At 41.7% G+C, this 144,179-nt stretch overlaps 2 protein-coding genes and 3 pseudogenes across 2 annotated transcripts; 1 reads left to right on the top strand and 4 right to left on the bottom strand.

Annotated features, from left to right (window-relative positions):
* Positions 1–10,307: 10,307 nt before the first annotated feature.
* LOC147004665 (melanoma-associated antigen B4-like) lies at positions 10,308–15,568 on the bottom strand. The gene is made up of 3 exons (XM_085838133.1): positions 15,512–15,568; positions 14,734–14,815; positions 10,308–11,753 (listed from the first exon to the last, which is right to left on the bottom strand). The coding sequence occupies exon 3, from the start codon at positions 11,690–11,692 to the stop codon at positions 10,418–10,420; it is 1,275 nt and encodes a 424-aa protein (XP_085694259.1). The 5' UTR covers positions 11,693–11,753; positions 14,734–14,815; positions 15,512–15,568; the 3' UTR covers positions 10,308–10,417.
* A 47,506-nt stretch (positions 15,569–63,074) lies between these two features.
* On the bottom strand, positions 63,075–68,354 carry LOC110286264 (melanoma-associated antigen B4 pseudogene; annotated as a pseudogene).
* Positions 68,355–82,556: 14,202 nt separating this feature from the next.
* LOC110287312 (ATP-binding cassette sub-family F member 1-like) lies at positions 82,557–85,779 on the top strand (annotated as a pseudogene).
* Positions 85,780–98,806: 13,027 nt separating this feature from the next.
* Positions 98,807–101,215, bottom strand: Mageb3 (MAGE family member B3). Its single transcript, XM_085837665.1, has 2 exons — positions 101,179–101,215; positions 98,807–100,209 (listed from the first exon to the last, which is right to left on the bottom strand). Exon 2 carries the CDS (start codon positions 100,162–100,164, stop codon positions 98,890–98,892), a length of 1,275 nt encoding a protein of 424 aa, XP_085693791.1. The 5' UTR covers positions 100,165–100,209; positions 101,179–101,215; the 3' UTR covers positions 98,807–98,889.
* Positions 101,216–115,797: 14,582 nt separating this feature from the next.
* LOC110286267 (melanoma-associated antigen B4 pseudogene) lies at positions 115,798–116,820 on the bottom strand (annotated as a pseudogene).
* Positions 116,821–144,179: the final 27,359 nt, after the last annotated feature.

The following is a 144,179-nucleotide window of genomic DNA, read 5'->3' as shown; positions in this document are numbered from 1 at the left end:
ATCATTGAGGTGACATCTTCTGGGAAGTGTTTTCTGAAACCACAAAGAGGCTGTGTTCCAGACATAGCCAAGGTTGTACTCCTGCTGCAGCAGGACTTGGTAATATGTAAGGGTCACCTAGGTGGTACTGGTTTTGAAGGCATGAAGGGGTCATGAAGAACAGCTGAGGCTTGACACTGTGAGAAGCCATGGAAGACCATTGGTGAAGGTGCAGCCTCAGTTGCAATTGAAGGCCCAGGACTGAAGGGGTCATGCAGTGTTTTGAAGATGCCAGTACCATGAGATGACCACCAAGAGCAGCAGCAGCAGTGGAGTACAGGCATCTGGAGCCTAGTGGACAATGCGTGTGCTACAAAGTTCATGGCTGGAGAAGTGACACAAGTGAAGATCGTGAGTTGGATCCCAGACATTGGAAGGTTGGAGATTGATTTTTGCTTTTGATTGTGACTGTGCCCTGATATTTTCCCTCTTGAAGGAAGAAACTATTTTAGCAGAGCCTGCAGTTAAGAGACTTTTAATTGTAAAAAGACTTTGGATTTTAAAAGAGACGGATATTTTAAAGAGATGTAATTTTAAGAATATGTAAAGACTGTGGGGTGTTTAAAGTTATTTAGATCTTGGGGATGAATAAGAATGTAAGGGTTGAGGCTTACTAGTGATGTGTTTGTGTCAAGTTGACAAGGGGTCAATTGTACTGGCTAGTTTTGTGTCAACTTGACACAGCTGGAGTTACCACAGAGAAAGGAGCTTCAGTTGAGGAAATGCCTCCATGAGATCCAGCTGAAAGGCAATTTCTCAATTAGTTTTCAAGGGGTCCCACCTTGTGGGTGGGACCATCTCTGGGCTGGTAGTCTTGGTTTGATAAGAGAGCAGGCTGAGCAAGCCAGGAGAGGTAAGCTAGTAAAGAACTTCCCTCCATGGCCTCTGCATTAGCTCCTGCTCCCTGACCTGTTTGAGTTCCAGTCCTGACTTCCTTTGGTGATGAACAGCAGCATGGAAGTGTAAGCCAAATAAACCCTTTCCTCTCCAAATTGCTTTTTGGTCATGATGTTTGTGCAGGAAAGAAACCCTGACTAAGACAGATAGTTATTAGTATATACTAACATTTATTTATTTATTTATTTCTTCATTATTTACTTCTCTTTAAGAGTTTCTTTTTTCTTAAAAGTCCAAAGTTCAAGGTCTCTTCTGAGATTAATTCAACTTAATTAACTGTAATCCCTAAAGCAAGGCAGGAAACCAGCTGGGCAAACTCCAAACTCTGCATCTCTATGGCTGATGCCAAAGCGGTCTTCAGCTCTCCACTCCTTTTTCATCTTTGTTGACTGCAACAAACTGCTTTCTCCTGGGCTGGTTCCACTCCCTGTTAGCAGCTTTCCTCAGCATATATCCCATGGCTCTGGCATCTTTAACATCTTTGAGTCTCCAAGGCAATTTCAATGTTACAGCTTCTTGTTTCAGTGTCTGGGATTCCACTTCATCTTTTAGACTCCTCCTAAGGGCCGGCATCTCTTCTCCAGCTCTGTCCTCTGTAGCACTCTAAGCTCAGGTTGATCCACTCCACTATGTCTGCAGATCTTGGTGATCACTCCATGGTACTTACATCTCCAATACACTAGGATATTCTACTCCAACTATGATTCACCAATAGCCTCCTTTGCATGACCCCTTCAATCCTGGGCCATCAACTACAGCTAAGGCTACACCTTCTCCAGTGGCCTCCCCTGGCCTCAAACAGTGCTAAGCCTCAGCTTCTCTCCATGACACCTTCATGCTTTCAAAACCAGTACCACCTGGGTGATTCTTATACATTACCAAGTCCAGCTGCAGCACGAGTTACAACCTTGGCTATCTCTGGAACACAGCTTCTTTGTGCTCCCAGAAAACAGTTCCCATAAGATTTTACCTCAGTGATGCTGGTCTCTTCTTAATCACTGCTAATTCCTTAGCTCCAGCCAAACAGCATCAATTTTCCCAGTAGTTCCTTCTGCTCTTAACTCTAGAGCCAGAGGCACATGGCTGAAGCTGCTGAGTTCTGCTGCTTACAGGAACTAGAACATGATCCCCTTGTACTATTACATTATCACTAGCTTTATGTTATCTAAATCCTTCATTGCCTAAGCTTGGCTATCCTGGTTCTTGCTCTGTAGATTGACCTTGAAAGCAGAGATCAGCATGCCTGTCTCATGGGATTAAAGGTGTGTAACACCATGCAAGGATCTAATTAAGATGGGTAGAATCTTGCCCCAGGGTCCCACTCCCTTAATCTGTTATCTCCTAGAACACAAGATTTTGCTCCATTTCACTCCCTTGTACTCCTTTAATACTCAAACCATATATTTTATATGTTTCCTTTCTAAGCTTGCTATGCTTGTTCAAACTTCTCTTCATAAGACTTAACCAGAGAACAGAGTCTCTGCTGGGCTTTTTTGAAACTTCCTTTGACAATGCAATTAATCTGAGTCTCTTCACCTTAGCCTCAGGCAGACTTTTCAGGCAGGGCAAAAAGTAGCCACATATTTCACCAAACACCACAAAAACATTCTTTATGCCACATACTAAAATTCTTCTCCTTTGAAATCTCTTGGGCCAGGTCAACACATTTCAAATTACTCCCAGCAACAAAGTCTTCCATATTTCTACTAGGATGACCCATTAAGCCCCATTTAAAGCATTCCACTGAGTTCCAAATCCAAAGTCCAAAAATCCACATTCTTTCAAATAAGAGCATGGTCATGCCTATCACAGCAATACCCCACTCCCGGTACCAACTTCTGTCTTAGTTAGGGTTTTATTGCTGTGAACAGACAACATGACAAAGGCAAGTCTTATAAAAAGCAACGTTTAATTGGGGCTGGCTTACAGGTTCAGAGGTTCAGTCCATTATCATCAAGGTGGGAGCATGGCAGTATCCAGGCAGGCATGGTGCAGGAAGAGCTGAGAGTTCTATGTCTTCATCCAAAGGCTGCTAGTGGAAGACTGACTTCCAGGCAACTAGGGTGAGGATCTTATACCCACACCCACAATGACACACCCATTCCAACCACATCACAACTATTCCAAAAAGGCCACACCTTCAAATGGTGCCACTCCCTGGTCCAAGGATATACATACCATCACAGGGAGGGAAAAAGGGGGCAGGATTAGGTATGGGGGGATACAGGACAGAAGCATAGAGGGCCAGGAGAATGAAGATATATGTATCTGCTGGGAGTGGAGGGCTGGGGAACTTTTAAGAAATCCCAGAGACCTGGGATGGGAGAGGCTCCCAGGACACAATGTAAAGAACAGAATGTTTCTATTGGGGAAGTTATATGGAAGAGTACATGGAAGCATGGTAAATGATAAGATGAGAAGGAAGAGGGGGAGGAATAGAGGAGGAAGAGGAGGAGGAAGAGGATCTTTTATTTAATGCTACACTTTCTGTCAAGGAAACACTTCTTACCTCTAAGAATCCCAAGGATTCTTCTGGATTAACTCTGAAAAGATCTCCTGAGTGAGGTAATCCAGATCCAAAAGGGCATGCATGGTACTTAGTCATTTTTATGTGCATATTAGCCAAAAGTACAGAAAAATCATGGTAGAATCCACAGACCATATGAAGCTTAACAAGAAGGAAGGCCCAAAGGGGATGCTTAGTTCCAACTTAGAAAGTGGAAATAAGTAATTGTGGCAGACAACGGAGGAAGACTTGGGTAGGAGAGAGAAAGGGGAGGGAAAACGGGGGCAGGATCAGGTATCGGGGGATACAGGACAGAAGCATAGAGGGCCAGGAGAATGAAGATATATGTATCTGCTGGAAGTGGAGGGCTGGGAAACTTTTAAGAAATCCCAGAGACCTGGGATGAGAGAGGCTCCTAAGACACAATGTGGATGACTTAGCAGAAATGCCCAGCAGTGTGAAAATGGAACCTGAAAAGACCACTCCCAGTAGTTAGACAGGGCATTCAGGGGAAGGATTGGGTTACCAACCCACGTTAAAAATTTTTGACCCAGAATTGGTCCTGTCTAAAAGAAATTTAGGGACAAAAATAGAGCAAAGACTGAATGAAGGGCCACCCAATGACCTGCCCAACTGGGGATCCATCTCAAGGGCAGGCAACCAAACCCTGACACTATTACTGATGCTATGCTATGCTTGCAGACAGGAGCCTAGAATGGCTGCTTCTTTGAGCTGACTAAGACAGATGCAGATACTCACAACCAATCACTAGACTGAGGTCAGGGATCACTATGGAAGAGTTAGAGGAAGGACTTTGGAGCTGAAGGGTAACCCCATAGGAAGACTAACAATGTCAACTAACCTGGATCCCTGGGAGCTCCCAGAGACTAACCAACTAAAGAGCATACACAGCCTGGTACTTGGCCCCTGGCACATACCTAGCAGAGGACTGCATTGTCTGGCCTCAATGCCAGAAGATCGGCCTAATTCTGTAGAGAGACTTGATGCCCCAGAGAAGGGGAATGCCCAGGAAGGGGATGTGATGAAGAACTTTTGGGGGGGTGGGGTGGGCAGAACCAGGAGGGGGCAATATTTGGCATGTCAATAAATAAAATAATTTTTAAAAAGAGTCTTGCTTACACGTTTGATTTTACTGCTTTTGTCAATTAGAAGGGAGATTTTGGTCACAAGTAACTTAGGTCCACTGGCACATATGTTCAGTGGCCACTCCCAATTTTTTGCAAAGATTCAACTGGTTAAAAAAAACAAGAACTCCTCTCTGCTCAAAAACCAGTATATCCTGATCCATTATGAGCTCTACCTCACCAATGGATCCAAATTCACTTTGAGAGTGAGGTGGAGGCAATCAGATAGACAGAGAGAACTACAAATTGCGAGTGTCTGAACTGAAGACTTGCATGAAAGGACCTCTTTTCATCACAGGAAATCCATAGGAAGGACTTGGATCGACTTGGAGGCTTCTATATAAAAGAGAAGGCAGGGGAATCAGGTCTGCTGCTCTTCTGGCAAGAGTGGAACTGGTACAGGAGCTGAAGGAGTTGAGGAAGAGCTGGCTTGGAGGGCAATTTCAGTGTGACTAAGGGGGCACACAAGAGAAGAATAAGGGGGAAAGGTGTTATAAGGTGTGAAAGGGCAAGGATTGGCAATAGATGTGGTGTCCAAGGTAAAATCATGTCTCAAGAGTCCCTGGTTTTGGGGTGAGAAGACAAATGAACCTCAGTTTCATTTTCATGGTCACCTGCTTTGCTGAGGAATATTATTCCTATTTTGACCACAGGATTTTTTTGTACACTTTCATTAATGCTTTGTGAACTTCATACAAGGTATGTTTTGATAATGTCTTCCCCCTATCTGCTTCCAAATCCACCCATGGTTCCTTACCCTCCCTAAATTCGTGTCCTCTTTTTAAAAGTAACCCAACAAGTCCAGTCTGTTTAGGAGTGAGGCCATCCACTGGAACATTGTTCATCCACCAGGGGCCACACCCTCAAAAAAGTGACTGACTCTCCCTCCTCTAAAATCCATCAACTTTTCATAGTACCTCAGAAAGGGGTAGAGGCTGGTGAACCTATCCACTTCCATGATAGAACTTTGATTGATTGGCTTGGTTTCAAGCTGGCCAAGGTTTCTTTTGAAAATGTGTATTTAGGATAGGAGAAATGATTAAGCCAATAAATATGCTTACTGCAAAAGCTTGGTGACTTGAGTGTAATCCTCTGAACCCTTGTAAACCTGAAAAGAGAAGGAAGGCAGTGGTGTCACATGCCTTTAATCCCAGTACTTGGGAGGCAGAGGCAGACAGATTTCAGAGTTCGAGGTCAGGCATAATGAGTTCCAGGACAGCCAGGCCTATACAGATAAATCCTGTCTCGAAAAATCAAAAAAAAAAGGGGGGGAGAGAAAAATGACACCACCACAAAGCTGGTTTGTGACTTACACATGAACACACATCACAGCATGTCTGCCACCTTAAATTTTTTTTAAATACTGACTTTTACTGTCTAATAGACATTGTGTTCTGAAAATGAGTTAATACACAGGAGCTGTATGAGGGTGGGAAAAATGAAGCAGTATGACTCTTCAGAATCATGAACACAAGTTTGGTCTTAGCCCTCTCACTGACTGGCCACAAAATACTAAAGACTCTGGTAAACTGCAACTTTTAGGATTGTTGGTTCCTGTGTGTGTGTGTACACAAACATATAATATACATGTATTTGTGTGTGGGTATGTGTGTATATACATGGCACCTGGAAAAATGAGTTACAAACATTTGGCCTTTGGTAAAACAGCTCTTGTTAGATTGTTACATTTCTATGTTAGAACAGGTTACTCTTATCTCTACAAAGGTTTTTATTTCATAGAGAAGTCAGACCAAAAACAAAAACAAGCAAAAACTTTAAATCAACTGAAATGCTGATAAACAAATAATACTACAACTTTCTCAGTAAAACTACATTATTCAACATGAAGTCAGGAATTTTACCAGAATTTATCTCAAAATCTGGGTCCCTGCTTCAGAGAGCAGTATACCTATCTATCTCTAACTAACCTTTCCATACCTAAAAAATAAAAATAAAAAATTGTGTATTCACCACTAGAAAATTTAGACAACTGTAGATATGTGCTTAATTAATGCAATAGGGTATGGGTGGCTCTGCCAACGCAGGTCAAGGACTGACAGCCCAGTAGCCACCCAGTATTTCTCCTCAAGAGTTTATCTCCAGTTGCTATTTCTCCAAACTCTGTAAGTATGCATAAAGTACTAACTTCTACATTATATCAAACTATGCTAACACAGGAAAGCAGAGCTTTTATTCCTTCTCCATTCAGAGAATCTCTCTGCTTTATCATTTTACCAATCAGGGACACCTTGCAATCTCAGGTTTAGTGTTTCAACTGTGAGGCTCACCTCATGAGAATCTGGCATCTGATCAGGATTATGCTAGCATTATGTAAACTAGAGTTTATTTAACATAAACTTTGTAAGTACCACACCTCAATTGGTTAGCATAGTCGGGCTGGCTATGATGGTGGGGGTGTGGGTGAGCTGGCCCTTGGATTCAGAAGAGCTAGCCCTGCCCCTGGCCAGCTGCAGTATTGAGTGAGCAAGCCTGAGTAGTGTTAGGTGCACAGGCAGGAACAGGTGAAGGAGAGCTGACCAACTCAGTTGCCACCCAGGCCCAGATCCAGGACTTTGACTTGTCCTACCCCAATGACTACCTCATCTGGAATTGCTGGAGCTGTGTGAAAGGCCCAATCCTGCAGTTCCAAAGATCATCCAATGCAAGGGGCAAGGTCAGCTCTCCTGCCCTCATGCCCTTGGGGCCAGCTCACATTCACCCACACCACCAGATCCAAAGTGTGTGAAGAGCCCCTTTCTGCAGGATATCCATGGGATAACTGAGAAGAGTCCTGATGAATATCCAGTACTGTTGGTGTAGCAGAAGCCAGAGGTCTCAAACCAGACCAATGACACATTGCAATGAATATTTGCAAGTAAGTATGTGTAGACAAAAGGGTATACTATGGGACACACTGTGACACACTACAGTTTCCACAATGAGAAGTTTTCTATGTTTGCTTTGGTTTATTTCTTTTATTTTCCTGCAAGGGCAGAAGGCAGATACAAAGGAACATTGTGGGATTTGGATGGATGACATGAAACTCACAAAGAATCAATAATTTTTTTAAAAAAAATTATAAAATAAAATGAGTTCTAGTGGGGGATACAGGGATCTCCCCAGGAAGCAGGTACAAAATCAATATTTGGACATGGAGCTGATGGGAATAAAATCAGGAGGGACCCATAACTGGAGTGAGGACGGACAAAGAGATAGTAAAGGGAGAGACTACTCGAATAGTTGGAAATTTAGGGGGTGATGTGGTAACCATTTTCATTGCAAGTGGAAAATTACTGAAATGGGAACTAGTAATGGATGATATGGACCCTGAACTGGCCATCTTCTGTAACCAAGTTAGGCTCCCAGTGGTGGGACTGGGACAGCAACTCAGCCACAAAACCTAGGACCCACAACCTGTCCTGCTTGTGAGATGTGGTGGGAAAATGGCTCTGGCTCAGAGCTTGTGGGAGTAGCTAATCAATGATTAGTCTAACTTGAAACCTAAGTGGAGAGGGAGCACAGGCATGGCACTGTCTGAATAACCAGGAACCAGAAACAAAGAGACCTAGGGTAGAAACAAATACAACTGAAAAAAAAAAGTCAATGAAATGTCTTCTAATGATATTCTGCTATACCCAGCCTGGAGCCTAGCATAATCATCAGAGATGCTTCCTCTGGCAGAGGATAGGAACAGATGGGAAGATGCACAGGCAAACATTAGGTGGAGCCCGGGGAACCCAGAGGAAGAAGGAGGATTATAGGAGCTAGGGGTCAAGGACGCCAGGAAAAAATGGTCCACAGAATCAACTAAGCAGGGCTCACAGGGGCTGAGACTAAGGGGGCAACCCTGGGGCCTGTATGAGTCTGTGATAGGTCCTATGAATACACACAAGTTCAAATCCCCATGTTTAGCTTAGAGATTTTGTAGGATCCCTAAAGTGGGTATGTCGGTATCTCTGACTCTTTTGCTTGCTTGTAAGAATTTTTATTTCTTACTGATTTTGCCTTGTCAAGCTTTGGTAAAAGGATTTGTGCCTAGTCTTTGACATCTAGGTTGTTACATGTCTCATTGGGTTGATATCTCTGGGATGCCTGCTCTTTTCTCAAGGGAATGAAGGAGCAGTGGATGTGAGGCAGAGGGAAGGTGAGAGGGTTTGGGAGGAAGGGATGGAGCAGAGTCTGCAGTCAGGATGTAGTATATGAGAATAAAGAAAAATCAGAATAAATAAAATGACCTCCAAACAAATAACTTATAATGTCCCAAACCTCATAGTACCTTACTTGGGAAATTATATTTGACCTACTCTCATCTAGACCTTCCTTGCCACTGTCCTGACTTTGTTCTATGTGAGTGTACCACAACCTTTTATATAATAATTCATCTTAGACTCTACAACCTATGGATAGGAGAAAGTGACTCTTAAAATTGTCACTACTAGCAGAGTCTTCCAAGAGCAGATAAGCAGTTAATGAGAACTGTGGGGCAATGGGCTAGGCACAGTGAGTCTGGTCTCCAGTTGCACTGAGGTCTTAAACCCCCGATGGGTGGTAATTACCACCTACATAGGACAGTAGGCTTTCCATCATGTCTCCTCGACCCCTGGCTCCTTTCAAAGTTACCACCCCTTCAGCCCCCACAAGTCATGCATGTGGCAAGCAGGCAAGTAGACATTGTCCCAAGACCTGGCTTTCTGGCTAGACTCCTCCTCATAGTTAACTAACAACAGCAAGATAGCAGCCCACCATAAGAGTGTCTGCTTGGCCCACCTTGCTCTCTAGGTTCTCTAAGCTTTCACCTCTCCGTAAGCCTTTAACTTTCTTCTCTCTCTACCTTCCCCCTTCTCTCCTCTTGGCCATGGCCAGTCTGTCTCTTTTCATCTTTTCTCGTCCTACCTTCCTACAATAAAGCTCTAAAATCATAGACTGTCTTTGTTCATCAAGGACCAGACTAAAGACACCCACCTGTGGGGGAACCACCCAGCACCCCTTCTCCCTCTGCCCTCTCTTCCTTTACCCTCAGAGCCTAGTGTCACCCCAGGAGCCCCTATTCTGTTTTCAGCTCCTCTTCTATATCCAGCTTGGGATGTCAGAGACTGAGAACCTGGTACTGGGAGCTGCCCCTTGTCCACCCCTCGACGTGTGGGTTCAGTGGCTTCACACAGCCAGATGCCTACCCAGGACTGCGTGGAAAGGATCTGGTGGTCCTACCACGACTACCCAACCAGAGCACCGGAAATCTAGCCCGATGTGGGCTCTCTCCTACCCCTTCCCCTACCATCATGGACCGGCAGAGAACCAATGATCGATTGAGCAAAGAATAAAATCTCTTTTTCTGTTTGCAATTTTATTCAGCTAACAACAACTGAGTACATTTCTTCACACTTTACCAAAAATTGAAATAAAAACAAAAGTGGATAAGGGAAAATGGCAGTTTACACAATTTGCTTTGTTTTCGTCTATTTTAAGAAACAAATTACTCTCTCACATGTTTCAAAGAAAAGCTCCGTTCGTTACAAAGTAATGGTTGCTTCCTCATCAACTTAAAGATTCAAGGGTTTTTACAGTGTAATACAGAATACCAAAATTTTTATACTTAAAATCTTACAGCAATAACTGATATAGGTAATTTATACCTTTGAGTCCTGAACCTATGTAAGGATTCTAAGAAAAGAGAAACACTTAAAAAAGACTAAGGTATAAACTAAAGCACACTAGGAAGTGTATTATGAACTATCAGCTTCTCACTATTTTAAGGTGAAAACCCCTGTTCTAAACCTAAAGACATATTTGCTTCTCATCTCTCCAGGAGCAAGAGGAGTCAGGTATGACTTTAGACTGCCTTATCTTTTCGAGAGGAGTCAACAAGTGTGACTTTAGCCTTGGCCTTGTATTTGCGAGAGGAGCCAAGTGTGCCTTTAGACTTGGCTTTATCTTTGCAATCGGGGTCAACAAGTGTGACTTTAGACTCAGCCTGATCTTTGCAATCGGGGTCAACAAGTGTGACTTTAGACTCAGCCTGATCTTTGCAATCGGGGTCAACAAGTGTGACTTTAGACTCAACCTGATCTGTGCAAGAGGGGTCACCCAGTGTGACTTTAGCCTCTGCCTCATCTTTGGCACCAGGGCCAGGACTGCCTAGAGCTTCAGCTTGGGCTCTCTCTTCCTGATCTCTCAAAGCCTCCTCATAATGAGTTGGGAAGGCCTGAGGAACGGTCTCATTGACCTTGGCTAAAAACTCCAGGATTTTCATCTTGGTAGTTTCAGCATAGGCTCGGGGACCCCAAAGGAACTCAAAGGATGGGGGATCACTGTTGGCCTCCTTTTGGTATACCAGGTACTTTTCCTTAACCAGATCTCTGGTGATGAGCTTCCGGGGCTCCCCAAAGATTATGTGCACCTTCCCATCATAAATTCCCAAAACATTAAGGAATTCCCAGATCTTTGCCTCAGAGGCACGGTTGCCATTTAAGAAGATCACACCCAGAAGAGGCATCAAAAGCCCGTTCTGGGGAAATGGCAGGCTAGTGGTCAGAGAATTACCGACACTGGGATCTAACTTGCTAACAAGGGTGTAGTAGCCACCACTGGGCTTAATTTCTTTCACCTCAAGACCAAAAACTAGCTGAATGCGCTCAGAGGCTTTCTTGAGGATCTCAGGCAACTGCTCCTTGAACCTTCTGTTGATAACTTTGAGCATTTCTCCCTTATATGCTGGCTTTTTCATTTTGTACTTGCAGAGCAGGTACTGCATCAGGATTCCTGTCTTCCTTGTTAGAAGATCATTCTGTGGATTCTCACTGAAGCGTGGGACCCTAGAGCAACTGGCACTTTCCTCCCTTGGACCTCTGGTACTTTTCCGAGATCTTCTGCAGGCACCACCTTTCCTAGCCTTGGTGGTGGGTGCCTCACCCTGAGATTTAGACTTTTCAGGGAAGCCAGCAGTAGAGGTGCTTGCAACAGCATCTCCAGAATCATGATTAGAGCAGGAGGGGGACTCTCCTTTCTCTCCTGCCTTGGCTTGAGCATCCTTGAGCTCCTGGGCCTCATCCTGGACCAGGCGACGCTTTTCACGAGCACGGGCCTTACTCTTATGTCCCCTGGGCATGACGGCTGTGGCAAGAGACAGAAGATGGGAGTGTGGTCTGGAAATCAAGTACTTTTGGGACCTGGAGGAAGAATGATGAGATCCTGTAAGTACTTTTCAGGAGGATCATGGCACTGTGCCTTTTAACAACCTGCCTATATTCTATAGGTTCCTGTACAAACATATTATCACTATCCTAGGAATCCACGTGGCCTGTCTTAGCCTAAGAAAACTGTGAAGGAAGTTATAATGTGTCCAGGATGCAGCCAGTCAGGCTCCCCTAGAGCTGGCTTGGTAATAGCAATGGCTGGTAGGGTCCTCTTAGTGCCCAATGGTACTTTTGGCAGGTTCTAGAACCTCTTTCCTATGCTGCTCAGCAGCTAAATGTCAACTCCAAGCCCTCGTAGCCATGAAAAGAAAATGCAGGAGGCTTTCTCTCCCACTGCTCCTATAAGGAGATATTGCTAACAGTTGCATGGGGACCTCTTATTCTTATTTCCAGGCCCCTTACTTCTCACTTAAGAATTCTACTTTTGTCTCCACCTACGGAAGAAAAAAAACCCCTCCTTCCTCTCGTACCTTTACACACAGTATCTCATTTCACTTAAACAGGATACAAAGAAAGAGAGACATCTAAGTTGACCAACTGTGCTCTGAGGCTCCAAGGGTCCAGTGCCAAAAAGACAGCCCCAAACTACTGTTTCCTCATACTGGGGTTGAGGAATAAAGACCTTCAGTCCTCACCTACTGTTTATACATTGAATCCTGAAGTGCCTAGGGCTGGCTATCCTCTCTCGATTTAAACCTCACTGACACCTAACAGAAGGTGTGAGGGTGCCTCTTGGTAGCGATATTTTCACCCTATTTTCCACAGGACCAAACCTGTAGTAGGTAGGTTAACGCCTCATCTCGGGTGGTTTCACTCACAATCTTCTCTCCAGGTCTTCAATTTGAGTCTTAAGAATACCTAAATTCTTACCCTTGCTGATTCCTCAGACCAAGCCCACCCACCCCCACCCCCGCATTTTTCTTTTCTGTTAGTCTTGGGGGAAAACAGATGGGAACTGCTATGTCTGAAGAATTGTGGAGATGAAATAAGGAGGGACTCAGGGAGCTCTTGCAATGTGGGGTGTGAGTACCCTGAATTCGTTATTAGTACCTGGAAATCTCCCCTACTGACCTGATGCCTTTCAAATCAGATTAGTATTTTTACCTCCCTCAGAACCCTGTGACAAAAGATACCATGAACTTCATACAGCCACCTGTACCCTCTATGGGACCCTACTGTTAGGAGGTCATGAGTCTCTGTAGCTCTCATTCAGGCAAGGTATAAGCTCACTCCTCAGCCCATCTGATTCCTCCAGCCTTATTGCAAAGCCTTCCTTTTTCTGACTCCCCAGGGATAGATGTAAGAGGGCAATATATCTCGTGAGTTCTACTTGGTGTTTCCTAATATAGAGAGGAAAAGGACTGTGGATTTTACTTTCTTATTAGATTGATACTTCTCGAAGTCCTCCCCTAATCTCTTCCTTGTCTTTACTTACTGCTTATCTGTTCAAACTAAAGGTGCTCACGTTTCTGAGACACTCTAAAATATTTCTTAGCAGGCCTGTAGTCTCATCACCTTGCTGTAGTCTCCCAAGGCTGAGTGATTAACCAGGAAAACGAATGTGTGCTATTTTATTATGTGGTAAAAGTGGATGCTACAGTTGTCAGACTCGTTCCTTGGCTCCTGAAACTAAATGGGGATTTTCTACCTGTTAAACTGAGATTGCCCAATCACTGTCTTTACATGCTTTAGACAAGATAATGAGACCTATGTTACCATATCCACACCTTGAATGACTCACAGGTAGGCATAAGGACTTATGTGGCAGAAAGACTTCTTCACACCTCTACCAAATTAATTTTGTTAGCAACCAGTTCTCCTAATAATGCTGAATGGGAGCTCTCCAATTAAACCAAGTATTAATGTCTCTGAGCCCCTCCCTCTATAAAATTAGGTGGTATCTAAACCTGATCATGCTAACCCTGGATTCTCAAGGCTGATGCTACAAAATGTGACCCTAAGACTCTAGCTGGCAGCTGAGTCCCTGCAACTCTTTCTGTTCTATATTGAGAAGAGGCAGGCCTGTGAGATGGCTCACTGGGTAAGCCTAATAACCCAAATTTGATCCTTAGAAAAAGAAGACTGACTCCTGAAAGTTGTCCTGTCATCTGCACACTCACATACCAACACATAAGCATAAACACACACACACAAATGTAAAATAAATAGATTATTTTGATTGATGTAGTGAGATGGCTCGGCCTGATAACCTAAGAAGTTTTGTTCCTGAAACCCGTCTGTGCACTGTGCAATAGGTGTGTACACACGTATACACACACACACACACACACACATGCACACACATAAATGCAAAAATATTTTGAAACTAAATATTGAACAGACTCCCATTTCTACACTCAGGCACTTTCACCTTTTGGGAATTCTGCTCTGCTGTCCAACATGTGGTGGGAGCAGGGATGGGACTCGTAGGTCTAACTCATGGAATCCAGCTCTCAAGCTCTACACAGAACTAGTAAGATTGAGAACTCCCCTCCCCCCCACCTCTACTGACCTGAGTCTCCAATTTTAAAACCCAAGCCATCATCTTGCTGAGTCATTAGAAGGGAAGTATGCACCATGTCTGACTGCCTTGCTGAAGGTTCCCAAAGGTAACCTCAGGGGCCTTTGCTTCCTCCCCTATTTTGACTACTGATTGCTTCTGCCTGGCCCTGGCAGCTCATGCCTTTAATCTCAGCCCTCTGGAGGCAGAGGTAGGAAGATCTCTATGGGCTCAAACTCATCCTGGTACACACAGTTGAGTTCCAGGCCAACCAGAGCTACAAACTGAACTAAAAGTAAACAAAACCAAAAAGCAAACATTTCAAACCCCAAACAAACAAAAACATTCAAGAAACACAACAAAGACCTCCCTCGCCTATTCAGGCGAGCCTCCCGCTCTGGTATCGGGGCTTTTCTTAAAAATAAATAAATAAATACATAAATAAATATTTACCTTGGGGGACTCAAGCCGAGTGGGCGTAAGTCGGCGACCAGAGTTGGCTTTCTCCTTCCACCAGGGAGATGGGTCCTCGAGCCTACACAGAAAAAGCCCGAAAAGCCTCTGAGCTGTTTGGCCTTTCTGATCTTTCCTGGGCGTGCATGGGCAAGGGTGGGAACGAAGGTGGGTGTGGGGAGTGAAATGCGGGGGTGTGGAGGGGCATAGGGGATTCACAGGGGAGGAATAGGAGAGGGATGCGGGTGTGAGGTGGCAGGGGGGCCATGGGGTGGGCGAATTGAGAGCCTTTGGGAAATATGACGCTGTGGGGATTTGTGAAGGACAGAACGCAGGGGTGTGGAGGGGCGTGAGGGCTGAGGAAAAGGGTGTTGTGTGGTGGCATGGGGGCAGAGGGACATGGGGGTGTGGGGGGCTGGGGGCGTGGGGGTATGGGGGTCCTGCGGGGCTGGAACACAAGTGTGTGTACGGGCATGGGGGCTGTGGACGCGGGTGGTGTGTGCTGGCATGGGGGCTCGGGGGCAGGGGGACCGTGGGGGAACGCGGAGGTGTGGGGTGCTGGGAACCTCTCCACTCTCTGAGACCTTCCAACTGGAAATAATGCTCCAGTCCAGTTCAGCTCTGGCCCAGGCCATCTCCGGGGCCTGCTGTGATGAGGGCTATGGAGTAGGCTTTCGAGATGAAGGTTGAGGACTAGGGATTAACGAGAGTCGGGAAAGACCATTTTCTGGGGTCTCCTCTCTCGTGGGTGATGGGTCAGTCGCTTCGGGGACCTTACCTTGATTGCTGAGCGAAATTCCTCCGCAGCAGAGCAGGCAGACACAGCAGCAGTGGCAGCAGCAACCGCCAGTAGCAGCTTCTCCTCCTCCACCTCCACCTCCTCCTTCTTCCTGTGGAGTCAGCACGAGATCCTCGCCCTTGCCTCCCCCAACGGAAATGAGGAAGAACTATATCCGGTGCTGTTGGCCCAGGGTCTCCTGAGCTAAGGGCAGGGGTGCGTTGCCTAGGGACCATACTGCTTCAGAATCAGAGTCCCTCGGCATCCATTGATAGATGGAAGAGCCGGAAAAGCCTTACTGTATTCACCCAAGTCTCTCAAGTCTCTTCACCAAGCCCAAATAAACCTTCCGCAGCCACCGCATAGGCAACCCTCAGAGAATGCCTTCTGCAGGAACCCTGGAGAAAGACTCTGAACTCCCTTTGTGGAGCAAACCCTGAGAATAGCCTATACGGATCTTCTCTCATATTCAGATTTTCTCCAAAATGCTTCCTTGGTTGAACTAGGGCTCTACCAACTAGAAATCACAACTTTTCTTTTGGAGATATTTCAGGCCACACATAGGATTACCTGAGTAATTTTGTATGGAAAATAGAAAATCAAGTGGGAAATTGTTACGTGACCCGCCTTCCCGCCCACACACAATTCTTTTTAGCACAACCTTATAACATTAAAAGTCTTTACATTTTTATTAGGCACTAGAACTCCTCTTCTAGCAAAATTTAAGGCTGCTCCCATTCCACTGTGACCTCACTTCCCTGAAATTTTCCAGGAAGAAATCAAGCTTAACATACTTAACATAAACGGGACTTGCTAGGGAATACAGAGCTGAACATTTTGTAGTAGCTACACGAGGGAGCCTTTCTAGGATGCACGCCACATGGAGTTCACAGTCAGATGCTGACCCGGACAAATGGCCAGTTTGGGGGCTTCTCTGGCTTTCCTATTAAACGTTGTTTCTCCCTACAAGTTCTAAGTTAAAAGTGGGAAAGTCCTTTTGTTCACGTCAAGAATGGATAACAAGGATCACTTGTGTCCCATGTATCTTTCCACTAGTCCTGATTTATGCTCATTACATTTCAAAATATTTATTTACAGGACAGTTTCCTTTTAAATTCTTTTATTTATTTACATCCCAAATGTTGCTCCCCATCCCAGAGTTCTTAACCCTATCGCCCCTCCTTCACCTCTGAGAGGGTGCTCCTCCCACTTCAGACATCCCCCTTCCCTGGGCCATCAACGCTTTACAGCATTGGGTGCATCCTCTCCCTCTGAGGCCAAACAAGGCAGGCCTCTGCTACATATGTGCCAGAGGCCTCAGACCAGACCATATATGCCCATTGGTTGGTGACTAAGTCTCTGAGAGCTCACAGGGGTCCAGGTTCGTAAACATTCTTGGTTTTCCTATGTTAGCTCTTTCTATCCTTCCCCTATCTCTTCCATAGGGGTCCCAGATCTCAGTCCAGTGGTTGGCTGTGGGTATCTGCATGTTTCAGTCAGCTCTTGGTAGAGCCACTCGAAAAACAGCTATGCTTAGGCTCCTATCTTCAAGCAGAGCATAGCATCACTAATAGTGTAGGGGTTTGATGCTCAACCATCAGATGCCTATCAAGTTGGTGGTCAGTCCTTCCTTTAGAATCTGCTCCATTTTGTTGTCCCTGCATTTCTTTTAGAAGGGAACAATTCTGGGTCAAAATATTTGAAAGTGGGTTGTTGTTCCCATCCCTCCACTAGGGCCAAAACCATACAGTAGAAAAAAAAGAAAGCATCTTCAATTAATGGTGCTGGTCTAACTGGCATGCTGCAGGTTGAAGCATGCAAATTGATCCATATTTATCACCCTATACAAAACTCAAGCCCAAGTGGATCAAGAACCTCAATTTAAAATCAGACACACTGAATATAATTGGCACAGGGGAATATTTCCTGAACAGACCAACTATGGCTCAGGTGCTAAGATCAATAATTAATAGATGGGTCCTCTTGAAACCGAAAAGCTTCTGTGAGGCAAAGGACAGTGTCAATAGGACAAAATTATGAGCCACACATAGGGAAAAGGTCTTCACTTACTCTATATCCCAATAGAGGACTAATATCCAAAATATATAAGGAACTCAAGACAACAGACTTCAAAAAAAATCAAATAATCCATTTAAAAATTGGGGTACAGAGCTAAACAGGGAATTCTCAACAGAGGAATCTCAAATGTCCAAGAAGCACTTTAAGGGTCATCACCCTTAGTCATCAGGGAAATGCAAATCAAAACAACCCTGAGATTCCATCTTACACCAATGAGAATGGCTAAGATAAAAACAAAACAAAACAAAACAAAAACAAAACAAAACAAAAACCCCTCAGGTTGACTGAGGTAACTCTTTCAAAAAACCAAACACACATGGAATGTAGTCACTGAGAAGTGGATACTAGTCCAAATTTTCTGAATACCCAGGATTCAATTCACACACCGTATGAAGCCTAAGAAGAAGGAAGAGCAAAGTGTGGATACTTCAGTTCTTCGAGAAGGGTGAACAAAATACTCACAGGAGGAAATATGGAGACAAAGTATGGAGCAGAGACTGAAGGAAAGGCCATCCAGAGACTGCTCCACCTTTGAATCCAACCCATATACAGTCACCAAACCCAGAAACTATTGAAGATGCCAAGAAGTGCTTGCTGATGGAAGTCTGATATTACTGTCTCCTGAGAGGCTCTGCCAGAGCCTGACAAATACAGAGGCAGATGCTCACAGCCATCCATTATACTGAGCGTGGAGTCCTTGATGGAGGAGTTGAAGAAGGGACTGAAGGAGCTGAGGTGGTTTGCAGTCCCATGGGGGGAACAACAGTGTCAACAGGCCAGAAACGGGAGCTCCTGGGGACTGGACCACCAATCAAAGGATACACATAGAGGGACCCATGGCTCTGGTCATATATGTGGCAGAGGTTGGCCTTGTCAGCCATCAATGGGAGGAGAGGCCCTTGTTCCTGAGTGTGTTTAATGCCCAAGTGTAGGAGAGTACCAAGGATGGATAGAGGCAGGGGAAGGGGAATGGGATATGAGGTTTCTGAAGGGGAGACCTGAAAAGGAGAAAATATTTGAAATGTAAATAAAGAAAATATCAAAAAAAATGAACAAAAAAGAGGAGAGAATGAAAAAGAAGAGGAAATTCTTGAAGAGTATGCTGTATGTTTCCCCTGAATCTATAGTATAATTAATGTACTGGGGTTATATCAAATTTAAATACTAAATTTATCATTTTCTTCCACTTAAAATTTTATATCTAGCTGAATATTTATGCAAGTTTGAAAGCGGGAGTATATGAGTTTTAAGAAAATAATGGGTAAATGTGATATTCTATTCTATCTCATGACATATTATTGCTATTTCATATTAAAATTTTTCTTTTGTAACAATTCTTTAAAAAAATTTAAAAAAAAAAACCCTCAGGTGACAGCACATGCTGGTAAGGATATGGAGAAAGTGTAACATTCATCCATTGCTGGTGGAATTGCATATTGGTACAACCACTCTGGAAATCAATGTGGTGGTTCCTCAGAAATTTGGAAATTATTCTACCTGAAGACCCAGTAAGTCTGGTAAATCCTGGACCTATACCCAAAAGGTGCTCCATCATATCACAGGGTACATGTTCCTCTATGTTCATAGTAGGCTTATTCTTAATAGGAAACAACCCAGCCAGCCAGTGGTGGTGCATGCCTTTAATCCCAGCACTTGGGTAGAAGAGGCAGCAGATCTGAGTTCGAGGTCACCCAGGTCTACAGAATGAGTTCCAGGACAGCCAGGGCTACACAGAGAAACCCTGTCTCAAAAAGAAAGAAAGAAAGAAAGAAAGAAAGAAAGAAAGAAAGAAAGAAAGAAAGAAAGAAAGAAAGAAAGAAAGAAAGAAAGAAAGAAAGAAAGGGAAAGGAAGAAAGAAAGAAAGAAAGAAAGAAAGAAAGAAAGAAAGAAAGAAAGAAAGAAAGAAAGAAAGAAAGAAAGAAACTTAGATGTCCTTCAACTGAAGAATGGATACAGAAAATGTGTTTCATTTACACAATGAAATACTAGCTATTAAAAACAATGACAGCATGAAATTTGCAGGCAAATGGATGGGACAAGAAAATATCCTCCTGAATGAGACAATCCAGATCCAAGAGGACATGCATGGTGTGTACTCACTGATAAGTAGATATTAGCCATGATATATACTGCAGACCCTAAGAAGTTAAACAGGAAGGAAGGTCCAATTGAGGATGCTTCAGTCCCACATAGAAGATGGAAGAAAATAATCATGGGAGGCAGAGGGAGGGAGAGACCTGGACAGGAGAGGTGTTGGGAGAAGAAAAGGAGCAGGATCAGATATGGGGAGGGGGTGGGAAATAGGGAGAATCCCAGAGGATCAGGAGAATGACTAGAAATGTGCAGTTACTGGGGAGGGCAAACCTCTAGAAAGTCCCAAAGACCTGGGTTATGAGAGGCTCCCAGTACTCAATGGGAGAGACCTTAGCCAAAATGCCCAACAGTGGAGAGATGGAATTTAAAGAGACCTCCAGTAGTTATCACATTTTATACACTGTCATCTTTCTTAAGTTTCCAAATGATTTTAGAATGACTGTCTCCTCAATCCTTGTTAATCTTGACCATTTTCAATTGTCTTTGAGGGAAATTACATATCTCTGAAGAAACATGACCAGTTTGCTGATTGCAAACCTTGAGGAGAAGTCCCTTTCCCAGGAATGTGAAGCTGAGAAATTTCAATGACAGACAGCACACACAGTAACTTAATTGATAAATTCACACTTTTCTTCCCAAGTAACTTCTAAGTGATAGCACCAAATGACATTAAAAACACCTTTAGGTTCTAGAGAGATGGTTCAATGGTTAAGACCACTTGTTCTTCCATCAGAAGTGAGTTGTTTTCTTTTTTTCCAGCACTTACAGAGTGGCTCAGACAACCTGAAACTCCATTTCAAGGGAGTCTAATGCACCCTTCTAGTCCCCAGAGTCACAAGGCATACACAAAGTGCACAAATATACATGCAGACAAAACACCCATGCACATAAAATAAGACTAAGTAAAAAATCACTGAAAATTAATAAACAGAGTCTTAAAGCTTATGTGATAACAATCTGATAACTGATAAAAACTGAATTGAAATGGAAGGAAAATAGTGTTAAAATATATTAACCTAATAATCTTGGCCAGCTACCAATTAATTTTTTTACCAATATGATGAACTGTTTTTTCTTAACAGTATATTTTATTGGTTTTATTTTTATTTTGGCATTAGCTAATATTTTTCAATATACTAAGATGTCTTCACCTTTGCCTGTGTTCTTGGGCTCTAAATAAAACAATTTTTATGACAAGAATCTCAAGATAAATATTATCATATCAGAGATCACACTGATAATTTTGATATTTTTATGCCTTCTAAGACACTTGCTTTCCTCACAGAAGACTATACCAAGATGATTTTCTGAGCCTTGGATCTTTAGAGTCCATATTATGTCCTTTTTTCTTTTATTCACTTTTCTTAGTTTCTTTTACATTTTTATTGATTAGATTTTGTGTTCTAATTCAGGATTTTTGTTAAAGTCCATCTTTTCAGTCATCTGAAGTCTATTTTGGAATAGTAGAGGATAGCAAATTCTGGTTAAGTTCATGGTCAGCATCAATTTGGGGAAAGTTGGATAAAGGGGCTCTTAGAGTACTTGAGACTCAGAAATTAGGCACAAGTTATTCATTTAACAGATGGGTGAGTTTGGGTACATTACCACACTCTATGAGCCTCAGGCAATGCATATGCAAGATTAAGTCATAGGATCTATCTTATAATGTTAGTAGTGTGCAGTTAGTATATGCGAAACACCTGGCACCATGCCTGCAGTGCATTGAGACTTTAAGAGATGTCTACCATTACTACCATTATTACAATTGTTTCAGCCACAGAGGATACCATTCCACACGGATGATTTTTTTAAACCAAAACATTAAAAAAAAAAGTTTCAACACTGTAGGACATGAAGCAACAAATCAGTTCAAAATGCTACTTATAAAGAAAATGTAAGAGCCAGTTCCGCCATTAAATCATATTTTCAGTAGAGGTGTCTTTCCAAGATACATCTTCTAGGATTCTATTTAAAGACTGAATCTGACTTTCTGCCCCAGTGGACCAACCTTTTGATATTGCAATATGGTGTTGTAATCTGTAAGTGTTCTGGGCCACATTCAGAGTTATTCTGGGGTCCATGCAACCCTCTCGCTACAGTTTGAGTATACCTAAAGTGTTCCTATGTTCATTTATTTAACCATTAATCAAAAAGTCCATATCTGACTTGCTTGTACACACACACCCACACACACACATACACACACACTCATGCACACACATGCATGCGTGAAAACTAAAATTTAAATATCCTTTTAGTTGATATAACAAAAAGTGCTGTTTTCTGAATTTCTAACCTCAAAGAGCACAGGACACTCTCTCTGTGTACCCCAGAAGGAGATTCTCTTTGATCTACATGAAGAATCTCAGCTCTGAACATCTATCTACATTCTCAACTAGCTGCTATGCAGTCAACTTAAACGTACCTGCCACTGAGGGATATGCAATGTCCAATGTTAATATTAACTTATAGAGGAAAGATTGTACTAGGCGTCCTCATTTGGAACCCCTCATATTTTCTCCTCTTCTTTAGCTTCTCTTAGAAAGTATCTGATCACCTTCCTTCTATTATAGATTCTGTGTGTGTCTCTCTGTGTGTCTCTGTTTCTGTGTATCTCTGTCTGTCTCTGTGTGTGTCTGTCTCTGTGTATCTCTGTCTGTCTGTCTATCTGTCTGTCTGTCTCTCTCTCTCTGTGTCTGTCTCTGTGTAACTCTGTCTGTATATCTGTCTGTCTGTCTGTCTGTCTGTCTCTCTCTCTCTCTGTGTGTGTGTGTGTGTGTGTTCAGATGTGAGTCTGTATGAAGGCCATTGCACATATATAGATGCCAGTGGTCAGCCTCAAGTATCAATCCTTATGCACTGTCAAACATTTTTTTTTTGAGACAGGGTGTTTTACTTTCAATTACCATAGATGGAGTAAACAAAGTATTCCACCACAAAATCAAGTTTGTTCTTTATCTTTCCACCAATCCAGCGCTTCAAAGGATAATAACAGAAAAAATAAAAACAATATAAGGACGGAAACAACACCCTAGAAAAAGCAAGAAAATAATCCTTCAACACACCTAAAAGAGTACAGCCAAAAGAACAGAATACCAACTCTAACAACAAAAATAATAGGAAGCAACAATTATTTCTCCTTAATAACTCTCAATATCAATGGACTAAGTTCCCCAATAAAAAGACATAGATTTAGTTTCATAGAAAAAAGACGAAACATAATAAAACAAAAAGCTGCGATTAGTACCATTTTTATATATTTTTCTACTTCCTCCTGTTATCCCTAACTTTATTGAAAACCAGATTTTCTTTCTCTCTTTCTTTCTTTCTTTCTTTCTTTCTTTCTTTCTTTCTTTCTTTCTTTCTTCCTTCCTTCCTTCCTTCCTTCCTTCCTTCTTTCTTTTATTTTTGTTTCACAAAATCATTATTCAGATGCTACATTCTATTTTTTAGATCACATATATGTAAATATGTTTGAATTGTTTTATACAATATCAAATTTCTTACTCTTCAACCGGATAGATTCCAATAAATGTGTTATCAGTGCATCCATAAACTTAAATTGTAAAAATAAACTTTCAACTAAAATATAGAGCTCTTAATACTATTAAAATACCCTAAATATCCAATTCACTTATATTTTACACAAACACAAACCCTTTATATCATTTGTTTTCAACAGCTTCACTTGGACCGTCCACTAGCTATTAGCTTACCTGCTTTCATTATCAAAAACAGAATACCTGGCTTCATACTTCCCTGGGATTGGAAGGATCCCACAGCCATTATAGCGGCTTAAACTCTGGTTCTGGTTTCTCTACATCATCATGTGAAGTCTCCTCATGATGAGATGGATAGACTAACATGTTGCCAGACTAAAAGGAATCTTGGCCCTTTTGATAACTTAGTTCTATCTATTCTTCTACCCTAGATTGACTATTGTGTAATGTAGGGATGGTCTCTTTGATATACATAAAGTATTCATTTAAAAGGGGGGGGGAGAAAGTTTTGCCTTAGGGAACAGCCCTTTTATCTCTGCATTCTCAGTACTGACATTACAAGTACCTGTCACTATACCTGTTTTGTTAAAAAAAAACCAGAAAAACAAACAAACAAACAAAACATGGGAGGTGGGAAACAAACACAGATCACCATGCTTGTTTAACAAGTACTTTAATGACTTTGCTACCTGCCTTACCCAAAACACACACACACACACACACACACACACACACACACACACACACACACACTCACACCTCCCTGAGAAATCCCAAGCCACTGATAAGTCTCTCATAACTGATAAAGTCTAGCTTAGCAACAAGTATGCAAGAAGGAGCTGACTTCCTTAAATTCAAGACCAAATACTAGTCCTAAGTTTTCAAATGCTCTACTATGAATCTCAAAGTCATGTTTACTATGGCTTGTATATGATTGAATAATATTCACCAAAGGTCCACATAATGAACGTTTTTCCCCAGTATGGAATCATTAATATGGTGGAAGCTTTAAGAAATTAGATCTAGCACCAAATAATTCAGTCATTAGTGAATTACCTTTACAAGGGACAAATGGTGCTCAAGGTTTGAATTAGCTTTTGTGTAAGTAGACTATAAAATGAGGTAATCCTCTCACCCACATTCTTGGCTTATTTTTTTTTTTACTTTGATAATTCCGTTTCTATTTCTTCTATTGTAATTTAGCCATGGTACTCTTCCAAGGTGCTGGCGAAAATGCTATATTTACCACCTATCTTTTATTTATAACATACATAGGGTCAGGTACTTTACTATAACAGAAAAAAGACTAATATGATGCTGCTTGCAATTTTTTTGTTGTTGAATATCTCAATCATTGATGTTATAATCAGCAATTTTATTTTATATTTTTATGGCAGACACTTCATAAATATTTTTGCTTTCCTACCTAGAAAGTCCTTTGTGTGAGCGCTCAGTGAAAGTCGGGGCCTTGAAGGAACTCACACTTTCACCACATTGGCTCTTAACACTTTCATCAAATCATGGACATGATCTGCATCTGCAGCAATCCTGATAGCAAGTGGAGCTTTAAGAGGACCCTTGAAATGCAATCACTAGATATACTCTGGAAACATCACCTGAAATAGGAGAGGGAAAAGAAGTGTAATGTGGCAGCTGTGTTCCCCAGTGCCTGTGTCAGGAACAATCAGGCTATGGTGCAGCCTGCCTCACCAAGCAGGAAAGTTGAATATTTGGGAGATGACAGCACCTAGATGCAGTTTGACAGTGAAGCTTAACTCTGGACCAGCAATCCCAATGCTGTGGCCATAATCCAGAGTAACTCTTATTTTTCTTCAGTTTCTTGAGGTTAATTTTTTCCCAATTTCATTTTTTATTACTAACGGATTATTTTATGTACACTCCAAATGTTGCTTCCTCCCAGTCCCCTCCAATCTTGCTGTTCAGACGTATTAGGGTATCCAGGGCTTGCTGTGGTAGGAGAGCTGGATTCTGATGGTGCCAAATTGCATTGGTGTCTGTTGATTATGTTCTTGCACTTGCCTTTGTCCTTTGATTATCTCCGGTGTTAACTGGGCTGGGTGTCCAAGTTTGGAGCAGACCTCCTTTGAGGCAGGTTGAACTGTGAGTTCAGGTTAGAGCAGGTCTCCTAGGAGGCAGGCAGAGCTGGGTTTCTGATTTGAGCTGGCTTCCTGTGCTCTTGGTTAGAGCTGGTGTCCTGTGTCCCTGGTTAAGGTAGACCTCCTGGGAGACAGGTAGGCCTGTGAGGTCAGGAATCAGTCATGTTGATCTGCCCTAGGTGGACACTGAGTTGCTAACCAGAAGGGTGATGGAGCTCTGGCAGGGCAGGACATATCCCATGCCTGCTGAGCTCCCTGGGGTTTCCAGCTTGTGTGGATATGGGGGAAGGGGTCTTACCTGTGTCTCTGGTTAGAGCAGACTCCCTGGGAGACTGGCAGGGCTGTGGGGACAGGTAGCAGACACACTGTTCTGCCACAGGTACAGGTAGAGGTACAGACTGGCAGAGTCACCATTTTGATCAATGTAGTAGAACCAGTGATGGCCTGGGTGGGAATGGTCCCTCTTACCTGATATCACCAAAACCTACTGGTTGAAAATCCCTAGATACCTGGTGAGAAGGAGATTTGTGAACCTGCATTCTGGTTCCCATTGTTGACCCTGCCTTGGCAGCCCCAGAGAATGTTTTTATTAATGCCATCGTTTTTTTGGAGGCTGTAGATCCAAAATGCTATGCTTAGTGTACAAAGCCTTCAGCTAGGCTCATGGGATGTCTGTGGATAGCTCCATGCCATCAAAGTCCACTTCAGTTGCTGAACAGTAGTAATACAACATGTTGCCATGGGCTTTTTCCTGGTTAAACTTGGACACTACCTGAAACTTTGACTGAGCATAGAGAGACCTAAAGGAACCTAGATGTTCCATATCTTCCCTTTCAACTGGTTCCTGCAAGATGAAGCAGGCATATTCCTGTGACCAGACTTATTCCTGTGAAAGAATGCTCTTAAGCTAGAGTATATCTGTCAATGATTAGAGGGAAAAGACAGTGCCTAAGAGATATCTATTTGGCTAGTACCAAAGGAAGGAGACCAGGATCTCAGTGCCCTCAGAATCATAGACACAATTCAACTATTCTCTACTCCAAGGACTTCTAGGTAAAGGAGATTTTTGATATCCAAAGCTACTTGACAGAGCAGGTCAACCAGGATCTGCCTAAGGAGCTGTTGGCTGAGCCTGAAAGGACAGGCTCATGGGATGTGACTTGAGGCTCTAGACTAGCAAGAACACAACACCCTCAACTGGAGTTATGAAACTTGCAGGCTTATAGAAAGTATGAGCAATTTGACATTAACTAATACGTGAGTGCCAGAAGTCCAGGCCACAGACTTTATGCTCTATGATAAATGATGTGTGTATAGTTTATACATCTATGCTGTTTTTACTTCCCATTTGTCTTCATAGGCTTTCTTCTAATGCACATTGCAACACTGGTCCACATAGTAGGAACTTCTGCAAGAAGTCATTATTCTTAACTTTAAACAATATAAACCAGTTTGGGGGTTCCTTAGAAAATTGGACACAGTACTACCTGAGGACCCAGCAATACCCCTTCTGGGCATATACCCAGAAGATGCTCCAACTTGTAAAAAGGACACATGCTCCACTATGTTCATAGCAGCCTTATTTATAATAGCCAGAAGCTGGAAAGAGCCCAGATGTCCCTCAACAGAAGAATGGGTACAGAAAATGTGGTAAATTTACACAATGGAGTACTACTCAGCTATTAAAAAGAATGAATTTATGAAATTGTAGGCAAATCGTTGGACTTGGAGGGCATCATCCTGAGTGAGGTAACACAATCATAAAAGAACTCAAATGATATGTACTCACTAATAAGTGGATATTAGCCCAGAAACTTAGTATACCCGAGATATAAGAGACAATTTGTAAAACACATAAAACTGAAGAAGAACGAAGACCAAAGTGTGGACACTTTGCCCCTTCTTAGAATTGGAAACAATCACCCAGGAAGGAGTTACAGAGACAAAGTTTGGAGCTGAGACAAAAGGATGGACCATCTAGAGACTGCCATATCCAGGGATCCATCCCATCATTAGCCTCCAAACGATGACACCATTGCATACACTAGCAAGCATTTGCTGAAAGGACCCTGATATAGCTGTCTCTTGTGAGACTAGGCCGGGGCCTAGCAAACACAGAAGTGGATGCTCACAGTCAGCTAGTGGATGGATCACAGGGCCCCCAATGGAGGAGCTAGAGAAAGTATCCAAGGAGCTAAAGAGATCTGCAACCCTGTAGGTGCAACAACATTATGAACTAACCAGTACCCCGGAGCTCTTGACTCTAGCTGCATATGTATCAAAAGATGGCCTAGTTGGCCATCACTAGAAAGAGAGGCCCATTGGACATGCATCCTTTATATGCCCCAATACAGGGGAAAGCCAGGGCCAAAAAATGGGAATGGGTGGGTAGGGAAGTAGGGGGTAGAGTATGGAGGACTTTTGGGATAGCATTAGAAATGTAATTGAGGAAAATGAGTAATAAAAAAAAAAAGAATGAAATTTCTATGCAAATGGATGCATATGGAGGATATCATCCTAAGTGAGGTAACCCAGTCACAAAAGAACACACATGATATGCACTCACTGATAAGTGGGTATTAGCCCAGAAACTTAGATTACCCAAGGTACAATTCACTCATTAAAAAGGAACTCCAAACTGTGGTCACTTTGATCCTTTTTAGAAGGGGGAACAAAACACCCATGGAAGGAGTTACAGAGACAAAGTATGGAGTAGAGACTGAAGAAATGACCATTCAGAGACTGCCCCACCTGGGCATCCACCCCATATACAATCACCAAAAGCATACACTGTTGTGGATGCCAACAAGAGCTTGCTGACAGGTGCCCGATACTGCTGTCTCCTGAGAGGCTCTGCCAATGCCTGACACATACAGAGGTGGATGCTCTCAGCCATCCACGAGACTGGGCATAGGGTCCCCAATGAAGTAGGTAGGGAAAAGCCCCAAGGAACTGAAAGGATTAGCAGCCCAAAAGGAGGAACAACAATACTAACTAACCAGTAACCCCAGAGCTCCCAGGGACTTAACCACCAACCAAAGAGTACACATGGTGGGACTCATGGCTGCAGCTGCATATGTAGCAAAGGATGACCTAGTTGGATATCAACTGGAGAAGATGACCTTGGTCCTGTGAAGGCCCTATGCCACAGTGTGGGGGAATGCCAGGGCTAGGAAACAGGAAGTGGGTGAGTTGGCAAACAGTGGGAGGGAGTAGGGGATGGAGGAGAGTGTTGTTTTGTGTTTTTTTTTTGTTTTTTGTTGTTGTTGTTTTGTTTTGTTTTGTTTTGTTTTGAGGAAAAACCAGCAATGAGGATAACATTTGAAATGTAAATAAATAAAATATTCAATAAAAAATAAAAATGGGGAAATAAAAACATAACCCAGTGTGGTAATGCACACCTTTAATCCCAGCACTCTGGAGGGAGAGGCTGGCTAATCTCTGGAAGGTTTAGAGTGGCCTGCCCTGGTCTACATAGCAAATGTTAGGTCAAACAGGACCATATAATGGGACCCTATATCAAAAAAACAAAAACAAAACCATAAAACAAACAAAGAAACAAAAAAACCAGGGCATAGCAAACTGCTCAGTATAGAAGGTTAGGACTATTTGTCCCACACACACATGCAGGAGCTTCATTCTCCACTGAAGTTGACTCCATGCTGATTCCCCTGTTAGTGCCTTTACCCTCCCACCTGACTGGAGCCATGAGTTATAAAGCACTTGTGAAAGCACATTCAGTTTAAAACAGCTGAAATTTTTCCTCCTCCTCTTCTTCCTCCCCCTCCCCCTCTCCCTCTTCTTCCTCCCCCTCCCCCTCTCCCTCTTCTTCCTCCCCCTCCCCCTCCTCCTCCCCCTCTTCTTCTTCTTCTTCTTCTTCTTCTTCTTCTTCTTCTTCTTCTTCTTCTTCTTCTTCTTCTTCTTCTTCTTCTTTTTGTTTGTCTACCTTCAATCTCACACTGTGTGGCAAAAATAAACTTGAACTTCAGATCTCCCTCTGTCTCTACACTGTGAATACCATGTGGCATGGAAGCCAGCTGGACAACGACCACTTCTACAGCATGATCTGTGTTGTAGGCACTGTTCTAAGCACATGATGGAAAGCCCTTTTAGGAAAGTGCTATTTTACAGATCAAGAAACAAAGTTGGATTAAGCATAATGGCACATGTCTTGACACCCTAGCAATAGAAATCTCAGGGCAAGAAAACTGCATACATAGTGAGGCACTGTCTATAAAGAAAGCAAACCAGAAAGATTTGAACTTCAGAGGGGAAGATGTTGGGAAGGGTCTGGGGAAATTGGAGAGTGAAAGTGGATTTGATCAAAATAAATTGTATACCCATATGATCAAAAGAAATTGTATACCCATATGAAATTCTCAAAGAGTAAATAGAACTATAGAATGTTTTAAGTTAAAAAAAGATGAGAGCACGTGATTCAGATACTTTTGATAGAACAATGAGGTCATATGAGCCACTGCACCAGGAGATATTATTTTGTCTTTTAGGAAAATTCTCCTGCAGGTTTCAGGGTAAGCATCGTTCTGGCATCCAACTGATCTGTTTGTCTTATTCAGTTTGTACACTGATAATGCAGTAAAGTAAGGCATTTTCCCTCAGTCTACAACCCAATACTGTACCTATCTTCAACTTGATAGACAACAGGACATAGCCTCTGTTGAAGAGTACAGATGTTTCTTTAAGTTTGACTTCAGTATTTTCATGTTAATTCTTGACAGGACCTGGCCCTCCTTTCCATCACAGCTCTGAGATTTACATTTTATTTTTGTGGGTTATTTATTTAGTTGAGATGACTCTCATTAGGTAGCCCAATTTGGCATCAAATTTGCAGATATCCTACACTACATTACAGGCAAACGCTACTGTTTCTGGCTCTGATGTTCATGCTTGAAAGTTCCTTAGAGAACTTCTTAGCTCAGTGATAAGTTGATAACTTAGTGTATGGGTTTCTAGGGTGATTCCTCTCTGTTACAAGGAACAACAGAAAGCTGCATCAGCAACAACAACAACAACAAAACCCTATGAAGTGCACTGACAGATGAAAATCTTAAAAGGTATGTCAAAGTCAGAAAGACAAACACGAAATATTTCCTTTCATTGAAAATATCTAGAGTACTTATAACTGCTACCATGATGCCAAAGGGTCGCAAGCAGCAGCTGCCTGAGTGGATCAGGGACAGGGAGAACACAAGCCTGCGGACAAAGTAATGAACAAAGGCAAAAAGGACAAGAAGACCAAAAAGATGTTCTTTGAGGAGCTGGCAGTAGAGGACAAACAAGCTGGGGAAGAGGAAAAATTGCAGGAGAAGGAGCAGCAACAAAAGAAAAAGGTAGACACCAGGAAAGGCTGTGGGACTAAGGATCTGGACTATGATAGTGTTGAGAGAGTGTTCAGGGAGTGACTTAAGCAGCTGTCTGTGCCAGCCAGTGATGAAGAAGATGATGTACCTGCCCCCATACCCAGAGGATGGAAGAGGGCCAAGGTTGAAAATGTTTTTGAAGCCCTGATTCAGGATGAGAGTGAGGAGGAAGAGGAAGAATTCAATCTTGTTCTCAAGCCTGCCAAGCCACAGATGATTCATATCAATAAAGCCATGACTGAAGAGCCATGGCTCAGGAGTAAAAAGGGGAAAGGAGGAGAAATCAAAAGAAAAAGCCAAGAGTAAACCTGCTGCTGCAGACAGTGAAGGGGAAGATTAGGAGGATACAGCTAAAGAAAAGGAGCCTCCTCAGCAAGGGAAGGACAAAGACAAAAAGGAGGCACAGCAGGGATCAGGGGAGGAGAAAGAAGAGAAAGAAGGGGAGTTGAAGCAAATGATCCCTATGCCAATGTTAGCAAAAAGGGAAAAGAAAAAGCCAATGAAACTGGTGGATTATGAACGACAGTGGAGTCATTAAAAGCAGCTATTGCTGCAGAAAACAACTAAATCTGCCTGTGTCCTAGGCAGGGGTGTCTTCCCACCGGGATCCATCCCATAATCAGCCACCAAAACCAGACACTATTGCATATGCCAGCAAGATTTTGCTGATGGGACCCAGGTATAGCTGTCTCGTAGGAGGCTATGCCAGTGCCTGGCAAATACAGAACTGGATGCTCACAGTTATCTATAAGGTGGAACCCAGGGCCCCTAATGGAGAAGTTAGAGAAAGCACCCAGGGAGCTGAAGGGTTCTGCAACCCTATAGGTAGAACAACAATATGAACTAACCAGTACCCCTAGAGCTCCTCCTGTCTGTAGCTGCATATGTATCAGAAGATGGCCTAGTCGGCCATCACTGAGAAGAGAGGTCCCTTGGTATTGCAAACTTTATATGCCCCCGTACATGGGAATGCCAGGGCCAAGAAGCAGGAGTGGGTGGGTAGGGGAGCAGGGCGGGGGAAGGGTATAGGGAAATTTCGGGATAGCATTTGAAATTTGAAATGTATATAAAAAATATCTAATAAAAAATATGGGAAAAATTAAAAGAAAATGCATCTGACATCATGTTGGAAAAGTTCAGCTTCTCTGCCCAGGGCAAGGAGCTGTTCGTCAATGCTGACCTGTACATACTGACCGGCCACTGCTATGGGCTGGTGGGACCCAATGGCAAAGGTAAAAACCGTACTTCTGAAGCAAATTGCCAATGATTCCCTGAGCATCCCCCTTACAGTGATGTGCTGCTGTGCTAGCAGGAGTTTGTGGGTGATTAAACACCAGCCTTGCAAGCTGTCCTTTGCGCAGACACCAAGAGACTGAGGTTGCTAGAGGAGGCAAGAAGGCTTCAGGGACAGCCATCAGTTGGAGGAGAGGCTGTTGGTCTTACCAAGATTATATGCCCCAGTACAGGGGAGTGCTAGGGCCAGGAAGCAGGAGTGGGTAGGTTGGGGAGCAGGGCAGGGGGAGGGTATAGGCAACTTTCGAGATAACATTTGAAATGTAAAGGAAGAAAATATCTATATCTATATAAAGAATGAGACAAAAAGTAGGAAAACTAACATTTTAAACTATTGACAAGTCATGTTTGATGACAATGTTAAAATTACCAAGCATATGTAGCACAAATCTTTTGCTAGAGAACTTTCTTAAAATACTAGAATCTTGGCCTTGTCCAGAGTATTGGTTTCAAGGATAGTGGCGTCACAGATGAAAACAACAGCAATTCATTGTGATGCCTACATACTCATGAAATGTGAAGGAAAAGTTGGGCATGGTTTCATAATCCTATAATCATAGCACTTGGGAGATGGAGGCAAGAGAATCAGTAGTTCAGGAGAGTCTTGGCTATATATGAAGTCTGAGGCTGCAAGCCTGGGCTTCTTCAGTAAAATAGCACTTGAAATTAAAATCTCTCTTACCAAAGGCTCATGCACTTCAAACACTGGTTCTAGAATCTCTTGAGCTGGAGCTCGCATGGATGCTTCCTCCCTGAGTAATAGTACCTCCTGTTATCATGACCGTTGCCAAAGGAGGCAAGCAACCAATAGTCCTGCCTAGGTATGATTACAATGTATCACAGCAGGCAACATGGCAAACTACGTCCAAGGGTGCAGTAGTGGCACTCATACCTTACCAGTAATTAACAGCTCTCAAATTATACTTATGACCTGACCAACAAGAGGGAAACCTAGCCAGTTATCCAGAGCTAGCCAAGTCATGGATCTTGGAGGAGAAATTGCCACTGCCAGCTTACTAAATCAGCATAATAACTAATCACATGCAAAATGTTTATCCTTACATCCACAAATAGGTCTACTCCTCACGTTTCACCTTCTCTTTGTAATAGACAGTAGTAGTCACTAGAGAAAGCCTCAACTAGTCCAAATGGAGAGTTGTAGAACCCAAACCCATCTATAAAACAGCCCCGCATCTAAGGCTCAAGGGTAATTACAGAAGAGGGAGCAGAAAGAGTATAAAAACCAGGGAGTTTTCTATGAGAATCTCTCAGGAATGTCAGAAGCTACATTCACAAAGTCTCATTAACTTGACTACTGAAACACAAGTTGAACAAGGACAACAACAGGTAAAAGACCATGAGGCCTCAATTCTACACAAAAATACTATGGGCAACTAAAGAATGTTGAAAATGGGGTAAATAGTATTCCCCCTGGGAAGAGCATGCCACTTGGATACCCAATACCTGCAAACAAATATGCAAGTAACATTGAATGGGTTGTGTGGGTTAGGCTGAAGTACACACACACACACAGACAGTAACACCGAAAAAAGAGGCATGAACTTGAAAGAAATGAAGCATATATAGGAGGGTTTCCTTGTGGATAATGGAAGGGAGATGTGATTCATAAATATTCTCTCTAACACACACACACACACACACACATATATATAATCTGCTTTCGGACAAAAATAGAGCTAAAGTTTGAAACAGAATTTATATAAATTTCAACATATTAATTGTTCAAAGTAAAACAGAATTTTTATTGCTGATCTTTGAATTAAAGGACAATAATGCACTGAATATATAAATCCCAGAAATGAAAGTTTTTGAAGGGGTGGCAAGAGGGAAAACACTAAGATTACGGTGGGTTTCAGGGAGTCTCACCAAAGCCCAGTAAGGCATTTGCAAAAGGCTCATTCCATTATGTGCCCAATTCCTTAATGTCTAAGAAATAAAGTCATTTATAACGCAAAGGTGAATTAAATTGGCCTTGTAACTCACTTTTGCCAATGGAATGGCATATGCTCATAGGAGGGTTTGAAGCCTAAGTTTCCAAGCACTGCATGGTGCTGGCTAGGGCTGCTTCTACTTCCTCTTCATCTCTTTCCGACCCTCTTTTCCTTCTCCTCCTCCCAGCCTGAAGTTGAAATTTAAAAGAATCATAAATTGGGGATGGTTTCAGATTTTGAGTTAGGTTGGAATGGACTTGCAAGGCCTAGATTTGACACTGTTCTCAATGAAAGGTGGATGAAAGCAAACTTGAAATGCACTCAGATAAATTTATCCAAGCAAGATTATCTAAATCTAAGCAAGAATCATATATAGAACATCTGTGAGGAATTGATAGGAAAATGAAATTATATACAATAAAATCCTCACATGCATTTATTATAAACATCTGTACTGGCTATTTTTGTGTCAACTTGACACAGCTGGAGTTATCACAGAGAAAGGAGCTTCAGTTGAGGAAATGCCTCCATGAGATCCAACTGTAAGGCATTTCCTTAATTAGTGATCAAGGGGGAAAGGCCCCTTGTGGGTGGGACCATCCCTGGACTGGTAGTCTTGGGTTCTATAAGAGAGTAGGCTGAGCAAGCCAGAGGAGGCAAGCCAGTAAAGAACATCCCTCCATGGCCTCTGCATCAGCTCCTGCTCCCTCACCTGTTTGAGTTCCAGTCCTGACTTCCTTTGGTGATGAACAGCAGCATGGAAGTGTAAGCTGAATAAACCCTTTCCTCCCCAACTTGCTTCTTGGTCATGATGTTTGTGCAGGAATAGAAACCCTGACTAAGACAAATTGGTACCAGCAGAGTGGGGTATTCCTGTGACAACCTGACCATGTTTTGGGGAGGACTGTGGAAGGACTTTGGAACTTTGGGCTTGAAGATCTATTCGTTGTTAAGGGCTCTGTCAGATGTTGTGTAGGAGCTTGGAAGATAATGCTGAGAACAGTGCAGAAGATGGAGGCCTGGTTTGTGAAATTTCACAGGGAAAATTAAAGACTCTCTTCAGGGCCATTGCTGTTTTTATTGTGAAGATTTTGTAGTTCTGGTTAGCTGGGGCTGAAGAATCAGCTGTGATTAACAAGATACCAGAACTACTAAAGCAAAAACTTTGCATTACTGGGACTATTGATGCTGGTTAGCTGGAGCTAAGAAATTAGCGGTGATTAAGAAGAGACCTGCATCGTTGAGGTGACATCTTCTGGGAAGTGTTTTCTGAAAGCACAAAGAGGTTGTGTTCCAGAGATAGGCAAGTTTGTACTCCTTCTGCAGTGGGACTTGGTAATGTGTAAGAGTCACCCAGGTGGTACTGGTTTTGAAGGCATGAAGGGGTCACACAGCAGTTTAGGCTCGGCACTGTGAGAGGCCATGGAAGGCCATTGGTGAAGGTGCAGCCCCAGTTGTAATTGAAGGCCCAGGACTGAAGGGGTCACGCAGTGTTTTGGAGATGCCAGTACCACGAGATGACCACCAAGAGCAGCAGCAGCAGTGGAGTACAGGCATCTGGAGCCCAGAGGACGACATGTGTGCTACAAAGGGCATGGCTGGAGAAGTGACCCAAGCCCTTGGAGGAGCCCAGAAGATCGTGAGTTGGATCCCAGACTTTGGACGGTTGAAGATTGATTTTTGCTTTGATTGTGACTGTGCCCTGATATTTTCCCTCTTGAAGGAAGAAACTGTTTTGGTGGAGCCCACAGTTAAGAGACTTTTAATTGTAAAAAGACTTTGGATTTTAAAAGAGACGGATATTTTAAAGAGATTGAAATTTTAAGAATATGTAAAGACTGTGGGACTTTTAAAGTTATTTAGATCTTGGGGATGAATAAGAATGTAAAGGTTGAGGCTTACTAGTGATGTGTTTGTGTGTCAAGTTGACAAGGGGTCAATTGTACTGGCTATTTTTGTGTCAACTTGACACAGCTGGAGTTATCACAGAGAAAGGAGCTTCAGTTGAGGAAATGCCTCCATGAGATCCAACTGTAAGGCATTTCCTTAATTAGTGATCAAGGGGGAAAGGCCCCTTGTGGGTGGGACCATCCCTGGACTGGTAGTCTTGGGTTCTATAAGAGAGTAGGCTGAGCAAGCCAGAGGAGGCAAGCCAGTAAAGAACATCCCTCCATGGCCTCTGCATCAGCTCCTGCTCCCTCACCTGTTTGAGTTCCAGTCCTGACTTCCTTTGGTGATGAACAGCAGCATGGAAGTGTAAGCTGAATAAACCCTTTCCTCCCCAACTTGCTTCTTGGTCATGATGTTTGTGCAGGAATAGAAACCCTGACTAAGACAACATCTATCTATGGTAGTGTATTTATTTCACTTATTTTCATCACTAATTTTTCTTTTCAATTCAATTTTAACCAGTATTTAGATGTGAACATTGCATACACAATTGTGATATTTTAATATGTGTGTCGAATGTGTAATGTTTAAATAAGGATAAACACACCAATGTCTTTTAAAGATTCCACTATGGTGAAATATTCAAACTATTGCCTTTTATCATCTATAGTACATGATCATTATCACTATTCTATGCATCAAAACACCAGGTTGTCCTCTGCCTAGCTAAATGTAATTCTAGACTCATTAAGCAACCTCTAATCCTTTCCTCTGTCTTCCTCCTCTTCTCTTCCTCCTCATCCTTGAAATAAGCTTTGTTGAAGTATAATGATGCACACTAATGAATATACTCTAGTGATGCTGTTTTCCTACTTACTAATGACAATGTTATTTTTAAATGAGGCTCAAGTAAGTGCTATGTGACAATACCCTAAAATAAAGCATTATGCATCCTTCACCTCTTATTGACAGGTATCAAACTGGAAGGTCTCCTAAAATATCTCCTTTTCTAATTATGGTCTTCATTCCTCGACCTACAGGGGCAAGAAGCACAATTGGTTCAGAAAGATACATTTCCAGTTTTAAAGATCTCTTGTCCACAAGACAAGGCATTTGTCTAAATAATGGAACTCAGTACAATCTCCGGAGCAAATGTGTACATTATTGTTGGCTCCACTTCATTAGCCAGTTATTTTGTATCTTCCCAGACTGTTAGTGAAATTGCCCGGCAGTTAGCATGTTTCTGATTAATCTAGATTTCACTAATTATCCTGCACTCACATGGATTAGATGGAATTACTTTTTGTATTCTTCTGCAATAGGTTTTAAATTAGTTCCCAAGGACTGTCCTGCAGAGACTGCCATTGTTTTGCAAATGATGAGTCTTTCTACCAAAAAGAAAGTGAGGAGCTGAGATTTAATACTTGTTCATATGGTTTTTCTTTCCTGCGCTTCTTTTTCCTCCAGAGCATTACATGTGTGCTTTCCAAATAAATAAAAGCCAATAATTTTTAAAGGGTCAGCTTTTTGTTGTTTTGTTTTTTGTTTTGTTGTTCCAGTGACATGACTAGGGAACACTCCATGCAGATAGATTGGCTCCAGTAGAATAAAATAGACGTGAAAGGTCAAGCCCTAAGCTTAATTGTAAGCTTACAAACCTCAGATGACTACTTTTCAAGAAGCAATACTGCCACCTGGCTGTGTGAGACAGAGAAGACAACTATAGCCTTCCTTTTCTAACCAAATCCTTCTGATGGTCAACCTACCCCTTGATTTTCACCAATCTATACAGAGGCTTAGAATTGTGGAAGGTTCCTGTTGAATACCAGGCATATAAAATATTAGAGGCAAAAAATCAGGATGAGACCATTGAAACCTTCCCCAGGGCTGTGCATCACAGTGTTTGAAGTTCATGAATAGGAAATCTAAAATGGAATTGCAGCAGCATTGTGGAAATGCAATGCAGTTCTGATATCTCAATCCATTTCATTTGCAGTGCTCTGGGAAATATTAGCAGAATCCAAACTTCACTGTGGCTACAAGTGAACTGGTATATAAACCTTGAGGAAAAAACAAATATGGGACTATGAATACAGTGATAAAATTTTGAACTATCAGAATTTGTCATATTCAGAATAGCTGTTGGTTTGTACTGCCTGGATATGTTTCAACCTCCAAAATGCCATTTTCCATAAAAATATGCCTGACATTTCTCCACTGGCAATATTGCTAAGCACCTCTTCATAGTCTAAATTTTTATGCTAGAGTTTTGTAAGTCTTTTCCCTGAAATTTTTACGGTTCCCAACAAGTGAAAGGAATACATCTGTGCGTAGACAGGCAGACAAGCAGATATACAGACAGACAGACAGACGAACAGACAGACAATCAGACAAACAGAAACAAACAAAGTAACAAACAAACATAGTCCCTATGTGGTATTTGACCAAAAGCTACTGTATTGACTCTCTAAATATTCAACCAACTTGGGAAATCTGAATTACATTATGCAGAATCCCCTGTCCTTCTACTTTGCAGTGAATATTGGCTACAGGAGTGACTTCACAAATAATTAACATAGTAACAACTTAAAATACATGTGTTTTGTTCAACACAATACCTGCCAGTATTTTGAATGGAATTCATAAAAGATCTCCAAACCATTAAATAAATAAATGTGGTAAAGTCAGCATATATAACCCAGATGATCAAAACTCATGTCCACTTTTAACATGTGAATACAGTATATTGCTTTGTTTCCATTCCTAAGGGCTTTTCCTAACATATACTTGGCTCTTAGTAAAGACCTTTGGGGAGAAATGAACATTTTCTTCCAAAAGGTACCTATGTTCTTTATTATGTAACACAAATGGCTTTCATTTCCATTTTCTTTCATTGTTTCAATTTCACAGCACATCTGGGAGGGGATTTTCAAGATAGCAACTTGAATCTAAGTTACACAAGAATTTTCAATGATATAAAAATATGAAAAAGCTATACTATACAATGAAAGCTAACTATGGAAAATATTACGTCAGAGTTCCAGAGTGCAGAAGCTATGTTCTCCAAATAGTTTCTTATTTAAATTATTTAGACTACTGAAGTATAGTAAACTAGTAACTAATATTGTCCATTTCAATTCATTTTGCTGTTATTATTTTACTAAAAATAAATTTGAAAATTTAACCATGTTGTCATTTTTAGATGCTAGCATCATTTTTATCATGATCAGATGAAATGCAAGTTAAGAACTGTTGGAAAACAAGTGTAGGACCAGCTGCTGCCTTTTTTCTAACTGGCCATGTCCTATTGCCTTCTGTACACCTAAAGTTTATATCCATAGATGAGTGCTGCTCTCAATCTTAGTTAGAGAACCTTCATACTGTAGCACATAGTAATTAATGCAGAGCTGCATAACCACTCAAAGTGCCAAGAATAAGGGGCTTAGCACATGTGTCCTTCCCCAACCCCAAGGCATAGGGAACATCACAGAAGAAGGAACAGAAAGTATGTGAAAGACAGAGAATGGGGAGGAGCACTGTGAAATGCCGCATTCTGAACAGGGCATGCCTGTTAACTGTACAAAATCAAGCCAATTAAGACTTTCAGCATAGATGTGTGAAAGGCTACTCATGCTCCCCCACCCACCCCCATAGCTTAGGCGCTATTGGCAAGTGATGGCTGCTAGTGGAAGTCGAGGGAGAGTCACTTTCCTTTGGGAGGGGTGGCCAGTGGAAGGCTGCTCATGCCTCACTGGGTGACCCCATAACCGTGTGTGGATGTACAGCACTAATTGGATCCAGTGGATTGAAAAGGTAAATCAATAAAAAACTTAAAAAGAGGACATGAAATTGGTGGAGAGATGTGTTGGGGTTCCTCATCACCTCTAAGAGATAACTAAGCAAAGAATTTACACATCCAAGGTGTCTATGTTGAAGGATTTAATTCATATACCACCTTCTTAAACTGTGGGTATAGACCTCACATGGCATAATTGAATCTGAGTGTCATGAAAAAAAAGAGCAAGAAAAAATGTTCCTCAACGTGCAACAGGCAAAACAAACTAAAACTGAAAGTATTAATTAGTCAAAATCCTAAGTGTTTCTGGCAATACTGCTCTATGTGGTAATATATGACTTTATTACAATCTTGATTCTGATCACACAAAATGGATACTTTGCACCGTGTATGATATTGTGCTATGCAATGCTAACTAACACTACTGGAAACATTTTGGTTCATATTTGAACTGTATGCCCTGAATTGCAGTGATTTTAATGTACACACACGATGTCTGATCCTATAGAAACATAATTTTTAATTATGCAAAAGCATTTAATATATTCTTACTATCATTCTTTAGCATGTAAGTATCAGGTTACTGAGAGAAGGCTCAGGGGGAAAGTGCCAGACACACAAGTGTGAGCACATGAGTCCAGATCCTTGGAATCAATGTCAAGAGAAGCACTGTGGTCCCAGCATTCCTATGGCAGGACAGGACACCCAGACAGAAGAATCCATAAGAAGCTCCAGGGACAGCTAGCCTGGCCTATGCAGCATAAACACACAACCCTGCCTCAAATAGGAAGGGAAGTGAAAACAGACACCCAAGGTTGTTCTATTACCACCACAGAGACATAGGACTTGCACATTTCCACACTCACACTTACAAACACTCCCATCAATGTAACACACACACACATATACACCTACCCTCTATTCTCTCTCTCTCTCTCTCTTCCTCTCTTTCTCTCTGTCTCTCTCTCTCTCTTTCTCTCTCTCTCTCTATCTCACACACACACACACAGAGAGACAGAGAAAGATTTTTAATTTTTCTAATATCTTTAGATTGTCATGTATTACAATATTTGATATTAGCATTGTTTATTTGAGTTGTTGACTTGAGTCTTATACTAGATCATTAAATAGTACAGACCTGCAATCTTAGCACTCAGAAAGCAGAGAGTGTGTGATTGGTGCAGGTTCAAGTTCAGAACACTCTAGAAAAGGAATTCCAGGCCAGCTACACAATGAGACGCTATGTCAAAAGAGAAAAATCATTAAATGAGTTTGGGGATACGATTAGGGCAGAATTTCTGACAAATTCTGAAATGGCCCTGAACATATTTCTGATGTTTTATAATTCCTATTTATGCAAATCAATGTTAGCAATTAAAACTGAAAATGTTGATCAACTCTGAAAAACATTTAAGATTATCCACTGCAGTATCACCCAGCTAAGAGTTAATAAAAACAATATATGTTACAGTTTATGTATGTATTTTGTGCATGGTCACAGCAAGGCATGTGTGTGGAGGTCAGAGGACAACATGTGGGTGGTTACTCTCCTTTCACCATGTGTTTCCTGAGAATCAATCTCAGGTAATTGTGTTTAGTGGCATGTGTTTCATTCAGTGAGCCATCTTGCAGGCACCATGATTTAGTGTTTTACAAAGAAATAAACAAGTAGCAGGGCAGTGGTGGCACATGCCTTTAATCCCAGCACTTGGGAGGCAGAGGCAGGCGAATTTCTGAGTTCAAGGCTAGCCTGGTCTACAGAGTGAGTTCCAGGACAGACAGCCAGGGCTATACAGAGAAACCCTGTCTCAAAAAACCAAAGGGGAAAAACAACCCCGAAGATATCATGAATTTTGCAGGCAAATGGATAGAATTTGAGAATATCATCCTGAGTGAGGTAGCCCAGTCCCAAAAGGACACACATGGTATATAATCACTGATAAGTGGATGTTAATTATGTAATACAGAATACCTGTGCTATACTCCACAGATGAATAGAATCTAAAAAGAAGGAACTCACAAGTGAGAATGCTTGAATAACAATTAGAAAGGTGAATAAAAAAAATCATGAGAGGCAGATGAAGGGAGGAAACTGAATGGCAGAGGGGATGCGGAGAGGGATAGGTTGGTTCAGGATCAATGTGTGGGCTGGGACAGAAGAGATATCCAGATGGCCATATAAATGAGTGGAAATGTGCAACTGATATGGGTGGGTAAATATGCAACTGATAGGGGTGGGGAAATGGATGACATCTCTAGGACAAGAGAGAGACCTGTGATTAGGGAGACATCCTTGAATCAATGGGGATGACAGTAGCTGTGACTCACCACATTGGGGATATTGCGCCTGAAGTGGCCACCTCCTGTAGCCAGGCAGGAACCCCAGTGGAGCAATAGGTATAGCAATCCACCCACAAAACTTACAACTCAAACTTTATCCAGTCTTCAAGAAATGCAGGGACAGAGGGTGGAACAGATCCTAAGGGAATGGCCAACCAATAACCCGCACCAATACCTGATACTATTAATAAGACACTGTTTTGCTTTTAGACAGAAGTCTAGCATAGGTGTCTCTGAGAGGCTGGACTAAGCAGCTGACTCAGACAGATGAAGACACCCACAGTCAAAAACAGTAGATGGCTTGGGGACTCTTAAGGAAGAATAGGGGCCAGGATTGCAAGCCCCAGTGGGGATAGGAACTCCACAGGAAGATCAATAGCATCAACTAACCTCTCAGAGTCTGAACCACCAACCAAAGAACATACACGTGATGGACCAAGACCTCACTGCACACATGTAGCAGATGTGCAGCTTGCTCTTCATGTGGGTCCTCAACAACTGGAGCAGGACTATCCCCAAATCTGTTTCCTGTCTGTGGGGTATGTTCTTCTAGATCGGCTATCTTGTCTGTCCTCAGTGGGAGAGGATGTCCCTAGCCTTGCTCACAAAGACTTGATATGCCAGGTTTAGGGGATATCCAAGGGGGCCATACCTGCTCAGAGGAGAAAGGGTACAAAGGGGAATGGGGAAGATTATGGGAGGGGGACCTAGAGGCAGGCAGTAAGCAGGATGTCAAGTAAATAAGTAAAAAATTGGCTATCTTGATACAGAAATCTTGATGACATCTTGATTTTTTTATCGTCTATATTTGTTAGTGAAATAAGCATATATATTTTAGCTTTTATTTTAAATCATTGTTTATTTTTCAAGTTTTATTTCCTTAATGGTTATACTGGAATCCTCCACTTCTTATTTTCGTCATGGTTTGTTTGATATACCATGTCATGTACCCCTTAATAACATCAAACTTGCTATGTAGGTAAGATTGAGCATGAACTCATGTTCCTTCCTATAGGTTCCAAGTGCCAGAATTAGAAGTCTGTGGCACCATTCTCTACTTCCCTGTATCTTTTAATTTTTATTGTTCCTAACACTTAAGAATATTTTTGATCTAATCCCAATTTTCCAAAGAAACACCAAACTGATTTCCAGAGTGATTGTACCAGCTTGCAATTCCACCAGCAATGGAGGAGTGTTCCTCTTTCTCCACATCCTTGCGAGCATCTGCTGTCACCTGAATTTTTCATATTAGCCATTCTGACTGGTGTGAGGTGGAATCTCAGGGTTGTTTTGATTTGCATTTCTCAGATCACTAAGGACTTTGAACATTTCTTTACGTTTTCCTCGGCCATTTGATATTCTTCTGTTGTGAATTCTCGGTTTAATTCTATAACCCATTTTAAAAAATATTTTATTTATTTATTTTTTGGTGATTAAGTTCTTGAGTTCTTTATATATACTGGATATTAGCCCTCTATGGATGTGGGGTTAGGGAAGATTTTTTTCTGAATATATCTATCTGTTCCTATAGAAAAAAAATAAAGAAAACCAAAGCCATAAATAACATACAAATTTCTTGTACTGCTATTAGCCCTTAATGCACTTGTCTGTTAGATTCAGTGGTCTAATGAAAATTTAGCATGTTAACACAACCGTTTGTCCTCAGAATACACGGGTTGGCTAAGATGGCTATGCTTCACACTGTAGGTTGACTGGCACCAAAAGAGATGCCTGAATTATTTTTAACGAATATAGTGGCAATAGCTTAACACTTTAATATGCAATCCTAGTACAAGCTCCATTTTAAGGCAGAGTTGGTCAAAACAAATCACAGCTCTGATCCCAAAGAAAAGAATAAGGTAATTACAGTCTTCCCATTGAGTGCTCATGACAAATAAAGGCATGCAAAGAGGGGTGAAGATTTTGAGCCATTAATTGAGTCTATCATAAAGTATTTCATTCATTAATATGTATATGTGCATGTATGTGTGTGTGTATATATGTGTGTGTGTGTGTGTGTGTGTGTATCTGTGTGTGTGTATTTGAGTTTGGTTCCCCAGCACCCTTAAAAAGTTATGCATGGCACTCATCTGAATACCAGCCTGGAAAGGCAAATTATAGACCAGATTAGCTTGTATTCTATCTCAAAACTTATGGCGCAATGTGATTAAAGAAGATACTCAACATCAACATCTAACCGACAATAACACATGCATATGTAACTGTAAGTATCTATGCTTACACATAAGCATGCACACACATATACACACAGACTATCTCTCACACACAAAATTCTAAGAAGAAGCAATTTCTGGGGAAAAAGTAAGGCTATTTTTTCAAAGCTCCTTATACACGGAAACAGTCTCATTTTTTGACTAGTGTTAAATAATAGCTTAAATATTTTATAGTTTATATACATTAATAGATAATCATTTAATTAATGAATTAGGTTGAAATTTATTGCCCTTTAAAAATGTCATTAAATCCTTTCTTATTCATTTACATGGAATAAGAAAGCAGTGAATTTTCTATTTCCTGCACCCTTATAACTTATGAGTTTATATAAATAGATCATGCATAGTTAAGACTATAAAGGGTCTTAACAGTCACCCTGTCTCCTCTCCTTCCATGCTGCTGAGTCACTCTTAGATATCCCTTACCTTCTAGCTTAGTTACTGATTATTCATCTTAGAAATTTAGATGTTAGTTCTACATTGGAAATAGCAAGCTTCTGTGGTCAGGCTTGGTGTCGAGCATCTTCACCCACTGAACTACCTCACTGGGCTGCAAACAAATTTTTCTAGTAGAGAGTTAGAAAATTAATTCCTTTCTTACTAACGATTCTTATAAGATTGAAAAGCTAATCAAATGCAGAATGAAATGCAACTCATACTGTTTTGCTCAAGAATTCTGGATGCTCCTTTTGAATACAGTTGTTTATAAAGTTGGGGAACAATGCATATCATAATGTAATATAAATGGAAGTATATATTATACATAACACACATTTTCCAAGACAGGGAATCACACTGTAGCCGAAGCTGAACTGCAAGTAACTGTGTGGCCTCCAGCTGTTGGCCATCTGCCTACCTTAGCTTCCTAAGAACCGAGTGGCATGTGCCACAGTATCTTAATTTATGAAAAATATCATTCTGAACTTCTGACCTTCCTCATGACCAACACACACTACGTTTCATTTATGAAGTTTTAGCACTGTACTTTGTCACTTTAAATTGTTGGAAGAACATCTGCTTCCAAATATGATTGAAAATGATGAACAATCCTTACCTTCACCTCAGAAACAATAGCATCAAAACTAGGCAAAATATATGAAAGGAGATACTAATGACTCTGAGCATGAAGGATAAAAATCACTGTACCCTTTGTGAGCTCAAAGACAAAAATGAAGACAGCTTTATGCTTATTACTCTAAGTAAATGATTACTGAAACTCAGGCCCAAGTTATTTAAAAGAGTTCTCAACACACACACACACACACACACACCCCAAAACCAAACAGAAAAGAAACTCAGAAAAGTGTGTGCTAAATTGTTTAGAGATGGTGGTAAAGAGAAAATCTTAAAAATAAAGGGGGGTTTCTGTGGGAAAATGATGGATTTAAATTTCTTCTGTATAATTCTGAATAAGAAGTTAGGTGTGACTGTGAATCTTAGTGTCATCCTGACTGGATTTATAGTCACCTAGGAGATATACTTTTAGGCATTTTGAGGGTGTTTTCAGAAAGGTTTAAATGAAGTATTAAGACCTACACTGAAAGTGGACAGCATTAGTCACAAGAACAGGGGTCCTATACTGATTAAAAGATGGCTACAAAAGAGAGAATGTGGGCTAAGTAAGCACCAGAATTTGTCTCTGTATTTCCTGAATGCATACATATTCTAAGCAGCTACAACTACTCTTCATTTTCCCTCCACAGTGAGGTCTGTATACTCCCAAAGTGAGACTGATCAGTCCTTGAACGACTGCCAAGCATAAAGACACCGAGGAGACATCCCCATCAATTTCCCTGGAGTCTGAAATCTTGCCTGGGATTCTGCTTCTTTATTGACTTCAACTGCCAGTGCCAAAGCAATGCCAAGACCACCTGATCCCATCCCTCTAAAGTCATCTGCTTCACATTCTGCTCACCAACGTCTTCCAGTTGGCCAGTTGTGCTACACTCACTAACTACCTGGGGACATTCACCATTCCCTGGTCAGCTATGTTTGGCTGTGTTCCAGGGACAAGCCCATTTCAATGTGTCCATTAAAGGGAGGGCTAGATCCTCCTCTCATCCAAGAATATGTCAGCTATGCAATTTAGCCACATACTTGCCTGAAGAGGAAGGCAAGCCCCTCCATAATTGAAGAGAAATTAATTATAAGACATTTTCTCTTCACAGCCAGACTGCTGCCCAATTCAGATACAGCAAAGGATGGTTGCTGAAGGCTACAAGAGGAATAGCTCCTAACATCAACAGACTCAAAGCAGCAATATATTGAGGGGAAGGACTGCTTATGTCATTGGTCAAAGAAACTAAAACATAGAGTAAATACTCTAGCTCCTAGAAGCTGGTTGCTCCCTTCAAGACCCCCAATAGGGAGGAGGAGGGGCTGTGACAATGGTGCACTGCCAGGCTCACACACAAGTTCAAGTACAGAGTACGTCAGGAGAAACCAACTGGAAGTCCAGACAGGCCAATGAGTTGCCCTCCCATTAGCACTCCCCTCGAAAATATGTTTTATACTCCCACAGCTTTTAGAGCTCCCCTCATATAAGCCAAACAAAGGAAAAGAGCAACTCATAAAACAACTACTGAAAGTCAGGAGGGCAGGATGTTTACCACGGGTAGGGAAATAATAATTGCAGAGATGACAACTCCTGACACCTCTGACAGGCTCATGAAATAACCCAATTGAAAAAAAAATGCCCTAACAGAATTGTTACCATGATATTTGGTGGACCTGAACCAGGAGTGGACCATGAAATCCAACACAGATGAGCCTAGGATTTCGGAATGGGAAATGACAGCTCAGCTTCTGTTCTAATGTCTGGTCACTATCTCATAGATGTGTATTAGAGCCAGTGTCCACTCAGCCTCTCTAACTCTGTTACATAAATTAGTCTGAAGAGCAACCTTGTCCTAGGACAACTTCAATTCCTGGATCCTCATCAATATAGCTAGCTTTCCCTCAGAGGGGTTGTGCCCTTCAGGTGGTGCCAGGAATTAGCCATCAATAGATCATCCCCAGGCCTCACCATGTTGTGACAGAGCTGCCCATGCCAGAGACGCAGACTATGGTTCCTTTTGGAGGGGGACCCAGCTAGTGACAATCTATTAAAGAATGGCCAGGAGATACAAGAATGATTGTTGGGAGACTGGAAGAAATAATATGGGAACTAACTATAGAAAAACTCTTCATGTAAAAAAAAAAAAAAGCCATGTTTCAAAATTCTGGCTTTAGTAAATGCTAGTCATGTAATCCTTAACCTAGGTCAGGACTGCTGGATATGCTTGCACAAAACCTGTTCAAGTAGGTTATTTATACTGCAGTAATCAGGCAGTTACTTATACTTATAGCACACTAGTTATAAGAAAACTAGCTCCTATACCACACATTTCACTGGCCACAGTGATACCTGCTCCCCAGGAGATAATTGCAGTATGATGTTCTTTGACCCCAACTTAGGTATGCCCCTAGGAATGAGGGTCAAACAATACTTACGTTCCTTTAAAAACAATAAGAACTCCTATACATTTCTCAGTTTTCCCAGTAATGGCCCTGAACAGACTTCATGATCACTGGTGCCTCTATATTAGGCATCTTAAAAGCTCAATACAGCCAGCTTTCTACTCAGATAAAGAAAGAATTAATTGTTGACTAGGAAAGCACAGTCATTCTTAGGAAACATAGATTCACTGGCAGCGATGGTCGTCTAGAACTATAGAGGCTAAATTGATTCCTACTGAAATCTGATTACTACTGAGGAAGGCATATTGCATGGGTTTAAATGTAGGACACCCTGTTTTGTTAATCACTCATAATAATATAAGAAAATGCCGAACAGCTATCAGACTACTCCCTTGTCTGCACTCAGTTTGAGAAGATCCACCTAATCCTGTAGAGACTTGATGCCCCAGGGAAAAGAGATGCTGGGAGTGGTGGTGAAGCTGGCATGGGTGGGTGAATGAAAGGTAGTAGGTAGGTGGAGCACCCTCTCAGCATCAAAGGGGAGGTGGAGGGGATGAAGAAGTCTGGGAGGGGGGAACCAGGAAAGGGGGCAACATTTGAAAAGTAAATAAAATAATTTAATTAAAAAAATCAAAGCTATGAGCACAACTGAGAGGCAATAAAACACAATGCATATAACACACCAGGAATAACAACCTGTTTCTTCAAGATAGATTCATAAGGTGTTATGAAAGGAGATAATGAAGTAGAATAAGGTAGAAAAAAACAATTATTAGATATTATTATGTTGACTGTTTTATCGGTTTGCCTAAAGCACTGCTTGTATTACCTTTTTGCCAAGCATGACTTCGCTTGCTACTTGAAACAGAATGGGCTAGAGAAATAGCTGGGACAAAGGCCCATTGCCCTGAACCTGCTGACTGCCATGTGCATTTCTGTAAAAATCCCCCTGGCTTACCTAATTTTGTGGCTTTAAAGTATAAAATGAGAATGTAAACTAGACCCAGGACTGAGGCTTTTCAAGAGCTACTCTGACTACCAGGGACATCTTCCTCTCTTCCACTTTACTTTGGTGTCAGAATCCTTACCCCCGCAACCCTTCCTCTCAGCCTCTTGTGGTTTACTGCCAGGCAGGCCTGAGAGTGCTAAGTAAGGTCCAGCTGACCATTTCAGCTCTGTGTCTTTATCCTTCTTTCATCATAGTTTACTACAGAACAAGTTCAGAAAGCTGAGATAAGAAGGTAGAATGCTATGTTTACTCTGCTTTCCCACTCCAGTAGAGAACTCAGTATTGTTTGCACTCCCTGTCTCTGATGAACTCAGGGTAGCTGTCTCACATGCCTCTGGTCCTTTCTTCTAATCTATCTGCCTACTCGGATTATCCTTCAACTTCAATCTGTAAACACCTACAGAGGCATTTCCAAAACCGATTCACAGAAATTCTTTACTTGCACACTGGGGGTACCTGTACCCTATCCATCTATTGCCTTATATAGTTCACACTGAATTTCAGATCCAGCATTTTGATTACTAGCTTCTTTGGGATCCTTGGATTTCAGCTAGTATTCTGCTCATGGAGTCTAGAAATGGCTACCCACTCCCAAATCACCTTGATGTTCACCACTAATTGAGATTGTTCAATGCAGAGCTAGTTGCTGGTACAAGGTAATTGTAACGATATCTCTGGACATCAAAGTAAAAAAAAATGTTTTGAGTATATTTTGGAATATGAAGGCATATATAGAAGAATGCTGTTATACAAACATCACTGCAGAAATATAACATTATGTAGGTGATAGATAGTTTAAGATATTTTAATTCTCCCTACTTAGGAAACAATAAAATATTAATTATGATAATGGTGATATAATATTCACTTTCAAATTAAACAGATTGAGAAAATAATGCTGCAAGACTACACTTTGATTTGTGGGGAAATAGTCGGTACTTCAGGACTTGGGGTTTGGCTCATTTAGTAAAATGCTTGCCTATTATGAATGCATAAAGCCCTAGGTTTGATTCCTCCAGCACAAAATAAACTGGAAACTGGCCCACACCTGTATGTAATTCCTGCACAGGGGAAATAGAAACAAGCAAAAGAATCATAAATTCAAAGTCATTCTTTGCTACCTACCAGTTCAAGGCAAGTCTGAAACATTTGATCTAAGAAAAATCATAGAATTTTATGGAGAACGTTTAACATACTTACAAGTGTAATTCCTATAAAATCTCACCAATATGACTGGCCTAGTATGAGCTGAACAACGACAATAACAATGGATATTCTAAAGTGCGTGGGGAAAACATAAGGTCTCAACCCTACAGGAAGAACTACTGTCAATTGGGGAAAGTTTGGGAGTGGAAGAGTATAGTCTTCCCCAGGGAAAAGAATATCAGTTGACTTTCCACTGACAAATGGTCAGCCCTGAAAACACACATACAGGTTATCATGGACTGATCAGGCTATACTTAGGAATATATACGTGTCTTCGTTAGGGTTTCTACTGCTGTGAAGAGACACCATGAACAATGGAAACGTTCATATTGGAAAGAATTTCATTAGATTTGGCTTAGAGTTTAGAGGTTGAGTCCATCATGGCGGAAAGCATGGTGGCATGCAGGCAGATATGGTACTGGAAAAGAAGCTGAGAGTTCTACATCCAGATCCACAGGCAACAGAGAAAAAGAAGGGGGGCAGACAGAGAGACAGAGTCACAGAGACAGACAGAGAAGAGACAGAGTGAGCAAGACAGAAACAAACAACAGACTGGATCTGGCTTGAACATCTAAAAGTTCAAAGCCCACATCCAATGAGACATTTCTTTCAACAAGACCACATCTACTCTATTCCCAATGAGCCTATGGGTATCATTTTCATTCAAACTTCCACAATATATATGTGCATACGTGTGTGTGTGTGTGTGTGTGTGTGTGTGTGTATGAAATAACAGTTAGTGCAGAAGAAGCCATTAATTTATAGGAGAGAGTGGGAGGAGAGATTGAAGAGAGGAAAGAAAAGAGAGAAATGTTATTATATTTTCTCAAAAAATTAAAAATTATAATCTCCACATCTTCCAATGTTCCCCAATTTCCTCTTTGCTATACCTTTCCAGTAAGAGATAATGCACATTTATTCTTTTTCTTTTTTTTTTTTTTTTTGGTTTTTTCGAGACAGGGTTTCTCTGTATAGCCCTGGCTGTCCTGGAACTCACTTTGTAGACCAGGCTGGCCTCGAACTCAGAAATCCACCTGCCTCTGCCTCCCGAGTGCTGGGATTAAAGGCGTGCGCCACCACGCCCGGCTTTGCACATTTATTCTTAAGTGCAAATCCCAAAGTATTAGTTTCAGTTCTCTTCATCATTGCAAGAATGGAGCTCAATGACAGAGCAATTGCCTAGCATCTGCAGTGCCCTGATTGTGCTACACACAATCACAATCATAACATTACAGTAACAACAGATGAGAAAAATTTTTATGTACAGCCAAAGAAAACTGCTACAGAAGCACCTCTTAGAACTCTAAGTGACTTAAAAAAGGAAGATTCTGCATTCATTGTCATTAAGAGACAATAGCAAGTGACAGAACAATGTGTGTATCACTACACATGTATGTTAAAAACTCAGTGTATTTGCATAACATGTATAAATGAATAAGCCTTGAATAAGCTTTATAATATCACATAATTGTGTACTTTTGAAAAAGGGATGAATTTTTGGAAGAACGTTGTAAAGAAAGGGACTGTGATTAATTTGTGTTAAGCTTTCTTTAACAAGGATAGAGACACTATTAGTTTTGTTGGTAAAATACTGAAAGAGGCCTAACAGAATAACAACTGGATAATACTGAGAAAACTGATACAACAGGAATAAAAGAAATGAAATACAGACATTTTTACTAACACAACAGCTTAGTTCTTGTCTACATTAAATCTGATGTGTTTTATCAAGGCTATCTAGTATTGTGGACCCAGGGTGGTCTATTGTGTGACTTTACTATCCAACATGAGTCATCTGTATTTCCTACTGAGTAGAGCAAATTATATGGGGATCACTGAATAACTCTTTAGCACACTGTCATAGAAGTGACACGCTTGCTTGTTTCAGTGACAAGGGATTGTCCCATGACATTTTATAACCATAGATAAGCAAAGAATGTACTTTCTTGTTAGGCACAGGAATAACTTAGTACAACCCAAGTGAGCAAATAACTGTTGACTAGTAAGTGCTCAGAATTGTTTTTGAACCTTCACCCCAACTGATGAGTGTTCATGGTACTGAAAGGTACTCTGCATTGCTACTGGAGAAGAACAATAAGTGCCAAGCCACCTACAAATGCTTTGATCTCCAATGGTGGCCTAACTGCAAAATACACTGGTACAATAGTGGCTCAAAAGTTGTGGTGAGGCAGGAGTGGGTGGGTGGGTGGCAGAGTACCCTCTTAGAGGGAAAGAGAAGAGGGGATGGGACGGGATGGGAGGGTTTTGGAGAGGAAACCAGGAAAGTGAACAATATTTGAAATGTAAGTAAATAAAATAGTCAATCAAAACCAAGTTGTGGGAGTAACTAACCACTATCTGATTAAATTTAAAGCTCATTCCGTGGGATGGAACCCATGCCTAACACAAGTACGGTAGCCAAAGACCTGAGACTAGATAGGCCAGCGACCTAGAGGAAAACCAAAAACTACTATTACTGTTCTGCTAAAGGAACATAGCAATAAAATTACCACTACTGACATTCTGCTGAACACTTGGATCACTGTCTTCCTAAGCCATCATCAGAGAGGCTTCACAACCCCTGCAGTAGATGGGAACAAATACAGAGACCTACAACTAAACAATGTGCAGACAATAAGAGACCTTGGAACACTCAATGTAGGGTTGTGGGTCCAGCATCTTCTCTACCATGGGACACAGCCACTTGGGAAAACAGGATGAAGGGGGAGGGAGAAGTTTGACTGTGTTATCCTACACTGAGTCTGGCTGGTGCTGGGCTGTAGGGAAGTTCTGAGGCATTGCTCCGGGTGGGACAATGCAGTGTGAGATATGGGAAAGCCAAAGATGGTTCAGCCCACCCCAGGCCTGTAACAAGAACAGACTGGGGGGGGGGTGTCTCAGACGCTTGGACATCCAGGCTCCTCTGGGAGTTGTGGAAGAGTTGATAACAAAGTCCAGGCCCACAGGCTGGGTCTAGCCTGCGCTACAGGGGAAAAGGGGAACTCCAGCTAGTCCCATGGGGAGTGTCCTTGGATTGGTGGGTGGCAGCTTGGTGGCAGGGGTGGCTGGACATGCAGAGAGACCTTCTATGGGATACTAGATGTGGCTCTGTAGGAAGGCCTTCTCCATGACTCCCCAAGGTGGGTCTCAATGAAAAAAGGCAGTTCACGGTTTTAAGGCATTTGTTGTATGACAGATGGTGGCTGTTTAAAACAATATCTCACTTCTCAAGGTGGGTCTGATGTTAAATACCTGTTGCAGAGAGGAATGTCTGGGAAGGAAAGCTTATTGGCTGTGCCCTCTGGGCCTCTATTAGCATGGAGATCTCTTTCTTGAGCCTATGTGACCTGTGGTCACATCACTTTTATGTGAGAAGCCTGGCACATGTGTTCTATGTCAGGATTCAGGCAGGGAGCTAGGAGTTGCCTAAACCTTAGGTGTGTGCCCATCAAGTCTCCAGGTTTCAACCTGCTCTACCTTACCAAACTTTCTACCATGGTTTTATGACCCACAACTCAGTACTAAGTGGAAAGTCCCCATCAAATTCCTTCTGCCTATACATACACACCGGGACTAGGGGAACTCTGCAGAAAAGGAAGTAGAAAGTTTATAAGAGCCATTGGGGATGGAAGACTTCAAGGAAACAAAAGCCTTCTAGATACAACAGGACGTACAGGCAAATGAGCTTATAGGAACAGCAGCAGCAGTTCACATGGAGCATGCAGAGGTCAATACCAGATAGGGTACCAGTACTGACAGAATTAGACACAAGTCTCTATCCCTAGCCCAGAAGCTATCTCCTATTGATAACTGCCCCCAAAGGAAAAATGAGTTTTCTTGAAGGGAGTTCACACGGGGTATACGAACCACACTGAAGTGCAGGATCTATGCCCAGCAATATATGAACAAACAAAATGAATTTAATGTTATTCTTTATTTTTTTCTTTCACATCATGCTTTGTCTGAAATCTCTTTAAAAATAGGCATTTTCCTTATATATTATTTTTTGTCTTTGTGTTTTTATGGGATTTTTGTGTGTGAATATTGACTTCTCCATACATCTATATGTCTCGTGCCCTTTTTCTTTATTTTCTTTCTCTATACATTTGTTTGTTTTGTCCTATTCAGTTTTGTTGTTTGTTTTAAATTTTTCCTTTATTTCCTCTTAGATGCCCTTTTGTTTCCTACTGATTATAGGGAACATCAAAGGGGTAAATTTCGGGGGGAGGAAAGTGGGGAGGACCTGGAGGAGTTGTGGGAGGGGCACCATAATCAGAATATATTGCACAAAAGTTAATTTTCAATTAGAAATAGTGACTATTTTAATTATAACAAAAAACCCTAACTTTGGAAGTTCTACAAAGGCTAAATTCATCTTTTAATTTGCCATAATTTCTAGTTACTACTATGAGTTGTTTTTCAAATACAAATCCCCACTTGATTTTCAAAACGTTTTTGTAATTTTTATAAGGATAGTGTACTGGCTAGTTTTGTGTCAACTTGACACAGCTGGAGTTATCACAGAGAAAGGACCTTCATTTGAGGAAATGCCTCCATGAGATCCAGCTGTAAGGCATTTTCTCTATTAGTGATCAAGGGGTCCCAACTTGTGGGTGGAACCATCTCAGGGCTGGTAGTCTTGGTTTGATAAGAGAGCAGGCTGAGCAAGCCAGGAGAGGGAAGCCAGTAAAGAACATCCCTCCATGGCCTCTGCATCAGCTCCTGCTCCCTGACCTGCTTGAGTTCCAGTCCTGACTTCCTTTGGTGATGAACAGCAGCATGGAAGTGTAAGCCAAATAAACCCTTTCCTATCCAACTTGCTTTTTGGTCATGATGTTTGTGCAGGAAAGAAACCCTGACTAAGACAGTTATTAGTATATACTAACATTTATTTATTTATTTACTGGCTTCTCTTTAAGAGTTTCTTTTTCCCTAAAAGTCCAAAGTTCCAGGTCTCTTCTGAGATTAATTCAACTTAATTAACTGTAATCCCTAAAGCAAGGCAGGAAACCAGCTGGGCAAACTCCAAACTCTGCATCTCTATGGATGATGCCAAAGCGGTCTTCAGTTCTCCACTCCTTTTTCATCTTTGTTGACTGCAATAAACTGCTTTCTCCTGGGCTGGTTCCACTCCCTGTTAGCAGCTTTCCTCAGCTTATATCCCATGGCTCTGGCATCTTTAACATCTTTGAGTCTCCAAGGCAATTTCAATGTTACAGCTTCTTGTTTCAGTGTCTGGGATTCCACTTCATCTTTTAGACTCCTCCTAAGGGCTGGCATCTCTTCTCCAGCTCTGTCCTCTGTAGCACTGTAAGCCCAGGTTGATCCACTCCACTATGGCTGCAGATCTTGGTGATCACTCCATGGTACTGACATCTCCAATACACAGGGATATTCCACTCCAACTATCCTTCACCAATAGCCTCCTTTGCATGACCCCTTCAATCCTGGGCCATCAACTACAGCTGAGGCTACACCTTCTCCAGTGGCCTCCCCTGGCCTCAAACAGTGCTAAGCCTCAGCTTCTATCCATGACACCTTCATGCTTTCAAAACCAGTACCACCTGGGTGATTCTTATACATTACCAAGTCCAGCTGCAGCACGAGTTACAGCCTTGGCTATCTCTGGAACACAGCTTCTTTGTGCTCCCAGAAAATAGTTCCCATAAGATTTTACCTCAGTGATGCTGGTCTCTTCTTAATCACTGCTAATTCCTTAGCTCCAGCCAAACAGCATCAATTTTCCCAGTAGTTCCTTCCGCTATTAACTCTAGAGCCAGTGCCACATGGCTGAAGCTGCTGAGCTCTGCTGCTTACAGGAACTAGAACATGATCCCCTTTTACTATTACATTATTACTAGCTTTATGTTATCTAAATCCTTCACTGCCTAAGCATGGCTATCCTGGTTCTTGCTCTGTAGATTGACCTTGAAAGCAGAGATCAGCATGCCTGTCTCATGGGATTAAAGGTGTGTATCACCATGCAAGGAACTAATTAAGCTGGGTAGACTCTTGCCCCAAGGTCCCACTCCCTTAATCTGTTATCTCCTAGAACACAAGATTTTGCTCCATTTCACTCCCTTGTACTCCTTTAATACTCAAACCATATATTTTATATGTTTCCTTTCTAAGCTTGCTATGCTTGTTCAAACTTCTCTTCATAAGACTTAACCAGAGAACAGAGTCTCTGCTGGGCTTTTTTGAAACTTCCTTTGACAATGCAATTAATCTGAGTCTCTTCACCTTAGCCTCAGGCAGACTTTTCAGGCAGGGCAAAAAGTAGCCACATATTTCACCAAACACCACAAAAACATTCTTTATGCCACATACTAAAATTCTTCTCCTTTGAAATCTCTTGGGCTAGGTCAACACAGTTCAAATTACTCCCAGCAACAAAGTCTTCCATATTTCTAATAGGATGACCCATTAAGCCCCATTTAAATCATTCCACTGAGTTCCAAATCCAAAGTCCAAAAATCCACATTCTTTCAAATAAAAGCATGGTCAGGCCTATCACAGCAATACCCCACTCCTGGTACCAACTTCTGTCTTAGTTAGGGTTTTACTGCTGTGAACAGACAACATGACCAAGGCAAGTCTTATAAAAAGCAACGTTTAATTGGGGCTGGCTTACAGGTTCAGAGGTTCAGTCCATTATCATCAAGGTGGGAGCATGGCAGTATCCAGGCAGGCATGGTGCAGGAAGAGCTGAGAGTTCTATGTCTTCATCCAAAGGCTGCTAGTGGAAGACTGACTTCCAGGCAACTAGGGTGAGGATCTTATACCCACACCCACAGTGACACACCCATTCCAACCACATCACACCTATTCCAAAAAGGCCACACCTTCAAATGGTGCCACTCCCTGGTCCAAGGATATACATACCAACACAGGGAGGGAAAAGGGGGGCGGGATTAGATATCGGGGGGATACAGGACAGAAGCATAGAGGGCCAGTAGAATGAAGATATATGTATGTGCTGGGAGTGGAGGGCTGGGAAACTTTTAAGAGATCCCAGAGACCTGGGATGGGAGAGGCTCCTAAGACACAATGTGGATGACTTAGCAGAAATGCCCAGCAGTGAGAAAATGGAACCTGAAAAGACCACTCCCAGTAGTTAGACAGGGCATTCAGGGGAAGGATTGGGTTACCAACCCACGTTCAAAATTTTTGACCCAGAATTGGTCCTGTCTAAAAGAAATTTAGGGACAAAAATAGAGCAGAGACTGAAGGAAGGGCCACCCAGTGACCTGCCCAACTGTGGATCCATCTCAAGGGCAGGCAAACAAACCCTGACACTATTACTGATGCTATGCTATGCTTGCAGACAGGAGCCTAGAATGGCTGCTTCTTTGAGCTGACTAAGACAGATGCAGATACTCACAACCAATCACTAGACTGAGGTCAGGGATCACTATGGAAGAGTTAGAGGAAGGACTTTGGAGCTGAAGGGTAACCCCATAGGAAGACTAACAATGTCAACTAACCTGGATCCCTGGGAGCTCCTAGAGACTAACCAACTAAAGAGCATACACAGCCTGGTACTTGGCCCCTGGCACATACCTAGCAGAGGACTGCATTGTCTGGCCTCAATGCCAGAAGATGAGCCTAATTCTGTAGAGAGACTTGATGCCCCAGAGAAGGGGGAATGCCCAGGAAGGGGATGTGATGAAGAACTTTTGGGGGGTGGGATGGGCAGAGCCAGGAGGGGGCAACATTTGGCATGTCAATAAATAAAATAATTTTTAAAAAGAGTCTTGCTTACACGTTTGATTTTACTGCTTTTGTCAATTAGAAGGGAGATTTTGGTCATCAGTAACTTAGGTCCACTGGCACATATGTTCAGTGGCCACTCCCAATTTTTTGCAAAGATTGAACTGGTTAAAAAAAAAAGAAGAACTCCTCTCTGCTCAAAAACCAGTATATCCTGATCCATTATAAACTCTACCTCACCAATGGATCAAAAATCACTTTGAGAGTGAGGTGGAGGCAATCAGATGGACAGAGAGAACTACAAATTGCGAGTGTCTGAACTGAAGACTTGCATGAAAGGACCTCTTTTCATCACAGGAAATCCATACGAAGGACTTGGAGCGACTTGGAGGCTTCTAAATAAAGGAGAAGGCAGGGGAATTAGGTCTGCTGCTCTTCTGGCAAGAGTGGAACTGGTACAGGAGCTGAAGGAGTTGAGGAAGAGCTGGATTGGAGGGCAATTTCAGTGTGACTAAGGGGGCACACAAGAGAAGAATAAGGGGGAAAGGTGTTGTAAGGTGTGAAAGGGCAAGGATTGGCAATAGATGTGGTGTCCAAGGTAAAATCCTGTCTCAAGAGTCCCTAGTTTTGGGGTGAGATGACAAATGAACCTCAGTTTCATTTTCATGGTCACCTGCTTTGCTGAGGAATATTATTTTTATTTTGACCACAGGAATTTTTTTGTATACTTTCATTAATGCTTTGAGAATTTCATACAAGGTATGTTTTGATAATGTCTTCCCCCTATATGCTTCCAAATCCACCCATGGTTCCTTACCCTCCCTAAATTCTTGTCCTCTTGAACCCTTGTAAACCTGAAAAAAGAGAAGGCAGTCTGTGGTGTCACATGTCTTTAATCCCAGTACTTGGGAGGCAGAGGCAGACAGATTTCAGAGTTCGCAGTCAGGCAGAATGAGTTCCAGGACAGCCAGGCCTATACAGATAAATCCTTTCTAGAAAAATCAAAAACAAAAAAACCAAAAAAAAAAAAACAAAAAAAGGGGGGGGGAGAGAAAAATGACTCCACCACAAAGCTGGTTTGTGACTTACACATGAACACACATCACAGCATGTCTGCCACCTTAAATTTTTTTTAAATACTGACTTTTACTGTCTAATAGACATTGTGTTTTGAAAATGAGTTAATACACAGGAGCTGTATGAGGGTGGGAAAAATGAAGCAGTATGACTCTTCAGAATCATGAACACAAGTTTGGTCTTAGCCCTCTCACTGACTGGCCACAAAATACTAAAGACTCTGGTAAACTGCAACTTTTAGGATTGTTGGTTCCTGTGTGTGTGTGTGTGTACACAAACATATAATATACATGTATTTGTGTGTGGGTATGTGTGTATATACATGGCACCTGGAAAAATGAGTTACAAACATTTGGCCTTTGGTAAAACAGCTCTTGTTAGATTGTTACATTTCTATGTTAGAACAGGTTACTCTTATCTCTACAAAGGTTTTTATTTCATAGAGAAGTCAGACCAAAAACAAAAACAAGCAAAAACTTTAAATCAACTGAAATGCTGATAAACAAATAATACTACAACTTTCTCAGTAAAACTACATTATTCAACATGAAGTCAGGAATTTTACCAGAATTTATCTCAAAATCTGGGTCCCTGCTTCAGAGAGCAGTATACCTATCTATCTCTAACTAACCTCTCCATACCTAAAAAATAAAAATAAAAAATTGTGTATTCACCACTAGAAAATTTAGACAACTGTAGATATGTGCTTAATTAATGCAATAGGGTATGGGTGGCTCTGCCAACGCAGGTCAAGGACTGACAGCCCAGTAGCCACCCAGTATTTCTCCTCAAGAGTTTATCTCCAGTTGCTATTTCTCCAAACTCTGTAAGTATGCATAAAGTACTAACTTCTACATTATATCAAACTATGCTAACACAGGAAAGCAGAGCTTTTATTCCTTCTCCATTCAGAGAATCTCTCTGCTTTATCATTTTACCAATCAGGGACACCTTGCAATTTCAGGTTTAGTGTTTCAACTGTGAGGCTCACCTCATGAGAATCTGGCATCTGATCAGGATTATGCTAGCATTATGTAAACTAGAGTTTATTTAACATAAACTTTGTAAGTACCACACCTCAATTGGTTAGCATAGTCGGGCTGGCTATGATGGTGGGGGTGTGGGTGAGCTGGCCCTTGGATTCAGAAGAGCTAGCCCTGCCCCTGGCCAGCTGCAGTATTGAGTGAGCAAGCCTGAGTAGTGTTAGGTGCACAGGCAGGAACAGGTGAAGGAGAGCTGACCAACTCAGTTGCCACCCAGGCCCAGATCCATGACTTTGACTTGTCCTACCCCAATGACTACCTCATCTGGAATTGCTGGAGCTGTGTGAAAGGCCCAATCCTGCAGTTCCAAAGATCATCCAATGCAAGGGGCAAGGTCAGCTCTCCTGCCCTCATGCCCTTGGGGCCAGCTCACATTCACCCACACCACCAGATCCAAAGGGTGTGAAGAGCCCCTTTCTGCAGGATATCCATGGGATAACTGAGAAGAGTCCTGATGAATATCCAGTACTGTTGGTGTAGCAGAAGCCAGAGGTCTCAAACCAGACCAATGACTCATTGCAATGAATATTTGCAAGTAAGTATGTGTAGACAAAAGGGTATACTATGGGACACACTGTGACACACTACAGTTTCCACAATGAGAAGTTTTCTATGTTTGCTTTGGTTTATTTCTTTTATTTTCCTGCAAGGGCAGAAGGCAGATACAAAGGAACATTGTGGGATTTGGATGGATGACATGAAACTCACAAAGAATCAATAATTTTTTTTTAAAAAATTATAAAATAAAATGAGTTCTAGTGGGGGATACAGGGATCTCCCCAGGAAGCAGGTACAAAATCAATATTTGGACATGGAGCTGATGGGAATAAAATCAGGAGGGACCCATAACTGGAGTGAGGACGGACAAAGAGATAGTAAAGGGAGAGACTACTCGAATAGTTGGAAATTTAGGGGGTGATGTGGTAACCATTTTCATTGCAAGTGGAAAATTACTGAAATGGGAACTAGTAATGGATGATATGGACCCTGAACTGGCCATCTTCTGTAACCAAGTTAGGCTCCCAGTGGTGGGACTGGGACAGCAACTCAGCCACAAAACCTAGGACCCACAACCTGTCCTGCTTGTGAGATGTGGTGGGAAAATGGCTCTGGCTCAGAGCTTGTGGGAGTAGCTAATCAATGATTAGTCTAACTTGAAACCTAAGCGGAGAGGGAGCACAGGCATGGCACTGTCTGAATAACCAGGAACCAGAAACAAAGAGACCTAGGGTAGAAACAAATACAACTGAAAAAAAAAAGTCAATGAAATGTCTTCTAATGATATTCTGCTATACCCACCCTGGAGCTTAGCATAATCATCAGAGATGCTTCCTCTGGCAGAGGATAGGAACAGATGCGAAGATGCACAGGCAAACATTAGGTGGAGCCCGGGGAACCCAGAGGAAGAAGGAGGATTGTAGGAGCTAGGGGTCAAGGACGCCAGGAAAAAATGGTCCACAGAATCAACTAAGCAGGGCTCACAGGGGCTGAGACTAAGGGGGCAACCCTGGGGCCTGTATGAGTCTGTGATAAGTCCTATGAATACACACAAGTTCAAATCCCCATGTTTAGCTTAGAGATTTTGTAGGATCCCTAAAGTGGGTATGTCGGTATCTCTGACTCTTTTGCTTGCTTGTAAGAATTTTTATCTCCTACTGATTTTGGCTTGTCAAGCTTTGGTAAAAGGATTTGTGCCTAGTCTTTGACATCTAGGTTGTTACATGTCTCATTGGGTTGATATCTCTGGGATGCCTGCTCTTTTCTCAAGGGAATGAAGGAGCAGTGGATGTGAGGCAGAGGGAAGGTGAGAGGGTTTGGGAGGAAGGGATGGAGCAGAGTCTGCAGTCAGGATGTAGTATATGAGAATAAAGAAAAATCAGAATAAATAAAATGACCTCCAAACAAATAACTTATAATGTCCCAAACCTCAAAGTACCTTACTTGGGAAATTATATTTGACCTACTCTCATCTAGACCTTCCTTGCCACTGTCCTGACTTTGTCTATGTGAGTGTACCACAACCTTTTATATAATAATTCATCTTAGACTCTACAACCTATGGATAGGAGAAAGTGACTCTTAAAATTGTCACTACTAGCAAAGTCTTCCAAGAGCAGATAAGCAGTTAATGAGAACTGTGGGGCAATGGGCTAGGCACAGTGAGTCTGGTCTCCAGTTGCACTGAGGTCTTAAACCCCCGATGGGTGGTAATTACCACCTACATAGGACAGTAGGCTTTCCATCATGTCTCCTCGACCCCTGGCTCCTTTCAAAGTTACCACCCCTTCAGCCCCCACAAGTCATGCATGTGGCAAGCAGGCAAGTAGACATTGTCCCAAGACCTGGCTTTCTGGCTAGACTCCTCCTCATAGTTAACTAACAACAGCAAGATAGCAGCCCACCATAAGAGTGTCTGCTTGGCCCCTCCTTGCTCTCTAGGTTCTCTAAGCTTTCACCTCTCTGTAAGCCTTTAACTTTCTTCTCTCTCTACCTTCCCCCTTCTCTCCTCTTGGCCATGGCCAGTCTGTCTCTTTTCATCTTTTCTCGTCCTACCTTCCTACAATAAAGCTCTAAAATCATAGACTGTCTTTGTTCATCAAGGACCAGACTAAAGACACCCACCTGTGGGGGAACCACCCAGCACCCCTTCTCCCTCTGCCCTCTCTTCCTTTACCCTCAGAGCCTAGTGTCACCCCAGGAGCCCCTATTCTGTTTTCAGCTCCTCTTCTATATCCAGCTTGGGATGTCAGAGACTGAGAACCTGGTACTGGGAGCTGCCCCTTGTCCACCCCTCGACGTGTGGGTTCAGTGGCTTCACACAGCCAGATGCCCACCCAGGACTGCGTGGAAAGGATCTGGTGGTCCTACCACGACTACCCAACCAGAGCACCGGAAATCTAGCCAGATGTGGGCTCTCTCCTACCCCTTCCCCTACCATCATGGACCGGCAGAGAACCAATGATCGATTGAGCAAAGAATAAAATCTCTTTTTCTGTTTGCAATTTTATTCAGCTAACAACAACTGAGTACATTTCTTCACACTTTACCAAAAATTGAAATAAAAACAAAAGTGGATAAGGGAAAATGGCAGTTTACACATTTTGCTTTGTTTTCGTCTATTTTAAGAAACAAATTACTCTCTCACATGTTTCAAAGAAAAGCTCCGTTCGTTACAAAGTAATGGTTGCTTCCTCATCAACTTAAAGATTCAAGGGTTTTTACAGTGTAATACAGAATACCAAAATTTTTATACTTAAAATCTTACAGCAATAACTGATATAGGTAATTTATACCTTTGAGTCCTGAACCTATGTAAGGATTCTAAGAAAAGAGAAACACTTAAAAAAGACTAAGGTATAAACTAAAGCACACTAGGAAGTGTATTATGAACTATCAGCTTCTCACTATTTTAAGGTGAAAACCCCTGTTCTAAACCTAAAGACATATTTGCTTCTCATCTCTCCAGGAGCAAGAGGAGTCAGGTATGACTTTAGACTGCCTTATCTTTTCGAGAGGAGTCAACAAGTGTGACTTTAGCCTTGGCCTTGTATTTGCGAGAGGAGCCAAGTGTGCCTTTAGACTTGGCTTTATCTTTGCAATCGGGGTCAACAAGTGTGACTTTAGACTCAGCCTGATCTTTGCAATCGGGGTCAACAAGTGTGACTTTAGACTCAGCCTGATCTTTGCAATCGGGGTCAACAAGTGTGACTTTAGACTCAACCTGATCTGTGCAAGAGGGGTCACCCAGTGTGACTTTAGCCTCTGCCTCATCTTTGGCACCAGGGCCAGGACTGCCTAGAGCTTCAGCTTGGGCTCTCTCTTCCTGATCTCTCAAAGCCTCCTCATAATGAGTTGGGAAGGCCTGAGGAACGGTCTCATTGACCTTGGCTAAAAACTCCAGGATTTTCATCTTGGTAGTTTCAGCATAGGCTCGGGGACCCCAAAGGAACTCAAAGGATGGGGGATCACTGTTGGCCTCCTTTTGGTATACCAGGTACTTTTCCTTAACCAGATCTCTGGTGATGAGCTTCCGGGGCTCCCCAAAGATTATGTGCACCTTCCCATCATAAATTCCCAAAACATTAAGGAATTCCCAGATCTTTGCCTCAGAGGCACGGTTGCCATTTAAGAAGATCACACCCAGAAGAGGCATCAAAAGCCCGTTCTGGGGAAATGGCAGGCTAGTGGTCAGAGAATTACCGACACTGGGATCTAACTTGCTAACAAGGGTGTAGTAGCCACCACTGGGCTTAATTTCTTTCACCTCAAGACCAAAAACTAGCTGAATGCGCTCAGAGGCTTTCTTGAGGATCTCAGGCAACTGCTCCTTGAACCTTCTGTTGATAACTTTGAGCATTTCTCCCTTATATGCTGGCTTTTTCATTTTGTACTTGCAGAGCAGGTACTGCATCAGGATTCCTGTCTTCCTTGTTAGAAGATCATTCTGTGGATTCTCACTGAAGCGTGGGACCCTAGAGCAACTGGCACTTTCCTCCCTTGGACCTCTGGTACTTTTCCGAGATCTTCTGCAGGCACCACCTTTCCTAGCCTTGGTGGTGGGTGCCTCACCCTGAGATTTAGACTTTTCAGGGAAGCCAGCAGTAGAGGTGCTTGCAACAGCATCTCCAGAATCATGACTAGAGCAGGAGGGGGACTCTCCTTTCTCTCCTGCCTTGGCTTGAGCATCCTTGAGCTCCTGGGCCTCATCCTGGACCAGGCGACGCTTTTCACGAGCACGGGCCTTACTCTTATGTCCCCTGGGCATGACGGCTGTGGCAAGAGACAGAAGATGGGAGTGTGGTCTGGAAATCAAGTACTTTTGGGACCTGGAGGAAGAATGATGAGATCCTGTAAGTACTTTTCAGGAGGATCATGGCACTGTGCCTTTTAACAACCTGCCTATATTCTATAGGTTCCTGTACAAACATATTATCACTATCCTAGGAATCCACGTGGCCTGTCTTAGCCTAAGAAAACTGTGAAGGAAGTTATAATGTGTCCAGGATGCAGCCAGTCAGGCTCCCCTAGAGCTGGCTTGGTAATAGCAATGGCTGGTAGGGTCCTCTTAGTGCCCAATGGTACTTTTGGCAGGTTCTAGAACCTCTTTCCTATGCTGCTCAGCAGCTAAATGTCAAATCCAAGCCCTCGTAGCCATGAAAAGAAAATGCAGGAGGCTTTCTCTCCCACTGCTCCTATAAGGAGATATTGCAAACAGTTGCATGGGGACCTCTTATTCTTATTTCCAGGCCCCTTACTTCTCACTTAAGAATTCTACTTTTGTCTCCACCTACGGAAGAAAAAAAAACCCTCCTTCCTCTCGTACCTTTACACACAGTATCTCATTTCACTTAAACAGGATACAAAGAAAGAGAGACATCTAAGTTGACCAACTGTGCTCTGAGGCTCCAAGGGTCCAGTGCCAAAAAGACAGCCCCAAACTACTGTTTCCTCATACTGGGGTTGAGGAATAAAGACCTTCAGTCCTCACCTACTGTTTATACATTGAATCCTGAAGTGCCTAAGGCTGGCTATCCTCTCTCGATTTAAACCTCACTGACACCTAACAGAAGGTGTGAGGGTGCCTCTTGGTAGCGATATTTTCACCCTATTTTCCACAGGACCAAACCTGTAGTAGGTAGGGTAACGCCTCATCTCGGGTGGTTTCACTCACAATCTTCTCTCCAGGTCTTCAATTTGAGTCTTAAGAATACCTAAATTCTTACCCTTGCTGATTCCTCAGACTAAGCCCACCCACCCCCACCCCCGCATTTTTCTTTTCTCTTAGTCTTGGGGGAAAATAGATGGGAACTGCTATGTCTGAAGAATTGTGGAGATGAAATAAGGAGGGACTCGGGGAGCTCTTGCAATGTGGGGTGTGAGTACCCTGAATTCGTTATTAGTACCTGGAAATCTCCCCTACTGACCTGATGCCTTTCAAATCAGATTAGTATTTTTACCTCCCTCAGAACCCTGTGACAAAAGATACCATGAACTTCATACAGCCACCTGTACCCTCTATGGGACCCTACTGTTAGGAGGTCATGAGTCTCTGTAGCTCTCATTCAGGCAAGGTATAAGCTCACTCCTCAGCCCATCTGATTCCTCCAGCCTTATTGCAAAGCCTTCCTTTTTCTGACTCCCCAGGGATAGATGTAAGAGGGCAATATATCTCGTGAGTTCTACTTGGTGTTTCCTAATATAGAGAGGAAAAGGACTGTGGATTTTACTTTCTTATTAGATTGATACTTCTCGAAGTCCTCCCCTAATCTCTTCCTTGTCTTTACTTACTGCTTATCTGTTCAAACTAAAGGTGCTCACGTTTCTGAGACACTCTAAAATATTTCTTAGCAGGCCTGTAGTCTCATCACCTTGCTGTAGTCTCCCAAGGCTGAGTGATTAACCAGGAAAACGAATGTGTGCTATTTTATTATGTGGTAAAAGTGGATGCTACAGTTGTCAGACTCGTTCCTTGGCTCCTGAAACTAAATGGGGATTTTCTACCTGTTAAACTGAGATTGCCCAATCACTGTCTTTACATGCTTTAGACAAGATAATGAGACCTATGTTACCATATCCACACCTTGAATGACTCACAGGTAGGCATAAGGACTTATGTGGCAGAAAGACTTCTTCACACCTCTACCAAATTAATTTTGTTAGCAACCAGTTCTCCTAATAATGCTGAATGGGAGCTCTCCAATTAAACCAAGTATTAATGTCTCTGAGCCCCTCCCTCTATAAAATTAGGTGGTATCTAAACCTGATCATGCTAACCCTGGATTCTCAAGGCTGATGCTACAAAATGTGACCCTAAGACTCTAGCTGGCAGCTGAGTCCCTGCAACTCTCTCTGTTCTATATTGAGAAGAGAAGAGGCAGGCCTGTGAGATGGCTCACTGGGTAAGCCTAATAACCCAAATTTGATCCTTAGAAAAAGAAGACTGACTCCTGAAAGTTGTCCTGTCATCTGCACACTCACATACCAACACATAAGCATAAACACACACACACAAATGTAAAATAAATAGATTATTTTGATTGATGTAGTGAGATGGCTCGGCCTGATAACCTAAGAAGTTTTGTTCCTGAAACCCGTCTGTGCACTGTGCAATAGGTGTGTACACACGTATACACACACACACACACACACACATGCACACACATAAATGCAAAAATATTTTGAAACTAAATATTGAACAGACTCCCATTTCTACACTCAGGCACTTTCACCTTTTGGGAATTCTGCTCTGCTGTCCAACATGTGGTGGGAGCAGGGATGGGACTCGTAGGTCTAACTCATGGAATCCAGCTCTCAAGCTCTACACAGAACTAGTAAGATTGAGAACTCCCCTCCCCCCCACCTCTACTGACCTGAGTCTCCAATTTTAAAACCCAAGCCATCATCTTGCTGAGTCATTAGAAGGGAAGTATGCACCATGTCTGACTGCCTTGCTGAAGGTTCCCAAAGGTAACCTCAGGGGCCTTTGCTTCCTCCCCTATTTTGACTACTGATTGCTTCTGCCTGGCCCTGGCAGCTCATGCCTTTAATCTCAGCCCTCTGGAGGCAGAGGTAGGAAGATCTCTATGGGCTCAAACTCATCCTGGTACACACAGTTGAGTTCCAGGCCAACCAGAGCTACAAACTGAACTAAAAGTAAACAAAACCAAAAAGCAAACATTTCAAACCCCAAACAAACAAAAACATTCAAGAAACACAACAAAGACCTCCCTCGCCTATTCAGGCGAGCCTCCCGCTCTGGTATCGGGGCTTTTCTTAAAAATAAATAAATAAATACATAAATAAATATTTACCTTGGGGGACTCAAGCCGAGTGGGCGTAAGTCGGCGACCAGAGTTGGCTTTCTCCTTCCACCAGGGAGATGGGTCCTCGAGCCTACACAGAAAAAGCCTACACAGAAACAGCCTCTGAGCTGTTTGGCCTTTCTGATCTTTCCTGGGCGTGCATGGGCAAGGGTGGGAACGAAGGTGGGTGTGGGGAGTGAAATGCGGGGGTGTGGAGGGGCATAGGGGATTCACAGGGGAGGAATAGGAGAGGGATGGGGGTGTGAGGTGGCAGGGGGGCCATGGGGTGGGCGAATTGAGAGCCTTTGGGAAATATGACGCTGTGGGGATTTGTGAAGGACAGAACGCAGGGGTGTGGAGGGGCGTGAGGCTGAGGAAAAGGGTGTTGTGTGGTGGCATGGGGGCAGAGGGACATGGGGTGTGGGGGGCTGGGGGTCGTGGGGGTATGGGGGTCCTGCGGGGCTGGAACACAAGTGTGTGTACGGGCATGGGGGCTGTGGACGCGGGTGGTGTGTGCTGGCATGGGGGCTCGGGGGCAGGGGGACCGTGGGGGAACGCGGAGGTGTGGGGTGCTGGGAACCTCTCCACTCTCTGAGACCTTCCAACTGGAAATAATGCTCCAGTCCAGTTCAGCTCTAGCCCAGGCCATCTCCGGGGCCTGCTGTGATGAGGGCTATGGAGTAGGCTTTCGAGATGAAGGTTGAGGACTAGGGATTAAGGAGGACAACGAGAGTCGGGAAAGACCATTTTCTGGGGTCTCCTCTCTCGTGGGTGATGGGTCAGTCGCTTCGGGGACCTTACCTTGATTGCTGAGCGAAATTCCTCCGCAGCAGAGCAGGCAGACACAGCAGCAGTGGCAGCAGCAGCCGCCAGTGGCAGCTTCTCCTCCTCCAACTCCACCTCCTCCACCTCCACCTCCTCCTTCTTCCCGTGGAGTCAGCACGAGATCCTGGCCCTTGCCTCCCCCAACGGAAATGAGGAAGAACTATATCCGGTGCTGTTGGCCCAGGGTCTCCTGAGCTAAGGGCAGGGGTGCGTTGCCTAGGGACCACACTGCTTCAGAATCAGAGTCCCTCGGCATCTGTTGATAGATGGAAGAGCTGGAAAAGCCTTACTGTATTCACCCAAGTCTCTCAAGTCTCTTCACCAAGCCCAAATAAACCTTCTGCAGCCACCGCATAGGCAACCCTCAGAGAATGCCTTCTGCAGGAACCCTGGAGAAAGACTCTGAACTCCCTTTGTGGAGCAGACCCTGAGAATACCCTATCCGGATCTTCTCTCATATTCAGATTTTCTCCAAAATTCTTCCTTGGTTGAACTAGGGCTCTACCAACTAGAAATCACAACTTTTCTCTTGGAGATATTTCAGGCCACACATAGGATTACCTGAGTAATTTTGTATGGAAAATAGAAAATCAAGTGGGTAATTGTTACGTGACCCGCCTTCCCGCCCACACACAATTCTTTTTAGCAAAACCTTATAACATTAAAAGTCTTTACATTTTTATTAGGCACTAGAACTCCTCTCCTAGCAAAATTTAAGGCTGCTCCCATTCCACTGTGACCTCACTTCCCTGAAATTTTCCAGGAAGAAATCAAGCTTAACATACTTAACATAAACGGGACTTGCTAGGGAATACAGAGCTGAACATTTTGTAGTAGCTACACGAGGGAGCCTTTCTAGGATGCACGCCACATGGAGTTCACAGTCAGATGCTGACCCGGACAAATAGCCAGTTTGGGGGCTTCTCTGGCTTTCCTATTAAACGTTGTTTCTCCCTACAATTTCTAAGTTAAAAGTGGGAAAGTCCTTTTGTTCACGTCAAGAATGGATAACAAGGATCACTTGTGTCCCATGTATCTTTCCACTAGTCCTGATTTATGCTCATTACATTTCAAAATATTTATTTACAGGACAGTTTCCTTTTAAATTATTTTATTTATTTACATCCCAAATGTTGCTCCCCATCCCAGAGTTCTTAACCCCATCGCCCCTCCTTCACCTCTGAGAGGGTGCTCCTCCCACTTCAGACATCCCCCTTCCCTGGGCCATCAACGCTTTACAGGATTGGGTGCATCCTCTCCCTCTGAGGCCAAACAAGGCAGGCCTCTGCTACATATGTGCCAGAGGCCTCAGACCAGACCATATATGCCCATTGGTTGGTGACTAAGTCTCTGAGAGCTCACAGGGGTCCAGGTTTGTAAACATTCTTGGTTTTCCTATGTTAGCTCTTTCTATCCTTCCCCTATCTCTTCCATAGGGGTCCCAGATCTCAGTCCAGTGGTTGGCTGTGGGTATCTGCATGTTTCAGTCAGCTCTTGGTAGAGCCTCTCCAAAAACAGCTATGCTTAGGCTCCTATCTTCAAGCAGAGCATAGCATCACTAATAGTGTAGGGGTTTGATGCTCAACCATCAGATGCCTATCAAGTTGGTGGTCAGTCCTTCCTTTAGAATCTGCTCCATTTTGTTGTCCCTGCATTTCTTTTAGAAGGGAACAATTCTGGGTCAAAATATTTGAAAGTGGGTTGTTGTTCCCATCCCTCCACTAGGGCCAAAACCATACAGTAGAAAAAAAAGAAAGCATCTTCAATTAATGGTGCTGGTCTAACTGGCATGCTGCAGGTTGAAGCATGCAAATTGGTCCATATTTATCACCCTATACAAAACTCAAGCCCAAGTGGATCAAGAACCTCAATTTAAAATCAGACACACTGAATATAATTGGCACAGGGGAATATTTCCTGAACAGACCAACTATGGCTCAGGTGCTAAGATCAATAATTAATAGATGGGTCCTCTTGAAACCGAAAAGCTTCTGTGAGGCAAAGGACAGTGTCAATAGGACAAAATTATGAGCCACACATAGGGAAAAGGTCTTCACTTACTCTATATCCCAATAGAGGACTAATATCCAAAATATATAAGGAACTCAAGACAACAGACTTCAAAAAAATATCAAATAATCCATTTAAAAATTGGGGTACAGAGCTAAACAGGGAATTCTCAACAGAGGAATCTCAAATGTCCAAGAAGCACTTTAAGGGTCATCACCCTTAGTCATCAGGGAAATGCAAATCAAAACAACCCTGAGATTCCATCTTACACCAATGAGAATGGCTAAGATAAAAACAAAACAAAACAAAACAAAAACAAAACAAAACAAAAACCCCTCAGGTTGACTGAGGTAACTCTTTCAAAAAACCAAACACACATGGAATGTAGTCACTGAGAAGTGGATACTAGTCCAAATTTTCTGAATACCCAGGATTCAATTCACACACCGTATGAAGCCTATGAAGAAGGAAGAGCAAAGTGTGGATACTTCAGTGCTTCGAGAAGGGTGAACAAAATACTCACAGGAGGAAATATGGAGACAAAGTATGGAGCAGAGACTGAAGGAAAGGCCATCCAGAGACTGCTCCACCTTTGAATCCAACCCATATACAGTCACCAAACCCAGAAACTATTGAAGATGCCAAGAAGTGCTTGCTGATGGAAGTCTGATATTACTGTCTCCTGAGAGGCTCTGCCAGAGCCTGACAAATACAGAGGCAGATGCTCACAGCCATCCATTATACTGAGTGTGGAGTCCTTGATGGAGGAGTTGAAGAAGGGACTGAAGGAGCTGAGGTGGTTTGCAGTCCCATGGGGGGGACAACAGTGTCAACAGGCCAGAAACGGGAGCTCCTGGGGACTGGACCACCAATCAAAGGATACATATAGAGGGACCCATGGCTCTGGTCGCATATGTGGCAGAGGTTGGCCTTGTCAGCCATCAATGGGAGGAGAGGCCCTTGTTCCTGAGTGTTTTTGATGCCCAAGTGTAGGAGAGTACCAAGGATGGATAGAGGCAGGGGAAGGGGAATGGGATATGAGGTTTCTGAAGGGGAGACCTGGAAAGGAGAAAATATTTGAAATGTAAATAAAGAAAATATCAAAAAAATGAACAAAAAAGAGGAGAGAATGAAAAAGAAGAGGAAATTCTTGAAGAGTATGCTGTATGTTTCCCCTGAATCTATAGTATAATTAATGTACTGGGGTTATATCAAATTTAAATACTAAATTTATCATTTTCTTCCACTTACAATTTTATATCTAGCTGAATATTTATGCAAGTTTGAAAGCGGGAGTATATGAGTTTTAAGAATATAATGGGTAAATGTGATATTCTATTCTATCTCATGACATATTATTGCTATTTCATATTAAAATTTTTCTTTTGTAACAATTCTTTAAAAAAATTAAAAAAAAAACCCTCAGGTGACAGCACATGCTGGTAAGGATATGGAGAAAGTGTAACATTCATCCATTGCTGGTGGAATTGCATATTGGTACAACCACTCTGGAAATCAATGTGGTGGTTCCTCAGAAATTTGGAAATTATTCTACCTGAAGACCCAGTAAGTCTGGTAAATCCTGGACCTATACCCAAAAGGTGCTCCATCATATCACAGGGTACATGTTCCTCTATGTTCATAGTAGGCTTATTCTTAATAGGAAACAACCCAGCCAGCCAGTGGTGGTGCATGCCTTTAATCCCAGCACTTGGGTAGAAGAGGCAGCAGATCTGAGTTCGAGGTCACCCAGGTCTACAGAATGAGTTCCAGGACAGCCAGGGCTACACAGAGAAACCCTGTCTCAAAAAAAAGAAAGAAAGAAAGAAAGAAAGAAAGAAAGAAAGAAAGAAAGAAAGAAAGAAAGAAAGACAGAAAGAAAGAAAGGGAAATTAAGAAAGAAAGAAAGAAAGAAAGAAAGAAAGAAAGAAAGAAAGAAAGAAAGAAAGAAAGAAAGAAAGAAAGAAAGAAAGAAAGAAAGGGAAATTAAGAAAGAAAGAAAGAAAGAAAGAAAGAAAGAAAGAAAGAAAGAAACTTAGATGTCCTTCAACTGAAGAATGGATACAGAAAATGTGTTTCATTTACACAATGAAATACTAGCTATTAAAAACAATGACAGCATGAAATTTGCAGGCAAATGGATGGGACAAGAAAATATCCTCCTGAATGAGACAATCCAGATCCAAGAGGACATGCATGGTGTGTACTCACTGATAAGTAGATATTAGCCATGATATATACTGCAGACCCTAAGAAGTTAAACAGGAAGGAAGGTCCAATTGAGGATGCTTCAGTCCCACATAGAAGATGGAAGAAAATAATCATGGGAGGCAGAGGGAGGGAGAGACCTGGACAGGAGAGGTGTTGGGAGAAGAAAAGGAGCAGGATCAGATATGGGGAGGGGGTGGGAAATAGGGAGAATCCCAGAGGATCAGGAGAATGACTAGAAATGTGCAGTTGCTGGGGAGGGCAAACCTCTAGAAAGTCCCAAAGACCTGGGTTATGAGAGGTTCCCAGTACTCAATGGGAGAGACCTTAGCCAAAATGCCCAACAGTGGAGAGATGGAATTTAAAGAGACCTCCAGTAGTTATCACATTTTATACACTGTCATCTTTCTTAAGTTTCCAAATGATTTTAGAATGACTGTCTCCTCAATCCTTGTTAATCTTGACCATTTTCAATTGTCTTTGAGGGAAATTACATATCTCTGAAGAAACATGACCAGTTTGCTGATTGCAAACCTTGAGGAGAAGTCCCTTTCCCAGGAATGTGAAGCTGAGAAATTTCAATGACAGACAGCACACACAGTAACTTAATTGATAAATTCACACTTTTCTTCCCAAGTAACTTCTAAGTGATAGCACCAAATGACATTAAAAACACCTTTAGGTTCTAGAGAGATGGTTCAATGGTTAAGACCACTTGTTCTTCCATCAGACGTGAGTTGTTTTCTTTTTTTCCAGCACTTACAGAGTGGCTCAGACAACCTGAAACTCCATTTCAAGGGAGTCTAATGCACCCTTCTAGTCCCCAGAGTCACAAGGCATACACAAAGGTCACAAATATACATGCAGACAAAACACCCATGCACATAAAATAAGACTAAGTAAAAAATCACTGAAAATTAATAAACAGAGTCTTAAAGCTTATGTGATAACAATCTGATAACTGATAAAAACTGAATTGAAATGGAAGGAAAATAGTGTTAAAATATATTAACCTAATAATCTTGGCCAGCTACCAATTAATTTTTTTACCAATATGATGAACTGTTTTTTCTTAACAGTATATTTTATTGGTTTTATTTTTATTTTGGCATTAGCTAATATTTTTCAATATACTAAGATGTCTTCACCTTTGCCTGTGTTCTTGGGCTCTAAATAAAACAATTTTTATGACAAGAATCTCAAGATAAATATTATCATATCAGAGATCACACTGATAATTTTGATATTTTTATGCCTTCTAAGACACTTGCTTTCCTCACAGAAGACTATACCAAGATGATTTTCTGAGCCTTGGATCTTTAGAGTCCATATTATGTCCTTTTTTCTTTTATTCACTTTTCTTAGTTTCTTTTACATTTTTATTGATTAGATTTTGTGTTCTAATTCAGGATTTTTGTTAAAGTCCATCTTTTCAGTCATCTGAAGTCTATTTTGGAATAGTAGAGGATAGCAAATTCTGGTTAAGTTCATGGTCAGCATCAATTTGGGGAAAGTTGGATAAAGGGGCTCTTAGAGTACTTGAGACTCAGAAATTAGGCACAAGTTATTCATTTAACAGATGGGTGAGTTTAGGTACATTACCACACTCTATGAGCCTCAGGCAATGCATCTGCAAGATCAAGTCATAGGATCTATCTTATAATGTTAGTAGTGTGCAGTTAGTGTATGCGAAACACCTGGCACCATGCCTGCAGTGCATTGAGACTTTAAGAGATGTCTACCATTACTACCATTATTACAATTGTTTCAGCCACAGAGGATACCATTCCACACGGATGATTTTTTTAAACCAAAACATTAAAAAAAAAAAGTTTCAACACTGTAGGACATGAAGCAACAAATCAGTTCAAAATGCTACTTATAAAGAAAATGTAAGAGCCAGTTCCGCCATTAAATCATATTTTCAGTTCAGGTGTCTTTCCAAGATACATCTTCTAGGATTCTATTTAAAGACTGAATCTGACTTTCTGCCCCAGTGGACCAACCTTTTGATATTGCAATATGGTGTTGTAATCTGTAAGTGTTCTGGGCCACATTCAGAGTTATTCTGGGGTCCATGCAACCCTCTCGCTACAGTTTGAGTATACCTAAAGTGTTCCTATGTTCATTTATTTAACCATTAATCAAAAAGTCCATATCTGACTTGCTTGTACACACACACCCACACACACACATACACACACACTCATGCACACACATGCATGCGTGAAAACTAAAATTTAAATATCCTTTTAGTTGATATAACAAAAAGTGCTGTGTTCTGAGTTTCTAACCTCAAAGAGCACAGGACACTCTCTCTGTGTACCCCAGAAGGAGATTCTCTTTGATCTACATGAAGAATCTCAGCTCTGAACATCTATCTACATTCTCAACTAGCTGCTATGCAGTCAACTTAAACGTACCTGCCACTGAGGGATATGCAAGTGTCCAATGTTAATATTAACTTATAGAGGAAAGATTGTACTAGGCGTCCTCATTTGGAACCCCTCATATTTTCTCCTCTTCTTTAGCTTCTCTTAGAAAGTATCTGATCACCTTCCTTCTATTATAGATTCTGTGTGTGTCTCTCTGTGTGTCTCTGTTTCTGTGTATCTCTGTCTGTCTCTGTGTGTGTCTGTCTCTGTGTATCTCTGTCTGTCTGTCTATCTGTCTGTCTGTCTCTCTCTCTCTGTGTCTGTCTCTGTGTAACTCTGTCTGTATATCTGTCTGTCTGTCTGTCTGTCTGTCTCTCTCTCTCTCTCTGTGTGTGTGTGTGTTCAGATGTGAGTTTGTATGAAGGCCATTGCACATATATAGATGCCAGTGGTCAGCCTCAAGTATCAATCCTTATGCACTGTCAAACATTTTTTTTTGAGACAGGGTGTTTTACTTTCAATTACCATAGATGGAGTAAACAAAGTATTCCACCACAAAATCAAGTTTGTTCTTTATCTTTCCACCAATCCAGCGCTTCAAAGGATAATATCAGAAAAAATAAAAACAATATAAGGACGGAAACAACACCCTAGAAAAAGCAAGAAAATAATCCTTCAACACACCTAAAAGAGTACAGCCAAAAGAACAGAATACCAACTCTAACAACAAAAATAATAGGAAGCAACAATTATTTCTCCTTAATAACTCTCAATATCAATGGACTAAGTTCCCCAATAAAAAGACATAGATTTAGTTTCATAGAAAAAAGACGAAACATAATAAAACAAAAAGCTGCGATTAGTACCATTTTTATATATTTTTCTACTTCCTCCTGTTATCCCTAACTTTATTGAAAACCAGATTTTCTTTCTTTCTTTCTTTCTTTCTTTCTTTCTTTCTTTCTTTCTTTCTTTCTTTCTTTCTTTCTTTCTTTCTTTCTTTCTTCCTTCCTTCCTTCCTTCCTTCCTTCCTTCCTTCCTTCCTTCCTTCCTTCCTTCTTTCTTTCCTTCCTTCCTTCCTTCCTTCCTTCCTTCCTTCCTTCCTTCTTTCTTTTATTTTTGTTTCACAAAATCATTATTCAGATGCCACATTCTATTTTTTGGGTCACATATATGTAAATATGTTTGAATTGTTTTATACAATATCAAATTTCTTACTCTTCAACCGGATAGATTCCAATAAATGTGTTATCAGTGCATCCATAAATTTAAATTGTAAAAATAAACTTTCAACTAAAATATAGAGCTCTTAATACTATTAAAATACCCTAAATATCCAATTCACTTATATTTTACACAAACACAAACCCTTTATATCATTTGTTTTCAACAGCTTCACTTGGACCGTCCACTAGCTATTAGCTTACCTGCTTTCATTATCAAAAACAGAATACCTGGCTTCATACTTCCCTGGGATTGGAAGGATCCCACAGCCATTATAGCGGCTTAAACTCTGGTTCTGGTTTCTCTACATCATCATGTGAAGTCTCCTCATGATGAGATGGATAGACTAACATGTTGCCAGACTAAAAGGAATCTTGGCCCTTTTGATAACTTAGTTCTATCTATTCTTCTACACTAGATTGACTATTGTGTAATGTAGGGATGGTCTCTTTGATATACATAAAGTATTCATTTAAAAGGGGGGGGGAGAAAGTTTTGCCTTAGGGAACAGCCCTTATATCTCTGCATTCTCAGTACTGACATTACAAGTACCTGTCACTATACCTGTTTTGTTAAAAAAAAAAACAGAAAAACAAACAAACAAACAAAACATGGGAGGTGGGAAACAAACACAGATCACCATGCTTGTTTAACAAGTACTTTAATGACTTTGCTACCTGCCTTACCCAAAACACACACACACACTCACACCTCCCTGAGAAATCCCAAGTCACTGATAAGTCTCTCATAACTGATAAAGTCTAGCTTAGCAACAAGTATGCAAGAAGGAGCTGACTTCCTTGAATTCAAGACCAAATACTAGTCCTAAGTTTTCAAATGCTCTACTATGAATCTCAAAGTCATGTTTACTATGGCTTGTATATGATTGAATAATATTCACCAAAGGTCGACATAATGAACGTTTTTCCCCAGTATGGAATCATTAATATGGTGGAAGCTTTAAGAAATTAGATCTAGCACCAAATAATTCAGTCATTAGTGAATTACCTTTACAAGGGACAAATGGTGCTCAAGGTTTGAATTAGCTTTTGTGTAAGTAGACTATAAAATGAGGTAATCCTCTCACCCACATTCTTGGCTTATTTTTTTTTTTACTTTGATAATTCCGTTTCTATTTCTTCTATTGTAATTTAGCCATGGTACTCTTCCAAGGTGCTGGCGAAAATGCTATATTTACCACCTATCTTTTATTTATAACATACATAGGGTCAGGTACTTTACTATAACAGAAAAAAATCTAATATGATGCTGCTTGCATTTTTTGTTGTTGAATATCTCAATCATTGATGTTATAATCAGCAATTTTAATTTATACTTTTATGGCAGACACTTCATAAATATTTTTGCTTTCCTACCTAGAAAGTCCTTTGTGTGAGCGCTCAGTGAAAGTCGGGGCCTTGAAGGAACTCACACTTTCACCACGTTGGCTCTTAATGCTTTCATCAAATCATGGACATGAAGCATCTGCAGCAATCCTGATAGCAAGTGGAGCTTTAAGAGGACCCTTGAAATGCAATCACTAGATATACTCTGGAAACATCACCTGAAATAGGAAAGGGAAAAGAAGTGTAATGTGGCAGCTGTGTTCCCCAGTGCCTGTGTCAGGAACAATCAGGCTATGGTGCAGCCTGCCTCACCAAGCAGGAAAGTTGAATATTTGGGAGATGACAGCACCTAGATGCAGTTTGACAGTGAAGCTTAACTCTGGACCAGCAATCCCAATGCTGTGGCCATAATCCAGAGTAACTCTTATTTTTCTTCAGTTTCTTGAGGTTCATTTTTTCCCAATTTCATTTTTTATTACTAACGGGTTATTTTATGTACACTCCAAATGTTGCTTCTTCCCAGTCCCCTCCAATCTTGCTGTTCAGACGTATTAGGGTATTCAGGGCTTGCTGTGGTAGGAGAGCTGGATTCTGATGGTGCCAAATTGCATTGGTGTCTGTTGATTATGTTCTTGCTCTTGCCTTTGTCCTTTGATTATCTCCGGTGTTAACTGGGCTGGGTGTCCAAGTTTGGAGCAGACCTCCTTTGAGGCAGGTTGAACTGTGTGTTCAGGTTAGAGCAGGTCTCCTAGGAGGAGGCAGAGCTGGGTTTCTGATTTGAGCTGGCTTCCTGTGCTCTTGGTTAGAGCTGGTGTCCTGTGTCCCTGGTTAAGGTAGACCTCCTGGGAGACAGGTAGGCCTGTGAGGTCAGGAATCAGTCATGTTGATCTGCCCTAGGTGCAGACTGAGGTGCTAACCAGAAAGGTGATGGAGCTCTGGCAGGGCAGGTCATATCCCATGCCTGCTGAGCTCCATGGGGTTTCCAGCTTGTGTGGATATGGGGGGAAGGGTTCTTACCTGTGTCTCAGGTTAGAGCAGATTCCCTGGGAGACTGGCAGGGCTGTGGGGACAGGTAGCAGGCATGCTGTTCTGCCACAGGTACAGGTATAGGTACAGACTGGCAGAGTCACCCTTTGATCAATGTAGTAGGACCAGTGATGGCCTGGGTGGGAATTGTCCCTCCTACCTGATATCACCAAAACCTACTGGATTGAAAATCCCTAGATACCTGGTGAGAAGGAGATTTGTGAACCTGCATTCTGGTTCCCATTGTTGATCCAGCCTTGACAGCTCCAGAGAATGTTTCTATTGATGCCATCTTTTTTTGGAGGCCGCAGATCCAAAATGCTATGCTTAGTCTACAAAGCCTTCAGCTAGGCTCATGGGATGTCTGTGGATAGCTCCATGCCATCAAAGTCCACTACAACTGCTGAACAGTAGTCATACATCATGTGGCCATGCAGATTTTTCCTGGTTAAAATTGGACACTACCTGAAACATTGACTGAGCACAGAGAAACCTAAAGGGACCTAGATGTTCCATATCTTCCTTTTCAACTGGTTCCTGCAAGATGAAGCAGGCATATTCCTGTGACCAGACTTACTCCTGTGAAAGAATGCTCTTAAGCTAGAGTATATCTGTCAATGATTAGAGGGTAAAGAGAGTACCTAAGAGATATCTATTTGGCTAGTACCAACGGGAGGAGACCAGGATCTCAGTGCCATCAGAGTCATAGATATGATTCAACTATTCTCTACTCCAAGGACTTCTAGATAAAGGAGAATTTTGATATCCAAAGCTACTTGAAAGAGCAGGTCAACCAGGATCTGCCTAAGAAGCTGTTGGCTGAGCCTGAAAGGACAGGCTCATGGGTTTTGACCCGAGGCTCTAAACTAGCAAGAACACAACACCCTCAACTGGAGTTATGAAACTTGCAGGCTTGTAGAAAATATGCGCAATTTGACTTTAACTAATAGGCAAGTGCCAGAAGTCCAGGCAACAGACTTTATACTCTATGATAAAGGATGTGTGTATAGTTTATACATCTATGCTGTTTTTACTTCCCATTTGTCTTTATAGGCTTTCGTCTAATACAAGTTGCAAAAATGGTCCACATAATAGGAACATCTGCAAGAAGTCATTTTTCTTATCTTTAAAAATATAAGCCAGTTCGGAGGTTCCTTAGAAAGTTGGACACAGTACTACCCGAGGACTCAGCAATGCCACTCCTGGGCATATACGCAGAAGATGCTCCAACTTGTATAAAGGACACACGCTCCACTATGTTCATAGCAGCCTTATTTATAATAGCCAGAAGCTGGAAAGAACCCAGATGCCGGTCAACAGAGGAATGGATACAGAAAATGTTGTACATTTACACAATGGAGTACTACTACTCAGCAATATAAAAGGATGAATTTATGAAATTCCTAGGCAAATGGATGTATCTGGAAGATATCATCCTAAATGAGGTAACCCAGTCACAAAAGAAGACATATGATACACACTCACTGATAAGTGGGTATTAGCCCAGAAGCTTAGATTACCCAAGGTACAATTCACTCATTAAGAAGGAAGACCAAAGTGTGGATACTTTGATCCTTCTTAGAAGGGGGAACAAAACACCCATGGAAGGAGTTACAGAGACAAAGTATGGAGTAGAGACTGAAGAATTGACTATCCAGAAACTGCCCCACCTGGGGATTCCCCCCATATACAATCACCAAAGCCATACATTGTTGTGGATGCCAACAAGAGCTTGCTGATAGGAGCCTGATATAGCTGTCTCCTGAGAGGCTCTGCCAGTGCCTGACACATACAGAGGTGGATGCTCTCAGCCATCCATGAGACTGAGCATAGGGTCCCCAATGAAGTAGGTAGGGAAAAGCCCCAAGGAACTGAAAGGATTAGCAGCCCAAAGGAGGAACAACAATATGAACTAACCAGTAACCCCAGAGCTCCCAGGGAATTAACCACCAACCAAAGAGTACACATGGTGGGACTCATGGCTGCAGCTGCATATGTAGCAAAGGATGGCCTAGTTGGATATCAACTGGAGAAGATGACCTTGGTCCTGTGAAGGCCCTATGCCACAGTGTGGGGAAATGCCAGGGCCAGGAAACAGGAGTGAGTGGGTTGGCAAACAGTGGGAGGGAGGAGGGGACGGAGGAGCTTAGGTTTTTTTGTTTGTTTGTTTTTGTTTTGTTGTTTTGTTTTGCTTTGTTTTGAGGGAAAACCAGCAATGAGGATAACATTTGAAAGGTAAATAAATAAAATATCCAATAAAAACTAATAATGGGGAAATAAAAACATAACCCAGTTTGGTAATGCACACCTTTAATCCCAGCACTCTAGAGGTAGAGGCTGGCTAATCTCTGGAAGGTTTCAATTGGCCTGCCCTGGTCTACATAGCAAATGTTAGGTCAAACAGGACCATATAATGGGACCCTATATCAAAAACCAAAAACAAAACTAAAAAACAAACAAACAAAAAAACCAGGGCATAGCAAACTGCTAAGTACAGAAGGTTAGGACTATTTGTCCCACACACACATGCAGGAGCTTCATTCTCCACTGAAGTTGACTCCATGCTGATTCCCCTGTTAGTGCCTTTACCCTCCCACCTGACTGGAGCCATGAGTTATAAAGCACTTGTGTAAGCACATTCAGTTTAAAACAGCTGAAATTTTTCCTCCTCCTCCTCCTGCTCCTCCTGCTCCTCCTGCTCCTCCTGCTCCTCCTGCTCCTCCTCCTCCTCTTCTTCTTTTTCTTCTTCTTCTTCTTCTTCTTCTTCTTCTTCTTCTTCTTCTTCTTCTTCTTCTTCTTCTTCTTCTTCTTCTTCTTCTTCTTTTTCTTCTTCCTTTTCTTTGTCTACCTTCAAACTCAAACTGTGTGGCAAAAACAAATTGAACATCAGATCTCCCTCTGTCTCTACATTGTGAAAACCATGTGGCATGAAAGCCAGCTGGACAATGACCACTTCCACAGCATGATTTGTGTTGTAGGCACTGTTCTAAGCACATGATGGAAAGCCCTTTTAGGAAAGTGCTATTTTACAGATCAAGAAACAAAGTTGGATTAAGCATAATGGCACATGTCTTGACACCCTAGCACTAGAAATCTCAGGGCAAGAAAACTGCATACATAGTGAGGCACTGTCTATAAAGAAAGCAAACCAGAAAGACTTGAACTTCAGAGGGGAAGATGTTGGGAAGGGTCTGGGGAAATTGGGGAGTGAAAGTGGATTTGATCAAAATAAATTGTATACCCATATGATCAAAAGAAATTGTATACCCATATGAAATTCTCAAAGAGTAAATAGAACTATAGAATGTTTTAAGTTAAAAAAAGAAGAGAGCACGTGATTCAGCTACTTTTGATAGAACAATGAGGTCATATGAGCCACTGCACCAGGAGATAGTATTTTGTCTTTTAGGAAAATTCTCCTGCAGGTTTCAGGGTAAGCATCATTCTGGCATCCAACTGATCTGTTTGTCTTATTCAGTTTATACACTGATAATGCAGTAAAGTAAGGCATTTTCCCTCAGTCTACAACCCAATACTGTACCTATCTTCAACTTGATAGACAACAGGACATAGCCTCTGTTGAAGAGTACAGATGTTTCTTTAAGTTTGACTTCAGTATTTTCATGTTAACTCTTGACAGGACCTCCTTTCCATCACAGCTCTGAGATTTACATTTTATTTTTGTGGGTTATTTATTTAGTTGAGATGACTCTCATTAGGTAGCCCAATTTGGCATCAAATTTGCAGATATCCTACACTACATTACAGGTATGCGCTACTGTGCCTGGCTATGAAGTTCATGCTTAAAAGTTCCTTAGAGAACTTCTCAGCTTAGTGGTAGATTGTTTACTTACTGTATGGGATTCTAGGGTGATTCCTCACTGTTGCAAACAACAACAGCAAGCAGCAGCAGCAGCAACAACAACAAAACCCTACGAAGTGCACTGGTAGATGAAAATCTTAAAAGGTATGTCAAAGTCAGAAAGACAAACATGAAATATTTCCTTTCATTGAACATATCTAGAGTATTTGTAACTGTCGCCGTGATGCTGAAGGGTCCCAAGCAGCTGCTGCCTGAGTGGATCAGCAACAGCGAGGACACAAGCCCGTGGACAAAGTAGTGAAGAAAGGCAAAAGGGACAAGAAGACCAAAAAGATGATCTTTGAGGAGCTGGCAGTAGAGGACAAACAAGCTGGGGAAGAGGAAAAATTGCAGGAGAAGGAGCAGCAACAAAAGAGAAAGGGAGACACCATGAAAGGCTGTTGGAATAAGGATGTGGACTATGATAGTGTTGAGAGAGTGTTCATGGATTGACTTAAGCAGCTGTCTGTGTCAGCCAGTGATGAGGAAGATGAGGTACTTGCCCCTATACCCTGAGGATGGAAGAGGGCCAAGGGTGAAAATGTTTTTGAAGCCGTGATTCAGGATGAGAGTGAGGAGGAAGAGGAAGAATACAATCGTGTTCTCAAGTCTGCCAAGCCACAGACGATTCATATCAATAAAGCCATGACTGAAGAGCCATGGCTCAGGAGTAAAAGGGGAAAGGAGGAGAAATCAAAAGAAAAAGCCAAGAGTAAACTTGCTGCTGCAGACAGTGAAGGGGAAGATGAGGAGGACACAGCTAAAGAAAAGGAGCCTCCTCAGCAAGGGAAGGACAAAGACAAAAAGGAGGCAGAGCAGGGTTCAGGGGAAGAGAAAGAAGAGAAAGAAGGGGAGTTGAAGCAAATGATACCTATGCCAATGTTAGCAAGAAGGAAAAAGAAAAAGCTAAAGAAACAGATGGATTATGATGGACTGGTGGAGTCATTAAAAGCAGCTATTGTTGCAGAAAATGACTTCTCTGTGTTCCAGCCATAGGTCTTTTCCAGCCAGGCAATGTTAGGCAGGTGGATTTCTGAGTTTGAGGCCAGCTGGTCTACAAAGTGAGTTCCAGGACAGCCAGGTCTATACAGAGAGACCCTGTCTCCAAAATCCAAAAAGAAAAAGAAAAGAAAAGGAAAGGAAAGGAAAGAAAAGAAAAAAAAGAAGAAGAAAATGCATCTGACATCACGTTGGAAAAGTTCAGCATCTCTGCCCAGGGCAAGGAGCTGTTCGTCATTGATGACCTGTACATACTGACCGGCCACTGCTATGGGCTGGTGGGACGCAATGGCAAAGGTAAAACCATGCTTCTGAAGCACATTGCCAACTGTGCCCTGAGCATCCCCCCTAACATTTACATGCTTCTGTGTGAGCAGGAGGTGGTGGCTGATGAAACACCAGCCTTGCAAGCTGTTATTTGCGCAGACACCAAGCGACTGAGGTTGCTAGAGGAGGAGAGAAGGCTTCAGGGACAGTTGGAGCAGGGGGATTCCACTGCTGCTGAGAAACTAGAAAAAGTGTATGAGGAACTGCGAGCTACTGGGGCAGCAGCTGTGGAGGCCAAGTCACGGTAGATCCTGGCTGGCTTGGGCTTCGACCCTGAGATGAAGAATCAGCCCATACAGACGTTCGTTCTCTGGGGGTTGGAGAAAGCGTGTCTCCCCGGCCAGGGCACTGTTCATGGAACCAACACTGTTGATGCTGGATGAGCCCACTAACCACTTGGACCTCAATGCCGTCATCTGGCTCAATAACTACCTTCAGTGCTGGAGGAAGACGTTGCTGATTGTCTCCCACGATCAGGGCTTTCTGGATGACATTTGCACTGTTATCATCCACCTGGACACTCCGCTGCTCCATTACTACAGGGGCAATTACATGACCTTCAAGAAGATGTACAGGCAGAAGCAGAAAGAACTGCTAAAGCAGTAAGAGAAGCAGGAGGAGAAGCTGAAGGCTGGGAGCAAGTCCATCAAGCACGCGGAAAAGCAAACAAAGGAAGTCCTTACTTGAAAACAGCAGAAGTGCCGACAGAAAAACCAGAATGAAGAGTCTCAGGAGCCCCCTGAGCTCCTGAAGTGTCCCAAGGAGTACACTGTGCTTCACCTTCCCAGACCCCCCCCCCACTCACCCCCTCCCCGCTACTCAGTTCACCTGTGCTGGGTCTGCACACTGTGACATTTGGCTACGAGGGGCAGAAGCCACTCTTTAAGAATCTAGATTTCAGCATCGACAAGGACTCCCAAAATTTCATTGTGGGTCCCAGTGGTGTGGGGAAGAGCACACTATTCCTGCTCCTGATGGGCAATCTGACACTGACCAACGGGGAAATGAGGAAGAAACATTGGCCGAAAATCGGCTTCTTTAACCAGCAGTATGCAGAGCAGCTGTACATGGAGGAGATGCCCACTGAGCACCTGCAGAGGAGCTTCAATCTGCCCTACCAGGATGCCTGGAAGTGCTTGGGCCGCTTTGGCCTAGAGAGCCACGCCCACACCATCTAGATCTGCAAACTCTCTGGTGGGCAGAAAGCCTGAGTTGTGTTTGCAGAGCTGGCCGGTCGGTAGTTTGATGTCCTCATCTTGGATGAACCAACCAATAACTTGGACATAGAATCCATCGACGCCCTGGGGGAGGCCATCAACGACTATAAAGGGGCTGTGATCATTGTCAGCCACGATGTGTGCCTCATCACAGAAACCAACTGCCTGTTGTGGGTGGTGAATGAAAGACTCCAAAACTCCCAAAGGGAGGCACTTACTCAAGCCTCGGGTCAGCCGCGCACCCAAGAAGACACTGAGACCGGTACTTAAGATGTATAGAGAGTAAGATTTAATACAGCAACGACAAGAAAGCATACAAAAAGCACATATACCAGATATCTGGGGTCGAAACTCATGCAGCCTGCAAGGTGCAGAGGAGATTCGGCAACCGGCCCAAACTTTTCACAAGCTTTTATAGGAAGGAGGCAAGGGGGGAGCAGGGCAGGGAAAATACAGGTTTTACGTCACTAAGAGATTCAGCCAAGGGTTTTTTCAAAGTGCTTTTCGCAACCGCATCCCACACTTTGGCCATGTACTTGATTCATTGGAACTGAGGTTTTTACTCACACCCTTATCTCAAAAATGTCCCTGGCACAGTCCTTAGTTGGGAGGGGTTGGACTGGGTTCGTTCCAGGAAACCCTTATCTCAGAAATGTCCCCGGAACAGTTTTCATTTGAGAGGGGGTCTGACTCTGGTGTGAGAGTTCAGAATGTACTCTGGGGTGAGAAGTTCTGGTGGTCAGTAATTTTCCTCTTTCAGTGGAGGAGCAGGATGTCAGACAAATCGACGGTGACTTCGATGTCTACAAGCGAGAGGTATTGGAGGCCCTGGGTGAAGTCAAGGTCAACCGTCCTCGGGATTGAGTTCCCCTCCTGGAAGCCTGCTGCAATAAGCTCCTATGGCTGGAATCTAGGCCATCTCCCTTCATCCACCTAGAAGCCTGCTGTGTCTTCTGCCAGCTGCAGCCACATGGGCCATGAAGGGGTGTGTTGCCTTGATGTGTGTGAGAGCATCCATCCGTGTGGATTGTGTCCTTCTCAATGAAGGACTGTGTTCCCCTTGAGGTAACTGAGCTGGCTTGCCCACACTGACTTAGTCTCTCTTCAGACAGAGGTGACCTTTGCTGTGATGGGTTACCCTCAGGCCAAGTTAAGGTGACCTCTTGTCTCAAGACATTTGCCACTCAGAACTGGCCCTGGTCCCTCCTTTGGAAGGGTACTACTGACTCAACTGACACAAACAGCCAGAACTTCAGGGCTGGAGGCAAGTGTCTGAGACCTGTACTTTCTCACCAAAGATCTGGTGACTGTGGTCCCTTGTCTCATGGGGACTTGAGGGCAGGAAAGGAGAGCTCCTGAACTGAAGTCTCCTTTACAAGGGAGGAAATAAAGGAGTGGGATGCTGAAAAAAATCTAGACTAAAAAGAAAAGACATGAAAGTAGAAAGGGAAATATTGGGGGCAAAGGAGATCATTAGGATGGTGAGTGGGATAAGAGCCCATGAATGCAGGACACACATAATTGATGTATATTTAATACATGTATAAAAGATTATGTTGAAACTATTATTATGTACAATACTATGTATTACTAGTAAGAAGTAAATAAAGGGAGTATCATTCTCACCGTCTCTCTTCCAGAGAAAAGAAACTTTCTGGGACCCATACAAGGAAGTGTAAGGGTGACTCATTCAACCATCCCTGCCAAGGAACATGCAGTGATGATAGCTCAGTAGACCCTGCCTGTCTTGAGCTCCTCAGGTCCTAAGTCTTTACTCAGTGTCCCCATCTAAGAGCCCTGCAGGGCCATTGTCCTCCTTGTTCACTGATGACTGCACATTAAAACTAATGGTCTCATTTCCTCTAAACCTGAGGCAAAAAACAATGGGCATCCATGAACCAAATGATATATTTGCCTTCACAGAATTAAAACACATCCCTTCCCAAGCAAAAATATCAAAAAGAGAATAAGAAGAAACCTCACAAACTTGGAGAAATAAAACTTTTGTGAAGAACTACTTGATAAAGGGCTGTTTCATAATATTCAAGAGTATCTACAACTCAATGATAAATATGAAATTCAATATAAAATGGAGAAAAGATCTGAAAAGATGCTTCCCCAAATGATACAGAATATAAGTATGTATGTCCTAACATTATATGCTCTAGACAAATGCAAACTAAAATAGAAATGTAATACTATTCCACATCTATTAGAAGAGCCCAAATCCAAAACATTGATGACAGAACAGCTTGGTGGTTAAGCAGAACTTTCTGAGGATGCTAGAAATTGCCAGGAACAGCTCTGCTCTGAAAATATCCCCCAAAACAGAAAGGTACAAAAGAGTAGGAGTTGGGGACAACTTGGAGACACTGGATTTCAGCTTGGGCTTACTAGTGTTTCTCATAAGCATGGACATGGTCCTTCTCATCTTGAGACATGATGACTAGTTTGAGACAAATGACAAGAGTGTGAAATGAAGTGCAAATGATGCAGGCACCTAAATATTGTGCAATAAAAGCCCTCATTCATCCCTAGTTAGGATGGAAAATAGTACAATTAGTTTGGAAAGCAATTTGGACGTTTCCTACAAAACCACACAGACTTTTACCATTGACTACAACCATTATGCTACTTGATATTTACCTAAATAAGTAAACAAACAAACAAAACACACCTATGCAATAGTCTGCACAGAATGATTTATGACAAATTTTTAAAGATTTTATTTATTTATTTATTTATTTATTTATTTCATGTATGTGAGTACACTTAGCTGTACAGATGGTTGTGAGCCATCGTGTGGTTGCTGGAAATTCAATTCAGGACCTCTGCTCGCTCTGGCCCAAAGATTTATTATATATATATATATATATATATATATATATATATATTCATTATATATGATATATTATATCGTATATAATACATACTATATAATATATATTATATGTATAATATATATTCAATATATATTGATTCATTATATCTCAGTACACTATAGCTGTCTTCAGATACACCAGAAGAGGGCGCCAGATCTCATTACTGGTGGTTGTGAGCCACCATGCGGTTTCTGGGATTTGAACTCAGGACCTTTGGAAGAGCAGTCAGTGCCCTTAAACTCTGTGCCATTGCTCCAAGTCAGTTCATGACAATTTTATTTGTAGTTGCCCAAACTGGTAGCAATCACGATGTTTGTCAGTTTGCGATCAGATGGACTGTTGGTACATTTGGACTATGTTATTAAAAAATAGAGACTTGTCCTCTAGTTGTGACTTAACTACTTCAAATGGACACAACTTGAACAAATATTGTACGTTAAAGGCTCCACAACTAACTTTTCTTCAAAAAAATAAATGAGTTATTAATCCATGAAAAGATACAAAAGAAACTTTATGCACATATTACTTAGTGAAAGAGATCAATATGGAGAAGATTCACTGTGAGTATTCTATCCAAGATTCTTAGGGAAAGGCAAAACTGTGGAGACAGTAAAATGTCAGCAGTATCTGGCACTCAGAGGGAAGTGTGACATGACCATAGAGGGCAAGGCATGGTTTTCAGGAAAGTGATGCTTTAAGAATGAATATAAATTATGAAATTTATTAAAATCCCACACAATATGCAACATCACAAGTGAAGTATAACAAACTATGGACTTTAGAATCTGATATAATGACATGTAATATAAATTTACTAATGTGTAAGAAATGTACCACTATACTATGGGATGCTGATAGCAGGGAGGTTGTATATGTCTAGGAACTCAAGTTGCACAGGCACCTTTACTTTCTGTTCTGGTTTTTGTAAACTTAAAACTGCTCTAAAATAAAGTCAGTTCTTTAAAACCATATGAAAGCTTCTGCCTCATTCTTTTCTCCTTAATATAAGGACTGAATACAAGGGACCAAGGGGCCAGGTCATTTGTTTTCCCATATATTCATTTGTAGGTTATGATCTCAGTTCTCCTTCACTGTACATTATTAGATGTTGAGCAGGGTCTGAGACTTCCTATTTCTTGACCTAATGTCTTCCCTATTAAAAAAAATGTCTAAGTAACAAGGAGGGCCCAAAGTGGGGGGTGCTTGAATTTCAATGAGAAGGATAACTAGATTAGACACAGGGGGTATTGGGTAGAGGGGACATGGGAGGGGAGCAGTGGCGATGGCAACAGGAGGAACGAGATAGGGGAGGATAGAAAGAGAGAGAATACTCAGAGAGACAACTAGATTGAGAAGTGGCATCTCTGTGATGAGCTAGAAACATAGGACAATGAAAACTCCCAGGAATGTATAAGTGTGATCTGAGCTAAGACTCCCAGTAATGGGGAGTATGGAGCTCAAACCTAACATTTCCTGTAACCAGGCAAGACTTCCAATAGCCGGACTGGGGCACCAATCTAGCCACAAAATCTCCCATTTACAGTTTTTTCTGTCTACAAGAACATAAAAACTGAGCTGCCAACCAGAGAAAATGCATGGGATAGACCTGGGCCCTCTACCCATATGTAACAGTTGTGAAGCCTTGTCTTCATGTGGGACTCCTAACAGAGAAGCAAGGGCTGTCTCTGACTATATCGCCAGCCTTTGGATCCCTTTGCCCTAACTGGGCTGCTTTGTCTAGCCTCAGTAGAAGAAACACCTAGTCTTACTGAATCTTTATATGCCAAGGCTAGTTCATATCTATGGGAGGCCTCCCCTTTTCTGAGGAGAAGGGGAGGAGGGATGGAGAGGTTGGAGGTGAGGTGAGAGGGAGGGAGGAGAGGATGGAGGGGGAAGCTTGGGTTGGAATGTAAAGTAAATAAATAACAATTTTAAAAACAGTACCTTTTGTGTAGCTCTCCTTAATGGGATTAAAGGGGACAGACTTTATCTTTCCACAAATATCCTTCATTTCTAAGATGTGGCAGACAAGAGCTGAAAAGACATCTCAGTCAGCAAAGCATATACCTTAAAACTTTGAACCTGAGTTCAGTTCCCAGAAGCTGAGTGTGATGTGTAATCCCAGCGCTGGGCTGGCAGACAGAAGCAGATCCCAGGTCCTTGTTGGCCAAATACTAGACCAGAAAAAAGGCCTGAGGTGGGGGGGGGGGGGACCGTGGATAGCTCCTGACAACAAATAACTACCACACTTGACCTCTGACCTCTTCACACACCTGTCTCTTCTCCAGAAGTGTCAGACAGATTGCTGTTTTGTGTGGGATTTCTGATTGGGAGTCCAAACTCAGGGTTCAAAGTCTAAATCACAGTAGGACCTTCCTTCTGCTAAGCAGGATATGAAAGCGGTTTTGCCTTACATTTATGCCTGAAATCTCTATAATGTTTGACACAGAATAATATAAGGGTCTCACTGAGAGAGGCTTTGTAGTTGTAGCACTTTTCAGAGTGTTTACTTTGTACCTATCATACCTAGAAAGGCCTCTTTCTCAAGGCTGGAGTCAGCCAAGGCCTGAGACCAAGGTCTTCATTTCCAGAGACTTCCAAAGGAGAAATTAGCCTCACTCAATGAAGGCTGTCTGTGAACTCTGTGACCTGACCACAGTGACAGGATACTATGCATCACTTGGCTCTGGGTGAGTGCTGCTGGGGTTCATCTTCCTCATCAGGGTCTTCAGTTTCTCGTAGATTTCAGACTACCTCCACTCATGTGAGGCAAGTCTCCTTTGGGTAAGGCAGACCCTGGGAACCTTTAGTAATTATTAGGGTAGGAGGAGCTCCAGTCGACATCTCTGCCTGACATGTTTTCTATCTTCTCCTCTTTTAGGAATCTCTTTCATTTTATTCACATTCCTAGGTCACAGAATCACTGGGAAACACTAAATTATATGACCAATTTCCCTGTACTATAGTGAAATCATGACACAAGGCAAAGACCTTGGACAGACATTTCTTTAGAAAAACACAAGATTGTTCTTATTTTTATTTTTCATTAAAAGTAAGATTTGGCCTCACATATTCACATTGAAAAGGGTGTAATTTTCTAAATGGAAATTGTGCAGAATGATGGAATAGGAGGACATTATCTTTTGAGTTAATCTGATTTGCACACGTAATCACCATTTGAGTAGTATTTTCTCTTTCCTCCATTCTTTTGTTCTAGTAATGTATTAGACACAAAATCTCTCCTTAAAAAAAAATCATGATTGGGCTGGAGAGATGGCTCAGCACTTAAGAGCACCTACTGCTCTTCCAGAGGTACTGAGTTCAATTCCTAACAACCACATGGTGGCTCACAACCATCTCTAATGGGGATCCGATGCCCTCTTCTGGTGTGTCTGAAGAAATCAACAGTGTACTCACATAAAACAAACAAACAAATCCATTAAAAAAAATCAGGATCTTCTGGCAGGGTCTAGCCAGGTGAGTTCACCTTATTCTCTTCCTAATGCCCAGGCTAGCCTGGGTCTCACACCAGCTTCTTGGCCAAGTCTGGTCACTATTGCCCTAGCTGTCCCCAAAGTCTCCACTTCTGCTAAGATCTACTCTGACTGTCCCAAGCCTACTGGGCCCTCCAATACCACATCTAATCTCCAGAGTAAACCAGATTCTGAATAGCTTTTTCCAGAGCCCAGGACCCAGCCAACCTATACCTAATCTAGAGGCTCCATTTGAGGCATACCTTACCTGTTAAGACAACCATATCCCGCACATCCTTCACTAGGATCTTGTGGGACAAGTGGACCATTCCACAAGACAGAAGTTGAGTAGGCCCAAACCCCAGGGAAAATCAGAATTGAGAACAGCAGGCATGGGGCCAGCTCCCTGCCAAGACCTACTTATTCTGGAACACATGATCACGACACCCCACTGAGAGGGCCATGACAACCAGTCATGTAGGGACAACACCTGAAGTCCCTGCCCATACAAATAGAGCATCCCTAACATCTCAGACTGAGCCAATGGGCAGCATCTACCCCTGGATCCCACACTACTCCCAAAATATTTATGAGGTCCCTGTATACATGGAATAAAGTGCATGAGTTATTTCACCAAGAATCATCTGAGAGTGATTGTTTTAGTGTCTTGGGAAGGGTTTTCTTTCCCTAAGAATTCATTGCTGGACCTTGGATCTACCCCTTAGGCCTGGCTCATGCCCCTGCTGCAACCGCTGTGGTTACCAGCTGTCCACAGCTGCCCATAGCCACTTGCTGTTGACTATAGCTACTTCCCACTGCCTGCTTGCCTAGTGGCTCCAGCTGTGGCTCCCAGCTGCTTGCTGCAGCTTAGCCTGCCATCACTGCTGCCCCTGGCACTGGCACTGCTATGGTAGCAAGAGAGAGCTCCCCCTAGTGGAGTGGATAAAGGACAGCTTGGCAGACTGACCAACTCAGATACTACCAAGGCCCAGATCCAAGGCTTTGACTTCACTTACCCCCAAATCTACATCCTTTGTGAACAGTTGAGGGGTGTGAAAGGGCCAGTCCAGCTGATCCAAAGCTGCAGGATCTCCATGACAAAGGACAACAGGATAACCAGGAGGAGTCCTGATGTGGATTCAATATTGATGGTTTCACAGAAGCCAGAGACCTCAAACCAGAACAATGACTCATTGTAACAGACATTTGCAAATGAAGATGTGTGAACAGGATATACTGTGGTACAAACTGTGACATACTACATCTTCCACACTACATCTTCCACGACGATATATTTTCTATGCGTGTGTGTGTGTGTTAATTTTATTTTAGGGGAGAGGTTCAAGGATGGAGTGGGATACAAGGGGATAGGGAGGTGACTGTCACTGCAGTACATGATGTGAAACTCACAAAGAATCAATACCATGGAAAGCTAGACAAAATCATTTCAGTCACTACAGAAAAGTCAAGTTGAAGCACATACAAAATTGGATCCTTAAACTCACAGTAAACAGGAAAATGGAAAGGAGAACAATTTAGTTCACTCCATAGGATCTACATGAATCCCAGCTTGAAGACGACACCATGTTCAGTGGGAAAACTGAGAAGTAATGGATGTTTATATTGTTTGGGAAAGAGTTGGCATCACCAATATGGGAGATAATATGTCAAAATCTTGTAAAGCTGAAGTTATTATTTGTTACTATTTGGCAAATATACACTTTGGTAAATGGTTTTGGAAAACTAAGAAAAAGTTAAATAATATGTACTCTTAGGTCTCCTTGTAAAACAATATCAAACCACTATTAATTTGGAAAAATAAACTGTTTTATAGGGAAAAAAGTGGGGTGGTTGAATAGACTACAAGAAAACACAGAATATTAAATATAAGGCACACCACTGTCATAAAGTGAAGGGATAGACAAGAGTACTCAAGAACAACAGGCACAGGAGAGGTTGCTCTCCGAGTATCTCCTACTACATCAGACAATGGGTTCAAGCCTTGTAGTTTACCAGTTGTGTGAAACTGCACATTACCAAAATCTGTAAGCTTCAGGCCTTTCATATGTGAAGTGATTATGAAAAGCCTTGTCTTTCAAGAATGCCTAAGTGTGTATTAAATATGTAAAATTATGGGACTAATTTTTTAAATAAAAAATCTTGTTATGAATCATTTTCCTTCCATATTGCACTAAAGCACACTATTTTTTAAAGCCAGGAACTCTGTTAGAAATTAAAGAAAACCCTTTCGGATAAAGAGAAACTTACCAAGAGAAAGCAAGTACTATTTTTTTTCCTTATGAAAAATCAATTTCTCCTCTATAAATTTCAGTGTCTCTGGTTTTATGTGGAGTTCCTTAATCCACTTAGATTTGACCTTAGTACAAGGAGATAGGAATGGATCAATTCACATTCTTCTACATGATAAGAACCAGTTGTGCCAGCACTATTTGTTGAAAATGCTGTCTTTTTTCCACTGGATGGTTTTAGCTCCCTTGTCAAAGATCAAGTGACCATAGGTGTGTGGGTTCATTTCTGGGTCTTCAATTCTGTTCCATTGGTCTACTTGTCTGTCGATATACCAGTACCATGCAGTTTTTATCAAAATTGCTCTGTAGTACAGCTTTAGGTCAGTCATGGTGATTCCACCAAAGGTTCTTTTATCCTTGAAAAGAGTTTTTGCTACCCTAGGTTTTTTGTTATTCCAGATGAATCTGCCGATTGCCCTTTCTAATTCATTGAAGAATTGAGTTGGAATTTTGATGGGGATTGCATTGAATCTGTAGATTGCTTTTGGCAAGATAGCCATTTTTACTATCTTGATCCTGCTAATCCATGAGCTGGGAGATCTTTCCATCTTCTGAGATCTTCTTTAATTTCTTTCTTCAGAGACTTGAAGTTCTTATCATACAGATCTTTCACTTCCTTAGTTAGAGTCATGCCAAGGTATTTTATATTATTTTTGACTATTGAGAAGGGTGTTGTTTCCCTAATTTTTTTCTCAGTCTGTTTATCTTTTGTGTACAGAAAGGCCATTGACTTGTTTGAGTTAATTTTATATCCAGCTACTTCACCGAAGCTGTTTATCAGGTTTAGGAGTTCTCTGGTGGAATTTTTAGGATCACTTATATATACTATCATATCATCTGCAAAAAGTGATATTTTGACTTCTTCCTTTCCAATTTGTATCCCCTTGATCTCCTTTTGTTGTCTAATTGCTCTGGCTAGGACTTCAAGTACAATGTTGAATTGGTAGGGAGAGAGTGGACAGCCTTGTCTAGTCCCTGATTTTAGTGGGATTGCTTCCAGCTTCTCACCATTTACTTTGATGTTGGCTACTGGTTTGCTGTAGATTGCTTTTATCATGTTTAGGTATGGGCCTTGAATTCCTGATCTTTCCAAGACTTTTATCATGAATGGGTGTTGGATTTTGTCAAATGCTTTCTCCGCATTTATCGAGATGATCATGTGGTTTTTGTCTTTGAATTTGTTTATGTACTGGATTACGTTGATGGATTTCCATATATTGAACCATCCCTGCATCCCTGGAATAAAACCTACCTGGTCAGGATGCATGATTGTTTTGATGTGTTCTTGGATTCGGTTAGTGAGAACTTTATTGAGGATTTTTGCATCGATATTCATAATGGAAATTGGTCTGAAGTTCTCTATCTTTGTTGGGTCTTTTTGTGGTTTAGGTATCAGAGTAATTGTGGCTTCATAGAATGAGTTGGGTAGAGTACCTTCTGTTTCTATTTTGTGGAATAGTTTGTGAAGAACTGGGATTAGATCTTCTTTGAAGGTCTGATAGAACTCTGCACTAAACCCATCTGGTCCTGGGCTTTTTTTGGTTGGGAGACTATTAATGACGGCTTCTATTTCTTTAGGAGATATAGGACTGTTCAGATCATTAACCTGATCTTGATTTAACATTGGTACCTGGTATCTGTCTAGGAACTTGTCCATTTCATCCAGGTTCTCCACTTTTGTTGAGTATAGCCTTTGGTAGAAGGATCTGATGGTGTTTTGGATGTCTTCAGGATCTGTTGTTATGTCTTCTTTTTCATTTCTGATTTTGTTAATTAGAATGCTTTCCCTGTGCCCGCTAGTGAGTCTGGCTAAGGGTTTATCTATCTTGTTGATTTTCTCAAAGAACCAGCTCCTCGATTGGTTGATTCTTTGAATAGTTCTTGTTTCCACTTGGTTGATTTTGCCCGAGTTTTATTATTTCCTGCTGTCTACTCCTCTTGGGTGAATTTGCTTCCTTTTGTTCTAGAGCTTTTAGGTGTGTTATCAAGCTGCTAATGTGTGCTCTTTCTAGTTTCTTTTTGGAGGCACTCAGAGCTATGAGTTTTCCTCTTAGAAATGCTTTCATTGTGTCCCATAAGTTTGGGTATGTAGGGAAAAGCCTCGAGATATAGGTACAGGGGGAAAATTCCTGAATAGAACAGCAATGGCTTGTGCTGTAAGATCGAGAATCATTAATGGGACCTCATAAAGTTGCAAAGTTTCTGCAAGGCAAAAGACATCATCAATAAGACAAAAATGCCACCAACAGATTGGAAAAGTATCTTTACCTATTCTAAATCAGATAGGGGACTAATATCCAATATATATAAAGAACTCAAGAAGGTGGACTCCAGAAAATCAAATAACCCCATTAAAAATGGGGCTCAGGGGGCTGGTGGGATGACTCAGTGGGTAAGAGCACCCAACTGCTCTTCTGAAGGTCCGAAGTTCAAATCCCAGCAACCACATGATGGCTCACAACCACCCATAATGAGATCTGATGCCCTCTTCTGGTGTGTCTGAAGACAGCTACAGTGTACTTACATAAAGTAAATAAATAAATCTTAAAAAAAATGGGGCTCACAGCTGAACAAAGAATTCTCAAGTGAGGAATAGAGAATGGCTGTGAAGCACCTGAAAAAATGTTTTAACATCCTTAAGCATCAGGGAAATGCAAATCAAAACAACCCTGAGATTCCACCTCACACCAGTCAGAATGGCTAAGATCAAAAATTCAGGTGACAGCAGATGTTGGCGAGGATGTGGAGAAAGAGGAACACTCCTCCATTGTTGGTGGGATTGCAAGCTTGTACAACCACTCTGGAAATCAGTCTGGAGGTTCCTCAGAAAATTGGACATAGTACTACAGGAGGATCCCACAATACCTCTTCTGGTATATCCAGAAGATGTTCCAACCAGTAATAAGGACACATGCTCCACTATGTTCATAGCAGCCTTATTTATAATAGTCAGAAGCTGGAAAGAACCCAGATGCCCCTCAACAGAGGAATGGATACAGAAATTATGGTACATTTACACAATGGAGTACTACTCAGCTATTAAAAACAATGAATTTATGAAATTCCTAGGCAAATGGTTGGACCTGGAGGGCATCATCCTGAGTGAGGTAACCCAATCACAAAGGAACTCACACAATATGTACTCACTGATAAGTGGATATTAGCCCAAAACTTAGGATACCCAAGATATAAGATACAATTTGCTAAATGCATGAAACTCAAGAAGAACGAGGTCCAAAGTGTGGACACTTTGCCCCTTCTTAGAATTGGGAACAAAACACCCATGGAAGGAGACACAGAGACAAAGTTTGGAGCTGAGACAAAAGGATGGATCATCTAGAGACTGCCATATCTGGGGATCCATCCTATAATCAGCTTCCAAATGCTGACACCATTGCATACACTAGCAAGATTTTGCTGAAAGGATCCTGATATAGCTGTCTCTTGTGAGACTATGCTGGGGCCTAGCAAACACAGAAGTGGATGCTCACATTCAGCTATTGGATGGATCACAGGGCCCCCAATGGAGGAGCTAGAGAAAGTACCCAAGGAGCTAAAGGGATCTGCAACTCTATAGGTGGAACAATATTATGAACTAACCAGTACCCTGGAGCTCTTGACTCTAGCTGCATATGTATGAAAAGATGGCCTAGTCGGCCATCACTGGAAAGATAGGCCCATTGGACTTGCAAAGTTTATATGCCCCAGTACAGGGGAACACCAGGGACAAAGAGTGGGAGTGGGTGGGTAGGGGAATGGGGGGAGGGTTTGGGGGACTTTTGGGATAGCATTGGAAATGTAAATGAGGAAAATACCTAATAAAAATATTAAAAAAACAAACAAAAAAATCAATTTCAGTGTTTGGTTGACTTCCTCTGTTGATACAACATATATATATATATTTTTTGCTATTGTTCATTTGTTTTGTTGCTTTGTTTTGGAGAGTGTATTTCATTGTGGCCTTGGCCGTCCTTGAACTTTGTAGACAGGGCTGGCCTTGAACTCAGAGATGTGCCTGTCTCTGCCTTAACAGTGCTAGGATTAAAGGCATGTGCCACCACTGCCAAGAACAGCACAGTTTTTATTAAAAACATACTTCAGGTACCTTGAAACTTCCCTTCTCTTGAGTTTGCATTCAACTAAAGCCACTTCAACTTTTATCCCTCTTACCTCTACTGGAAATATTTGAAATTTGCCAAATCGCAAACAGTGTAACCTGATGAGTGTCCTTTAAAGGAGCACCCTCTGGATGTCCCAGTCCATGACAAAGAGTTCCAGCACAGTATTTTCTAGGTGTCTCACTTTCCTTGAGCAATGGCTCCTTTTTCAGATTATGAGTATATACAACACCCAGGGTATTCAGTGATATCTTTAACTCCTCGCACAGCCTTACAGGATACGTTCTAGTCCTGCCAGTTCTCTCCCAATTCCCCCAAATCAATGCACAGGGCATTTTCCCAGTGTTAAGAAATGAAGCTGTGAAAATATTTTCACACATTCTACTCTAACCCTATCCAGTAGCCACTTTTAAATTCTTTCCCACTGAATGCCTCGAGGTTTCCTAAGACCCAACTTTATATTAATCAAATAATCGCTAGTTGATTACATTCCTGTAAAATCCTCTTTCTTTGCTTCCTTTTTCTGGACAGTATAATTAATTGCATGGTTACTGACTACATCTTCGTTATCTTAGCCCTCCAGTATTAGCATGGAATCGCTAAGAGTAGATGGTCAAATTATGTTTAGGGAACAATTATGTCTATGAACATTTGGGCCTAACTGAATAGTACTTACGTGCACAATTTTTAATTGAAAATTTTCATACAATAAATTTTGATAACATTGTTTCCCCTATTCAACTCCACCCAGATAAATGAAACAAAGACATTTATATATTTTATTTTTATTTTATCATATAAAGAGAAAAGTTTTAATGCAAATATTAACCAAATTACCATTTTTCTCTTTCTCACTCTCATCAAATATTTAGTGATGAATTGTTTAAAATTTCTTTTATAAAGAAACTTATTCTGCATACTGATGAATTTGTATGAACAACATAGTATATTGAGCTAATCATATTGATACATAAAAAGAACATTTGAAAATTGAACTAAACAAAAATGCAGATAACTTTCCAAATTGCCCATAGAGAACAGGAACAGAAAGCTATTCACTCCACTTCCTCTAGTCACAAACTGTCCATCATCAGCCCTTTCTCTCGCTGTCCTCTTGAACTACAAGGTCAAATAAAAAAACTCTTAACTTCACTAGGTGTGAGAGGACCTGCTTGACATGGCTGTGGGACCTTTAATTGGCATCTGTTGTTGTTTCACTGACTGCAGCTACAGCTGCAGCTCTTTCTTCCTCATCACTGACTGCAGCTACAGCTGCAGCTCTTTCTTCCTCATCACTGACTGCAGCTACAGCTGCAGCTCTTTCTTCCTCATCACTGACTGCAGCTACAGCTGCAGCTCCTTCTTCCTCATCACTGACTGCAGCTACAGCTGCAGCTCCTTCTTCCTCATCACTGACTGCAGCTACAGCTGCAGCTCCTTCTTCCTCATCACTGACTGCAGCTACAGCTGCAGCTCCTTCTTCCTCATCACTGACTGCAGCTACAGCTGCAGCTCTTTCTTCCTCATCTTTCAAAGCCTCATCATACCGAGACTGGAAGACATTCGGAACTGTATGGTTGATCTTAGCCCAAAATTCCAGGATTTTCATCTTGCTTGTCTCAACATGAGACCTGGGACCCCACAGAAATTCATAGCTTTCAGGATCGCTGTTAGGCACTGGCTGATACTCCAGGTATTTAAGCTTCACTAAATCTTGAGTGATAAGCTTCCTGGGTTCCCCAAAAATGAAATGTTTCTGTCCATCGTATATTTTCATCTTATTCAGGAATTCCCAGATCTTTTCCTCAGTAGCACGATTTCCTTTCAGGAATATTACCCCTAGGAGATTCATGAGCAGGCCAGTCTTGGGAAATCCCCTTCCTTTGGTCACAACGCCGTTGTTAGGGAGATTCATTTTGCTAACAAGGGTGTAGGAATTTTTCATAGAATCCACTTCCTTTATGTCTACACCAAGAACCACCTCTACGTTGAATGAAGCTCTTGTGAAGATCTCATGGAAGTGTTCTCTATTGGTTTGGGTGATCATCTTCAACACATCTGTTTTCAGAATGGCCCTTTTCATTCTACACATTTCCATCATGTAGCTCACCACCAGGCGGACTGCACCAATGAGAGACCTTTTAGGGCGCTTCACAGTAGAAGGTGAGGCCTGGGAAGAACTATGTTTTCTCTTAATTTTGCACTTAGCTCCTTTATATGATCTTGTGAGAGAATCACTCATAGACTCAGCGGTAGAAAGGGCTCTCTGAGGCACCTTGGAAGTGCTTTGTAACTTAGAAGCGGATTCTTTATGGGTAGTAACCCCCAAATGAGGAGAAGATGGAGGGAAATGGCTTTTCTCCTCTGCTGCAGGGGCCTGGGCACCCTGGAGATCCTGGTTCTCACCGATAGCCTGGTGGCATTTTCCTCCTCTAGCATTGAACTTTTTCTTTCGACCCCGAGGCATATTGATCTTGTTCAGTGCGTGCTAGTAAACCAGTGATTCTGCTACCTGGAGAAAGATTGGGATTGCATAAGTACCTTCAACAGAGAGATAACTTTTGACTCTAAGGAGCCCACCTTTACAGGATTTGGTAAAAGTAGTGCTCTAAGAACCCACTGTGCTCTTGTTCTGACCAGCCTGCCCTCTGATAACCCTACGGAACTAATTAAAGTGTACTTTAGACTGCAGCCTACCATCCCATTTGGTGTGCACTGAGAATGCAAGTGGTGGTGGAAGGCTTAATTCTGATGGATCCCCTTCTCTCTGAGATAGGAAGATCTCTCAGCTTCGAAGCCAGTGCCATTATCATATCAAATTGTTAGTAAAACTGGGCCCCTTCCTTGTGCATCAGTCATTTTGGATTAACTCCATTTAATGCTCTCATTCCCTCCCATGGGTCCTTAGGATGAAAGGAAAGAATACCTGAGCCCTCGACACTTTTCATGGTTTACTCAGTTCTAAGAGCTGACATAGGCTCACTGAGAATTCACATCCAGAAATATTCTGCCCACTGAATCTGCGACTCTGTTAGATAACACCTCCCTCTCTGGGGCTTTCTGTGCAATATTTAGTGCAGCAGGTTTACTGGGCTCACACAAGGCTAAGGAAATCCCCTAGGGGATAGATTTAGTGGGACCCTGTCGATTGTGAGACTGCAAATGCTCTCCTTAATCCAAATTCAGGGTCTTAAACTTAAACCCAGATGACTTTTAGAAATTCACATTCAATTGATTCGACAGATGCTGACTCAGTCTTTCTTCCAAGGCTTTCTTCCCATCACAAGGGAAGTGAGGATGACCTATATCCTGCTACTATTGCCTGGAGTCTCTCCATACTGGGGTGTGTTGCTAAGGAATGTCACTATTACAGAATCCTTGCTTTTTAGGTCCTTAGCATATCAAGTGGAGTCAGGGTCTCTGTGATGTTCTGACATAAGTAACACAAACTTTGGATGAAACCTAGACCTTCGTTGCTCACCTTTGAAGTAATCATTTCAAGCTTCAATGGCTCCTATAGTTTCTCAGATGTTATAGGCGATAGAGAACTCTCTGAGACTACCTATTTGAGGGATATTTCCTTTAATCACCACTCAGAGTCTCTCAACTGATTTTGACCAAGACACTCCATTGCTGAACTGGTAGCCTGCCCATTGTATCTACTTATGCTGCATTCTGTGACTTTCCAGGCACAAATGAGGGACATTCCAATCATGGAATTCTGTCAATTGAATGCTTTCTCTGACCCTAGGGTCCCTTCTTCTCCCTACACAAGTTCACTAGCTACAAACATACTCCTTTCCTTCCTTAGTCCTTAGAGTGAAAATGTACGTACACTATATGTAGGTACACTATAATGGTTAACAGCTTTTTTTAGGCCCTTACTGAACTGGAAATGGGGCTAAGTCTTTTGACATCACCTCTCTTAAGGAATGGACTGGCAGACACAAAGGATTCCTCACTGTACTGACTAAAGTGCCCTCACTCACCAAGGGAAGTCACAGGCTTCCCAACAAGAAGTAATGTAGGCAGGATTCCTGGGTTTGGGTAGCCGTACACGACAAGACAAGGGAAGGAGGTGGGGAGACATGGGGACATGGGCAGAAATTTATGAAAATCATTGTTTAGGAAACAATTCTTATTCTTACACGCACCTGTCAGCTTTACCTTAGTTTTCAACAAGAACTCTTATACCAGAATTGGGGTCCCCACGCATTATGTTCTATTAGGCTGTTCGCTTTGACCTTCAAGGCAGAAATGAGGAGCATCATGAACTCCTGCTCATGGGCAGGAGTGGATTCAGCGGAGCAAGAATCCTTCCTCTACTGACTCAAGGCTGCTGCCCTGAAATGTAACACCTACCTTGTTTAGTTCTAGACCAGAAGTCTGGACATGTACAAACTAAATGGTCAACACCCAAATAGAAACAAAGTTGAGTTTTTTGATAAGCCTCCACACGCGCCCCCCCCCTCCACTTTTAGAGAGCATCCTCCCTCTTAGTACTCATATGAATCACACACCTCCTAAACAAAATTTTACATTTCCCTCAGTTGATAGGATCTGGGCAGACACACCTCCCAGTAACAGTTGACAGCCTCTAGGCAAAAAAGATTCCTCCCTCAGGCAACTGATAGGATCTGGGCAAGCCCAAACCTTTCTTGATCCACTGGGAGAGTCTCAATTTGTGCCCCCTTCTGGAGGTTCTTGCCCAAACCTTTCTTGATCCACTGGGAGAGTCTCACTTTGCGCCCCCTTCTGGAGGTTCTTAGGTATGTCAGCAGGAGCTGAATGGCACACCTTGGTTTAGGGGCAAAAGACCTTTCATCAGCATTGGGTGCCCCAGTTTTACTATTTTTGACCAAAACCTCTCTCTTGCAGATAGGGGGCTCATAAAATCCTATTAGGCTGCTTTTTGTGACTTTCCAGACAGAATAGGGGTGTCGGGGAGCTTACTCCAGAAACATGTTTGCTGACTCAACAGAGTGGATTCTATGAATCCTGTGTTCTCTTGCTCTATAGAATCCAGCTCACCAGTCTCTCACCAGTCTCAACATAGTCCTCATCTTCCTTAGTCCAAACAAAGCTCTCACCTTTCTTAGTCTTTTGAGTGAAAAAATCAATGTAAATTACAAATGGTAACTACAAGACTATGGTACCAGCCTTTGGCCAGTCAACACTATCGCTGTCACTGAGTGCAAGAAATGCTACATGGCTATGCTATCTGAGGCATTCTAGAGTTGACTGATAGCAAGTTTGGGAAGATCTCCAAATGATGCCATTTATTTTATGGTGGTGTATATTTTGTCCCATTCATTGGGGGAAGTGCCACTATGCTCCTGTGTCTTAAATGTTTCTTAGAAAACATGCCACTTCTACAAACATTTGAAGTATGCATACTGCATAGATTTCTTTAAAGGTCCATGTCCCAGGTTTGGGATGGGATCAAGACACTGCTATACCAGGCAACAGGCCCAGAACAGGTGATCTTGAAAAGAGAGAAAAAAAATGATGCTGTTGATGCCTTGTATCCAAAAGTCAGAATGGACCACTTACATTACTCCTATTTTCATATACTTACCTATTTTGTGGGAAGGACATTTAAAGGATGCTCAACTCACTATGCTGTTGAATACGTTCCGGATTATTTGACTTTACATATGTAGTCATGCTGTCAACATGTATTGTATTTTCTTTTCATTTGAAAAAAGTTTTATTTGTATCAAGTTTTTTCTTTCTTTTTGGTTTTTCAAGATAAGAATTCTCTGTGCAGCTCTGGCTGTTCTGAAACTCACTCTGTAGACCAGTCTGGTCTTGAACTCAGAGATCCACCTGCCTCTGCCTCCTGAGTTCTGAGACTAAAGTCATGCTCCACCACTACCTGGCTTATATTAATATTTTTAATTTAAAATTATTTATTTCATATGTATGAGTGTTTTACCTGCAGGTTTGTACACCATGTACATGTGGGGTCCCCAATGAGGTCAGATGAGGGTGTTGGATCCCCTAGAACTGGAGTTATACAGCCATAAGCCTCTTTATAGGTGTTGGAAAACAAACCTGGGTCCCTGAAAGAACAACAAATGCTCTTTTTTTCCCCATTGCTGCTCTACTTGGCCATAGTCACAGGAAGACACTGAGAATCATGAGACAAAGCAGGATACAGAGATGTCAGTTGGGGGATGGTCAAAGCTGGCAAGAGGCTCACTAATAATTTTTTTAATTCTTTTTATTAGATATTTTCTTCATTTACATTTCAAATGCTATCCCTAAGGTCCCCTATACCATTCCCCCTGCCCTGCTTCCCTCCCCACCCACTCCCACTTCTTGGTCCTGGCGTTCCACTGTACTGGGGCATATAAAGTTTGCAAGACCAAGGGGCCTCTCTTCCCAATGTTGGCTGACTCCATCCCATAATGAGCCTCCAAACGCAAACACTATTGCATATGCGAGCAAGATTTTGCTATAAGGACCCTGATATAGCTATCTCTTGTGAGGCTATGCTGGGGCCTAGCAAATACAGAAGTGGATGTTCACAGTCAGCTATTGGATGGAACACAGGGCCCCAATGGAGGAGCTAGAGAAAGTAACTAAGGAGCTGAAGGGAACTGCAACCCCATAGGTGGAACAACAATATGAACTAACCAGTACCCCCCAGAGCTCATGTTTCTAGCTGCATATGTAGCAACAAGTGCTCTTAACTGATGAGTATTTAACTAGCTCTATATGTGAGTGTTCCTAATAGCTTCATTATTCTAGTTCAATTCCTTTAGACACAAACTTCTGTAATCCCTTAGGGAGTTCGGCTTAAGATTAGAGAATGTGCTGTTTTCTATTAATACTGTTGGTAATATTGTGTTGCACAATGGAAACTCCCTGAGACCTTTGTGAATATTCGAAAGAAAAGGGGATTAGTGGATACTCTCAGGCAGGTGATGGTTCAGTCTCTGCTTGGCTTTTGTTTGTTTGTTTGGTGTTGGCTTGGTTTGGTTTTCTTTCCTTTTTTTAAGTTTTTTTTTCCGAGACAGGGTTTCTCTGTATAGCCCTGGCTGTCTTGGAACTCACTTTGTAGACCAGGCTGTCCTCAAACTCAGAAATCCACCTGCCTCTACCTCCCAAGTGCTGGGATTAAAGGTGTGCACCGCCCTGAATTTACTATGTAACAAAGGATGACCCTAAACTCTTAATCCTCCTGCCATTCCCTCTCAAGTGCTAGGATTAAGGTGTTTGCCACCATGTCCATAAGGCCTTATTTTTGGTTTTTTCATTTATTTGTATTTTTAAGCATACATTAACTATAAAAAGGTTTTGCAGCATTTCACAGGTTCTTTTTTTTTAGATTTTTAATTAGATATTTTCTTTATTTACATTTCAAATGTTATCCCCTTTTCTAGTTTCCTCCTCCAAAAATCCCCTACCCCCTACCCCTCTTCCCCAACCCACCCTCTCCCATTTGCAGTCCTGGCATTCCCCTGTACTGGGACATATGATTTTCACAGGACCAAGGGCCTCTCCTCCCATTGATGACCCACTAGGCCATCCTCAGCTACATATGCAGCAAGACCCATGATTTCCACCATGTTTTCTTTGATTGGTCGTTTAGACCCAGGGAGCTCTGGCAGTACTGGTAAGTTCATATTGATGTTCCTCCTATGGGGCTACAAACCCCTTCAGCTCCTTGAGAAAGTACCACAGCTTCTATTTTAATACTTATGAATCCCTCATTCCCAGATCTTATGCATTGCTCATATCCCCTTCTTTTTGTTTTACCAGCTACTCTTCCTCCTACTTTCAAGATATTTTTAAATATATACTTATAATGTGAGGGAAATGTTATTTCTTTTTTGAAAAAGTTACACTTAAAATCATAATCTCCACTTGCCATCTTCCTTCCTCCAAATGACACGATCTATTATTGAAGCCTGCAGATATCAAATATATATGTAAGCCTATCACTCCAAAGTATGTTTTTTTTTCCTTTTCTTCATAGTTCACAGTGAAAGTGGAGTTCTGCTCCATGCTTTTAATCCTTGCACTCAGGACAGAGAGTTAGAGAGATTCTCTTGACTTCGCAGCTAGTTTGGTCTGGTATTGTAATATTTACTTTTCTCCAAAGTGAAACAAGCACATAAAAATGAGCCCTGTTTATTTTGATGTGCTTACTGCTTTTACTGGATATTCTATCCAGTGGCTTGAGTGGAGAGAGTTTCTTGGTTTTTCTGTAGCAAAACCACACAGCCCTAAAGGCAAGCCTTGTGTTCACATCATTACCAACAACAGGACCAAGAAGGAATTCAGCAGCATCAGATAAGTCTCGAGTTGGAAGGATGAAATACTGTAGGCTTTGATTTGTCTTCTACCATGGAAGATATTGTCACTTACCAGCTATGCAAGTTAAAGAATTCTCTGAGCTGCGTGTTTCACATTTATACAATGGTTTTCTACTAGCCATAGAACAAGTGCAAGGAGTGGAAAGCATTTGATATAGTGACTAGCATGTATTGAGCCTCTCCCTCGTGTTGCCTCATGGCTGCAGATGCCAACTAAAAGACACCACCATCACCCCTACCATCCCCACCATCCCCTGGTACCCTTGAGATTTAACAAGAGGCAGAGGCAGCTTCTATCTGATTGGTCTGCTTTAAAATTCTTCTCCGTGTGATTGTGAAGGACAAGGTGAGACACTGTCCTGTCCCCTCTCTGAAGAGAGTTTGGACCCTGACCAAGTTCCCTGATTTGCCACCTGGAAGAAAAGGAAGCTTCCTTCCTTTTGAACAGATCATATCCACTATGTGAGATCTGTGCCTCCATGAGCCCCAGGAGAGGACATCAAGGAGAACACTGCTAGCTAAACACTTGCCAATGGTCTCATCATAACAAAAGTGCTACCACATAGAGAGGAGTTCAATGATTGGCAATTGAACACAGAGGAACACAGCCTCAGGCTTCTATGATAAAATAACCTAGAGTGGAAATTCAGAGGCATCTCTCAACTGTCATTATTTCCCGGGGTTCATGATGGCATTCCTAGAAAGACTATGTACCCACAGATATGGAGTGTATGCTCCACACATTTTCTCTGATCTGATACAACTTGGTAGTCTTCCATGACTTTACTTGAGACCCATGTTCCTTTTTTAAAGATTTATATATTTTATGTATATGAGTACACAGTAGCTGTCTTCATACACACCAGAAGAGGGCATTGAATCTCACTACAGATGGTTGTGAGCCACCACATGGTTGCTGGGAATTGAACTTGGGACCTCTGGAAGAGCAGTCAGTGCTCTTAATCTCTGAGCTATGTCTCCAACCCTGAGACCCATGTTCATATTCTTAGGGCCCTCAGTTATTGGATACGTTTTAAGAAAATTTCAAATTGCTTAATTACCCTCAACTGCTCAAATTCTCTGTATATTAATAGTTATGGAAGGAATGTACTGTCAGCACAATTATGGGCTGGGCATTTTTGACATGCTAATAGAAGCTAGAAAATAAATCTCTGCTGATTTAATACAATAGACTTTGTTGTCTCAACAAGGTATGGCCCTTTTCCCATTCCACAAAGGGCTGAGTTCATCCTAACTTTTGCTAGTGCCCTCCCAGGGATAAGGAAGTGAGACTTTCTAAAGGTCTTTTCTGCCTTAATTTTTCTTTAGGTTCTTAATGTTGCTTTTGCTCACTCACTTTTTTTCTCAAGCACTTTTATTCTGCTTGGGTGTTACATATCATTCTCATTCTGGTTCATTACCTGAGTCCAACCAAAGACTGAAAATCCTTTCTTGCTTGACATGACAGTGCTCCCGGGTACATTTCGATCTCCCAGAATCTTAAAAAAGTATTGTGGCAATATTGCTAGGTCTGGCAATTTTGCCTGAAATTTCTTGGCAGGGAGCAATTCTTTTTGTAACACACCTCATTCTGAGGTGTTGGTCTCTAAAGTTCTTCCATGCATAGTTCTGGGAAGTACTGCCTAAAGTGGAGTAAACATTGTGGTCAGCAAACCTTCTCAGTGTGATAATGAAAGGCACGAGTCTTTTTTGTCTCCTCTATTCAAAGGTAGGTATATTGTTAATTTACTAACACTTTAAAATGAGTAGCATTGTGATATGTGTGTATACATCAGACAGACAGATAAATAAGCTATATGCCACCTCATGAAAGCATTCTCAAGAAAAAATCTTTAAGTGACATAATTATCTTGTGTAAACTAGTTATTAATCACATACACCAGGCATATTTTTTTCACATGCTCCTGACCTCAAGATTATGAGGACAGGGAGACTCTCAACTGTTACCTTTCCACTTCTGTAAACAATGCTTGTTTGCTTCCTGAACATGTCTATAGCTGGAGTTTTGTAAATGTTGCATAATTATGGGCTTTGCTTTTAAAAGCTCAAGCAAACTGTTGGGACTGCTCCCTGCTAGTCTATATAGGACATTCCAGCCAACAGAGACTAAAGGCTGGAATTTTACTTATTCAGGCCTCTCAGGTGGTCTCCAGTTACCCCATAATGTTTTGGAGGTTCCAGCAAGATCCCTGAAGTAAATCTCCAAGGTTTACTCGAAGGAGCTAGGGCTCCTTCTAGGCAAGAGTAATGTCTGTCAGTCCTCGGGAAGGTCACTGAGAGGCCCTTCCTTGGCCCCAGAAATCAAGTGCCCCTCACCAACTTTCCATCTGAAACTTTCCGAAGGAGTCTACCTGCATACCTGAATTCAAAACCCCTGGAGGTAACATAAACCTAGGTTTCCAGTGTATGGTCAGTCTCGGGTGCGAATCCCGGTACTTGTGGAAAAGCTGTATGTAGAATAAAAACTCCCAGGACTGTGTTGTAGCTGGGATACTGCCTCAGGGTCTGAATCACATATGTATCCTGTGTCTGTGGTTTCATTTTCATTGTCTCTGTTCTTTGTATTGATGTGCTTCCATTAATCCTTTCCAGTTAGAGAAAGATATGGGAAACCCAAACCTTGTTGATGTTCTCAACCTCCCCTAGGAATGCATTTTACAGGACTTTAAATTAGTTTTCAAAGCACAGGAATCAGTTTGGAGTCCACTTCTTCAAGGGAACTCTCCATTTGCTTTGTGAATGGATTGGCTAGTTTTCTGTGTGGGTTGGCCCAATACTAGGTCATCAAAGTTGCTGTCAGGGTTCAGCCTTCCATCCTAAGAAGACCTGGACACCTGGATCAGTATTCCTATGTTCAAACATGGCTGGATATGCTGGAAATACAACCTTCCTGGAAGCCAGAGTGGTTCCAGATCTTAAATATGCAGGAGGAAAAGCGATGCATATTGCCAGAGGACTCAAATCCAATCCTGTGTTTCCACTGCCAGACTATCCCCTATCTGTGACTCCTCTAGAACCTAACACTTCTGATTCTTCTTAGTCCTTCCAACACCTGCAGTGGGTACTCCTAAGACCTACCTCCCTACTCTCCGTTTTATGAGGGATTTCCCCCAGTGTTGCCCCCACAAAACCCAGGTGTTGCCCAACCTCCCACCCAGAAGACACAGGTAATGATGATACTCCTCTGATGGTTCCATTCATGACTTGTTTCCTTGTCCACCATTGATCTGTATAACTATGAAAATCAAAATCCCTCCTTCTCTGACAAACCTCAAGGTTTTGTCAAAATTTCTTTTTTTGAGACGGTGTTTTGCATTTATCAGACTATCTGGGATGCCTCAGAGGAAAGAGCATCCAGAGGGCAGCAAAGAACTCCATAGCCTCTGTTTGGGAAACTGTTTCCCTTCTACTAGACCTCAATAGGACTTTAACATTGAACAAGTTAAGGGGGCTCTTTATACCTAATGCCTGAATCTAATGAATGGTCTCTGAAATGTTGCATGGAAGCCCATAAATTTGTCTAAGGTTAATAAAGTTTTGCAAGGACCAGCTGTGACACCTGTCACACTTCTGGAGATGCTATTAGAAGCCTACTGGACCTATACACCCATTGGCCCAGAAGCAGCAGAAAATAGAAGAGCTATAAATATAATCTTTGTCTTAGTTGACCCAGGATATTTAAAAGACCCTCCAGAGGCTAGGAGGATTTGAAGGAAAGGTACAGTTAGACTTAGTAGAAGTAGCTCAGAGTCTTTAATAATAGAAACTTGCTAGAAGATACCGGGTCAAAAAGGTTAGGGAAGACAATGTGCTAGTACTGGGAAAAACAGGGGCAGATGGTCCACCAGAAGGTAGTGAACAAAGCTTCTGGAAGCAACCAGGACTGTACCAAGACTACCCAAACCTCCTCTAGCCTGAAATCTATGTGGATATTGAAAAAAGAAAAAAAAAGACATTGGAAAAATCAATGACTGAACCAGTGGGCTGAAACGCCCAAAGCAAAAGTGCTCCAATTAGAAACGGAAGCTGCCTGATTGGGGCAGGGCTCAATTGCATCAGCTCCTTGAAAGCCTGTGCTTACCTTGAAAGTGGGGAACAAGACAGTCAGTTGTCTGATAAACACTGGAGTAACTTTTTCAATCCTAAAGAAACCTTACAGACCCCTTGCAAAAGAGATAAAGGTGCAACAGGGGATTCTGCTGCCTATTTTTTGACAACTGATGGAGTTGTGGACTTAGGAAGATGCACATTCACCCTTATGTCCCTGATAATGCTTGAATGGCCTTATCCTCCACTGAGCCAAGCAAGACCTGTGACAAGCCACTTTCCCCTTCAAGGAAGACATGACGGAATTAGATTGCAAACTCCCCTGTAAAATCCAGGTACTTGTCCAGTTGCAGAACAACACTAGATACTATCTGAGCCATCCCCAGTTCAGCTGGAATCATCCCCATATCTGGCTCTGTTACAAGTGAAATTTTCTGAGTCAGGGTAAAAATAAATCTGAGTAAAACAATGCCCATGGCAACTGAAGAAAGGAAAAAAGGGGGGTTGTACTTTACATCCAGAGACTCAGGAAAGCTACTATTTTAGCTCATTACCAACCACCTTGGAACATCCTTCTCCTTCCAGTCTCAAAATCCAGCACTAATGATTAGAGGCTTGTTGAAGGTTTAAGGGAATGGGTGGAAACTATCCCACAGTTCTAAAACCATAGCTTTTGGTACCCCACCTCCCCAAAACAAGTTGTGTCCAAACAACCACTGGGCCACCATTCACTATAACCATGAGTCAGCACTTGAGCAAGATGCTTGGAAAACACTTGGAGGTGGACTTTACTCAGGGAAAACAACTCATAAATGGGTATAAAGCACTTCCTTTTATCTGTAGATACTTTCTTGTGTTGGGTAGAGGCATCTCCTACCAGATTGGAAATAGCACAGGCTATTTTAAAGAGGCTTATGCAGCAATTTGTCCCTAACAAAGGTTTGGTGAGCTTTCTTAATTTTGCCCTCTTATGACCCAATATACTCCTTAGAGAGGAGACTTTGTCCATTTGAAATTCTTTTCTGGCAGACCTCTTCTTCCCCTACCTAGACTACGAGATGTACACTTAGCTGAAATGTCTCATCATTGCCTTCTCCATTCTCATCAGGCTCTGCAACAGGCTCTTCAACATGTTCACAAAACTGAGAGAGACTCAGCCAAGAGACTCTGGTTTGACTCCCCATACTTACCAGGTTAGTGACACTCACTGCCTAGATTAAGAGACATTATCCAGGGGCTGGCAAGATGGCTCAGCAGTTAAGAGCATCTACTGCTCTTCTGAAAGTCCTGAGTTCAAATCCCAGCAACCACATGGTGGCTCACAACCACCCGTAATGCGATCTGATGATCTCTTCTGGTCTGTCTGGAGATAGCAACAGTGTACTTATGTATAATAATAAATAAATCTTTTAAAAAAGAGACATTATCCAAAGACACTTGAGCCTCATTGGAAGAGGCTATTTCACATGGTCTTCACTACACCTACCACTGTTAAGATTGCTGGGATTGTTCCCTGGATTCCTCATTCCCAGTGCCAGCATGCAACAGACACTTCTGAGCAGTGGACCATCACTCATCCGGTGGATCCTTTAAAGGTTAAATTCACAAGACTGCCAGAGGTGGATCCGGGCCACAATTTCCAGATAAATCATAAAAATGCCCTAGTACTATCATGTCTTTCTACTGAGTCTTCCCTGCCTGGACTGCCCAATTCTAGAACAAACAAAAAAGAGAAAAGGTAAAAGGAAAAAGAAAGAAAGAAAATTCCTGTGCTAGGGCAACATTAGGTAAACATATAGGTAAACTAGCTCTATAATAAATACTATTGGCTTCTGCCTTTTATATAAAAGAGGATTTCTTACTCCTATTTGAAAACCTATACAGGATATTGCTCTGCTAACCTAACCATGTTTAACCCTTCAACAGGTATTATTAAATCTATCACTTAAAAATTCTTACAATTGGGGGGAGAGGGTTTCTTATTACAAAGCAGAAGATGCAATAGAACTCTATACTTCCTATGTTATAGTACATACAAACGACACATGTAGTAAAATAAAAAAAAAAAAACTGCACACAAAAATGCTCACACATACCCAAGGAACAAATAAATTGTTTCCACACTGAAGTCATCTTCAACAGAATTAAGTCATATTCCTTTGCCTGAAGGACAATTTTTCACTTATGAACAGTACACTTATAATTATATTCCTGCTAACTTATCTCATACTACCTGCTGATATTTAAGTAGACAATCTATTATTTTTTCAACAGTCCAGGAAAAAAAAAGCCCAGTAAGACAGCAAGCCTCTGACGGGAAACAGTTGATAATATAGCCCTCCTCTCAAATCTGAGGCTGCGGCAATCACACTCTCTGTAATAGGTCTCCGCATTCTGGCTGTATACACTGATGAACAGCTTAGCTGGATGGCCTGTAAAATAGCTGAAGGTTTAAACTATACCTCCATGGCTTATTAAACAAAGTACAAAAAGTACATCGACAGGCTCTAATAGATAACAGGGCCATTATTGATTACCTATTGCTACTTCACCATCAAAGATGGCAAGAAGTTAGGAAACTGCTGTTTTAATCTCTCCGACAGTAGCAATTCAGTTAATGAAACAAAAAATCAGCGAGTTATAAAAATTTACAGAAAGGGTTACTCAAGATGGGTACTGGGCATATGTAGCAGAGGACTGACTGCCTTGTCTGGCTTTAGTGGGAAAGGATGTGCATAATCCTGTAGAGACTTGATGCCCCAGGGAAAGGGGATGCTTGTGGGTGGGCGAAGCACCCTCTCAGAGTCCAAGAGGAGGGGGGCAGTGTGAAGAACTCTGGGAGGGGAATCAGGAGGGGGGCAACATGTGGAATGCAAATAAATAAAATTAAGAAAAGGTTGGGGCTGGGATCTGACTGGATGGCTCACTTCATGGTTAGCAAAATTTTACCCTGGTAAAGCAGGTGTTTACTTCTGTCTTCTTGTTTTATGGCTCTTTAATGTGTCAATATTTACCCTTCTGTCTCCCAATCAAATGAAAAGACACTTTAGATACAAGGAGCCCTAAAATTAAATTCTACAAGCTATAAGTTGACAATTTGACTTATTCTCCTAGTACCAGTGAGGAATGTAGTGGGCTACTGAACTTGTTACACCATCTTGTGAAACCATTCTTAAGAAAAATTTTAAGTGCTAAAATTTTCTGAGAAAACCTGGTCGCTGGTCACTTAAATTTCTACACAATGTGCTCCTGACTTCAAGGTTATGAACATAGCCTGACCATTTAGCTGCTAACTTTTGTCTTCTGTAAACAATGCCAGCTTGCTTCCTGCAGATGTCCACAGGTGGCATTCTGTATGACACAAAATTGCAGGTTTTGCTTTTAAAAGCAGAAGAAAATTGGAAGTCAGGCTGTTCTGTGCCTCAATGCACAGGACAGCACCATTGATGGAAAAGAAAGACTCTATATTGCGTATTCAGGCCTCTCAGATGGTCTATCTTCAGTATCCCTTAATAGTAGCTGTCCTATGAATTTTATGAAATGGAGAAACTATAGCACTGGACAACAGCAAAGAATACTTAAGAGAAAATTGATAAATCCCTTTATTAGCAGAATTAGATTTGGGTGTAACTTCTGTTGTGCATTATTCCCCATCATGAAACAGATGTCCACAATGGCAAGTGTTTTTTCAATGTAGTTGAGGGAACATATGAGCTAGCATATAGCTTTAGGATAAAGCTATCCTCCCCATCCTGACCTGATGTCCCTTATCAGTTGAGGTTATATAACTGAAAATGGAAGTATGTCACTGAATAGTCTATTTTTTTCTTTGCTTATACATTTTGAAATTCTTGTTGCTCTATGTATTTTAATTCAGTACTTTGATCAAAAGGTCACTCCTTTACATCAGACACATGTTGGTATACTGAGAATAATACTGCAATAAGAGTCACAGCATATACTTCAATCTAGGAGGAATGGAACAATGTAGACTCTAGAAAAGGGATATAGTATCAACTCATAACTTACTAGCTCTGTGAACTATTAAAAATTATTCTAAGCCTCTTTTCATGCACAGTGTTATGCAACAATTTACCCTAAGTAAGAACTGGAGGATTTAAGCATTCCATTCTACATGAAGTCCCTTAAGCAGGAAGGTAAACAGGTCAAAATAGCTTCAGGAAGTTCCTTCAAAATGGAGGTAAACAAAAAAGCTTCAACAAGTACCTGAAACTGAACAGATTCAATAGACCCCTCCCCTTTCAGTGTAAATAAATAAAAGCTGAGAGTCCCTCTCACAGCAAAATGAAGCAGGGCTGCAAATAGGACTCTTAAGACAAGTTAAACTACCAAGACACAGACAAGCTGTGCTGCAAAGACACTCAAAGGAGAAGAGGTTCTAAGATGACTCTGAGACCAGAATAGCTACTTAGAAGAAGCAGAAGCAGAAACCAGAAAAGCTTCTTGGAAGGGGATTAGACCAACTGAAGCACCTGAAAAGGAATCTCTCCATCCTGTTAACCTGCCTGCAGGCTATGCAGTGTGGTATAGCTTCACAGGTATTTTGACCAGTCACCCATGGGGTGTTTTTGGTTTTTTTGTTTTTGTTTTGTTTTTGTTTTTGTTGTTGTTGTTGTTTTTTGGAGGAGCAGCTATCTTTGAACCATTTCTGCTCCTCTAAATAATCCCTCAGTCATATTCCTGTAATTAACCTCAATAAAATTCATGGTTCCCCAAGCTGGAGATAAGCATTATCTGTACTTGGGTCTGTTATAAGCTCCTTATCTGGGTTAATAGGCATGTATTATATAACCATAGGAAAAAACATATTGTTGCACAATATTGAGAAATGAGTTTGAGAGGTTTCATCTTATAGGACTTAAAAACAGGACTCAATGGGCAGCATTTGTGCATTTAGCTGCCTTGTATAACTGTCATAAAATATGGGAATCAATAATATAAACATTTTGATTTGATTCATTGATATCTATCCACCTGATACTATTTTTTTCTATTTTTAAATTTGATACCACAGAGTATACAGCATTGTATTTGCAATAAAATAATTAGAAATTTTTCTTTCAAAAAGTTGTTAAAAAATGTTTTCTGTCTAAATGTCACAAAATCCTACTTATTTCATTGGGAAGGGGATGACATTTCAGTCTCATGAATAATTACAGCTTCTCCAAGAATCTACCACTGCATGGGCAGGTGCTAGATCTACTTACAATAAATAACTTCACTAAAGTCTGAAGACTTCCCAAGACTGTATGTTTAATGTTTACGCAGAGCACAAGCCTTGAAAAAAGAAACATCTGAGTCATTGTGATTGAATTTCTCATGTATTCTATAATATCAAAAACAAATGGAAGCATACATTTATAAGTTCGAAATCAGCAACTTCAGTTAACAAACCAACAAATGACCAAATGTTACTATTGGCCATTCTCAAATATCTTTCTACAGATTTTTCAATCTTCAACATTTTTCCTGTATAAATGCCATGTTCTAATTTGTATTTCAAGTTAATACAAAGTTTGAACATTCAGTTTGATAAACAGAAATTAGGCACAGTCTATGAAAGTTATCAATCTGCATTCTAATACCAAGTTAATATTTTGTTACAAGACCTCAAAACTTTATCAACAACTTTTTTTTGCATAAAGACCTTTTCAGTCTTATAGCGGAGGCTACATAATATCTCACTAGCCAGTAAAATTGCCTGACTTGGCCTTAGAGTGTCCCTTGGCTTTGCCCTTAGTGCCAGCCTTGGCTGCAGCTTTGGCTTGAGCTTTCTCTTCCTCTTCAATCAAAGCCTGTTCATAACTAGATGAGTAAGCAGTGGGCATGGTTTCACCAATCTTACATAAAAAGTCCATCACTCTTCTCTTGCTGTATTCAGCATAAGCTTTTGGACCCCACAGGAACTGATAGCATGGAGGATCACTATCAGGAACCTGACGGTATTCTAGGTAGTTTTCCTGCACTAGCTCTTCAGTGATGAGCTTCCTTGCATCCCCAAAGATGAAGTGTGGGACCCCATCATAGACTCCTAACATACTCAGGAAGTGCCAGACCTTTTCCTCTGGGGCACAGTAACCATTTAAATAGATCACACTTAGGAGAGGGATCAGAATCCCCCTAGTAGGAACACCCAGCTCACTGCTCTCACTTCCATCATCCTGGAAATCTAGCTTACTGACAAGAATGTAGGTTTGACCATGGGGCTGGACTTCTTTCAACTCAATGCCAAAAACCATATCTAATTGATAGGAGGCTTTTTTGAAGATCTCAGGGAACTGCTCCTTGAACCTTTTGTTCACAAGCTGGAGCATTTCTCCCCTCCTTGCAGGCTCCTTAATTTTGTACTTGTAGAGCATGTACTCTACCAGCATTCCTGTTTTCCTTGATAGAAGATCCATCTGTTTGCCTCTGGAGGAGAGTGGGGCCCTACAAAAACTACCATTTTTCTCTTCTTGGCAATTTGCACCTTTTCCAGACCTTTTGCAGGCCATGCCTTTACCAGCAGAGGCGGTAGATACCCTGCCCTTTTGGAAGCCAGCAGTAGAGGTGCTTGCAACAGCATCTCCAGACTCATGATCAGAGCAGACAGGTGACTCTCCTTTCCCTCCTGCCTTGGCTTGAGCATCTGTTAGCCCCTGGGCCTCATCCTGGACCTGGCGGCGTTTCTCACGAGCACGGGCCTTACTCTTCTTTCCTCTGGGCATGATGGCTGTGGTCAGGAATAGAAAGCAGTAGTTTGCGTAAAAGAGCAGGTGTCCTTGTAACCTTGATCAGGAAAATAATACACCATAAGCACTTTTTGGAGATGCCAAACATCTTGATTTTTTTCTAACATTTATTTTCCCGCAGTTTGAGATCTCTGCTGTGAGAATGCACAGAGATTCTGTTCTGACCAGCTGCTATTAAATCTGATTTACCGAGGTATCTAAATACTCTTAATCCTTTCATACTCTACTCTCCTGGCTCTAAGAAAATACCCAGGGCCTGGATAAAACCTTCAGAGATCTCAGTCTACTCAAATAACTGGGTACAAAGTGCTGAGAATTCTGTAACACTCTATCTAAGACTCTCTGGTGTCTTCAACTCTTCTTCAGATTGCTTCTCTGGGCTCCCCGTTAAGCATAGAACTATTGCTCTCCTTTTTTTTTTTTTTTTAAACAAGGCCCTACAATATCAGACAAAGAATTTTACCTCTAGGCTCAATGAAATACATGCTGATCAGCTGGGATGGTAGCTCAATCCATAATCAGCTTGCCTTGCAACACAAGGTATTGAGTTTTAAACCTATAATCCATGTTTTAAAAGCAAAGCAAAGTGTGATGGATTGCAATTGTAATATCAGTGCTGGGGTGGAGACAGAAAGATCACTGGGGCTCAGCAACCAGGAAAGCTAGCCTACTTGCCAGAGGCAGACCATGAAGAGAACACCATCTCAAACACACACAGATAGCTCTGGAGCAAAAGTACTTTAATTTGGCATCTGGTTTCCACAAACATGAACTCACGCACTAGGACACACATATACATATGCATGCAGACAAAACATATTTCTTTCACAGCACAAACATAGGGACGGGGAATATTGAAAGTCCCAACACTAATCTTTGTCCTTTTGGGCTGAAAATGCCCTGCGAACAGTGACTAGCTAGTCAGACTTGTACATTCTGGTTATACTATAGGGACTGGGCTTTAAGTGGCCCCATTATTTCTGGAAGTGAACCCCCATGTTCATATGTCTTCTCTGAAATTAGGATCTACATACCAAGGGTAAAGTGGGCCTGTATTGGGTCTAGGCTGTCCCTTTTCAGAGAGCATTCTCAGAGGAGCAGACAGGGCTCTCATGTTGCTGGCTCCCCATTCACAAGCACTTTAAATGCCCATGCTATGCACCAGGTTGCAGTTTGCATTCAACCATGGCGTTAGCATCCCACTCAGACATTTTAAACTGACACCTTTTCATTATCTGCATTCATTTTACTAAGTCATGAGAACTGTTGTCAAATTCCACACATGGATCCTTGTAGTTAATCATCTCCCCCACTTCCTTCTCCCATTGCTGTGTCTCCTCACTTCCTTTCCCCTCCTCCTGGTCAATTCCCTACTCTGCTCTTATTTCTAACAGTGCATGACAGTTTGGGAGAGAGGCTTTGACTCTTTCATGTATTTCCATATATTTAATAACCTATGGTTTTACCACCCTGGGAATTCAACCTAGGGCTTCAGAACTGCTAAGGAAATCTAGCTGTACAACATATTTTCCCCCACCTTCTGATTTTAAAAGTAGTTTGGGAGAATATAAAAGCCTCAGGCTATGGTTCCTTCTGAACTCCACTTGTTAGAGGGCTACCTTAAACCTCCAGGTACCTCCTTCATATGGCTTGCTCTGATTCCCAAATGCTGGGCTTAGATACTCTAAGCATCACAGCATTTTAAGGCTCCCACTGATTCGCAAGCACTGGCCTTAGCTCCTCTAAACCTCCAAGTATCTCATTCTTATGGAACCCTCTTACTCCTATGTGCTGGGCATGGCTACCCTAAGCTACATAGTGCTTCTCACTTCAGGTTCCCTCTGAATTCCAAGTACAGGGACTGACTAAGACTCACATTACATTCCCCTTATGACTCCATCTGACCCCCAAGTGCTGGGCAGGGCTACATGAAATTATGCTTTATCCAACACCTACTTGCTGGAAATGGCTGCACGAAACGTTATACTACCTTCCTTTTCTGGTTCCCTCTGACACCCAAGGGCTGAGCTTGGCTACCTTAAGCTTCTCCTTATCCTCCCCCCCCCTTATGCCTTCCACTGACTGCCACATACTGACCATGGTTACCCTAAACCTTATAGTACCTCCCTCTTGTGGCTTCCTGTGGCTCCCACATTATGGGCATCGGATGCGAAGCACTCAAAGTTCCCTCTGATTCCCATGTGTAAGGCATGGCTACCCTAAAACTCATGATACCTCCTGCTTATCCCCTAACTCTCAAGGGCTGGAGATGGCTACTCTAAATTATCATTAGTCTGACCCCAACCTGCTGGCCATAGCTATTCCAAATCTTCTGGTATCTTCTTCTTATGGCTCCTCCCTCTGACTGCAACATGCTGGACCTGGCTTCCCTAAATGTCATGGCCCTTCCTCTTATATCTCTCACTAAATGCCAAATGTGGGTGAGACCATGTTAAGCTTCATAGTATCTCCTTCTTAAGATTATCTCTGACTCCCAAGTGCTAGGTATGGTTAGCCTAAGTTTCATGGAATCTCCATTTTATCTTAGGTCTCCAAAGTGCTGGGCTCAGTGACATGAAATTATGCTACCTTAGACCCCCACTGATGGAATTGAACCCCTAAATCTAATGTTTCCTCCACCTTATGGCACTGACTTAAAAGGGATGGGCCTGGCTTCATTAAGCCTCTCCTTATATCCCTGCTTATGGCTCTCTGACTGCCACATACTGGGTGAGGTTACCACAAACCTCCTGGTACCTCCCCCTTAAGGCTCCCTATGCATCCCACAAGCCTGGCATAACGATCTTAAACCTCATAGTACCTCCCTATTAAGGTTTCCTTTGACCCCAAAGAGAAGGCATGGCTACCATAAATCTCATGGTATCCCCAGCATGTTCTGACTCCCAAGGGAATGGTTGGCCACTTAAAAATATCATTCTTTGCCTGGCAGTGGTGGCACATGCCTTTAATCCCAGCACTTGGGAGGCAGAGGCATGTGGATTTCTGAGTTCAAGGCCAGCCTGGTCTACAAAGTGAGTTCCAGGACAGCCAGGGCTATACAGAGAAACCCTGTCTCACACAGAACAGAACAGAACAGAACAGAACAGAACAGAACAGAACAGAACAGAACAGAACAGAACAGAGCAGAGCAGAGCAGAGCAGAGCAGAGCAGAGCAGAGCAGAGCAGAGCAGAGCAGAGCAGAGCAGAGCAGAGCAGAGCAGAGCAGAGCAAAACAAAACAAAACAAAACAAAACAAAACAAAACATAGTTGTTCTCAACCCCAGCGGCCGAGCAGTGCTATAGTAAATCTCATAGTCCCTCCCTCTGACTTCCCCTTGCTGGACTTGGCTACTTTAAGTCTCACAGTCTTTCCTTCTGAAGACTAGCTCTGACTCCTAAGTACTAGGCATGGGTATTCTGTATCTCATGGTATCTCCAACTCATACTCTGACTCACAAGTGATGGCCTTGGCTACACCATAATGCTTCCTTGGAACCCTACCTGCTGGGTGTGTCTATTTTAAACCTCCCTTAATCTACCTCTCATGGTTATCTCCTAATCCCATATTCTGGTCTCGTATATCTTAAGCTTCATAGTACTTCCCTTTTCTGGCTCCCTCTCTAACTACCCTAAATGCCATGGCACCTTCCCCTCATATCTCCTTCTGACTCCCTGTTGTTCAGCTTGTCTAATTTATGTCTTTCTTATGGTACCCTCTGACTCTCAAGCACTAAAGACTGCTACCCTAAGTCTCATGGTACCACCTTTTTATACTCTGAATCCCAAAGCTGGGCATAGCTCCTCCAAGTTATGCTTCCTTGGATCCTTACCTGCTGGGCATCGCTACACTAAATCTCATGATACCTCCCTCTGACTCTCGCTTGCTGGGCTTGGTTAAATTAAGTCTCATGGTCTCTCCCTCTTAAGGTTTCCTCTGGCTCCCAAGTGCCATGGATGGTTAATATAAGGTTCATGGTATCTCCTGCTTATTCTCTGACTACCAAGGACAGAGAATAGCTACTCAAAATTACTGTTTTCTGATCCCCACCTGCTGTGCATGGCTACTCTAAAGCTCCTGATTCCTCCCTCTTATGCTTACCTCTAACTCCCACATGCTAGAGCTGACTACCCTAAAAGTCATGGTCCCTTCCTCTTATATGTCCCTCTGAATGCCACATGTTGGTTGTGGCCATCCTAAGTCTCATAGTACCTCCCTCTAGGGTGCTCTCTGACTTCTAAGTGCTAGGAATGGCTACCATTTACTTTATGGCATTAACAGTTTATCCTCTGACCCCTGAATGCTGGGCATAGCGACCTGAAATTAAGCTTCCTTAGACTCCTACCTGCTTGGCATTGTTGCCCTAAACCTCATGTTACCTCCGTCTTATGACTCCTGTTTACCCTTTGAGTCCCATGAGCTAGGCCTGGCTACTCAAAGTAATACTTCTTTGAACACCTACCTGATGGGCATGGCTATGCTAAATCTCATAGTAACTCACTCTGGAGCCCACTTGATGGGCTTGGCAAATTTAAGTCTCTCTCCCTCTCTCTCCCTCTCTCTCCCTCCCTCCCTCCCTCCCTCTCTCTCTCTCTCTCTCTCTCTCTCTCTCTCTCTCTATATATATATATATATATATATATATATATATGTGTGTGTGTGTGTGTGTGTGTGTGTATATATATACATATATAAACACACGCATATATATACACATATATATATATATATTTCATTTTTATTAGATATTTTCTTCATTTACGTTTCAAATGCTATCCCGAAAGTCCCCTATACCCTTCCCCCTGTCTTGCTCTCCAACCCACCCACTCCTGCTTCTTGGCCCTGGCATTCCCCTGTACTGGGGCATATGATCTTCACAAGACCAAGGGCCTAACCTCTCATTGATGGCCGACTACGCCATCTTCTGATACATATACAGCTAGAGACACTAGCTCTGGGGGTACTGGTTAGTTCATATTGTTGTTCCACCTATAGGGTTGCAGATCTCTTTAGCTCCTTGGGTACTTTCTCTAGCTCCTCCATTGGGCGCCCTGTGTTCCATCCAATAGCTGAGTGTGTGCACCCACTTCTGTATTTGCCAGGCACTGACATGGTATAAATTCATGGTATCTCTTGCTTACTCTTTGACTCCCAAACACTGGGACTGGCTACCTGAAATTATGCTTCCTTTGGATACTTACCGGCTGGGCAAGGTTACCCTGAATCTCCTGGTACGTCCCTCTATGGCTTTCTCTGGAAGCTACATTCTGAGCAAGGCTATCTTAAGCCTAGTAGTACCTTCCCCTAAGTTTCCCTCTGACTCCCAAGTACTAGGCATGCCTACCCTAAATATCAAGGCATTGACAGTTTACCTTCTGACTCCCAAGTATGAGACATAGCGACCTGAAATCATGCTTCCTTAGACCCCTACATGGTGGACAAAGCTGCCCTAAAGTCATACTATCTCCCTCTTATCAAAGCCTCTTGATACCTCCCTCTAAAGGCTCCTTCTGCATCCCCCCCCCCCCGACTCCTAAGTAGTATGTGTGGCTACCCTAAGTTTCATGGAGTCTCCTGCTTATACCCTGTCTCCCAAGCACTCAGCATGGCTACCTGAAATTATGCTTTCTTGGAACCCTACCTGCTGGGCTAGGCTACCCCAAATCTCCTCCTATGTCCCTCTTATGGCTCCCTCTGAAGCCCTAAACCTTAGTGTACCTCTCTCTATGTATCCCTCCTACTCCCACTTGTTGGGCATGGCTACCCTAAACCTCCTGGTACCTCCATTTTAAGGCTCCCTCTGACTCCCATGGGTTGGGAGTGGCTACCCTGAACCCCCATGGTACCTCCCTCTATGTCCCCCTAAGTCTCACGAACTGGGCGTAGTTAAATCTCAAGGTACCTCTTCTTAAGGCTCCCTCCCACTCCCACCTGCTAGGCGTGGCTTTTAATATTTTTAATTTTTTTCTTTTATTGGATATTTTCTTTATTTACATTTCAAATATTATCCCCTTTCTAGGTCTCCCTTTTGGAAACCACCTATCCTACCCCCCTTCCCCTACTTCTATGAGGGTGCTCACACACGCACTCCCGCCTTTCCGCCTGGCATGCCCCTATACTGGGGCATCGAACTCCCTCAGTCCCAAGCCTCATAGTACCTCACCAAGTGCTAGGCATGAGTACCCTAACCCTCATGGTATCTCCTACTTATCCTCTGACTCCAGAGGGCTGGGCATGGCTCCTTGAAATTATGCTTCCGGGGACTCACCCGCTGTGCTTCGCTGCTACCCTAAACTTCTTGGTACCTCTATCTGACTCTCAAGAGCTGGGGTGGCTACCCTAAACTTCCTGGTTCTTCCCTCTTCCCTAGTGCTTTGTGTGGCTACGTTAAACCTCAGGGTACTCCCTCTAAGTATGCTCCCACTCCCACGGGCTGGGCGTGGCTGCCCTCAACCTCAGGGTACCTGCCTCTAAGTATCCTCCCACTCCCACGGGCTGGGGGTGGCTACTCTCAACCTCAGGGTACCTGCCTCTAAGTATCCTCCCACTCCCACGGGCTGGGGGTGGCTACTCTCAACCTCAGGGTACCTGCCTCTAAGTATCCTCCCACTCCCACGGGCTGGGGGTGGCTACTCTCAACCTCAGGGTACCTGCCTCTAAGTATCCTCCCACTCCCACGGGCTGGGGGTGGCTACTCTCAACCTCAGGGTACCTGCCTCTAAGTATCCTCCCACTCCCACGGGCTGGGGGTGGCTACTCTCAACCTCAGGGTACCTGCCTCTAAGTATCCTCCCACTCCCACGGGCTGGGCGGAGCTGCCCTCAACCTCAAAGTATCTTTTCTTCTTTTAAGTCTCCCTGAGACCTCCCACTACCCCGTGTTGGACCTCGCAAATCCCATGTCTTTCAGGACTTTTTGGACTTTATTTTTCTCAGATGGAGGTTGCAAGAGCCATTTCAGGCTTTTAGAAATAGAAAGGGAACCTGCAGGGGTCAGTTCTCTCATGCTATCCACATATGTTTTAAGATTCACAACTCACATTTTGGATTTAGTGGCGAATCCTTTTCTCTTTAATTTACCTCATTGATAAAAGCTGTTTTGAAAGCACGTTGTAAAGTTTACACTTTTTAAAAAAAATCCTCCCTATTTTACAAGTGATTTAGTCTATTATACCTCCTTTGTCTGTGCACTCTGCCGGGGGCATTTTAGAGTCCAGTGCCACTAAAGATAAGTATGGACTTGCACTTTTTTCAAGGTTTTCTTACCATTTAGAAATCACAGCTTTGATTTAACTGTGATCTAGGAAGCCACGAAATCATGGTTACTTTTTAAGAGCGGGTCCTCCCAGAAACGTGCGACCCTGTAAGTCAGCCTAAGCTTTTCCATGACAAATGCACCTTCCTTGGTTATTCCAGGGGTGCGCACTCTTCAGTACACCTTCAGGGTCCTTACCTTGGCAGCAGAACTTTTCCAGTACAGGTCAGGAGCAACTTGAGAGCAGCAAACAGGGCAGGCGTCTGTGGCACGGGCAGTAAGACCCAGTTCCTCCCCTCCTCACAGGAAGCAAGGGTAAACCACATCCGGTCAGAGGTGGGATCTGATGATGGACAGCAAGGCCATATTGCTATGGCCCTCCCCTCCGGTCGAGGTAGTATGCCAGAGTGTAATTTCCTTACTATACTTCCCAAAGACACTCAGACTTCCCCAACTCTAACACTTTGCTCACTACTGCTCACAGGGAATGCCTGAGTCTCAGAAGTACCCCTTGTAACTCATGCCCCATCCACAATGCCATATGCCCATGTCCTCAGTACAGCACCTGACACCATCAACCCTGGACACATACATGGCATATCCTGTCCAAGCTTGTATGCAAATCTTTAACTTGGAGCTTAATTTTCAGCTTTCAGGTACACTTTTGTGCTTCCCAAGAACTCCCCTCCAGCATGGAGGAAGGATTGGCAGGAAGTAAAGATTACAAGGTCACAACTACGAGTATAGTGGTTCACAACCTTCCTACTGCTGGGAACCTAACCCTAATGCAGTTTCTTATGTTGTATTTACCCCAATCATAAAATTATTTTCTCACTACTTCTTAACTGTAAAGTTTGTAACTGTTAAGAATCTTAGCTTAGCCGGGCGTGGCAGCGCACGCCTTTAATCGCAGCACTTGGGAGGCAGAGGCAGGCTGATTTCTGAGTTTGAGGCCAGCCTGGTCTACAAAGTGAGTTCCAGGACAGCCAGGGCTATCCAGAGAAACCCTGTCTTGAAAAACCAAAAAAAAAAAAAAAAAAAAAAAAAGAATCTTAGCTTAAGCATCTGCAAGATACCTGATATGCAACCCCCATAAAATGGTTATTTGATTCCCCACATTGCGGTCACGACCCCCAGGATGAGAACCACTGTTCTAGTACCGCCCATCCAGGAACAGTGATCTTGGGCTCCTGCCCTGTATGTACCCCAGTCCACCAGCTACAGAGGTAGCCTTCCCTTGCCTCTCATTCCTTTGAGTGGGGGTCAAGATGCAAAGATTGGCAGCTTTGTCCTGGGCCTCAGAGTGCTCTTCTCTGATTGGCTTCTCAGAGCCAAGAAATACCTGTTTGAGGACCAGTCTAAATAGTAAGCCACAACTTCTTGAGACCCTGAGGAAATGATCTAGGCAAACTTCACATGGTGCACAAAGCTTGAGTGTCTGGGTTCTGATAGCAGAGACAGGATTCTGAGCCCACACTTTCTCTTATAGACAGTTCCTTGCATTTCACAGAGGGTCTCTCAGCTTGACTTTGGCTTTGAGCAGGAACTTGCCTTGCAGAACCGGAGTCCCACCCCTTAAAACCTATTAGACTGCTTGCTGTGACACTGCAGAGAGAGATGAGGTGCAACCCAAACTCTGTCTGCTGACTCAGCAGTGTAGGTCCTGGGTTCCCAGCAACTTCCCATGGTCACTGGCCATGTGCTTCTAACATAGAATTCCCTCCCCTCATTACCTGAAGTGGAAGTCCAGTTATGGCTGTAAGGACTCGTTGCCCATCCCTCACTTTTCCAGCCAGAAAGGTGGTTGAGGGTTTTGAGGTAGCACTCTTTTTGCAACTGGTCCTCCTGTGGTTATTCCTGGTTTCTTCTCTCCTTTGTATCCATTAAAGCCATGCCTCCTGGCTCTTACAGGGCATGGTCTCTCACTCCCAGCATCCTTCAGGAGAAAAATCAGGGTAGGCTTATCCTCATAGCTCAGACAAACCTAATAGCAGCAGTCAGTTCATAAACTCTTTGCTCTTAGTGTATCTTGGTCTTCTTGTGGGAATCCCAACAGTGGGAATAGGGGCTGTCTCAGACTCTTTTGTCTGCTTTTGGGACCCTTTTTTTTTTTCTAGGGGGTTGGGTTTTTTCCAGCTTTCATACTAGAGAAGGCAGCTAGTATTACTGGAACTTGGTATGTCACATCACATTTGGTTGCTATACATGGGAAACCTGACTTTTACTGAAAGGATGGATATGGACGCGCGGTGGATTGGGGTATATGGTAGGAGGAATGGACTGGAAGGAAAGGAGGGAGGGGTAAGTGGTCAGGATGTAATATATGAGAAATATATACTTTTTATATTTTTATTAATCATTTTATTCATTTACATTTCAATTGATATCCCCCTTCCTGGTTACCCCTCCACATACCACCACATCCTCCCCTTTCTCCTCCTCCCCTTTGTCTCAATGAGGGTGCTCCTGCACCCATTCACCCACTCCAGCCTCAGCCCTCTAACCTCCCCATTTGCCGGGGCCTCAAGCCTCCCTCCATTCCCACTGATATCAGGTAAGGCCATCCTCTGCTACTGAAGAAAATAATACACTTTTAAAAAGAGGAAAATAAATAGATATTCACATGTATTTATATTAATCGTGTGTATATTATATATTATTACTGTCCCATGTTCATGGTTTAAAATAACTATCACTTTATCATTCAAAAAACTAGGTTGCCCTTTCCGGCCCTGGGATGCTATTAACTCACCCTGCTTCCTTCCTTGAAAATTCATGGTGAGCGGATATTCTCAGTAATAAATCATGTAAGGGTAACATTTTTCTGCCATGTCTTAAAACATTCCTAGAAAGTATACTTTCACTGCTAATTTCTGTGCTCTATCTGTCACAGAGTAGGATTTCCCATCAGGAAATAGACAACACAAGGCAAGGATTCAAACTTCCGAGGTGACCTGCAAACCACCTTCTTGTAAATGTGTGCACACATAATAAAACACCCTATAGACAGAGTAACTTATTTCTATTAAGCCAGAGGAATAGAAAGTTCAGTTAAAGCCTATCTTGCAAAATAAGTTCAATGCCAGAGTCATCTGAGATCACCTGGTCTAGACCAAACCCTCTTTTATTGTTTGGGTTTGGGTAGATGACTTAATGAAGCCATGGTGTGTGTATATTTTCAGTAAGCATTCACACAAAGGTAATATTTTGCATGTTTTAAAAACATAAGGAAATGCACAACATAACACAAGGGTTCAAAATTAGTAGGTGGTTTGCAAATAACTCTTTTTTATTATTTATATGCAAACATAGCTATAACACCTGATAGACAGGATAATTTATTCCTATTAATCCAGGATAATGGAAAGTTCATGTCAAGACTAAAGTAAAATATAATTTCAATGTCAGCCTCATTTGAGAAACCTGGACTTGATCAAACTCCTAAAGAAAAAAATTAATAATAAATAAAAAGAAAAACTACAGAGCAATACAGAAAATGAGAAAATGTCATCTTTATACCTTCATTTCATGTCAGCCTGATTTATTAGGGTTGCTTTTTACACTTTTATTTTTAAAAAGTTGGATAGCTGGGCGTGCTGGCGCACTCCTTTAATCCCACCACTTGGGATGCAGAGGCAGAGGCAGGCAGATTTCTGAGTTCGAGGCCAGCTTGGTCTACAAAGTGAGTTCCAGGACAGCCAGGGCTACACAGAAAAACCCTGTCTTGAAAAAACAAAAACAAACAAAAACAAAAACAAAAAAATACCAAACCAAACCAAACAAAATAAAACCAAAAAAAAAAAAAAAGTTGGATGGCTCAATCAGGTTTGTTAAACCTTTTCTTTTGAAGCTAACATCACATAAATACACAATCCTATCATCATCAAACACATTCTTTTTTTTTCTATTTTCATACCATATATTTAGTCAGATATTTTGGATCATACCTTTAATCATTGCACTCACGAAGGAGAGATATGATGATTGCTAAGACTACAGGCTCATCCTCTGCTGCACAGTAAGTCCTGGGGCAGTCTGCATTGCGGTGTAAACCTTTCTCTAAGGCACACAAACAAATAAAATACCTTCACAATTATTTTGGTGATCCCATTTATGTCACTGTTTATTACTACCAGTATTTTGAGACACACTGCAGGTTTATGTGTAATGATGCTGTTACATTAACAAAAAGAAAACTGAAGGACTGGAGAGATAGTTCAGCCATTACCAAGCACTTGCTGCTCCTGCAGAAGACCTGGGTTTAATTCCCAACCTCCACATTACATATGTGCAGGCAAAATACTCATATACATAAAATTTAGAAAATATTTTTAAGGGAATAAGATAATTTATTTTGGAGCCACCTTGAATGTCATGGCCTGGAAACAGGGGCTTGGATTGCCGCAAATTCCATGTCCCTGTGTAGAAGAAGTTTCATGAAGTTTTTAAAATGTGTTGGTGGGAACTTCAGAGAGGCAGGTTCAGTAGCAAGATGGGAGGAACTTTCCTATATGCCCAAGAAACTATTTGATGGTATTCTTAGCTTTGGGTTAGTGGAAGTTAGTACGCTTTTAGTTAATAGATTCCACAAGGTTTCCATCAGTCACAAGTTGTTAGTTCAGACACATATGAAAGAGAGAAATGGATCGATGTTCAGGGGGAATGGAACTTGCCTAAGATAAGGTAATTAGCCTCTGGACCTGCAACACTCCAGTCTCTCCATAGGACTGAAAATTTAATCAGTTAAATCAGTCTCTGCAGACAGTTTCTTTTCAGGAATGCATCTTTCACAGCCAGACACAGCTTCTTCTCAGGAATTTCCATTTATGGTCCCCCTTGTTAGTCAAACATCAAAGTTTGTGCATGTTGATTCTATGGACAATTTATTAAATAGTATAAAGTCCCTTATATTTAGGAAGGGTCATATCCTAGGATGTGATGTCAATGAAGCTGCACAGTGGGCAGGTCAGCAGAGTCCAGGAAAGTGGGGGCATAGCTGAAAAAAGCCATTAATAAAAAAGGTTTCAAAACTCTTTGCCATTATGTTCCAGATCTAAATTTTTTTTTACATCCCCTATAAGCTATCTGACATAGCAATTAAATGTGACATAAGATCACTATACTTAAAAATAAGTAATCAAGATTTTGGCCTAATGGAGTGAAGATAACAAGTAAAATCTAAAATCACCAAACATTTCCATATTTTTAGAAGACTGACAATACAGCTCCCCTGTATTTACAGTTATTTGTATTCAATGAACTATCTTGGTTATATTTAAATGGTTAGAAATAGTATTTTCAAAGGAATCACTGTAGTATTCTTGTTATTATTAAAATACCAAATTGTTTAATTAACTTCTTAATCATGGATAACTGCATTATACAACATTTATGATACTAATTAAATCAAGAAATATCAATACCTAACATATAAAACACCACAAATATTGTTATTAGATATTGATCTCTTTTATATAATTTGGATAAGAATTAATCCAAGTCTTTGAGTAACTCTCTCTAGAATGAATAGACTTATATTTTAATTTAGAAACTAGTTTTTTGTTTTATCTAAATTATCCTGAATGGTGAGACTATAACATAATATATATTTATATATTTATAAAGAAAATAAAAACTTGGATCTTTTGAACCTTAGTTTTGAGTAAGATAGAGGTTTAGGGCAAGAAAACAAAAAGCTATAATCAAATGAAATGACATGATCTTTCCATTTGTAACTTCATTAAAACCAAGACTAATATTATATTATCATTTATAAACATGCCAAGTAGAATATTAAATGCCATAAATATTCAAAAATCTAAGTACAACAAAAATATTCAAGAATCATTTTCAAAGTCCACAAGAATGTACTCTTAGATGATGTGAGAAAGTTCACTACCTCCTAAGCGTGAATTAGAAGTACGTGGAGACAATCCTGATCTTTGAATCATAATAGAGTCATTGATATGATATTCTTTTAGCTGATGAAATCATCTTTTGTTGTCCTTTGAAGAATACTGTGTAACTTTGACCTTTAGTTATTATTAGTTAGAAGTCTTTTACAATACTGTGTGTCATTTTTATCTAATAGACCAAATCTTATACACAGATTAAAATATTTGTCCAGCAGAATGTTTACAATCACTATTAGAAAGATTCTAAGTAATTATTACTTCCTAAATAGAATATTTCTTATACTTAAAGTGGTGACTGACAATCTAAGCAGCAAAAAATTTGTCCAATGGAAAAACATTTTAAAAAATTAAAATTTAATCATAGGCTTTAAACATCCATTTAGTGAAAAAAACACTAAAGATATATAAATAGTCAAGAAAATGTTATAGAAAATCAAGCATTATATCTCAAGGTATTAAATTAAACTTTAAAAATTTTAAGCCATATATTATTTTAGCTTAGGTACAACATATTTATTTTTAAGCAATATTTTACAGCACACCTTTATATTAACATTATAATTGTTACTACAAAATTTAGAAAATAATTTTACTGAGGTGATTTTAAATGAAAGCTCAGTTAGCTGTATCTAGAACACAAAAAGCATATGGTATTTTAGATAACAGTTATAAACATGGGTAAAGTGCATTCATAGACTTTGTTTTCTTAACAAATTTTCAATTATTTTTTAAAAGAGTTTTAAATTATGTTATTATAACAGGTACCTTGAAGTCTTTTTTATTATAAAAAACTTTTACATCTTATTAGTAACTTAATTGAAAGTAGGATAAAGCATGTAGGGCAGGATGAAGTTTGCCATTCATCCCCACCATAAATTTTTAGTGAAAAAATGAATAATGTAAAATATATCAGTGTATTTTACCACATTACAGTGATCTGTAAATTCTAAGATGTCTGGGAAAGCCTCAAAGTAGGTTATCAAAATAACAATTTAAAATTATTTATCTTACTTTCTCTTTCTTTATAAAATAAGAATATTGAAAACTCAATTTTTCTTGTTTTTAAAGAGGCAATAGTGATTTTTTTTTAAAAAATTCCTTAATATTTTTGTGTTCATATATATACTAACAAGAGTTATTCTTTTAATCTTTGGAATGAAGAGTTTAGCATCTTAATGGAGAATAATTTCTAATAGGAAAAGCCTACCTAGGAGTAGCAGTAATAATATCTTAAAGTTAATTTATACCCTTAAGTAATAGACTCCATGGTGTAGAATCCGAGTTCAGATAAGGATACAGAGGATACTATCTTGACCAGTGTTGTATGATTATGTATGTCTTGTCCTTAAAAGCAGATTTAAACATTTTAGATTTAAAAACTCATGTTAACTGTCCCAAAGCAAGATGTAGGAGTATTACCAATCTCACATTTTTATCTAAGTGGTTACATTGATTACATGTATCTTTGTCTTTCATCTTTGCTTTTTAAAGTTTCAGTTCATGATGAGCCAAAATGAAGCTGAACCTGTTTCAGGGAGCCCATTGAGCTGATCACTCAGACACAATTTACAGTAAATTCAAAGTAGTTATTCCTCCTGGCTGGACCTACTCAGGTATTTGAGACCTAAATATAGTCCCGAACATTTAGAATGGTGGTTCTCAACCTGTGGGTCGAAATCCCTTTGGGAATTTGAATGACACTTTCACAGGAGTTGCCTAAGATCACAGAAGAAAAACCCCAGATATTGACACTATGATTTCTAGCAGTAGTAAACTTACAGTTAGAAAGTAGCAGTGAAAATAACTTTATGGTTGGGGATTACCACAATGTGAGGAACTGTATTAAAAGGTCAAAGCCTAGCGAAACTTGAGAACAACTGATTTAGACTACAGGGCTTGTAAAAACAAACCATACATTCTTGTATCTTGCTCTGAAGCTGCAGGGGTAGGTTGCACTAGCAAGCAGTTTAGCAGAAGCTAAGATATGCTGGAGGGGGTTTGCAAAGCAGGCCTGTTAACAGAAACTAGGATAAGTGAGCTGGGGTGTCTTGGTCTTGGATCCTATAATAGAACTGGGCATTTTCCATGGGATTCTCAATCAAGGAGGTTAAATTCTAGTTAAACCTGAAATGGCCTCGGCAAGAATATGAGATGGAGGAACCTCTGCATTGTCTTGAACTATCACAAACAACTTTAGTTTACATAACTATGTACTTATAAACTAATGTGGCAATATGTACATTATGTGAAAATAAGCCTTAACTTATTATAGACAGTTTATATGCATAACCATATATAAGATATATTTTAATAAACCATGATTTTGAATGTTACTGTTTATCTGGATTATATTTTCTATAATGCTAATTGTGAAAAGGAAACAATGTAGAGCTCTTTAGTAAACTTATAAATCTATTAACTTATATAATCTAACCTTAATAAGAATCTTACATTTAATAGTTTTATATTTTTATTTTGAAGAAATCACATGCATTTTCTCTTATATATATATAAACTAGAATTTGTTTTGGAAGGAAAGCCTTATCAAAATCTATGTATATAACATTAAAGATTTATGAAACATTTAATATTCACAAAGATATAGTTTAATATGTGTTGAGATGTTAGCATACTTACTTATACATATGACATGATAAATCTTACTATCTGATAAAATATTTATTTATTTTCATTAATTATTTTACTTGTTTATATTTCAAATGTTACTCCCTTTCATATTCCCCTCTCCATGAAATCCTCACCCCATCCCCATTCCCTTTGCCTCTAAGAGGGTGCTTCCCCACCCACTCACACACTCCCATCTCACCCCTCTAGCATCTCCCTGCTCCTGGGCATCAAATCTCCTTAGGATCAAGCGCCTCCCTTCCCACTGAGGCCAGATAAGGCAATCCTCTCCTACATATGTAGTGGGAGCCATGGACAGCACTTGTGTACTCTTTGGTTGGTGGTTTAGTCCCTGGGAGCTCTGGGGGTTATGCTTAGCTGATTTATTGCTCTTCCTATAGGGTTGCAATTCTCTTCAGCTCCTTTAGTCCTTTCCCTAACTCTTCCATTGGGGTCCCTGTGCTCAGTCCAGTAGTTGGCTGTGAGTGTCTGCATATGTCTGCATACGAGTCAGGTGTTAGCAGAGGCTCTCAGAGGACAGCCATGCCAGGCTCTGTCTGCAAGCACATCTTGGTATCAGCAATAGTATTTGGGTTTAGTGTCTCCACCTGGGGAGACAGACCCCCCTCCCACAGCCAGAGACAACCTGACTCCCAGGAGGTTTGTCATAAGCAGGGTCACAAGTGAGACCCTCACCCCAATACCTGCCCTAGCTGGGACCCCCACGGAACTCTGCAGATGCAGAACTTATCTACCCTGCTGAAGGCACATCTTCCTTCAGGTCTGTAACTCCACCTGGCATAGATTGGGCACTCCAGCCCCCCTCCCACACATATGATAAAATATTTAAATTTTAATATGCACATGCATTTTAATTGTGCATGCCAAAAGAATAATTTTAGCACATAACAAAACTGAATTTAAAAAGAGAACTGAAGTCACCATAGTGTGCTAAAAATTTTTGACACAAATAACATGAAAACAACTAAAAATATAAAAAATTATCATAGACATAAGAAAAAATTGAGTTAAAAAGTTAGAAAGTTTATCCTATTTCTTTAAGAAATGAGAAGGACTTAGTAAAGCAACAGATCAAAAAGTGAAGTTTATCCTATAGAGAAAGTAATTCCTTTCGCTTTTTCTCTGTCTCTAAAATGCTTAGGTAGGGAATTTTTATTGTGTCCCAGACTAATTTTGAGAAGTTAATCTGAGGTCACAACTCATGCCAAGTCATATCTGGTAACATTTCCACAAAGTAGTCAAATTAAAAGTAGAAAGCAGACTGAGAAACTGAGGTCATACTGAGAAACAGAGGGGGATAAAGAGATCTAATAAATCTCTCAAGTCCATCTTTAGAGTTCTGAAGTGAGATAAAAATTTAAATAGAGGATTACCAAACTATAAAACTTACTTTTATTAAGGGCTTTCAAACACTTCGACCCCTCTTCTACCCTACTATACAGAAGTAGGGGAGAAAAGATGGTAAATTGGACAAGGGAATGTGGACCTGTTTAGAAGTTCTTTGTGGATAATTCCAAGCTCCATTTGTCAGGATACTAGCAGTCCAGTTCAGTGGTGTCAGAACACCAAACAATCAGCAGCAGTTGTACCATGCAGCAGAAACAGCCAGGCCTCTGATGAATTGGCATGAGGCACTGGGAGTTACCTTAATGAGGCATGATGCCAGGAGAAGTTCTCTGCTGTGCCTCTCTCAACAAAGTGAAGATCAGCAGACTCAAGACCAATAAAGCATTCCAAGGCTAGCTATACAAGTGTCCCATGCCTGGGCTGCAGTTTGTACTTTTATAGTTTGGTAAGCCCTGTTCTCTATTTGTGATGGAAATTGTGTAATGAATGGAAAACACTTGAAGTTATGACTGCCACATATAAGATTTTTTTTGAAGAGAAAATTAATTTACTGAGTCTAAGGAAATGTTCAGAGCTCCCATTGATTCATTAAGAGACAGAAAGCACAATACTTGGAACAGTACACAATACTCATCTCCACACAATGCAGTTTGGGTATCAGGGGGCCATATAAACATTCTTCATTGAGGATGCAAAGGGGAAAACTAAGTTGCTTTTTGAGGTAGCACAGATAGAACTAGAATTCTAAAGATTCACAATTCCATCTGCCTGACCAAGATATTGGCCTTTGCAGATATATTGTTCAAAAATGGTAAATGCATCATCAGAAAACATGAAAAAAGATCCCTTTGGAAATATCTTTTTTTTTAATTTTTAAATTTTTAAAAAATTTTTATTCATTTATTTTTTAATATATTTATTAGGTATTTTCCTCATTTACATTTCCAAAGTTATCCCAAAAGTCCCCCATACCCTCCCGCTACTCCCCTACCCACCCACTCCCACTATTTGGCCCTGGATTTCCCCTGTACTGGGGCATATAAAGTATGCAAGTCCAATGGGCCTCTCTTTCCAGTAGTGGCCAATTAGGCCATATTTTGATATATATGCAGCTAGAGTCAAGAGCTCTGGGGTACTGGTTAGTTCATAATGTTGTTCCACCTATAGGGTTGCAGATCCCTTTAGCTCCTTAGGTACTTTCTCTAGCTCCTCCATTGGGGGCCCTGTGATCCATTCAATAGCTGACTGTGAGCATCCCCTTCTGTGTTTGCTACCCTGGCATAGTCTCACAAGAGACAGCTATATCTGCATCTTTTCAGCAAAATCTTGCTAGTGTATGCGATGGTGTCAGTATTTGGAAGCTGATTATGGGATGGATCCCTGGATATGGCAGTCTCTAGATGGTCCATCCTTTCATCACAGCTCCAAACATTGTAACTCCTTCCATGGGTGTTTTGTTCCCAATTATAAGAAGGGGCACAGTGTTCACACTTTGGTCTTCGTTCTTCTTGAGTTTCATGTGTTTAGCAAATTGTATCTTATATCTTGGGTATCCTAAGTTTTGGGCTAATATCCACTTATCAGTGAGTACATATTGTGTGAGTTGATTGTGATTGGGTTACCTCACTCAGGATGATGCCCTCCAGGTCCATCCATTTGCCTAGGAATTTCATAAATTCATTCCTTTTAATAGCTGAGTAGTACTCCATTGTGTAAATGTACCACATTTTCTGTATCCATTCCTCTGTTGAGGGGCATTTGGGTTCTTTCCAGCTTCTGGCTATTATAAATAAGGCTGCTATGAACATAGTGGAGCATGTGTCCTTCTTACCAGTTGGGACATCTTCTTCTGGATATATGCCCAGGAGAGGTATTGCGGGATCCTCCAGTAGTACTATGTCCAATTTTCTGAGGAACCGCCAGATTGATTTCCAGAGTGGTTGTACAAGCTTGCAATCCCATCAAAAATGGAGGAGTGTTTCTCTTTCTCCACATCCTCGCCAGCATCTGCTGTCACCTGAATTTTTGATCTTAGCCATTCTGACTGGTGTGAGGTGGAATCTCAGGGTTGTTTTGATTTGCATTTCCCTGATGCTTAAGGATGTTGAACATTTTTTCAGGTGCTTCTCTGCCATTCGGTATTCCTCAGGAGAGAATTCCATGTTCAGCTCTGAGTCCCATTTTTTAATAGGGTTATTTGATTTTCTGGAGTCCACCTTCATTAGTTCTTTATATGTATTGGATATTAGACCCCTATCTGATTTAGGATTGGTAAAGATCCTTTCCCAAACTGTTGGTGGTCTTTTTGTCTTATTGATGGTGTCTTTTGCCTTGCAGAAGTTTTGCAACTTTATAAGGTCCCATTTATCGATTCTCAATCTTACAGCACAAGCCCTTGCTATTCTATTCAGGAATTTTCCCCCTGTACCCATGTCTTCCAGTCTTTTCCCTACTTTCTCCTCTATAAGTTTCAGTGTCTCTGGTTTTATGTGGAGTTCCTTAATCCACTTAGATTTGACCATAGCACAAGGAGATAGGAATGGATCAATTCACATTCTTCTACATGATAACTGCCAGTTGTGCCAGCACCATTTGTAGAAAATGCTGACTTTTTTCCACTGGATGGTTTTAGCTCACTTGTCAAAGATCAAGTGACCATAGGTGTGCGAGTTCATCTCTGGGTCTTCAATTCTGTTCCACTGTTCTACTTGTCTGTCGCTATAAAAGTACCATGCAGTTATTATCAAAATTGCTCTGTAGTACAGCTTTAGGTCAGGCATGGTGATTCCACTAGAAGTTCTTTTATCCTTGAGAAGAGATTTTGCTATCCTAGGTTTTTTGTTATTCCAGATGAATCTGCTGATTGCCCTTTCTAATCCCTTGAAGAATTGAGTTGGAATATTGGGGGGGATTGCATTGAATCTCTAGATTGCTTTTGGCAAGATAGCCATTTTTACAATATTGATTCTGCCAATCCATGAGCATGGGAGATCTTTCCATCTTCTGAGATCTTCTTTAATTTCTTTCTTCAGAGACTTGAAGTTCTTATCATACAGGTCTTTCACTTCCTTAGAGTCACGCCAAGGTATTTTATATTATTTGTGACTATTGAGAAGGTTGTTGTTTCCCTAATTTTTTTCTCAGCCTGTTTATACTTTGTGTAGAGAAAGGCCATTGACTTGTTTGAGTTAATTTTATATCCAGCTACTTCACCGAAGCTGTTTATCAGGTTTAGGAGTTCTCTGGTGGAATTTTTAAGGTCACTTATATATACTATCATATCATCTGCAAAAAGTGATATTTTGACTTGTTCCTTTCCAATTTGTATCCCCTTGATCTCCTTTTGTTGTCTAATTTCTCTGGCTAGGTAGGGAGAGAGTGGACAGCCTTGTCTAGTCCCTGATTTTAAAGGGATTGCTTCCACCTTCTCACCATTTTCTTTGATGTTGGCTACTGGTTTGCTGTAGATTGCTTTTATCATGGTTAGGTATGGGCCTTGAATTCCTGATCTTTCCAAGACATTTATCATGAATGGGTGTTGGATTTTGTCAAATGCTTTCTCCGCATTTATCGAGATGATCATGTGGTTTTTGTCTTTGAATTTGTTTATGTACTGGATTACGTTGATGGATTTCCATATATTGAACCATCCCTGCATCCCTGGGATGAAACCTACTTGGTCAGGATGCATGATTGTTTTGATGTGTTCTTGGATTCGGTTAGCGAGAACTTTATTGAGGATTTTTGCATCGATATTCATAAGGGAATTTGGTCTGAAGTTATATATCTTTGTTGGGTCTTTTTGTGGTTTAGGTATCAGAGTATTTGGGGCTTCATAGAATGAGTTGGGTAGAGTACCTTCTGTTTCTATTTTGTGAAGAACTGGGATTAGATCTTCTTTGAAGGTCTGATAGAACTCTGCACTAAACGCATCTGGTCCTGGGCTTTTTTTTAGTTGGGAGACTATTAATGACTGCTTATATTTCTTTAGGGGATATAGGACAGTTTAGATCATTAACCTGATCTTGATTTAACTTTGTAACCTGGTATCTGTCTAGAAACTTGTCCATTTCATTTCAGGTTCTCCAGTTTTGTTGAGTATAGCCTTTTGTAGAAGGATCTGATGGTGTTTTGGATTTCTTCAGGGTCTGTTGTTATGTCTCACTTTTCATTTCTGATTTTGTTAATTAGGATGCTTTCCCTGTGCCCTCTAGTGAGTCTGGCTAAGGGTTTATCTATCTTGTTGATTTTCTCAAAGAACCAGCTCCTCGATTGGTTGATTCTTTGAATAGTTCTTCTTGTTTCCACTTGGTTGATTTCGCCCTTGAGTTTGATTATTTCCTGCTGTCTACTCCTCTTGGGTGAATTTGCTTCATTTTGCTCTAGAGCTTTTAGGTGTGTTTTCAAGCTGTTAGTGTGTGCTCTCTCTAGTTTCTTTTTGAAGGCACTCAGAGCTATGAGTTTTCTTCTTAGAAATGCTTTCAATGTGTCCCATAAGTTTGGGTATGCTGTGCCTTCATTTTCATTAAACTCCCAAATGTCCTTAATTTCTTTCTTTTTTCCTTCCTTGACCAAGGTATCTTTGAGAAGAGTGTTGTTCAGTTTCCATGTAAATGTTGGTTTTCTATTATTTTTTTCTTATTGAAGTTCAGCCTTAGTCCATGGTGATCTGATAGGATGCATGGGACAATTTCAATATTTTTGTATATGTTGAGGCTTGTTTTGTGACCAATTATATGGTCAATTTTGGAGAAGGTACCATGAGGTGCTGAGAAGGTATATCCTTTTGTTTTAGGATAAAATGTTCTGTAGATATCTGTCAGATCCATTTGTTTCCTAACTTCTGTTACTTTCACTGTGTCCCTGTTTAGTTTCTGTTTCCATAATCTGTCCATTGATGAAAGTGGTGTGTTGAAGTGTTCCATAATTATTGTGTGAGGTACAATGTGTGCTTTGAGCTTTAATAAAGTTTCTTTAATCAATGTGGCTGCCTTGTATTTGGAGCATAGATATTAAGAATTGACAGTTCCTCTTGGAGGATTTTACCTTTGATGAGTATGAAGTGCCCCTCGTCTTTTTTGATGACTTTGGGTTGGAAGTCAATTTTATTAGATATTAGAACGGCTACTCCAGCTTGTTTCTTCATACCATTTGCTTGGAAAATTGTTTTCCAGCCTTTCATTCTGAGGTAGTGGCTATCTTTTTCTCTGAGATGAGTTTCCTGTAAGCAGCAAAATGTTGGGTCCTGTTTGTGTAGCCATTCTGTTAGTCTATGTCTTTTTATTGGGGAGTTGAGTCCATTGATATTAAGAAATATTAAGGAAAAGTAATTGTTGCTTCCTATTATTTTTATTGTTAAAGTTAGCATTCTGTTCTTCTGGCTGTCTTCTTTTAGGTTTGTTGACGGATTACCTTCTTGCTTTTTCTAGGACATGGTTTCCATCCTTGTATTTTTTTTTCTGTTATTATCCTTTGAAGTGCTGGATTCATGGAAAGATAATGTGTGAATTTGTTTTTTTCGTGGAATACTTTGGTTTCTCCATGTATGGTAATTGAAAGTTTGGTTGGGTATAGTATCCTGGGCTTGCATTTGTGTTCTCTTAGTGTCTGTATAACATCTGTCCAGGATCTTCTGGCTTTCATAATCTCTGGTGAAAAATCTGGTGTAATTCTGATAGGCTTGCCTTTATATGTTACTTGACCTTTTTCCCTTACTGCTTTTAGTATTCTGTCTTTATTTATGAGGAAAAGAGTAGGCCTCTGAGAGCCAACACTCAAACAGAACAAGATACAATAATATAAGGCAAAACCCTCATGTTGAGGTTGGACAAGGTAAAACAAGAGGCAGAAAAGACTCCCAAGAACTGGCAAAAGAGTCAGCAACACACCTGCTCCCACTGTTAGCGTTGGGTAAGTAGACCATGCAACCAGACAGAAGAACTGGCATGGTTGAGTGAGCCCAAATCTAGTGAAACTCAGAGTTGCGTACTGTAAGAGTAGGGCCAGTTCCCTGCCAAACTGTCGCTTCTGTCTCTGACCAGCAGAAAAGAGCAATGACACAGCGTTCTTCTCAAAGCAGTTTATTCAGGAACCTTTCAACATGCAAGCAGGAATCTCCTGTAGCTGTAGATCTAGTTGGCCAGTCCTTCAACCATGGACACGTCCACATGGGTGGAGTTAATACGGACAATGGATTGTCTCAATTCCCGAACTAATCCATCAAAATGCTCAGACCAATTTCCTGTAAGATACTGAGATATATTGTGGGATAAATGAGCAGCACAACTGGCATTCACAAACGGTATAGACGTAACACACAGTCCCAATCGCAATCCCTTATATAACCTCTCAACCACGCCCCATCAGCCCAGTCCGCATAATCTCAGTTCATTGGCCTTCATCAAATGGCCTGATCTTGTGTCATGGTGCGCCTGTGCAGCTCTCGCGATGTATGTGGCTTATTTTTGGGTGTATGAGGAAGTCAGGTGCAAGTCATAAGACTTGGTTGCAGTCCCGGGTGCTGTCTTGGGACTACCGCATATCTGCTCCCCACATCTCCCCCTTTTTTCTTTTTCTTTTTCTTTTTTTCTTTTTTTTTTTTTTTTTGGCAGAGAATGCCTGTCTTAGGTTGCCCCCTGCAGCAATGCCCCTTACCCGTCATTGGGAGACAAACAGCTTTGGTTTGATCTCTGTCTTATGTTGGTGACACACCCAGGGAGTCTTACCCGTCATTGACGACTTCTCTAGCATGCCAAGCCACACTTGGGGAGACTGTCCTGTCTCCACCACTGCAAAAGCCTGTATCATCAAGGCTTGGGTTCTGCGCTGATGAAACTGTATATTGCAAATGCACCAAAAGGCCAGGATGCTGATTAATATCAGACACAGGGCAACTCCACCAATTCTGGCCCACTCTTTCAAGCGGGAGACAGCTGTAGATCTAGCTGGCCAGTCCTTCAACCATGGACATGTCCACACGGGTGGAGTTAATACGGACAATGGATTGTCTCAATTCCCGAACTAATCCATCAAAATGCTGAGACCAATTTCCTGTAAGATACTAAGATATATTGTGGGATAAATGAGCAGCACAACTGGCATTCACAAACGGTATAGATGTAACACAGAGTCCCAAATATTTCTACTCACAACCCAATTGTGCTAACTCCATCAGAATATCCACTTGTTCCTGGACTAAATCAACCCTTTGATTCAGCAATAAAATTCCTGCTTTCAACTGTCTATTAGTATTTCCTTGAACATCCAAAGCTTCTGCAACACCTGCGGATAAATTATTCATAGCCGTGGCAGTTTGTACCACAAAGGTAAGGGATATGGCCACAGCAGTGACTGCGGTGGCAGAAATTGCTATAGCAGTGACAATGGCCACAGTAATGCCAAAATTCCTTCTTAGGTCTAAACAAATTTATAGCAGAAGGAGCTTGAACAGACCAAGGTACAAAGCAAGGCATCCTAGTCACAACAGCTAAATTATATTCAGATGCATCCTAGCACATACTATAATAACAAATATCACTACTACAATTAACAACATTATTCTCATAACTACCATTATAAACAATAAACACAAAAGGAGGCCACAAACAAACAGGTGTACCTTAAAGGAAGCATTGCACCCTCCAGCAAGTTGAGATACAGAGATTTCAAACACACTAGACTCATTCCAATAAAAACTTGCATTACCCCATGCCCCTCCCACTATCATACTCAGAGGAGAAAGATCTGTGCAACTACCATTCACACCACACAACAACCACACATTAAAAGGATTACTAGCTCCTACTTGAGGTGGATTTTGATAGGTCCAATTATATCCTGAAAATGAGCTATTATGGACTGTACCAATATAAGGAGAAAAGGTAAAATATTTCTTTACAGCCCAAGCCGCCTTTCTAGAGTGACACCCAGTCCATGGTGGAAGGGAATCATGGGTACCCTTGCAAAACGGAGCCCATCTAGGTTGAGGAGGTATGGTATCATTGCATTTGGAAATACTGGCAGGCCACACCCCTTGAATCCATGTGGCATTAGCTTTAGTAGAACTATTAATTGGCATATCAAACCATGCTGCTGTTTGATTATACATTTGAATGCAGCCACTATTCTGAGAAATATCTTGAATCATTTGAAAGCACAGCAATCCCCTCAACTGAAGCTGCATCGGATCCTGCACAGGTGCTATTTCTCCATCCCATGGTAAAAAGGGTAACTGCAGTGAAGCATTAGCTGTGAAAAATTGAGGGAACACTTGTGCCGAATGAGTCAATGGCATGGGTTTGGGAAACACAGATAAGATTCCCCAAAGTGGATCTTCAGTCATCACCACGAGAAGTATCTTCAACACCAGGAACATCCACACTGTCCCCAATCTGCTCATTTTGGACTGCTCTGGTCAACCACTCCGGGACCTACAGTGGTTGTCGATGATCCTGAGGAAACACACAAACAGACCCTCTCGCCCAAACCAACACTGGATCAGGGCCCTTCCAACAGCTAGTTAAAACATCCTTCCACATGACCATGCCTTTTGGAGAAACATCAGGATCGACGTGACGCTCAGCTGTGACCCATCGATGTTTGTCTTCATTCAAGAAATTCAAGGTAAAAAGGGCAATGGCTAATCTCTCCCTAGGGGTGGAACCAGCAGAGGCAATCCCCCCCTTTTGTTTAATTAAGCATTCTTTTAGGGTCCAATGGGCTCATTCAACAATGCCCTTACCCTGAGGGTTATAGAGTAACCCATGGGTCAATCAGACAACCATCATTTTACAAAAGGAAACAAAAGAGGCAGAAGTATAAGCCGGCCCATTATCAGTCTTTAATTCTTTAGGTTGTCCCCAGGCACCCCAACCTTCAAAGCAATGCCCAATCACGTGAAATGCCTTCTCTCCTGTATGCAAGGAGACAAAAATGACACCAGAAGCTGTATCTATGGAGACATGAAGATATTTTAACTTTCCAAAATCAGAGAAATGGGTAACATCCATTTGCCATAGGTGCAAGGGGCACAATCCACGTGGATTGACCCCCACCCCTATCTGAGGCAATGATGGGGCACATGTTTGGCACATTTTCATGATATCTCTCGCCTCTGCTCAAGAAATTTTAAATCGGGAGGATAAGGTTTTGGAATTAACATGAAACTGTGAATGAAAATCATGTGCCAAATCAATAGGTGAGGTAATTAAAAAGGCCATGCATGCCTTAGAAGCTTTATCTACAATATCGTTCCCTTCTGCAAGGGGTCCGGGCAATCCGGTATGAGCACGAATATGTTGCACGAAAAAAAGGTGAATGTCTATTCAAGATAAGATCTTGCAATGTAAGAACTAATTTTCCAATGGTACATTTTAGATTAACTTTGCCTACCACCTCCAAACATTGCAACATATTAACAACATATTGGCTATCAGAAATCAAATTAAAAGGGCCTGGAATTAGTTCAAACATCTTAATCACAATTTGCAATTCAATAACTTGTGGTGATGTGGTAAGAAATTGTATGGTTACTGGTGATGATCCAGCTACTAAATATGCTCCATATCCTGTCTTAGAACCATCTGTAAAAATAAGTGGAGCATCCGCCAAAGGATTTTTTGAAGTAACGTGAGGAAAAATCACAGGATGAGCTTTAATCAATTGTAATATTGGATCTTTGGGAAAATGATTATCAAATTGGCCCTGAAAACTGCACCTCAAAATGGCCCAATCATCTACTGTAGATGATAACATGTCTAGCTGTTTAACATTATATGAAACAATCAAATCCTCTGGCGGAATGCCAAAAAATTGCACACTTTGCTAAATACCAAGTAAAACCAATCGAGCCACTGAGGCAGGATAATAAACAAGTGTTTTGGCTGGGGAAATCTTTGGATGTATTCAGAGCAAGGGAGCCCCTTGCCATAAGACCCCCGTTGTTTGTGATTCTGTTGGCAAAATACACAATGCAATAGTCTTTGACTCATCTCAGCATTTCAAGGCAGCATATTGAATGCTCTGCTCCACCAAAATTCTGGGAGAATTCAAATCTGTATTGCCTAGTAGAATATCATATAATGGCTGCAATTGTTTATTGGTTAAAGACAAATAGGGTCAGATCCATTGAATATCTCCCAATAATTTTTGACCCAACAAGCATCTCATGGTAGCG

Source organism: Mus caroli, unplaced genomic scaffold (assembly GCF_978045245.1).
Source record: "Mus caroli unplaced genomic scaffold, Mus_caroli_1 scaffold_5, whole genome shotgun sequence".
In the NCBI taxonomy this organism is placed as follows: Eukaryota; Metazoa; Chordata; class Mammalia; order Rodentia; family Muridae; genus Mus; species Mus caroli.
Note: the sequence above shows the minus strand (reverse complement) of the source record. Positions and strands in the feature narration are given on the sequence as shown.

Bases quoted from the DNA above. Each gene is read 5' to 3' on its own strand.
- LOC147004665 (XM_085838133.1), bottom strand. From the start codon at position 11,692: ATGCCCAGGGGACATAAGAGTAAGGCCCGTGCTCGTGAAAAGCGTCGC.
- Mageb3 (XM_085837665.1), bottom strand. From the start codon at position 100,164: ATGCCTCGGGGTCGAAAGAAAAAGTTCAATGCTAGAGGAGGAAAATGC.